Genomic DNA, 144,179 nt, shown 5'->3' with positions numbered 1-144,179 from the left:
TTCTTTTAAAGACTGAATGTTATTCAAATGTTATTCTATTGTATGTATATACCACCTTTTCTTTATCCATTCATGCATCAGTAGGCGTTTGGGTTATTTCCATTTCTTGGCTATTGTGAGTAATGCTGCAATGACCATGGGTATACACATATCTTTTCAAGATCCTGCTTTCAATTCTTTTGGATATATAGCCAGAAGTGGAATTGCTGGGTCATACGGTAATTTTGACAGACCACCATACTATTTTCCATAGCAGCTGCACCATTTTACATTACCACCAACAGTGCACAAGGGTTCTAATTTTTCCATGTCCTTGCCAACTGTTATTTTTTTTAGTGGCCATCCTAATTGGTGTGAAGTGATATCTAATGTAGTTCTGATTTGCATTTCTCTAGTGATTAGTGATGTTGAACATCTTTTCATGTGTGTTGGCCATTTGTATATCTTCTGTGAAGAAGGTCTATTCAAGTTCTTTGCCCATTTTAAAATTGGGTAATGTGGTTTTTGCTGTTGTTGGGTTGTAGAAGTTCTTTTTATATTCTGGATGTTAAGCTTATATATGTGTGTGATATGTATATATATCAAATATCTCCAGATGTTAAACTCTTATCACATATATATCAAATATTTTCTCCTATTCTATAGGTTGTCTTTTATTCTGTCGTTTCCTTTGATGAATGGAAGTTTTTAAGTTTGATGTAGTCCAGTTTATCTATTTTTGCATTTGTTGCCTGTGCTTTTGGTGTCATAGCCAAGAAATCATCGCCAAATCCAGTGTCATGAAGCTCTCTCCCGTTTTCTTCTATCAATATCATTTAGGTTAGTCTTAGATTGTATTTATGTATTTTCAACATTGTTTCAGTCATGTTATCAAATATACGGTTCAAAGTCTACTTTCTCCAATTGTTTCCCCAAAAGAGCTGTTGTTTTTTTTTCCAATCTAAAATTGAATCCAAACTGGGTGCAGTAGCTCACATCTGCAGCCACTCAGGAGGATCACCTAGCCCAGGAGTTTGACACTAGCCTGGGCAACATAGCAAGACCCTGTATCCTTTTACTGGCTCGTCAGGTTCCTGGGTTCTCTTCACTGAGGCTTGCAGAAGAACAGAGTGGCTTTGGTGATTTACGCTCACATGCTATAACTGTGGGGGCCAAAGGCATACAAATGTATTTAATGTGTATACATAGGAACCTTCAGAATGAAGACCCAACTTCCCAGTGAGATACAGAAACTTACATATCATCTTTAGGTTACAGAAAGAATGGGGGCTTGGATCTTGGTAAAACTTGGATGGGGGCCTTTTCATATATTTATGGGTCATTTGGGATATGCTATTGTGAAGTGCTTGCTCAACTATCTCACTCATTTTTCCTTTGGATTGTCTTTTTCTTATTGCATGCATATATATATATATATATATATATGTACACACACACACACACATATATACACATTCTGAATATGAGCCCCTTACTCATTATGTATGTTCTAAATATAGTCTCATATTTTCTTAGTAGTGCCCCTTGATAAACAGAAATTCTTAATTTTAATTTGTCCTTATCAATCTATCAATCTTTCCCTTTACGGTTTTGTTTTATGTATATTGTTTAAAAAATCATTCCTACCTCAAAGTTAGGAAGATGTTCTCATGGATTTTCCTGTAGAAGCTGTACTGTCTTTGCTTTCTATCTACTATTCACTTGGAATTCATTTTTCGTACATAGTGAGGCAGGGGTTGAGATTTATTGTTTCCATGTGGACAGCCAGTTGACACAGCACCATTTATTGAAAAGGTTGCCTTTCCCCAGTTTTTCAGAGCCACATTTGTCACAAATTGTTTCTATGTCCATAGAGCTATTTTGTGGGATATTGTATTTGAGTAAACTGTTTGAATATCTTTATGTCAATAATGTCTTAATTGCAGCTTTATAAGTTTTGATATCCAATAACACAAGTCTTCCCACCTTTTTCTCCTTCAAGATTATTTTGGTTATGTTTGGCCTTTTGCATTTCCATACAACTTTTTAGAATCAGATTGTTAATGTTCATAATCTCTACACCAAACCTGTGACACACAGTTCACCTATATAGCAAACCTGCATGTGTACCCCTGAACCTAAAATAAATGTTTAAAAATAATACATTGAGATTTTGATTAGGATTGCATTGGAACTATAGATTAGTCAGGAGGGTTATACATTTTTTAAATTGAGTCTTAAAATCCATAAACATGACATGTTCCTCCATATATTTATGTCTTTAGTTTTTTTCTATAATGATATTCTGAGTGAAGGTCTTAGACATTTTTATCACATATATTTAATATTTTGATGTTAATCCAAATGATATCTTTTTAATTTCTTTTTAACAGTTATATATATTTTCATATATAATGCAATTGATATTTTATATTCACCTAGTAGCACTTTGTTCAATTCATTTAGTAACTCCAAACAATTTCTTTTAGACTTCTTTGGGCATATAATTATATTATCTGTGAATAATTATAGTTTTTCTTCCATTGCAATTCTTATACTTTTAGTTTCTAATTTTTTCTTGCCCTAATGCATTGACTAGATCCTTCAATTTAATGTAAAATAGAAGTAGTAACAGTTGACTTCCATGCCCTATTGTTCCATGTCTTATTCTTGACTTCATAGGAGAGGTTTTCAGTATTACACATGAAGTATGTTTGCTGCATTTTCTAGGTACTTATTATCTGATTAAGAAGTTCTCTCCTGATCCTATTTTGCTTAGTGTTTTTATCATAAATGGGAGTTAAATTTTATCAATTGGTCAAATTTTATCAATTGGTCCTACTGCATTTACAGAAATTATCTCATAATTTTTTCCTCCTTTATTCTGTTAATGTGGCGTCTTGGTCCTTTTAGGCTGCTGTAACAAAATACCATATACTGGATGGCTTATAAACAATAGAAATTTATTTCTCACAGTTCTAGAGGCTGGAAAATCCAAGATCAAGGTGTAGGCAAATTCAGTGTCCAACAAGGGCCTGCTTCCTTATAGACAACCATCTACTCACTGTAATCTCACACAGTGGAAGGTGGGGTTGGGGAGCGATCTCTCTGGGGACTCTTTTATAAGGGTGCTAATCCCATTCATGAGGGCTTTACCTTCATGATCTTATTACCTCCCAAAGGCCCCACCTTCAAATACCTTCACACTGGAGATTAGGATTCCACATTTGAATTTTGGGAGGATACAAACATTCAAACCATACATGTGGCAAATTACATTAACTAATTTTTGAATGTTAAACCAATAATGCATTCCTGGTTAAATTCTGTTTGGTTGTGATATTTTATCACTTTTTTACTTATCACTGGATTTGGTTTGCTAACATATTTAAAAGATTTTTGCATGTATTTTTATGAATGAAATTGACCTTATTTTCTGTAATGTCCTTATCAGAGTCAGGTATCAAAATCATAATTGCTTAATGAAACAAGTTGGAGGATATTTTCTCTTTTTATAGTCTCTGGAAGAGTTTAAGATTGATGTTGTGTTTTCCTTAGAGCATTGTAGAATCTACCAGTGAAACCATCTGGAACCGCAGTTTTCTTCATGTAAGATTTTAAATTATGTATTCTACTTAACAGTTGCAGGACTATCTGGATATTCTATTTCTTCTTGTAACAGTTTTGATTAGTTTGATAACATTTTCTAAAAATTTGATCAGTTTTCAGATTAGTGACATTATTTTTAAGAACATTAAATTTCTTAATACTCTTTAACATTTGAATGATATAAAGTGATTACATTTTTTTCATTCATTACATTGTTTTCTTTCATGTTTTTGATGCGTCTCACTAGGGTTTTATAGAATTATTTTAACCTCTTCAAAAGACCAATTTTTGGCTATGTTGACTTCCATTTTAGTTTGTTTATTATTTCATTAATCTCTGTTTTGTTTTTTGTTGTTGTTGTTGTTGTTTTTGAGACAGGGTCTTGTTCTGTTGTCCAGGCTGGAATGCAGTGGCATGATCACAGCTGCTCACTGCAGCCTTGACCTTCCCAGGCTCAGGTGATCCTCCACCTCAGCTTCCAAGTAGGTGGGCTACAGGCATGTGTCACCATACCAAGCTAATTTTTTTGTATTTTTTGTAGAGACAGTTTCACTGTGTTGCCAAGGCTGGTCTCAAACTCCTGGACTCAAGTGATCTGCCTGCCTTGGCCTCTTAAAGTGCTGGGATTACAGGTGTGAGCCACCAGGCCTAGCTCCTTTCTTCTATTTTTTAAAATTTAATTTGATGTTGTTTTTCCTATTTAAGTTGGATTCTCAGATTATTGGTTTTTTAGTCTTTTTTACTTTTCTAATATATGTATTTCAACATGTAAATTTTCCACTAACATGCCTTTTTAGGACCACCCTTGTTAATTAAATCTTTAATTATTATAATGTGTCCCCCTTTCTTTTGTAAGGTATTGAAGTCTTTAACTGTGATGCTATAGCTGTACCAGCTTTCTTTTGATGAGTATTTTCATAATATCTCTTCTTTTTTCTATATATTTATGTTTTATCTGTATCTTGTATAAAGCATAAAGTTTTTTAGTAGTACCTAGTAATCTTTTATTTTTAATCAGAGCATTTAATTCATTTTCATTATAATAACTGATATATTCGGGTTTTAATTTTATGATTTTAGGATCTTTTTCTCTTTGTCCCACGTATTTTTTTCTCTTTTCCTACTTTCTCTTGAAGTGTTCGAATCATCCAAGTTTTCTTTTATGTTAGCTGGGACACCAAATGCTGTTTTATAATTCTTTTGGTGATTACCCTAGAGATTGCATCATGGCTTATCAACTTATCTAATTCAGTTTTAAGTGGCATTTTTTACCTTCTTTTGGACAATGTAAAGATTTTACAACACTTTATCTGCTTCTGACTCATGAGATCTTTGTCATATAATTTATAAATTTATTTTAGGTAGTTTTATACAATAATTATATTTATTCATTTTTATGTCTCTTTGTTCCTTCCTATATTACCAACCTGGTATTATTTCCTTCCAGTTTTTAATATTTCCTTTAGTTTAGATCTACTGGTTATGAACTTTCTCCATTTATATTAGAAAATGTATTTCACATTTATTCTTGAAGAATGTTTTTGATGGATGATGTGGTTTGGCTGTGTCCCCACCCACATCTCACCCTGAATTGTAATAATCCCCATGTGTTAAAGATGGGGCTAGGTGGAGATCATTTAATCAAGGGGGTAGTCTCCCCCATACTGATCTCTTGGTAGTAAGTCTCATGAGATATGATGGTTTTATAAATGGGATTTCCCCTGCACAAGCACTCTTGTCTGCCACCATGTAGTAAGATGTGCCTTTGCTTCTCCTTTGCCTTCTGCCAAGATTGTGAGGTCTCCCCAGCCATGTGGAACTGTGAGTTCATTAAATCTCTTTCCATTATAAATTACCCAATCTTTGATATGTATTAGCAGCATGAGAACAGACTAATACAATGGATGTTTTGAATTCTAAGGTTCACAATTATTTTATTTTAGCACTTATTCCACTGTCTTTTGGCTTCCATTCTTTCCGTTAATGTGTCAGTTGCTGGTCTTATTGTTGTGCCTTTAAAGGTAATATGCCTGTCCTGTGGCTGATTTTAAGATTATCTCCTTTCCTTGTTTCTTAGCATCTTTACTCTGATGTGCTAGATGTGGAATATTTATCCTGCAAGAAGTTTGCAGAAAAATCTTAAAACACTGGATTTATTTAATTTGCTAGTTTTGAAAATACTCAGCCACTGCATTTCAAATATTGCTTCATTTCTATTCTTTGTCTCCTCTGCCTACTGGAATGTTGTGATGATTAATTTTATGTGTCAAGTTGAGTGGGCTAAAGGATGCCCAGAAAACTGGTAAAATATTAGTTCTGGGTGTATGTGTGAGGGTGTTTCCAGAAGACACTAGCATTTGTTTTTTTGATTTTTTTATTATTATACTTTAAGTTCTAGGGTACATGTGTACAACGTGCAGGTTACATATGTATACATGTGCCATGTTGGTGTGCTGCACCCATTAACTCGTCATTTACATTAGGTATATCTCTTAATGCTATCCCTTCCCCCTCCCGCTACCCCACGACAGGCCCCAGTGTGTGATGTTCCCCTTCCTGTGTCCAAGTGTTCTCATTGTTCAATTCCCACCTATGAGTGAGAACATGCAGTGTTAGGTTTTTTGCCCTTGAGATAGTTTACTGAGAATGATGGTTTCCAGCTTCAACCATGTCTCTACCAAGGACATGAACTCATCCTTTTTTGTGGTTGCATAGTATTCCATGGTGTATATGTGCCACATTTTCTTAATCCAGTCTATCATTGATGGACATTTGCGTTGGTTCCAAGTCTTTGCTATTGTGAATAGTGCTGCAATAAACATACATGTGCATGTGTCTTTACAGTAGCATGATTTGTAATCCTTTGGGTATATACCCAGTAATGGGATGGCTGGGTCAAATGGTATTTCTAGCTCTAGATCCTTGAGGAATTGCCGCACTGTCTTCCACAATGGTTGAACTAGTTTACAGTCCCACCAATGGTGTAGAAGTGTTCTTATTTCCCCACATCCTCTCCAGCACCTGTTGTTTCCTGACTTTTTAATGATTGCCATTCTAACTGGTGTGAGATGGTATCTCATTGTGGTTTTGATTTGCATTTCTCTGATGGCCAGTGATGATGAGCATTTTTTCATGTGTCTGTTGGCTGCATAAATGAGAAGACACTAGCGTTTGAATCAGTAAACTGAGTAAAGATTATCCTCACCAATGTGACTAAGTATCTTCCAGTCCACTGAGGGCCTGAATAAAACAAAAAGGCAGAGAAAGGACAAATTCAGTCTTTCTTCTTGAGCAGAGACATCCATCTTCTCCTGCCCTTGGACATTAGTGTTCTTGATTCTAGGGCCTTTAGGTTTGGACTAGAACTTCACCACTGGCTTTCCTGGGCCTCTGTTCGCAGATGGCAGATTGTGGGACTTCTCAGCCTCTATTATAATTCTGTGAGTGAATCCTTCATAATAAATCTCTATGTATATATCCTGTTGGTTCTGTTTCTCAGGTGAACCCTTATACAAATGTCAGTAATACAAATACAGAACTATATAGGATATGCCTATACCCCCCACTGGCCTCTTATCTTTCACTCTGTGTTTTTGCTACTTCTCTGTATTTCAGTCTGATGCTTTCTTTCAAACTATCTTCCAATGTATTGATTCTCTCATTAGCTGTAAAACCCATTCACTGAATCCTTAATTTTGGTTTTGATATCTAAAATACCCACTATTCTTTTTAAAAATAGCTTTCAATTCTCTGCTTAAGCTCAAGAAATTGCATTTTATTCCCTTCAATATTATAATCACCATTATTTAAGTGTCTATATCTGATAACTCAAATATATGAAGCCCTATCAGTTTTGCTTCTAGTAGCTTTCATTCTTATTGTTTTGTCTCCTTGTGTTCCTGGATTGTTTTTATTCAGTCCAGGATGCCATCTTTACAAAACTTCTTTTGGAAAAAAATTGTGACATACATTATCCTTTCTTCCTGGGAGGATTGGTATTTGCCACTGCCAGGTGTTGGCACTGTTAATTCACCTTAATTTTCAAGGATTGGGATAAATCAAAGCTGAATTATAGTCTCTGTGATGGACTTACAAACTCCATTTCATGCTTACTCCTAGAACACAAAATTGGGGACCTAAACCTAAATCAAGTAGGGCTCACCAAGTTTCCCCCATGTCCAGCAAGTGAGATGATTGTTAAGCTATTATAACTCAGCTTCAAACTCATCCTTTTATATTTTGCCTTGTGATGCTAGAACTGGGATTCTGCAAACCACATTGTAAACTCAATAAAACTTATATTGTGATTTTCACCTTCTCACTTTTGTATGTTTGAATGTCCTAAGTCTGGCAAAATAGCTGTTAGTAAATTGTTATGCATGTATATTTAATCCTTACTTCACAATATAAAAATTGGCAGAACTTTTTGTTGTTCCTACTTAAATTTTTTTATTGAACTATGAAACTAGAAGTCTGGGATCAAAAATGCAATATACATTGTTGATCTGGATTTCTGTTGTGCTCATGGCCAAAATGGAGACAAGAGTTGGATGCAGCACCTGTGGAGGCAGGCAGAGTGTCCTGATGGCAGTGTTTTGTGACATGTGACCCAGACAACTAAGTTGTAGACATTCTATGCCACTTGTCATTAACACTCCAAGTCCCTCAGGTGGTTCCCTATCCCTTCTCTTCACCTCTTTTTCTGTCCTCCTCCTGACCCTTGGCTTCGTTCCCTATTTACAACCCTGCACCCTTCTCTAGCCTTGATGTTTGTATTCAAAAATGTCAACACAAATGAAGTATTCAATGTAAGATATTAAAACAGAAACAAAGTAAAAGAAATATGAGGGAATCAATAAAGACAAAAAGCTGAAATAATCACAAAACAAAACACCAGCAGAAATGATAGATAAGCCCAACACTTTAGCAAGTTTGACTAAGAAAAAAATGCAGGACAAATATGTACATCAGGGATAAGAAGATATAATCATAGTTATGAAAATAGTAAAAGTAATTATAAAATATTATGTAAAATATTGTCAATAAAATTTCAAATCTAGGTGATATGGATAATTTTTCCAGCACAGTATAAATTACCAAAATTGACTCGAGAAAAAGTAGCCTACCCGAACACAACAGATTAAAAAGGTTTTTCAAAGATCTACCACTTTAAAAAATGAAAATTAAAAAGAATAGAGTGGTTATTTTACAAGGAAGCTCTAACTAAACTATTAAGGATCATATAATCCTACCTAAATTATTCAAACTGTTCCAAAATATATAAGTGAAAAGTTTCCCAAGTAATTTAATAAATCTAATATAAACTTAATACCCAAGCCTAGTAAGTAGCATCCAAATGAAAGTAAGCTAATCTTACTTATGAATAGCTATGCAAAAAAATTCTAAAGAGAATATTCACAGCTGGTGTATTGAAAAAATAATATATTATGATCGAGGCAGATTTATACCTCATTGAAGTGTCACTAGCACTATAGCACTGTTAGCAATATATATATTGTCCTCTGCTGGCTATGCTGTTCTCCATAAGTTGAGATGTCTTTGGGGTCAAGGAGATTTGCCCATTTGGAGTCCTGCCCTAGACCCACTCCCTGCTTATAGACCACACTCTGGGTGTTTAGGACCCTGGAATTCCATGCCCAGTTGTTCCTGAAGCCACCTACCTGGGCTTCACAGGCCTCTTTCCATTCTCACAAGAGTGGACTGTGTTGTTGGAATGCCCATACCTAGACTCAAGGTATGGTCAAGAGTGACTCATTGCAGAGAGTATAAATGCAGCTTGAATGCATTAGTTAACATGTGCACTAGTAAGAAGTGATACCTCAGTCTGTACAACTAGAAAAAAATATTATAAACAGGATGGCTTAAAAACAACAGAAATTTATTTCTTATAGTTCTGGAGTCTAGCAAGTCTAAGATCAAAGTGCTGGCAGATTTGGTGTCTGGTTAGGGCCTGCTTCCTGGTTCATAGATGGTGCCTTCTTACTGAATCCTCACATGCTGGAAGGAACAAGGCAGCTCCCCGGGACCTCTTTCTATAAAAGCACTACTCCCATTCATGAGGGCTCCATCCTCATGATCTAGTCACATCTCAAAGACCCATGATCAAATTCTGAGTGGCCACAACATTCAGGTCATGGCAGATGGGAAGATAAGGAGGGCAGACCTTGGGCCAGGTACTAGCTTTTCCCATACCATTACTTACAGTACAGAGCTCTGAGGGATACAAGAATTCTACATTTGAACCTGGCCTTTCTGGTTATTATAAAGATAAAATTGTCAAGGTAAGAAGATAAAACATTTTACTTAACAGTTTATTAACTTGACTTATAGCTTCTAAATATGTGGTCATTTGATAAGTAAGCCTTCATTTTTACTCTTGCCCTAGGCCTTGCAAATGTTACGAGTGATCTAGCCTGCCTCTTCCAGATTTGGCAGAGGTGAGAAAACACTAGAAGACTAATGAATACATCATGAGCAAATATCTTATATATAATATGTATATCTACATATACATATATGATGTATAAATACATACCTATACATGTGTGTATATATATATCTACCTACATACACATATAAGTATTGATTTATCTGTAGAGAACATGTGTATGTATACTTATCTGTATGTACACACAGAAATATTTACATACGTGTGCATGTGTACACACACACACACAAACACACACATCAGAATAAACACGGGAAAAATTGGAACCTCCCCATTGCAGGAAAGGTGGAAAACTACGAATTGACGCTGTTCCTCTTCTCCCCTACCAAATTGAAAATGCCAAGAAAAATTGTATCTATAAAGAGACTTACATAATGTCAGTCTCAGAAGTGTCATCCTTGACAGATTGAATGTAATTAAGTTGTAAGAGGAAAGGAATGACAAGCAGAAGTTGATTCCATCCAAAAGCATGGATGGATGCTGGGGTCAGTATTAAGGTGCTGCATACTAACAGAGGTTTTCACTTTACACCCCACTCCACATTGCTCTGGGAAATCCTCACAGAGAACTGCAACTGGTCAGGTCCTGCTCCATTGCCACAATTAAGTTGCCCCTCTCCCAACACTGTATACTCTCTTGCCAGATGGAGCACCCAGGATGCCTGAGCTTTTTTAATTAGAAGTGTGGCAGGACAACTCCATGAGCACATTCATCAAGCTGACACCCTAATTCATATAAATTGTTACTGTTTCAAGGGGAATAAAGTAATGGCAACAGCTGGAAGGGAGTGGGCATGGTCCAGTTAGTACTTTGGCCCCAAAAAGCAGGGAAGCCTACCATAATGAGTACCAGCTAGCTAGGTCCTGAGCATCCATTCAATCGCTAGTGATGAAGAGTGGCTGTATCAGTCAACCCTTGCCGTGTAACAAACCGCCTCCCAAATCTCAGTGGGTTAAAACAATTATTTATTTTTAAATCACAGATCTGGAGGTTGGCAGGTTAAGGCTAAGCTCTACTCCTGTGTCTCTCACTGTCTAAGCCAACAGGCCAGCCCGCATGTTCTTTTCATGGGGATGGCAAAATCTCTGGGAAGCAATTAGAAATATGTATGGCCTCTTGTGCCTAGGCTTGAAACTAGCACACCCTCACTTCCACCTCATTCCATTAGCCAAAGCAAGTGATGAGAATGGAAACAACCCAAATGTCCATGAGAAACTGAATGGATAACAAACTATAACATATTTGTACAATGGTATGTTATTCAACAATAAAAACTACCAAATTGCTGACATGCACAACATGGAGAATAGAAAGGGATATTTGAAAAGATACATAAGAAGAAGTCCCCAAAGCCTTCTTACAGAGCAGAACATAATGAATGCCAAGCAGGACCATTATCTCAGTTTGTTGTTTCCCCCTCCCCCATACTAGAGTATTGCCCCACGGAGTGGAGTACAAAACAAGCTACCTTCTCAGACATCCCTACCAGCAATTAACTTTTCTTTCCTGACTCACTTCCTCAATGCTCCAGCCCAGACACTTGTAGCTCCCCTGTGTGGAAGGGAAGCAATTACTCTATACGTGTTTTTCCAAAGTTATTGTTGAAGCTCAGGCCCAGCTTTAAAGTTCCAAAACAAAACAAAATAAAATATTTTATTTTCTTTGCATTTCTACCATAACAATCCAACTTGAGGGATGAGAATGCTGAAGTCTAGTTTAACAGAGGCTTGGTGGCGGGGAGAAAGGAAGGGAAGAGAAATTGTAGAGGTAAAACATGTCAGTTATTATTTTAAAATATTAACCCACCTCATTTACTTCTTGGAATAAAATATTTCCTTTAACAAGAAGTTTAAAAACATATGTTCTTTCTTAGGGAGAAAAAAAATGAATCTTCCTTAAGGCTTTCCATTTTATGGAAACATCACCATCAGTGGGAGATCCCTGGTTAGCACTCTTTGGTTCCTTTGTTGAAGTTGTCAACCCTTTTCACGAGCTACATTTCCCTTTTTTTCCCCAAATAAATACCATGGCTCTGAAAACATTCTCAATGAGCAGCCTTTGGTAATGGAAAGAGGCAACAATGAGTTGATGTTTGATGCTTCCCATAAATACCCCCACCAACCCCCAATATGTCAGGCTTCTTAGGTATCCTGAGCCGGAAGCCCCTGTTGGAGGATATTTCAAATACTCCTCATTAAAAATATAGAAATTATTCTAGAACCAAACAATCCAACACCTGAAACTAATTTTTTGACATGTTCATGGGCTTTAATGACAGCTTCATTAACTGAGTGTAGTCACAGGGGGGAAAAATCATGTTTTTCTTAATGACCTGCCAGATGATGGATTTGTTTGGTTACTTGCTTTACTCTGAAAAATTTCAAAGGAAGGAAAGAGAAAGAAGGACAAGCTCTGGGTGTCACATCATAACTGAGCTTGACCAAGAGGCTTCTTGGAGTCTCAGTGGTGAGTCAATCTGAAAATGATGAGGTGGGCTGGGCAGATTAAGGAAGCAGTGTGATATTCTTGCTAGGAGCCTTGCTACTCAGTGAGGTTCATGGACCAGTGGCATTGGCTTACTGGAAGCTGATTATAAATGCACCATCTTAGGCCCTACCCCACATCTACCGAATAGAAATCTGCATTGAACAAGATCCTTCAGTGATTCTCAGGCTCATTTTGAGAAGCACTGGTTAAGAGCATGAGATTTCCAGTGAACTCAGGTGAGGATTCCAACTTCACTTACTGCTAGCTGTGAATAAGGCACAATTGAGCCTGTCTCAGCCACAGTTTTTAATCTGTAAAACAGGCGTAATATCTACCTCACTGAACTGTGAGATTAAACAAAATAAGCACTTAGCACAATTCCAGGTATGTAATACATTTTGTATAAACGGTAAGTAACAGTACTATTGGGGTTTCTCTCATCCATTCATTTTTGAAATCGGGCAGAACTGTCTTCAAATCCAAGTTTTACAACTTAAGAGCTATATGATCTTAGTTATGTTATCTAACTTTTCTAGGCTTCGATCTCTCCATCTGCAAAATGGGCATAATTTAAATGTCAAAGCATCTCAAGCCTTAAGCTACAGACCAATTACATAAGCGAAGTCATAAAACTTCCAGAGATCTCTGCAACTAGAGGGCTTGCCCTCACTCACTCTTGTGCGGAGTCTACAGATGTCGTCTCTGTTCCTCCTCATGTCTTCCCTGGTGCAAAGTTTGGGTCTGTTACCAGTTTTCACAAGAAATCCACTTACTCCAAATGTTCTGTGAGTTGGGTAGAATTTCCTAAGGATTTGGGCAGTGGGTCACAAGGAAAGATCATATTGCACACAACATAGTCTTATGCCGTCATCTGGCCCTTTCCCTTTGTATTAGTCCATTCTCACTGTGCTATAAAGAACTGCCCAAACTAGGTAATTTATAAAGGAACCAGGTTTAATTGACTCACAGTTCCGTATGGCTAGGGAGGCCTCAGAACACTTACAATTATGGCGGAAGGCAAAGGGGAAGCAAGGATCTTCACGTGGCAGCAGCAGGGAGAAGAGTGATGAGTGAACCGGGAAGAGCCCCTTGTAAAACCATCAGATCTCGTGAGAACTCACTCACTACCACGAGAACAGCATGGGGGGAAACCACCCCCATGATTCAATTAGCTCCACCTGGTTTCTGTCTAGATACATAGAGATTATGGGGATTATAATTCAAGATGAGATTTTGGGTGGGGACACAGTCAAACCATATCACCCTTCTCCCCCTCATCTACCCTCGTTACAGCTCCCCTCAGGAATGAAAAAATTTCTCTCTTCATCATCCAGAAGGAAGCTCAGCTTTAGAAGATGTAGTGGGACAAGCTGTTTGTTCTCATTCTAGTGCCACTACTAGTGTTTACTCTCTCTGGGCCTCCATTTTCTCATCCCTAAAATAGTCAAGAGTTTCTCAATCACAGGGATGGCATGAGAACTAAAGGAGCTGTTAAAATGCTTCTGGAGTGCCTGGTACTCAGTGCGTTGCTGGTTATTAAGTGATTGCATCCTGACTCCAATCCTCTCTTCTTCACTCTGCTTTCTGATGCTGGCACTGGCCTCTGCAATTCCCTTTGCTGGCTCCTGTCAGGCTCTTCCTGTCAGGTATGCCACAGCAGCTTGAACACTGGAGGAGTGAAGGATACTTCCTCCTTGCCAATTGCTACCTGATCCTATCAGCATTGCCACCAGCAACATTGCTTCGCCCTGGCAGCACGGCAATGGATTCCAGGAGCACAGGCCGTTCTAGTTTGCAATCATTCCACACTTTTAGAACCAGCTTCCTGGTGCCTCTCAGAAATACAGCAGCAGCCACCACACCTGCTCCTCTGAAGTCAGAATTTCAGCTCCGTGGAGCCTCTTCTGCAGGCTCCAAGCTCAGAGCCCTTGGTCTATTTGAGAAGTGCCTAATCCTTAGAGGGCTAAGCCCCAACTCTGCAGACCCCTCCTATAAGCATTTACATTTTAGTAATCCCTACATCTTTCCTTTGTTCCCCCATCCCTAGGGTAGCTTCTGGCAGCTACTGCCTTTGTGATACCTCAGTATCCCCCTTTTGGCTTTTCAGTTCTCCTCTACCTGGCAAATAGCTAAAACAATAACCAGGTTTCTAACAGGATACTTTCTGATATAGAACATATGTAAAAAAAAATTAGTTTCCTTCCAGAAAATAAAATCTACCTTTTAAATATCAAGTTTTGCCACCAATAAGGATATTCACAAGAACATGCCAATGGCTTTGAAAGCAATTTCCAAAGGAAAAATTTTAAACTATTTTGGGTTCTGATGGCATTGTTGGTATAGAACCACAATCCCAAACATTTGGGAAAAAAGAGTTGAAACATGTTTCTAGGGAAAAAAAATGCAGAGTTAGGCTTATCTCGCATGGCAGAGCTGATACATGATCTAGAGAGATGTTACCTGTGTAGACACAAGTGTAGGCAAGACCAGGGAAGAGCCCTGATGCAGCAGGTGCAGGATGTCACATTTCCAGAGGTCAAGGAGGTCATGCGCCAAAGTTAAAATCCATGGAATTTAAGAGAACCTGGAAATAGCAGTTTGGTGAGTGATGCTAAAAAGTCTGAGTTGACCATGCTTTAATAAGAAATACTTTGAAAGTGCTGGCCATGACTTAAACAGAAATCAAAATGGAACTGAAAATAATGTTTTATATGTATTTGTAAATTTAATTGTAGTTTTTGAGACAGATGTACTCTGTCACCCAGGCTGGAGTGCAGTGGCACAATCACAGCCCACTACAGCCTCAAACCCTGGGGCTCAACCGACCCTCCCGCCTCAGTCCCCTGTGTAGCTGAGACCACAGGCATTTGCCACCATACCCGGCTAATTTTTTTACTTTTTGTAGAGACAGGGTCCCACGATGTTGCCCACGATAGTCTCAAACTCCTGAGCTCAAGCCATCCTCCCACCTCGGCCTCCCAAAATGCTGGGATTACAGGTGTGAGCCACCATACCTGGCCTGTTTTATATTTATTTAATTAGTAAAGATAAATGGAAAGTGTATGTCAGTGATCTTGCTCTACAACTGGTACCTTGCACAAAGCTGGTGGCAGTGTACACAGAGCAAAATGATAATCGCCTGAAAGAGCCACAGCAATGTTGATCTCCTTTGACCCAGTCATTCCATTACTGAAAATTAATCCTAGAGAAGTGAAAAGAATTTTTAAAAACCTACATTTGTGAATATATTCATTGAAGTGTTACATACAAGAATGAAAAATAAGATCATGCAATTAGTAAATAAAAGGAGAATAACCAAAATGTCATTCACTTGATGAAGATTATGTAAAAAAACGTGGAAGATTTTTGTGGTGTGATATTCAGTAGAAGAAATCAGGGAATAAAATATAGAGGAGACAAAAAGAAAGGATACAAGAACAAAGGTTCAGTAATGTTGCTCTCTGTTACCACAGGGATGAGCATAAGGAACACTCTGAGAGTCTTGTTCCAAGGCGCCATGCCAACAAAAGGCGGCTGGGCAAGCTGGGCAGAATACAGAAGCCATTCATAAACCTTTGCCACCTGTGGTATAGGGTGGACTAGACCTTCTGGTCCCAAATGAAGAATAATTTTCATAATCTTTGGGAACGTGTGTGTGTTTCACTAAAGGAAAGATAGTTTTGTTACAGATTGCAATCCCTCTCTTCCATAATAAGCAGAATAATTTTGAGGTTACACTATAGGTTCTTTCTCCTATCAGATCAACCCTGAAGGTGGTCTTGCTCCAGGAGTAGGAGAAAGGAAAGAGAATGAAGGGTAGAATCGGAGCACGCTGTAGCAAGCATGTGTGGAAGATTTAGTATATCTCAAGGAGGGAAGGGAGTAATAGACCACTGAGTTAAACAGCTGGTCAGTGAAAAACAGCCATATGCATTGGCCAACCAATTAGTTCAAGAGAAAATTGGCTGCAGGTGGTAAGTTAAGAGCCAAGCGTGGCCTCTGACCAAAGGGGTTTTACCAGCACTTGGTGTTTGACCTTCCAGGAGCTTTGGCTTGCTGTAAAAAAAGCTTGGAAGACTGACTTCCTATGAGCCTCAGTGACCCCCAGAGTTCTAAAAGCTACGTGGAGTTTGGCTACTGTATAAGTCATACAAGAAGTTATTCCAAATAGAGGAGAGAATGAAGTTGTGGTTACCAGGTATGGAGAGAAATTCAGTTTTCCTGAAGATATTTGCTATGAGTGCAGAAAATCCACGAGGGTCAATTTGCTAATTGAGATTATCTGTCAGTCTTTAGCATTGGAGAATAGCCAGGGTTGGAGGACCCCCCCATGGCAATAGGCTGGTTTTCTTGGTTGCTGGGGGATGAAGAGGATGAAACGATCTACCTGAGTTAGAAACCTGCCCCAAACTTGTTTGTTCAGCAAGCATTTGCTGAGCCCCTGCTGTACATGTGGCCCATATTCCATTAGGAGAGGCAAACACTGAGACAATTTCAGCAGAAGGTAAATGCTTGTCTGGATGTTTGTGCCTCTCCATGCCCTAAAAACTCCTATGCTGAAACCTAACTCCCAATGTGATGGTATTAGGACGTGGGGCCTTTTGGGAGGTGATTAGGTCACAAAGGTGGAGCCAATGTAAATGGGATTACTGTCCTTATAAGAGAAGCCCGGGCAGGGCACAGTGGCTCACGCCTATAATCCTAGCACCTTGGGAGGCCGAGGCGGGCAGATTGCCTGAGCTCAGGAGTTCAAGACCAGCCTGGGTAAGGCGGTGAAACCCTATCTCTAATAAAATCCAAAAACTTAGCCGGGCGTGGCAGCGTGCACCTGCAGTCCCAGCTACTCGGGAGGCTGAGGCAGAAGAATTGCTTGAACCCGGGAGGCGGAGGTTGCACAGTGAGCCGAGATCGCGCCACTGCACTCCAGCCTGGACGACAGAGCGAGACTCCATCTCCAAAAAAGAGAAGCTCCAAGAGTTGCCTTCATTCTTCCACCAAGTGAGGTGAGAAGGTACTTTTATGAACCAGAAAGAGGGCCCTCACCAGACACCAAGTCTGCCAGCTCCTGGATCTTATACTTCCCAGCCTCCAGAACTGTTAAGAAATACATTTCTGTTTTTTATAAGTGGCACGTGCACTAAGATGCCACCTTTATAATCAAATTATGGCTTCAGAAAAACAAGAATTGCTTGGTTTTTAGGGAGGATTTCTAGGAAATCTTCCTAGAAGTGGTACCTTCTGAGCTGAGTTTTGAAATAAAAGTGGGCATTTTCTCAGTGTGTTGAAGAGAACAAAGAGTTTTGTGTGGCTGGAATGCTCAATGTTAGGAGAGAAGCGTGAGGAGATCATGTTGAAAATATGGCCCTGGCCAAGGACATATTAAGCCTCTTAAATGAAGAATTAAGGAATTAGGCTTTGCCTAGATGGTGAGAAACAAGGAATCATTCTAAGCACAGTAACGAGGTGGTTAGACTTGTATTTTAGAAAAAGAACTCTGTTGTCTCTTTGGGGGATGGAATGGAGTGGAGCAAGGCTGGGGTAGAGAAAGTAAGCAGGGGACTCTTCCAGCCATCAGGGCAAGAGATAATGAGCTCCTGAACTAAGGCAGCGGCCATGCGAGGGGGATCAATGCCTGGCTTGTCCACTTCCCTCCCTTCCCCTGATGCAGAAAATGCATGCCTTCCTCCCAGTGACTCTAGCTGTCACCCCAGGATCAGACAGCTGCCTGCCTGCTCTAGGCTTGCTGCCAGGGGTCTGGCCCTTTCTCGGGGGATGGATGCGAGCATGTGAAGGGGTTGTGGGATGGGACAGAAAGAGTAGGCTTGGGAATCAGAGGAGAGGACTTCAAATCTCAGTTACTGACTGAACTGTGTCCCTCAGAAACCCATATGTTGAAGCTCTAACCATCAATGTGACAGTACTCAGAGGGCTTTCTGGAGGCAATTAAGGTTATATGAGGTCATGAGGGTGGGGCCCTAATCTGGTAGGACTGGTATTCTAAGAGGAAGAGACACCAGAGATCTCTCTCTTTCTCTCTGTGCTTGCACCGAAGATAGGTCATGTGAGGAAGGCAGCCGTTTGCAAGCCAGGAAGAGAGGACACCAACCCTGGGAACATCTGATCTTGGACTTCAGCCTCCAGAACTGTGAGAAAATAAACTTATGTTGTTTAAGCCGCTCACTCTGTGGCATTTGGTTATGGCAGGCTAAACTGTCTAATAAGCACCATTGCAGCTAAGTCATCTTGAACAAACCAATCAAGCTGACTGATCCTCAGTTTCCTTATCTCTAAAGCAAATAATGGTAAAATAATAACCCTACATCATGGGGCTGTTATGAGGATCAAATGAGCTACACAGTTATCAAGTGGAGCTTATAGGAAAGCTCTTTGTAAATTGTATATATAAAACATGTTTCTTACATTTCTTCTGAACTGATGAAAGATTAAAATATTTTTAATCATAATATTAGTTTAATTATTATACTTAACTGTATTATCTGTCTCTTGGATATATTTTAAATGCATATAATTAGCCAATAATCAAAATCTAATTGATCACAGCTGCCCAAAGGGCTTTCAGTTAAAATTCAGTGATGGTAACCAGTCAATGAAACCATTTGGGAAATTGCATGTTTTCATTAAAAAAAAAAAAAAGAACCTAGAGTTCCAAATATATGAAGTACCCGAAATATAGCCTATATAAGAGGCTTCCTTGGCATGTTTGACATCTGTAGACACATTCTAAAACAGAAATCTCAACATTTGTTTTGTTTTACAAATACTTCTTTTAAATGGAAATCTTAAGTGTGGACATAAAGATAATTATATAGACAGTATATTTGTAATTTCTACAAATATTCCTTTTATCTTGGGACCTTGAGAATGTTTCTCAAACATTTTTCATTGTCTCCTTCAGTAGCCTTTTTAGACATGTTTTTCCTAATTACCCTCCCTATGAAATTTTAACACCACAGATATACTGTATATCTGTTTATATATGGTATATATGTCTGCACTTTTTACATAAACCACCTAACTAAGAATGAATTTTCATCTTGATGAGGATGATATTGCCATGAGAATGTGTGGCCTTAAGATGATTCATACAATAAAGCATCTAATTGGTCTTCATGATACATCTGGTGGAAAATGCATTCAGTGTGAGAAATGAACCCATTTCTGAGAGGGCATACCTGAACAGAAAGCAAACATGGCTGTGAGTCCCAGCTGGAGGCCACTCTGTGGTTACCATAGGAACGAGGTATGACTAGACTTAGAGGCGCCAGTTTACTGAGAATGTATTTGCAATAAGAGCCCAAGAGTCTTCTGGGAAGGAATTCACCCTAAAGGCACAGAGCACAAGTTAGATTCAGAGATGGCAGGCCGGTTGGGGAGGTAAGTGAAGCCAAAGACAGCATGACGACTGTTATGTGGATTATCCCTTGTTCCATTGAACTCATGCTGAATCCAAAGGCAAAGATGCTGCAATCTAAGAGAAGTAAAAGATGAAATATCCTATACTGCCCTCCCACCCATTGTTTCCATGGCATACTCAGAAACAAGGCACTGACAGAAGAGTATAAGGAACTGTGCATGTGCAGCTGATGGAAGAGTTCCCATTGGTACTGCATCTAGGGTAGGGTGTGATTTGTGACCATTATCCTGATATTAGTCTGAGCTCCTCTCAGCTCTGTGGCCTAGGAGCCATAGGTCATAATCATATTACAACGGAAGTGAAAATGCTTGTTCAATAGTATCCAAACCACTTACACATTATTCAAGGCCCTTCAAGGTTCATTCATGTTATAGCATGTGTCAGAATTTCACTCCTGTTTATGGCTGAATAATATTCCATTGTATGTGCAGTTAGCCCTCTGTATTCGTGGGTTCTGCATCTATGGCTTCAACCAAACTTGGATCAAAAATACTTGTTAAGAAAGATGGTTACATCTGTATTGAACATGTACAGACTTCTTTCTTATTACTTCCTAAACAATACAACAACTATTTACATTGCATTTACATTCTTTTGGGTATTATAAGTAATCTAGAGATGATGTAAAGTATACAAGAGGATATGCATGGGTTATGTGCAAATACAATATCATTTTATATAAGGGACTAGAACATCCATGGATTTTGTTATCTGACAAGGGTCATGGAACAAATCTCCCACAAATACTAAGGGGTGACTGTAGATACAACATTTTGTTAACCCTTTTATGCAATGATAAATACTGGAGTTGCTTTTATCTTTTGGCTATTTTGAATAGTGCTGCAATGCACATGGGTATACACATATCTCTTTGAGACTCTGCTTTCAATTATTTTGGGTATATATCTAGAAATGAAAATGCTGGATCAAATGGTAATTCCAGGTTTAATTTTTGAGGAACTGCCATAACTTTTCTGATGTTACTTTTTTTTTCTTAATTTTGAAATTGTAACCTTTTATGCTGCTGTTCTCTATGCTCCTCCTCACTCCAACTGGGTGCCTGGGCAGCATCCATCAATATGGAAAGCCTCACCCTTGCTGCTTTGACACATCCCCTTCCATTTCAAGGATCTCTAAGCCCCTATTTCTTTCTTGTTCATAGAACATACTACATATCTCATGCAGGTGAGCCCCAGAACCCCAGCTCTAGACGTTCTGTGGAAGCTATCACCCCAGCACCTTCAGATTGTTAAGGAGACACACTGGGGAAGTCCAATAAATGCAGCTCCAGCAAAGTAGCCATCTTGCTTTCCTCTTTTGGGGAATGATGGAAAATAATTTTTGAGCTTCCCAAAGAGTAGGAAAAACTGAATTTAAAGTAGTCTTAATCTGCATTTTTTGGTAATATAACTAATTTCATTTTACATTTTTTCTTTGTTGTGATGATCTTTTAATTCACCTAGATTTGAAAATTATTTGCCCTGTTATCATTAGTAACACCCCAGAACCAGGATCTGCCTTTACTCAGGAGCATCTATTAACTAAAATGACGTAAGCATCTGGGCACAGTGGCTCACGCCTGTAATCCCAGCACTTTGGGAGGCCGAGGCGGGTGGATCACCTGAGTTTGGGAGTTTGAGACCAGCCTGACCAACACAGAGAAACCCCGTCTCTACTAAAAATACAAAATTAGCCAGGCTTGGTGGCGTATGCCTGTAATTCCAGCTGCTCAGGAGGCTGAGACAGGAGAATCTCTTGAACCCAGGAGGTGGAGGTTGCAGTGAGCTGAGATCACGGCACTGCACTCCAGCCTGGGTAACAAGAATGAAACTCCATCTCAAAAAAAAAAAAAAGATTGACATGAGTTCAGTGTCCTATGAACTCAGCTTCAATCCCACCAAGACAGACTGAGACAAACCAAGGAGAGATGCAGGCTTTGGGGAAGAAACTTCTGACTGAAAAAGAAAGCGTATTTCTTAACAAACGTCATGAAATAATGACCCAAGGCGAGGAGCACTGGTACAAAGCGTGTGTTAGGGGACTTTGTAACAAATGCTGACACTGCTTTGATGCCAGCTGTAAGAATCAAAGCCTAGCACTATTTCCTCCTGGAACAATTATCTATGTTCTTTGGATTTTTAGGAGACAATTAAGCAAGAGAAGCAGAAGATGCTGTCCCCAGGACCCTTACAGACCTCCCCAGATAAGGGAAATGCTGAGGTTGTAGGAAGCCTCCAGTGGAGTTTCTGTCAAATCCCTTTGGTATAGCAGGCAAATCCTTTTGATGTCAACTCCCACAGGGACTTTTCTGCCCTACCCTCATAAAACTGAAGAAGTTTCTCCTACCTGCTTTCTAAGGGAGTGAATGTTTCTGTTTGCCCATTCTGAGCACCAGGATTGTGACTCTAAATAGGAGATTGGGTTGTTCTCCACAATAATACTTCTTTCAATCATTGATTCAGCAGTCACTTACAGACAGCTTTCTCTGTCCCAGGTACTAAGGATAATAACGGCATAGCTAACATGTTTATTATGTGCAAGGTCTGTGTGAACCACCTTATATGCATTACCCAATTAATCCTCACAACAATGCTGATTGGTTACCATTTCCCCCATTTTATAGATGAGATCACTGAGGCTTGGTGAGTCTAAGTAATTTGCTCAAGGTAGCAGGAATCATGACAGAGAGGATTCTAGCCTAGGCACCCATTTGGAGAGCCCATGTCTTCAACCACTTTACTAGACAAGGACAACCACCAGGAACTATTTAGGATACAAATTTAATAAAGTAGGATTATTCCCTGTTCCCACTTACCTAAGGAATTTGGTCTGTCTTAATCAGGAAGAGTCAAGGCAATGATATTTCAATACTGTCTGGGAGGGGCTCCTGTAGTGTATGTGTTATTCAAGATACACTGGGGATATCAAAAGCACAAGTAACAAGAGAAATCAATTAGTTCATCAAAATTTAACACTTTTGTGCTTCAAAGAACACTGTCAAGAAAGTGAAAAGACAATCTGTAGAATGGGAGAAAAATTTTTGCAAATCATATATCTAGAACTCCTACCTAGAATGTATAAAGAACTCTTCTATAAAGAGTTCAGATAGCCCAATGATAAAAAGACAACTCAATTAAAAATAGGCAAAGGAGTTGAATAGTCATTTTTCCAAATAAGTATATAAATGGCCCAATAAGCACATAAAAAGATGCTTACCATCCTTAGCCATCAAAGAAATGTAAATCGAAACTACAATGAGATACCACCTCATACCCCCTAGGATGGCCATAATTAAAAAGACAGACAACTACAAGTGATAGTGAGGATGCGGAGAAATTGGAACCCACATACCCTGCTGGTGGGAATGTTTTTTGTTGTTGTTGGTTGTTTTGTTTTGTATGTGTGTGTGAGCAACAAAGCTTTTTAGTTACCTAGGTGCAGGCAGGCTGAGTCTGAAAAGAGAGTCAGCGAAGGGAGATAGGGGTGGGGCCGTTTTATAGGATTTGGGTAGGTAAAGGAAAATCACAGTCAAAGGGGGTTGTTCTCTGGTGGGCAGGGGTCGGGGTCACAAGGTGCTCAGTGGGGGAGCTTTTTGAGCCAGGATGAGCCAGGAGAAGGAATTTCACAAGGTGATGTCATCAGTTAAGGCAAGGACCGGCCATTTTAACTTCTTTTGTGGTGGAATGTTATCAGTTAAGGCAGTAACAAGCCATTTAAATTTCACTTCTTTTGTGCTGGTGGGAATGTTAAATGGCACCGCCGCTCTGGAAAACAGTTTGGCAGTTCTTCAAAAGGTTAAACATGGAGTTACTATATGACCCAGTTTGGGGGTACACAAAAACTTATATACAAATGTTCATAGCATATGAACATTCATATTCAAAAGCTAATATTTATATAGCCAAATAGTGGAAACAATACAAATGTCCACCAACTCTTAAATACAATGTGTTTTATCCATAAGCTAAAATATTACTTGGAAATAAAAAGAAACAAATGACGGATATGTGCTACAACATGGATGAAATTTGAAAAAAAAAAAAAAACCATGCTAAGAAGCCAATCACATACATTATACAATTTCATTTCTATGAAAGATCCAGAATAGGCAAATCCATACAGACAGAAAGTAGGTTCTTGGTTGCTCAGAGTTGGGCACCATTGGGCAGAATGGAGAGTGACTGAGAATAGGTATGGTGGCTCTTTTGGGGGTAATGAAGTTGTTCTAAAGTTGTGGCAATGATTGCAGAACTCTGAATATACCAAAAGTATTGAACTGTATACTTTACACGAGAAATTGTATATGAATTATATCTCAATCAAGTCGTTTTCCTATTTAAAAAAGATATGTTGGTAACAAATAGGAAACCATCAGAATAAGAAGACACTAGGATTCTTTCATTTGAAAAATATACTGGGTCAGGGGTGGGGTGCCAGGCCCCAGGCAGGGAGACAGAGTGATAGAGAAGTGGGTCAGATGCTGCACCTGCCCTCAGGCTGGTCACAGTCCTGCTGGAGCACAAGGGGAGTTCAGGCAACTGCGAGATCAGTCTTTAGGGAGCACAAGGTCTTAAAGGGTCCCTGATTCTAGGGTTCAGCAGGAGCTCATGTCAATGTATGGTTGCACCTAAAGCTGTGGTTCCCTACACTGATGAATTTACCATCTGGGGGAAATTTCAAAATGTCTGAAGACACTTTTCATTGTCACAGCTCAAGGGGTGGGGTGCTGCTGGCATCTAGTGGGTAGAGGCTAGTGATGCTGCTCTACATTCTACAGTGCAAAGGACAGCTCACCAACAACAAAGTATTATCTGGTCCAAAATGTCAATAGTGCTGAGGATCAGAAACCCTGATCTAAAGTAAGTAAACATTGATGAGCAGGGAACAATCAGGTGTCCCACAGATAAGTTTAGAAAAGGGAGAGTCACAGAAGCCAACTTCAAAATTGTGTGCCCAGAAAAGGTATGTTGAAGTCTTAACCCCCAGTACTTCTGAATGTGACCTTATTTGGAAATAGTCATTGCAGATATACTTAAGATGAAGTCATACTGGAGGAAGGTGGGCTCCAATCCAATATGATTGGTGTCCTTGTAAAAATAATGCCTTGTGAAGAACTATGCAGACAGGGAGAATACCATGTAAACATGAAGGCAGACATCAGGGTAATGTGTCTAAAAGCCAAAGATTGCCAGCAAACCACCAGAAGCTAAGAGAGGGGCATGGAACAGGTTCTCCCTCACAGCCCTAAGAAGGAACCAGCCCCTGGGACACCTTGATCTAGGTCTTTAGCATTCAAAACTGTTAGGCAATAAACTTCTGCTGCTGTTTAAGCCACCCAGTTTTTTACATTGTTATGGCAGCCCTAGAAACTAATACATCTGATACACTGTTTATGAGAGGTGACGCATTGGCCAATGGACTTTGCCCATCCTGGGTGCCCTGGGCATAAGCATCATTCAGTCCTTGTGCTTTCCTTGGTTCTGTCTCCAGGCTTACCAAGTTATGATTCTCATCACCTACTCACACCAGGGTAAGAATGTTCTGACTGTTCAGCATAAGTGTACCAGTCCTAATACCTCTCAGGGCCTGAGCTTTCCAGAACATTTTTTTTTCAACTTTTATTTTAGATCCAGGGCGTACATGTACAGTTTTGTTACCTGGGCATATTGCATGAGGCTGAGGTTTGGGGTACAAATGATTTCATCACCCAGGTACTAGGCATAGTACCCAGTAGTTGATTTTGCAACCCTTGCTTGTCTCCCGCAGTAGTCCCCAGTTTCTATTGCTGCCATTTTTTACGTCCATGATTACCCAATGGATAGCTTCTACCTAAAAATGAGAATGTGCAGTGTTTGGTTTTCTGTTCTTGTGTTAATTCGCTTAGGATAATGGCCTCCAGCTGCCTCCATGTTGCTACAAAGACATGATTTAATTCTTTTTAATGATTGCATAGTATTCCATGGGGTATATGTACCACATTTTCTTTATCCAATCCACCATTGATGGGCACCTAGGTTGATTCCATGTCTTTGCTATTGTGAATAGTGCTGCAATGAACATGCAAGTGCATATGTCTTTTCAGCAGAATAATTTGTTTTCTTTTGGGTGTATATCCAGTAATGGGATTGCTGAGTCAAATGGTAGTTCTGTTTTAAGTTCAAAGAGAAGTCTTCAAGCTGCTTTTCATAGTGGGGGAACTAGTTTACATTCCTATCAACAGTGTATAAGCGTTCTCATTTCTCTATAGCCTTGCCAACATCTGTTGTATTTTGACTTTTTAATAATAACCATTCTGACTGGTGTGAGATGGTATCTCACTATGGTTTTGATTTGCATTTCTCTAATATTAGTGAGGTGGAGAATTTTTTCATATGTTTTTTGGCTAATTGTATGTCTTTTGAGAGGTGTTCATGTCTTTTGCCCATTTTAAAAATAAGATTATTGGTTTTTTGTTTTTTTTGTTGTTTTTTGTTGTTGTTGTTGTTTTTTTCTTGTTGAGTTGTTTAAGTTCCTTATAGATCCTGGATATTGGATTTTTGTCGGATACAGTTTGCAAATATTTTCTCCCATTCTGTAGGTTGTCTCTTTACTCTGCTGATAGTTTCTTTTGCTGTGCAGAATCTCTTTGGTTTAATTAGAGGTAAATGTTTTTGTTGTAATTGCTTTTGAAGACTTAGTCATAAATTCTTTCCCAAAGCTGATGTCCAGAATAATGTTTTCTTCTAAGATTCTAATATTTATGTCTTACATCTAAATCTTTAATCCATCTTGAGTTAATTTTTGCTTATGGTAAGAGATAGGGGTCCAGTTTCATTCTTCTGCATATGATTAGCCAGTTATCCCAGCACCATTTATTGAATAGGGAGTCCTTTCCCTATTGCTTATTTTTGTTGACATGGTCAAAGATCAGGTGGCTGTATTTCTGGGATCTATATTCTGTTCCATTGATCTATATGTCTGCTTTTGTATCAGTACCATGCTGTTTTGGTTACTGTAGCCTTATAGTATAGTTTGAGGTTGGGCAACCTAATGCCTCTGGCTTTGCTCTTTTTGCTTAGGATTGCTTTGGCTATTCTTTCCTGAACATTGACAAGAGAGAAGAATTTCTGTCCTCTGAACAGAGAACTAGATAGAGCTGGCCTTACCTTAAACCAATGATTTCCAGAGTGTACACAGCAACAGATAAGAAAGACCTTCGATGGAGTGAAGGAGGGAACTATTAGACATTATTTATTTATTTATTTATTTATTTATCTAATTTATTTAAAACTAGAAATAAATTAAGGTCTAATAATTTTTAATGTATGGATTGACAATAGGACCTGTAAATTATGAATAAACATTCACATATTGTGGGTGCCTGCTCCAGAACAATTTTGGTAATGATGATCAGTGGTCACTGCCTTAGCATGGCCTCAGATAATAGCACTGCCATTTCTCTGATCTACTCTTGCTTGAAATTGATTCATAAAAGACCTTGAGTGTCAGGCTAAGGGATCTGGCCTTTATTCCATGGCTTCGAAAGCCCTCAGAAGGTTTTAAGTACAGCATAGTAATTAATGGTGTGGGTTCTACAACCAGATGAATAATTTATTAGCTCTAATATTTACTACCTCTCTGACCTTGGGCATGTTATTTAGCCCTTTTAAGCCTCTGTTACCTCATCTGTAAAACAGGATAATAAAAGTAACCACCTCCTGATGTTGCTGTAAAGATTAAAAAAGAGAACACATTCAGAGCACCTCCTGTGGAGCTTGGCATGCTGTGAGCCATCAATAAGTGTTTGCTATAATTCTATTTTAGGATTCCACTCTCTTGGCCCCGACATCTCCATGTAAGATTCAGACCTCAAGCCACCGCATTCTAGAACTAGCTCTTCAAATATAGGTGGAAACTGCCTAAAATGCAGTATTTGAAGATGTAAATTCTTTGGTTTTTAAGACCTCCTCCCTCATTACTCAGTTCTGGGCATAGTGGCTTTATAAGGGGCTCAGATAACCTGCTAAGGCACATCTGGAAGGTGTAAGCTGATATATTTGGCATTTGTCTCCAAGATTTAAATCCAGGTCTACCACACTCCAGTGTACCAACCTGTCTTTATTCTATTATGGTAAGCTCTAAAACTAGTTCCTCCTCAAATGACTTTTTCAACTTCAAAATATTATTACTTCCTGGTTTAACATCACAGCATTGGGGCTGCACCTGTCCCCACCACGAATCAGCATTAATTGAATTTTTAAATCCAAATTAAAAATGACAGGTGGTGTTATTATGTTCTTAGCCACTCAACTTCTAGCTGGTTTTAAAACTGCATTCTTCTCCCCCTCAGAAAATCCAAATCATTTTCTCAGTTTAAGAAGAAAGTATTTGCAGGTGCTGAATTTGTCCTTGTAGCGCTAATGCTGAGTGATCCTCTGCCAAATTACATTCAAGAGCGCCATCTCCTGTCCAAAGTTTAAAAGAAAATGAACAAATAAGCAGGTGCCTAAATAGTCTTGTGCCTTTAATCAGCTGCTTAACTAGTTAACCATGAAAATGAGCTTTTTGGGGCTAATGAGAGTTACCAAATTTGCAGACATTGGGGGGTTTTTTTTTTGTACCATGATTTTCCAGCTGCTTGCATCCTGCCTCCTTTACAGTGTGTAGCATCTGCTTATGCTGCCTTGTTGGTGTACATGGTGTTGCTTAAAGGCCCCTCCTGGATGCTGAGAGGCATGGCATGTGCTAGGTCTCCCAGGTTGAAAATCTGATTCAGGATTCCAGACAGGCTTCTGGGTTTAGCGTAGGACCTGGGAATCAGGTATGTGTTCTTTATATTTAAATATTAGACAAGAAAGTTATAAGAAGTCAGGTTGAACTTTATCGATGCTCTATAAAAGCAAAGAAATGATTGAAAACCAAAGCAACCTGGTCCAGAGTCAGCACATCTATAGCTATCACTCTGCCTATAAAGAAAATGCAGGTACTTCTGCAGTAATCAAATATATATATTTCTGATGGGAAAAGAGAAACATCCTTTCTATAAAATTGCAAACTAAAAATAATTAAGACTTGTAGGGAAAATAGGATTGAGGCAGACAATTCAAAACATATGCAGCTTTGCAACCAGAACATTAACAAAGGTAATAACATCTTAATTAAAATACCAGCACAGTTTAAAGAGTATGCTCACTCAGTGCTTAATAAATAAATTCTACATGAAATAAAGGACTTTGCCTTAAAAAAGAAGAAAGGCCAGGCATGGTGGCTCACGCCTGTAATCCTAGCACTTTGGAAAGCTGAGGCAGGCAGATCTCTTGAGGTCAGGAGTTCAAGACCAGCCTGGCCAACATGCTGAAACCCCATCTCTACTGAAAATACAAAAATTAGCCAGGTGTGGTGGTGCAAGCCTGTATCAGCTACTCTGGAGGCTGAGGCAGGAGAATCACTTGAACCCAGGAGGCGGAGGTTGCAGTGAGCTGAGATCGTGCCACTGCACTCCATCCTGGGTGACAGAGCGAGACTGTCTCAAAAAAGAAGAAAAAGAAAGAAAGATTGGGTAATTTGATGAAAGGCAATGTAAGAGAACTCATAGTCTTCTGAGTCATGAAAATAAGGAAAAAAACTGCACAGGATCAGGGAGAACTGAGCCATGGGCACTCCTGAGCCAGAGATTATGGCTCGCCTAAGGTCAGAGAGACTTGAAGCAAATGAGAACTGTGGACCACACTGCTTCCCTTATCAGCCTGCTGCATTCAGCTGTTTGTGCCTTCTGCCTTTGTCTTCTGACATTTGCCTGTGCAAAATGCTGACTGGCTGGGAACATCACAGATGAACCAGTGTAATATCCCATTTTACTGACATTGTTCCACCATACATCAACCACATTTGAGCTAATTTATGTTAAAATCACACACAAACACACAAGTGTTATAGCAAAACAGACTGAGCGTGGGATGCTTCTCCAGCATACATCTTAACACTAACCCCCGCTAAAAGGATGAATTCTATCAGCTCTGCTTCCCTTTCTGGCCTGTCTCCCTATGCCTCAATGTCAGGTTCACACATGTCCCTGTATGCCAGACAAATGGGGTCAATCATGGCTTTGGTCTCCAAGGCTCCTATGATGTCCAAGGTGCTGTGCTATACTAGTTAGCATGACAGTATGTATTTGACAAGGTTATTTTGGTTACAAGTGAGAGACTCCCAACTAAAACTGTCCTAAGAAAGGGAGGAAAGCTTGGTTAACCTAATAAAGAGTTCAGATGCGATGTGGCTTCAGGCTTAGCTGGAATCAGGGACGAAAATTTGGTCCTTGTGCCAATCTCCCTCTCCCACCTCCCCCTCCCCTATAATCTGCTTCCCTTGGTGGTGGGGGGTGTCACTCTTTTTCCCAGGCCCTCACCTACAGATGATACCTGGATTCTCCAGATTCATAATCCTCAGAACTAGCAACCCTAGAGGAAAATGAACTTTTCTTTCCCAATTTTTGCCAAAAAGACACAAAAACCAGGAACTGTCTCATTGACATTATTTGTTGTACATGTTCCCCAAACTTGACCCAGTCTACTGCGTTCCAACTGTGGTCTCTGATTGGCCAGGCCAGGGTGTAGGCTGACCCTTGGATTCAGGGATTGATTCAGCCCCACCCAAACCACATGTAGAAAGAGAGGGAGATGTCTTTCACCAAAAGGAAGACAGAGGCAGTGCCTGGAAAGGGGAACAGATCAGCTCAGACACCCATCACTCATTGTGGTCCAAGCCAGGCACCTGACAAGGAAATCTGGTTTCTGATGAATATGCTATCTGAAGGAGACTATTTATCTTGAACTTAGAAGAATAGTATCTCAGCACACCATGAATTTATAAGCAGATTTACTATGGAAGTATAGAAATAATTATGTACTATCTAGCAGAGGTTTAAAGTCTTCGAGCTGACCTGGCCTTCTTGTGTGTTTTGTTTAGCTCAATAGTACCATTTTTTTTTGTTTTTGTTTTTATTGTTAAAATTAGTTGCCAACATTTAGAATTCGCACATTTTAGGGCTTTCCTTAAACTGGAGCCACACTGGGCTTGTTTTTCCACATGGCAGCAGTAGTTTGTGTGAAGTAACAGCTGCCCCTTTATTGAAGCAGCCTCTCCTGTCTGCAATAGTCCCCACTATGCCCTATGCCCCTCCAGCCTCCTTCACGCTTAGCTACCTGGAGGTGGAAGCATTTAAGTTTGCAATCTGCTCTGTGAGTTTAACTCTGGCCACACACCTCTTCGGTTGGCAGCTGGCAAGTGTTCTCTGATGAGGGAGGGCTGAGCCAGGTTCCTTGTGTCTTGCTCTGCTGTCCTAGTCTTATGATGTTTCTGGCATGTCTGAAGCTGAGTCAATGGTCAGGTACTCTATTATCAAGACATGGCGGCCTTAGCTCTACCTCTTTAAAGTTAATTAACAGGTAATTTATTGAGATATGTATTCTAGCTTCCTCCTGCAGCTGTAGGCGAATAAAAAGGTGAAATTTTCCTCCCCCATTACTGGAAGAACAGTCAAACATTTGTCTCTTAGAGACCTAAGTGACCTTTGCCTTATGCGAGAATTAACAGGCTTTTGTTTTCAAAGGCCTAGCCACATAGAACCTATAGAGCTGGATTGTTCCCGAGTGGAAAGTATTCCAAGAGTTGACAAAGAGGGAAAACACTCAGAAAAGAATTACATTCTTTGAGACTTGAACAATAGAGGAGAGACGCTGGATTCATCAATGTCCATGACCTTTGCCTCACACAAAGTCCTCCAGTGGGGCAGGACTCATTATCTGTTAGGATTCTTTGTATTGCATGTGACAGAAAACACAGCCAAACAGGCTTAAGGAAGAAGAAAGACAAAAGGAGTTGGGTAATTTTTTGGTTTACATTACTGGAAAGTCGAAGAGTAACTAACCTTCAGGTATAGGTTGATCCAGTGATCCAAAAAGATACCATGAAAACGAATTCTATCCATCTTTCCACATTGTGTTTCCCTCTGTTGGTTTCATTGTCAGGAGCCATGAAATGGCCCCCAGCAGCTGTCTCCGACTCCACCCCGAAAAATCTAATTGGCTTCTCAGTAGAGTATATGTCAATTACTAAGCCAACCACTAAAGTCATAAGATACAATACTGTAACTGGCCAGTCACATGTGTCTTCCCTGAAATGGGGGGAATTGGAATACTACAACTAAGGACCAAGAGAGGACATGGATGCTGAGCAACTACTAGAGACTACAAATGAAACCACCTTTGCAAAAATTATAACGGTGAGAAAATTACAGCAGTTAAAAAAGATCTGATATAACCCCCACCCCACCCACCCAGAACACACACACACAACTTGCCTTTCTCTTAATCATTCCTGGGCTTAGGCTAAGCTAACTTTGGGAGACATTTAGTTTATAGTTTAAATGATAATAGGCCCCAAAACTCAACTGCTCTTGTAAAGCTAATGAAAGGCCATCAGGCTAGGGGAAGGAGAGGAACCCAAATACTGCTGAAGTGTAGACTGGTCACAAGATACATCCTGTGGATAACATCACTATTGTAGATTGGCCTTTTGAGGAGATTTTCATGTTTTTTGCATGTCTGACATCCATGGCTCCACCTGGACCTTCTAACCCCACTCCTGTGGCCCCACCCAGAAGCAACTCAGCTCAAGAATACAGCTTCAACCCCCTTGATTTCATCTCCACCCTAATCAATCAGCAGCAAGCACCCATTACCTGGCCATTCCCACCCCTTCCCCCAGACAGCCTTTAAAAAACTCCTGACCTAGGAGCCTTCAATGAGATTGATTAGTCTGTGTCTCCTGCATCACGTGGCTGGCCTCACGTCAATTAAACTCTTTCTTTACTGCAATGCTCTAATCTTTCTTTGTGCAGCAGGCAGGATGAACCCATCAGGCAGTTATACAAATAGATGGTTAAGGACACTGGGCACCAGGCTTAGGAATCTTGGCAAAGATCTGTATTCTTCGCTGCTGTAACAGGCATGGGCTCAACTGCTTCTGAATGGATCCAACAGGACACAGGCAAGTACTACCAAGAGCTGTACCTACCTGCAAGGAGACTTCTTTTGGAAAGACCCATAAGCACCTAGGGCTCTGCACAATCATTAGGTGGGAAGGCCATGCGTGGGTGCACAGGTGCAGACACACACAGGCACACACACAATGGAAGATCTGCTGTCTCACTAATGGTGGAAGATAAAGGGCCTAACCACATGTATTTGTTTTGGGATGTGATGTCTCTGCCACTTGAATAACCATAGCAGATTCATTTTCATCATAACAACTTTCTGCTTTCCTCTACTGTCTCTTTCCTGCAGCTTCTGAACAATTGTTGCTGTATTCCACTGTATTCTACACCCTCCCCTTTCATCTGCTCTAAGTCAACCCTCTCTCCACACTCTGTTATCGGGTGGTGCCACATTTCACTGGCCATAACCTATCTTTGTTCTGCCAGCATCAAAGCTGTGTACTCTAGGCCATCCTGGCTGCTACAGTGTAATCCTGATCTACACAGAGGAAAGAGATAGTTACCTCCCTTCAAAAAGCTTCTTTATTTATATTAGAAAGAATTGGCCCCCTGACCAACCAGAGATTTTTTAAATAGTAAAAACATACATAAGGCAAGCCCAAAATGGCCAGGCACAGTGGTTCATGCCTGTAATCCCAGCACTTTGGGAGGATCACTTCAGCCCAGGAGTTTGAAACCAGTTTGAAAATCTAATTCAGATTTTCAGCCTGGGCAACAAAGTGAGATCTCATCTCTGTGAAGAATTTGAAAACTTAGCCAGGCATGGTAATGCACACCTGTGGTCCCAGCTACTTGGGAGGCTGAGGTCGGAGGATTGCGATTCCTTGGGGCCGGGATGTAGAGGGCTGCAGTGAGCTGTGATCATGCCACTGCACTCCAGCCTGGAAGATAGAGTGATACCCTATCAAAAAAAAAAAAAAAAAGACAAGCCCTTTATTGTGGTGCTCACTGGTTTCCTCACTTAAGAACAGAATTTTTCAATCATTTTTACCCTCTGTCCTCTTTTGTTAAACATAAAAATCCCATATCTTCTTCTTCTAAGGTAAATTTAGTTTTATTTTTATTTCGAGATAGAGTCTCACTCTGTCACCCAGGGTGGAGTGCAATGGTGCAATCTCGGCTCACTGCAACCTCCACCTCCCAGGATCAAGCAATTCTTATGCCTTAGCCTCCCCAATAGCTGAGACTACAGGCACCTGCCACCACACTAGGCTAGTTTTTATATTTTTAGTAGAGCTAGGGTTTCACCATGTTAGCCAGGCTGGTCTCAAACTCCTGGACTCAAATGATCTGCTCACCTTGACCTTCTAAAGTGCTGGGATTACAGGCATGAACTACTGCGCCCAGTCTTCTAAGGTAATTTGAAATAGTCAAACTATTTTGGCTAAAAATTAAATCAAAGCAATGATATTTTTACATCACACCCACTCCCCAAAAAGATTCTGATGAAACCTCAGTGGATCAGCTCTATAGACAATTGTTGCTTAGCCAGGATTAAAAAAAAAAAAAAGCAAGGACTTCATATAGTCATATAATAATAGCACATAAAGATTTGTAGAATTCACTACCTTTTTTAGTCCTTTCTGCTCTTTATTAAATTTTGCTGAGAAATGTTAAATTTGAAAAGCAAAGTGGTGACAAAGATTCTTTGCTTAGCCAAACTTTAGTCAGGCTTCTGAGTCTTCTCCTAGGCCTACCTGTGTACTTCGTTGTAAAATCTCATTTTAGCAAAGAGCCCTGCTAAGTCAGTTTAGCAAGAACATCCCCGAATCATATCTAACACCTTGGATATCTGACCAGATTCCTCATCCTCCACTATCTCCCAGGTGATGTCTGATTACACTGGCCTATCTTCAGCAATAATCTTGTTAGATCGGTTTAGCCAGTTACATCAGAATCCTCCTTAGCCCCAATGTTTCCTCTTTTAGTAATTTTCCATCCACTGACCCCCAACCTGCTCCTTGGCTATAAATTCCCACTCCATGCTGTAATTGGAGTTGAGCCCAATCTGTCTTCCCCACTGCAGCAATTCCTGTACCTATGTCCTGAATAAAATCTTCCCTACCATGCTTTAATAAGAATCATTGAATTTTTTCTTTAAGAGTAGACATTAACCAAACGAAAGCCTCAATCTTTTACAACTCAAGATATACACACATACATATAAACACATACACATATGTTACATGTATGTTTATATACATATACTTATGTGTGTGTGTATATATTTACAATTTATTCATGCAAGAGATATGTGTCAAGTGTCTACAATGTATCTGATACTGTTGAATCACACAAACAGCAAAATCAGACCTCAGTCCTGTCCTCATGGAGCACAGTGTCTAGCTGGGGAGACAGACATTAGTCTCACAAATGTGATAGAGCTGTTTGACTCCTGTTCCGACTGAAGGGAAATTACAAATTTGTTCTACTCAGGCCCCTGTTGACTGGGAAATAGTTCCCCTTCTCGCCCCCCTGCACCTGTCAAGGTACCAAACCCCCTGCCACCACGTCACATTCTGAGGGGTAACTGAGCATGCTGGGCAACAGAAAGGGGGCATGTCCACAGGGCCTGATGAGTTTTCCATCTGTCCCTGCCTTGTCTTCTCCCCAGGGCAGGACTTGGCCTCTTTTTAACTAATCTCTTGAAGAGAAAGAAAAAAAAAACACTCACTCTGCAAGTTTACACTGGAATATTCTGTCTTGTGCTTAGACTAGCAACATTTTCTTGCTTGCTTGCTTCCAGTTGAATATCTGCAGGCTTTTCTTCTACTTCCACAGTGGGGGATGTCTGTCTAGCTGCTCCAACCCAGCAGGGAAGAAGCCTTCCTGATCCAGTATAAAGGAAGTTACGGAGCACAGGGTGGGTGGGGTGGGGAAAAAAACACTCAAGAATATTTGGAAATGTGATCAACAAACACAAGGGAGGCTGGCATGGTGTTTGAGACCTAACAGAGGGGGTGTTTACAGGGAACTAAGTGGAAGGGGCCCATCCTGAAGGCAAGGAGACCAGTAAGGAGATCATTAATAGTAGATCAGAGAGGGAGAACACTGGTTAAGACTTGGATGGGGACAGTGGCAATGTGGTGGATGGATCTGAGCTGCATTTTGTAAGTAACACTGATAGGACTTTCTGAGGGGTGAGGGAAAAGCAGGATGGAGAATAATTCCTAGATTTCCAGCGTGAGCAAGCTGGGTGGGTGGTGGTGCCATTTACTGAGATAAGGAATACACAGAGAGGACTGGATTTGGGAAGGGAGGGTTCTAAAGAGTCTTGACTTGAAATAGCAAATTGCTCTATTTGATTTTTATCTTAATAGGGTCAGGAGTGGCTCTTCAGTAGCAGTATGTGCTGTTAGGGGAAAAGGCAAAGGCAGGCAAGGGTTTAAATCCTCTACCACCCACTACTTGTTTGACCACGAGCAATGTTAGTGACCTCTTGGTATAACAACTGCCTAATTTGCAGGGCTAAATGGAATATTGAAAGTGCACAGGATTCTTGGCTGGGTCTGTGGCTGCTCCTTAGCAAGTAAAATTAGCTAACACTGCCCAAGGATCCATTGGCTGGAGTTAAGAATCCTGAGAGTTAGTGAGAGTGTGGATGGGGTAGAGAGGCCCTTGGTGGGGCAAAGGGGACGATGAGAACCAAGGTGGGAAGAAGAAAAGGCTGATAGATCCCTGGCCTAGTTTGAGGGACTCATTTTGGGCCATCCCCAACCAGGGCTAGGGGTGGAGAGTCGGGGTAGGGTGTGCCAGAGGTGACGGGGAATAGAGGGGAATAGAGTTAGCTTGGCTGGGGAGTGGGGCAGAGGATGGGGAAGGTCGGGGCATGGAGTCAGAGGCTGAGGATACTCTTCACGAACGCATCTGTGCTGCTGCTTTAAGAGCCAGGTGACCCAGTGTGACTCAGAGTTGAGGAGAGGGTGTTCACACCACACCAGACCCCCACTGAAGGCTTAGGGGGCCACCAACAGAAGACAGACAGCTGCACCTGACAGAGCAGTACAATAAACCAAGGGCACCATCAGCAGGGACAGGATGGCTTCCAGGCAGCAGTGTGCAGGCAGGAGTGGAAAAGCATGAATGGACTCACACCTGAGCACAGGTAGGCAGAAATAACTGGGGGTCACTATGAGAGCACCTGAAACTCCTCTGTGAGCAGATGGGACTCATAGCTCTCATGATGTGAGATTCAATGTTAATTCAATCATATTTTATACTCTCAGGCTGAGGAAGCCAGGGGACTTGAAGTGACATAGGTAAGGCTAGCAAAGGCCAACAAATAGTAAGTGTGGCTTACGTGGCTTTCTGCCTCCTGCTTAACCCCCTTTATAATAAAAGGCCCTTCTGGTCCGGATTCTACTGTTTCGTATTTCAATAAGAACCCTCTTTACTTCACCTTATTGGCATCATCTTGCACATAGCTCAGCTCCTCCATATTATACTAACCATAAAATGAACATACATTCTCTGTTGCCTGGCAACATAAGAAAAAGCTGATATATGAGGCTAAGAGAATAAGCAGAGATAATGATATTTACTCATCCATTCAACAAATATTTAGCCTAATATGTGCTAGGCATTGTGTTGATTCCAAAAAAAAATTGTATATTTATTTCAAAATAAACTTGATAGTACAACCAGTGCATCTACAAAATACATTTTTGTTTTTGTATTATAGTTTTTACCTCTTGTATGAGATTTTACTATAAGAAAAACTAGTATTTACTATGACATAAAACACACACAACAAATCCTTAGCAACTGCTGGCTAAACAGCATAACATGTAGCACGCTTTCCTGCTTTCATGTCATTCACTTTTAAAAATCATAGTTGGACAAGCTGCCCCTCAAGTGGGTGATCACATGATTTGCATGCTGACATAAGCTAAGAGAAAGCAGTACCAAAAAAATCCTTGCCCTCCAAAGAGCTTATAACCTGATTGGAAAGGTAACAGATATTCCTGAAATAACTACATTCCCCACAAAGAGACAGGCACTCAGTAGACTACCTTCATAGCCCCCTGTTACGGAATGAAGCCATGTGACACGTTTGGTGTCACTTTCAGGCCAAGCATTTAATTGTCTATTCAAGACCTTCCAGTGCTCTCTTTTCCTCTGGCACAGCAATCAGCACCATTTGAATTGTGTCAGTGCTATCATTTTGGGTCCCTGGGTGTTTTCTGTGAGCAGAGCTCCCTCCTAATGCATGATAGATACATAGCAGGAATGAGAAAGAAACCTGTTTTTGTTTTAAGCCATTGAGTATCGGAGATTGTTTGCTATCACAGCATAACCTTGGTTATTCTGACTGAGAAACACTAACAGGGTGAAATGGCCAAATGTCTAGGGCACTTTAGAGAATAGAGGATCTTGAAGAACTGAGACCAGCAAACACAGGTATTTTTTTAAGAATGTTCCAGAAACTACAGGCTGCCAAGCTTGACTTTTGCTCTCTACAAGAATCTAGATGGAATAGGTAAAAAGAAAGGTCTGTGAGCCTGTAGAAAAGAAAGCAACAATCATAAGTAATCAGTGCAGTTCACCAAGGGCAATCACAGCCAACTAATTTTCATTTGCTTTCCAGACAGGTTTTATGGCAGGGTCTTGGCAGGTAACAGATGGCATACTCAAATTAGGATGACATTAAAAGAAAGTTGTATAAAGGGACTATATACAAAGGTGAACACGATGTACAAAAATTACAAGGAGTAGTACAGAATCCTGGGCTAGTAACAGTGGGGATGTTGCTACCTCTGAGCATGAAGGGGTGGGGGCAGCCTGAACCCTGGAACTAGCAGCGTGTAAACAGAGGGACTAAATGCAGAGACACTTGCCCAGCCAGAAGTGACCCTGCATTAAGGGAATTTGGAGATATCCCAAATTCCAAACTCATCCTTCTCTTTCCTTCCAATCTCCTTTGTCTCCATTGACCAAACTCAACTGAAAATCCAACCAGAGGGCCAAAAAGCCATTGATGTAATCCATGCGGTCAGTTCCTGGGGCACAGAGCAGGGTGGACAGGGTGGAAAGCAAGTCTGCAGGGGCCAATAGAAGATTTCCAGCTGAAGACTATTATGGAAATCAAATATTCTAAATGTATCTGGACACAAGTGAGGTATTTGACAAGGAATGTCAGGAATTCCTTGAGGAAAAAGTGAAGAAATTCATGCCAGATACACATATCTGATTGAACAAAGCACATGCCATTGATGTGACATAAAGCTGCTATAGAAAGTAAAGTACCAACTTATAGAAATCAAAAATAAAATTTATTATTTTTATTATTGTACTATAACTAAAAGGTGCTAAATAAGAAAGCAATATTGGTCACAGCCTCATTTGTGATCCAATGGCACATTGCATTCATTCCCTGGAGTAGATGGTGGACAATGGAGTTTCACTACTTCAGCCTGCACCTCCATCTCACCTCTGGCAACAGCACCTTCATATTTTCCAGGGAACTTACCCCCAATCCTTGTGTTTCAGATGTGGTCAATTGCCATACCGCATCTTCTTCTGATCCCCAACTCCAAAGGGTGGACACTGGAATGAGTCAGGCCAACATTCCTGCAGCCACTAGCCAGAAATGTGTTATCTTGCCCATGGGTTACAGTATTGGAAAGATGCAAGTCTGGAGCAATGGACAGCCATCTTCCCCAGCTCAGCAGGAGAAGCCATTTATGATAAGAGAGTTCATGATCCTCACACGAAGAGAAGTAAGGAAAAAAATATCTATTGAAGAAAAATAATTCTAATAATATTGTCTGAGTTCCTGGATCAAACTTACTGATGTTAATCCCCTCTAAATTTCTCAGTTATATGAGCCACTCTATTAACTTTTTCACTTTTGCTAGCTTGAGTTAGATTTCTTTTGTTCACAACAGAGATGTCTAATTAATCTACCTGTATTATACCTCTTCCAATATTAACCTCATAGTGCCATCAAAATTTATTAAAATACATTTTAACCCAAATAAAGGCTAGAATAGTAATAACAGCAGCTACCATTGTTGAGTGCTCAGTAAATGTTCATGAGATAAATGATTGTCACCAAAGTAAATGAAAGCCTTGTCAAACAACAGGGTAAGGCCCAGCTGAGGCCACATAGTCTCGGATCCTTCTCTAGGAATTTCAGTGCTTGCCTGCCCCAGCCCTCATATAACATCTGCACTACTGGAGAAGCCACAGAAGGAAAGGAGGGCCGTGGTCAGTGTTGTCCCTTCCTTGCTCCATTGCTTTCCCCTTGCTCAAACTGTGATTTTAGGCCTTCTCTTGGGTCACATGCAGGGAGAAACAAGATTTGAAGAAAAGAGCAAGGCCTTCCATACATAATATTGTAATCCAGCTTTAGATCCCTGTAGGTAGCATATGCCAAAGTACTAGCTCTTTCTTTCATGGAATACTTTTCGTGGGTTTCTCAGAGACCCACTACCCGGGGCTCCCTTACTATACCATCCACAGCTGTGAGTGATGCAACTGCTCCCATCCTGAAGCCCCTGATCCTTTGATACGTTCCAGGAAGCTTCTCTATAGTGGCATGAGGTCACTGGGTTGGATCCCTCAAGCTGATTAATGTCCCATGGAGGGCATGGCCCTTGCCTGGCTATCAGCACAATCCACCTAATTCACTCTGTAGTCCTCTCTCCTTGTTCTGACATCAGAGTCATCTCCAGCCAGGTTCACCTCTTGGATTCTCCAGGCATGAGTCAGGCATCAGCTTCTGTACTGTATAAACTCATGAAGCCTCCCTTACTTGTCTGAAATCGGAGGAAGGGCACTACCCTCCTCTCCTCTATGGGCAGGGGAAGGAAATCACACAGCACTCCAACAACTCTTCTCAAAGAAATCCTCACTCCCCAGCTCTCTTTCTCCAGCCCCTACTTTCTCTCACAAATGGTCAGAATGGCGGGATAAGGCTCATAATCATGTTGGAGATTTCCAGTTGGCAAGGCCTGCCTAGATGGCCAAATTCCTTTCTCTAGAACTGTACCATCCAATATGGCAGCCACTGGCTACATAAATATGGCTAATGAGCTTTTGAAGTATGGCTGATCCAAACTGGGATTGTACTAAGTGTAACAGACACAACAGCTTTCAAAGACTTTGTATAAATAAAATAATGTAAAATATCTTATTAATATTTTTTATATTCATTAGTTGTTGAAATAATATCTTTGACATATTGGAATAATAAAATATCTCAAAATTGATTTCATCTCTTTTTAAAATAAGATGTGGCTACTAGAAAATTTTAAACTACATACATGGCTTACATTATATTTCTGTAGGCACTGCCTTGAAATGTATGGGCACTTGGCTTTAAGGCCTGGACAAAACTCAAAAGTCTGTTATACGATATTTGTAAATCCCTTAGCCCGCTGCCTGGCACACATTAAGCATGCAATCGTTAGGATAAGGGAGAGACTGGAGGTGGAAGAAGAGGAGGAGAGGTTGTTGTTATTTTTGTGGTGGTAGATGATGTTGTTACTGGTATTATTCACCCGTTTACCCATCTGTAAAATAAGAATAATAATTGCTGCTCCACTGACTTCACAAGATTGAGGGTGGTTTGAGGGAAATCAAAGCTCTTTAAAGTGTAAATAGTTGCATAGACAGCGGTTGTCCCAGTACTAATAATCATGGTGGCCACTGTAACATCCTGGCTCCTGGCGGTAACTGGACCTTAGCTCAGCTGCTCTGGCTGGCTAGCCTGGGGCCCAGCAGCTTTTTCATTTGCATGAAAACCTGCACAATGGGTCTGCTGCCACGTGGCAGTGAAAGCCACGCTGGGGTCCAGCTAGGTCCCCTGAAGTGCAGTCCCACCTTGTTCAGGAAAACAAGTTAGTTCCCTGAGGACTCCCGGGTGAAGCACTTTTTGCTGCTAGACACTGTGAGAAACACAAAAAGACTTGGTAGGCACGGTCCAGCTCTTCAGGAGCTGCAGTGTGTTAAACAAAAATGATCCAGGCTGTTGTTTTGGACTGAGCTCCTGCACTAGGCCCAACAGACCAGACCAAATCAAAGTGGAGTCACTCGTAGTAAATGCCACATAATAAAACTGAAACTTTAAGGAAGCAACAGCTCCCAAAACAGACCTTTCTTTTTTTTTTTTTTTTTTCCTGAAAACAGGAGATTCCAGTCTACCCAAATCAGCAAAATAAGAAAGTCCCCTCTGCTTTAATCCTTACAAAAAGGTAGCCTGAAGTAACCTGATGTAAACCGATCAGCTTTTCTCCTCTTTGATTCTGTTTCTTCATCCCTACCTCACAAAACCCACTCTTCTGCCATTGCCCAGTGGGAACTCTTATTCTATCTTGTTGAATGGAGGCTGCCCCAATTCAATCACGAATAAAAGCCAATTAGATCTATACATTTGTGGTAATGTTGTCTTTTGACAAGTGTAACAAAGGAAATTGACCCCCAAACAACCCATCCAATAGAGGAGATCCCAGCTAGATCAGAGGGAGGCCGGCCACTGTGGGAGCCCTTGGGAGGCTGTGGGAACAGGAGGAACTCCCTGAGATGTGACACTTGAGCTGGAGTTTTATGAAGGACATCTTCACTTGGTTGAGAAGAGTAGAGGAGGTTACCGGAAGAGGAATAAGAAAGTGCAAAATACACATGGCCCATTTGGGAAAAGGTATGGGCATTTGGACATGAATGATGAGGGGGGTTGAAGCAGATGAAATTAAGAGCAATGACACCCAGAATCCTCATAAACCATCAACTAGTAAGGTGTCAACAGATGCTTCTGCTGACACTGACTGGGATAATGGCATTGAAGATGCTTATATTTTAGAAGCTACTGAAGATGTCGAATTAGCTGAAGCTGCAGAGAACAGTCTTCTCAGTTATAACAGTGAAATGGATGAAATTCCTGATAAACTAATCACAGAAGTACTATACAAGTACCTAATTCACTATGGACACTTATGTCACCAGGCTATAATTTGCCTGATGTCTGTGAGATTTGATAACAAATATATTGTCATTAAACCTGTTTACATAAACTAAGTTTTATCACTTTGTTTTCCCATGTTTGTTTTTTACTTCTATAAACCAGTTTTACCGAAAATTAGCTTTGGTGTACTTAAATTCAGTAGATATCTCCTTCTTAATCAAAATCAGTTTATGTTCACATCAAGATAATTTTATGTTTATTAAAACTCTTATATCTGGGGCTGATTAAGATACGATGTCAACAGTTTAAAATTTATTACTCAAGATATTAGCCAGAAAAGATGATCATGGCCTTTAAAACTATTTGAAAAACGAATGCCATTTAACATTGTTCACAGTCATTTAATTTGAATGACAAATATTAGGTTCTGATAACTAGGCCATACTTCTTTGCAAAAAAAATTATTTATAAAAGTATAGTTTCAGAAGGTAACAATAGCATGAAACTAACATTTCTATAGGCACATTTTAGTAGGCTGTGCTTCTTCTTTCTGGTCAAGGAGCTTCTCTAATTGATGGTTGATATTTTGCAGGTGATTTTCAGCTCCCAAAATTGTTAAAATAACAGAGCTGGAAGGCTGGATGAATTATACGTTTCCTTTATGTTTGCTTCTTTCTCCTGAACATCTGATAATATTGATAAAGCCGTTTTAAATTAGATAAGAAATATGCTGCATTCCTAAGGGAAGAATTTCTGTCCTTAAGTTTATCACATTTTGTTTGTAGTTGTTTCAGCTGTGGCTCTAATGGAAGCAGTTCATCCTAAACTTCAATCAAACGTTGCCTTTTCTTTTCAATATCTGAAATCATCTTAGCATTCTTCCTTTTCAAGTTTTTCAACATCTGGACTTCTTTAAACTTTTTGATGGGTTCTTTTTAATGTTAAAATAAAATGTGTTGATGGCTTTCTTACAAATTTTAGATTCTATTCTTTGTTTATACTCTAGGAGGATTTTCTCAAATGTGGGCAAAACAATATTCAACTCCATGATGTTACTGGTTTTCTTGTAGACACCAAATATGCACAATGTTGGAAGTATCTGAGTCAATGGCTTTACTTCTTGATTTCTTCCTTTTGTCATAAGACATCTTTCCTTTTTTTCTGAGTTTTCAATTAAATTTCTGTTGCCAAGGTCTCTTTCTCAACAGAGGGCTGGGCACTAAGAGGTCCTATCTTTTTAGAAGTGATCAACTCAGCTGGTTTCTCTGAAAGTTCTGAAGATGCTGTAGTTGGAATAGTCTCATGTCATTGTGTACCCATTTTTTCTGCTGATTTAGCTTTTCTTCTTACATCACTTTCTTCAGTACTTTCCCAGTCATTATTAATGGGCTTGTGTTTTCTTCCTGGCTTTTTTTGCACTGTTTTTTTTATTTTGTTTTGTTTTGTTGTTTTTTTGGGTTTTTTTTGAGATGGAGTCATGCACCATTGCCTGGGCTGGAGTGCAATGGTGTGATCTCAGCTCACTGCAACGTCTGCCTCTTAGGTTCAAGCGATTCTCCTGCCTCAGTTTCCCAAGTAGCTGGGATTACAGGAGCCTACCACCATGCCTGGCTAATTTTTGTATTTTTAGTAGAGACGGGGTTTCACTATGTTGGCCAGGCTGGTCTTGAACTCCTGACCCCATGATCCACCCGCCTCAGCCTTGCAAAGTGCCGGGATTACAGGTGTGAGCCACCGTGCCCAGCCTTTTGCACTAATTTTTGCAGATTTGTTTTCACTTGCTTTATTTTCAGAAGTGTCTGAACTTCTTTTTGCTTCGTTTCCTGGGGGAGTTGAAGAGATAGATAATCCACAGTGTCGGGAGAATAATTCTTCATCAGCATATATAGCTGTGCTGTGTAAAGGAGGATGAAAGCCTTCCTAAGGTTCTTCATCTTTCTCATTTTCATCTAGACTGCCAATGCTTGAGATATCAGAATTATCAGGAAAATTGAACATATCAATAGACTTGTACTTTTGAGCAGCTTTACTTTTCATGGAATGTGTTCTTTCTAAAGTGTTCTTTGAATATCTTGTACCCACAGGCCCGGGAGGCTGCACCCACCCACCAGTGGTTATTTTTCTTTGCACCTTCCTGGGTGAGGGCCAAGTCACTTTCAGAGGGCTATTATCATGCATAAAGAAACAAGAGAGACTAATTGCTGTTGGGACTGACCCATGCAGTGCTCTGTGGCCTCCCCAGATCCCTTGGATGCGAGGCAAGGCAAGGAATCAACAGAATAGCCTTTTTATCTGTCTATCCATCCATCCATGTATCCATCCATCCATCCATCCCTGTATCCATCCATCCATCCATCCATCCATCCATCCATCCATCCAACATCTGCAAGGTGCAGACACTGCTCCAGGTAGCAACAACAACAAAAGTATAAGAATAGTTCCAGTCCTCAAAGTTTGCGGTGCAGTTGTGGAAAGACTGAAAATAACAAACTCAATGTCCCCAGTCCTCATCAGCCTATGAATATAAACAGGAGTCCATTAATTCAAGTAACCCCTTCAGAACCATTTAATTCCCAGCAATGTGTCTCTCAAATACTTCTTTTTTAAAACATTTTTTATTTCCATAGGTTATTGGGGAGCAGGTGGTGTTTGGTTACATGAGTAAGTTCTTTAGTGGTGATTTGTGAGATTTTGGTGCACCCATCACCCAAGCAGTATACACTGCCTCCTATTTGTAGTCTTTTATCCCTCAGCCCCTTCCTACCCTTTCCCCCTGAGTCCCCAAAGTCTATTGTGTCATTTTTATGCCTTTGCATCCTCATAGCTTAGCTCCCACTTATGAGTGAGAACATACAATGTTTGGTTTTCCATTCCTGATTTACTTCACTTAGAATAATAGTCTCCAATCTGATCCAGGTCTCTGCAAATGCCATTAATTCATTCCTTTTTATGGCTAAGTAGTATTCCATGGTATATATATATATATACCACAGTTTCTTTATCTGCTTGTTGATTGATGGGCTGGTTCCACGTTTTTTCAGTTGTGAATTGTGTTGCTATAAACATGCATGTGCATGCAAGTATCTTTTACGTAAAATGACTTCTTTTCCTCTGAGTAAATAACCAGAAGTGGGATTGCTGGACAAATGGTAGTTCTACTTCTAGTTCTTTAAGGAATCTCCACACTCTTTTCCATAGTGGCTGTACTAGTTTACATTCCCACCAGCATTGTAGAAGTGTTTCCTGTTCACTGCATCCATGCCAATATCTAACGTTTTTTTAAATTTTTTTTTATTATGGCCATTCTTGCAGGAGTAAGGTGGTATCACATTGTGGTTTTGATTTGCATTTCCCTGATCATTAGTGATGTTGAGCACTTTTTCATGTTTGTTGGCCATTTGTATATCTTCTTTTGAGAATTGTCTATTCATGTCCTTAGCCCACTTTTTGATGGAATTGTTTTTTTCTTACTGATTTGAATTCGTTGTAGATTCTGGATATTAGCCCTTTGTCAGATGTATAGATTGTGAAGATTTTCTCCCACTGTTTGGGTCATCTGTTCACTCTGCTGACTGTTCCTTTTGCTGTGAAAAAGCTCTTTAGTTTAATTAAGTCCCAGCAATTTATCTTTGTTTTTATTACATTTGCTTTTGGGTTCTTGGTCATGAAATCCTTGCCTAAGTCAATGTCTAGAAGGGCTTTTCCAATGTTATTTTCTAGAATTTTTACAGTTTCAGGTCTTAGATTTAAGTCTTTAATCCATCTTGAATTGATTTTTGTATAAGGTGAGAGATGAGGATCCCGTTTCATTCTCCTACATGTGGCTAACCAATTATCCCAGCGCCGTTTGTTGAAAAGGGTGTTCTTCCCCAAACTTTATGTTTTTGTTTGCTTTGTCTAAGATCAGTTGGCTGTAAGTATTTGGGTTTATTTCTGGGTTTCTCTATTCTGTTCCATTGGTCTATGTGCTTATTTTTATACCAGTACCATGTTGTTTTGGTGACTATGGCCTTATAGTATAGTTTGAAATCAGTAATGTGATGCCTCCGGATTTGTGCTTTTTGCTTAGTCTTGCTTTGGCTATGCGGGCTTTTCTTTGGTTCCATATGAATTTTAGGATTTTTTTTTCTAATTCTGTGAAGAATGATGGTGGTATTTTGATGGGAATTATGTTGAATTTGTAGATTGCTTTTGACAGTCTGGTCATTTTCACAATATTGATTCTACCCATTCATGAGCATGGGATGTGTTTCCATTTGTTTGTGTCATCTACGATTTCTTTCAGCAGTGTTTTGTAGTTTTCCTTGTAGAGGTCTTTCACCTCATTGGTTAGGTATATTCCTAAGTATTTTATTTTTTTGCAGCGATTGTAAAGGGGTTGAGTTCTTGATTTGATTCTCAGCTTGGTCACTGTTGGTCTATAGAAGAGCTACTGGTTTGCGTACATTAGTTTGTACACCATTTGTATTATTAATTTGTATTTTTCCAGATAATATATTATTGGGAAACTTTGCTGAATTATTTTATCAGTTCTAGGAACTTTCTGGAGGAGTCTTTAGTGTTTTCTCGGTAAACGACCGTATCATCAGCAAACAGCAACAGTTTGACTTCCTCTTTACCGATTTGGATGCCCTGTATTTCTTTCTTTTATCTGATTGCTCTGGCTAGAATTTCCAGTACTATGTTGAGGAGTGGTGACAGTGGGCATCCTTGTCTTGGTCCAAGTCTCAGAGGGAATGCTTTCAACTTTTCCCCATTCAGTATTATGTTTGCCGTGGGTTTGTCATAGATGGCTTTTATTATATTGAGATATGTCCCTTGTATGCCAATTTTGCTGATAGTTTTAATCACAAAGTGATGCTGTATTTTGTGGAATGCTTTTTCTGTATCTATTGAGATGTCATGTGATTTTTGTTTTTAATTCTGTTTATGTGGTATATCACATTTATTGCCTTATGTATGTTAAACCATCCCACCATCCCTGGTATGAAACCTACTTGATCATGGTGAATTATCTTTTTGGTATGTTGTTGGATTCAGTTAGCTAGTATTTTATTAAGGATTTTAGCATCTATGTTCATCAAGGATATTGGTCTGTAGTTTTCTTTTGTGGTTATGTCCTTTCCTGGTTTTGGTATTAGGGTGATATTGGCTTCATAGAATGATTTAGGGAGGGTTCATTCTTTCTCTATCTTGTGAAATAGTGTCAATAGGATTGGTACCAATTCTTCTTTGAATGTCTGGTAGAATTCTGCTGTGAATCTGTATGGTCCTGGGCTTTTTTTGTTGATAATTTTTTAATTACCATTTCAATATCACTGCTTGTTGTTGGTCAGTTCAGAGTATTTAATTCTTCCTGGTTTAAGCTAGGAGGAGGAGAGTCCTGGAAATATCTTTCCAAGAATTTATCCATGTCTTCTAGGTTTTCTGGTTTATGAGCGTAAAGGTGTTTGTTCATGGTAGCCTTGAATAATCTTTTGTATTTCGGTGGTATCAGTTGTAATATCACCTTTTACTTTTCTTATTGAGCTTATTTGGATTTTCTCTCTTCTTTTCTCAGTTAATCTTGCTAATGGTTTATCAATTTTACTTATCTTTTCAAAGAACCAGCTTTTTGTCTCATTTATCTTTTTTATGTGTTTTGTTTCAATTTCATTTAGTTCTGCTCTGATCTTGGTTATTTCCTTTCTTCTGCTGGGTTTGGGTTTGGTTTGTTCTTGTTTCTCTAGTTCTTTGAGGTGTGATCTTAGATTGTCTATTTGTGCTCTTTCAGACTTTTTTTTTTTTTTTTGAGACAGGGTCTCGCTCAGTTGCCCAGGCTGGAGTGCAGTGGCTCGATCTCCACTCACTACAAGCTCTGCCTCCTGGGTTCACACCATTCTCCTGCCTCAGCCTCCCAAGTAGCTGGGACTACAGGAACCCGCCACCACACCCAGCTAATTTTTTTGTTATTTTTTAGTAGACATGGGGTTTCACCGTGTTAGCCAGGATGGTTGTGATCTCCTGAGCTTGTGATCCACCCGCCTTGGCCTCCCAAAGTTCTGGGATTACAGACGTGAGCCACGGTGGTGCCTGGCCTCTTTCAGACTTTTTGATGTAGGTGTTTAGGGCTATGAACTTTTCTCTTAGCACTGCCTTTGCTGTGTCTTGGAGGTTTTGATAGGTTGTGTCACTATTGTTGTTCAGTTCAAAGAATTGTTAAATTTTCATCTTGATTTTGTTTTTGACCCAATACTCATTCAGGAGCAGGTTATTTAATTTCCATTTATTTGCATGCTTTTGGAGGTTGCTTTTGGAGTTGACTTCCAGGTTTGTTCCACTGTGGTCTGAGAGAGTGCTTGATATAATTTTGATTTTCATAAATTTATTGAGGCTCATTTTGTGGCCTACCATATGGTCTATCTTGGAGAATTTCCATGTGCTGTTAAATAGAATGTATATTCTGCAGTTGTTGGATGGGATATTCTGTATATACCTGTTAAGTTCATTTGTTCCAGCATATAGTTTAAATCCATTGTTTCTTTGTTGATATTCTGTCTTGATGACCTATCTAGTGCTGTCAATAGAGTATTGAAGCCCCCTACTATTATTGTATTGCTGTCTATCTCATTTCTTAGGTCTATTAGTAATTGTTTGATAAATTTGGGAGCTCCAGTGTTAGGTGCATATATGTTTAGGATTGTGATATTTTCCTGTTGGACAAGGCCTTTTATCATTATATGATGTCCCTCTTTGCCTTTTAACTGCTGCTGCTTTAAAGTTTGTTTTGTCTGATATAAGAATAGCCACTCCTGCTTGCTTTTGGTGTCTATTTGCATGAAATGTCTTTTTATACCCTTTACCTTGGGTTTGCATGAGTCCTTATATGTTAGGTGAGTCTCTTGAAGGCAGCAGATAGTTGGTTGGTGAATTTTTATCCATTCCACAATTCTGTATCTTATAAGTGGAGCATTTAGGCCATTTACATTCGATGTTAGTATTGAGATGTGAGGTACCACTCCATTCATCATGCTATTTGTTGCCTATATACTTGTTTTTTTGTTACTGTTTTTTAAATTGTATTTTTGTTTTATAGGTCCTGTGAGATTTATGCTTTAAAGAGGTTCTGTTTTGATATGTTTTCTGGATTTCTTTCAAGATTTAGAGCTCCTTTTACCAGTTGTAGTAGTGGCTTGATAGGGGCAAATTCTCTCAGTGTTTGTTTGTCTGAAAAATACTGTCTCTTTCCTTCATATATGAAGCTTAGTTTCACTGGATACAAAATTCTTGGCTGATAGTTGTTTTGTTTGAGGAGGCTTAAGATAGGGCCCCAATTCCTTCTAGCCTGTAGGGTTTGTGCTGAGAAATCTGCTGTTAATCTGATAGGTTTTCCTTTATAGGTTATCTGTTGCTTTTGTCTCACAGCTCTTAAGATTTTTTCTTTCAGGCCAGGTGCGGTGGCTCATGCCTGTAATCCCAGCACTTTGGGAGGCCGAGGTAGGTGGATCAAGAGGTCAGGAGTTCAAGACCAGCCTGGCCAACATGGTGAAACCCCATCTCTACTAAAAATATAAAAATTAGCTGGGCATGGTGGTGCATGCCTTTAGTCCCAGCTACTCAGGCAGGAGAATCACTTGAACCTGGGAGGCAGAGGTTGTAGTGAGCTGAGATCATGCCATTGCACTCTAGCTTAGGGGAGAGAGTGAGACTTTGTCTCAAAAAAAAAAAAAAAAAAAAAAAAAAGAAAAAAGATTCTCAACTTCAGATAACCTGATGACAATGTGCCTAGGCGATGCTCTTTTTGCTATGAATTTTCCAGGTGTTCTTTGTGCTTCTTGTGTTTGGATGTCTAGGTCTCTAGCAAGGCCAGGGAAGTTTTCCTCAATTATTCCCCAAAATGTTTTCCAAACTTTTAGATTTCTCTTAGGTTTGGTTGTTTAACATAATCTGATTATTCTTAGGTTTGGTTGTTTAACATAATCCCAGACTTCTTATAGGCTTTGTTCATATTTTCTTATTCCTTTTCCTTTGTCTTTGTTGGATTGGGTTAATTTGAAGACCTTGAATTCCAGCTCTGAATTTCTTTCTTCTACTTTTTCAATTATATTGTTGCAACTTTCCAGAGGGTTTTGCATTTCTTAAGTGTGTCCATTCTTTCCTGAAGTTTTGATTAATTATTTATGTTATCTATTTCCTTGAATATTTCTACCTTCACTTCTTGTATGATTTTTTGGATTTCCTTACATTGAGCTTCACCTTTCTCTGGTGCCTCCCTGATTAGCTTACTAACTAACCTCCTGAATTCTTTTTCAGGTAAATCTGGGATTTCTTCTTGGTTTGGGTCCATTGCTGGTGAGCTAGTGTGATTTTGAGGATGTGTTAAAGAACCTGGTTTTGTCATAGTACCAGGGTTGGTTTTCTGGTTCCTTCTCATTTGGGTAGGCCAGATGGGAAGATCTAGGGCTGAAGGCTGTTGTTCAGATTCTTTTGTCCCATGGGGTGTTCCCTTGATGTAGTATTCTCCCCCTTTTTTTTATGGATGTGGCTTCCTGGGAGCTGAGCTGTAATGATTGTTATCCCTCTTCTGGGTCTAACCACCCAGCAAGTCTACCAGGCTCCTTGATGTTATTGGGGGTTGTCTGCATGGAGTCCTGTGACATGAACCATCTGTGGGTCTCTCAGCTGTGGATACCAGCATAGCATTTGAGGTGTCTCCCAGGTCCTGCAGGAGCAACCCACTTCCTTTAGGGGGTCTGTGGGACCTCTCAGATTTCCTGATTTATTCCTGCAGTCATTCTGGAGCAAAAATTCATGATGCAAGCCTCCTCACACTGCTCCGTCCATCCAAGTTAGAGCTGCAATCTAGTCCTGCCTCTGGTTCGCCATCTCTCAAATACTTCTTGAAGTTCCCAAGGAATATTTGGCATAGAATTATGAACCAATCCATCAGTTTTAACCAACACTTGGCCCCACCCTCCAGCTTGCCCTGGTTCTCCCTTGTCAATGTCCTCTGTTGTCACATCTGCATAAGGGAGCATCCACACACCCAGAAATGGCTGTTCCCTTTCTGCTTGAGCCCAGAGTCTCACAACATCTGTAACTCACCTCTCCATCAGGACTCACAGACATTTCAAGGGGCTTGGCAGAAAATATACACCCCCAAAAAATATCCTATCTCCCTCTTCTCTCAGTCTTCCATCCCAATTAAGTTATAATTGCTTATAATTTAAGCAATTATAGTACTATATATTATCCATGACAGTACATACTGTCATGCATATCAGCTCATGTAAATAGAGTCCAAGAGGGAGACTGGTCCACCAGTTCTGACTCCCAGTTTGGGCTCAACTAGGACACTCTTGTGCATATGTAACTACAATGTAGCAGTGACAAAAGCTAACTAGTTGCAAGACAGGAAAAGGGCATGTAAACCAGACAAGTATATCTTGGAGGAGGGGCATCTAAATTAGCCTTAAGCAATTAATAGGAAAAGTTGAAGGGATGACATAGGGATGACATTCCAGACAGGAGGAACAGCATAAGCAAAGTTGTAGAGGCATCAGCTTGGTGTTGCTGGTGTGTAAAATGCAGGGCAGGGAAGGAGAGGCGAAGTTGGAGGAGTCAACGGAAGCCAAATGAAAGATGGTTTTATAGATGACATTGAGGAGATTGTACTTTCAGGCAGCAGGGAGGCCATTGAAGGTGTTTAGCAGAGGAGAGGATGATTAACTGTGTGCTTTAGAAAGATTCTTCTGGTCACCTAGAATAAATTTGAACAGTGTCAAAGAGGAGGAGTGGACCTACCAGGCAGGCTGTTGGAAAGATTGGGGTAAGAGGTTATAAGGAACAGGGCTGAGCAGTGGTTAAGGACAGCAGGAGGAGGAAAAGGAAGAAGAGGAAGAGGAGAAGCAGGAGAAGGAGAAGGATGAGGATTGGGGCAGGTTGGTAAGCAGAGAGTAGAAGGACAGCTCTCAGGATTATGGCTTAAATAACCACATGTATTGAAGCCACTGACTGAGAGAGATAACACAGTAGAAGGGAGAATTAGAAGATGGGAAGTTCCTTTCTGAAGATGTCTATGATACCTTTTGGGAGTTGACAGGTAGACCTGTGGAAGTATGCATCTGAAGCTCAGGAGAGGTGTCTGAGCTGAGGATATAGATTTGGGATCATCAGAGGGGAAATTTTTTTTGTGGATGGGTTATTGCCGGAGAGCATCTAAAGGACAGAAGAGTGCTGAGGGCAGAGCTTTGTGGGACATTGATATGTACAGAGAGGTCAAAAAATAAAAATAAAAAGTCAACAAAGTAGATTGGGATATCATTGTGATAGGTACAGTCAAAGGAAGGGAGAAATTCAAGGAAATGAATTGGTCAACAGTACCAAATGGTGCTGAGAGGTCAGATGCAATCAGGACTTAATTTTCAGCAAGTCCTGATTGCATCTGACTGCATCAGATGTGCCTAGCCAGATTGCAATGTGCTGAAGTGTGGGTGGCAAGGGAGGGAGTTGAGAGAGAAAGGATAGACAACTCTTTGAAGTTTAGAGGTGGAAGGAGAGAACAATGAGGCATTCGTGTGAGGAGGAGCCAGTACAGGGAGTGCCTGTCTCTCCATGGAGTATATCTGAGTAGGCTGCCAGGGTAAAGGGAAGGAAGTGGACAGCAAAAGGCTAGAAGGAATAATTGATAGGTAGATGTCCTGGAATGGTCAAGGGGAAAAGGGCACATTAGCACAGGTGGGAGCCTGGCTTTGAAGGAGAAGGGATGTGGCTGAGACCCAGGAGGGTGTAGGTCAGAGTCTGTAAGTTAGAGGGGTTTCATGACCGATGTTCTCTGTTATTTGAGAGAAAGAATCTGGACTGATTATGAACTTGTGGAGAGTGGAGAAGGCACAAAATGGCCACCATGGGGAGTGGGCAAAGCAGCCCACCAGGGCTGTTCGGACAAGTTGTGCTTTGGTTTTAGTTTTCTTTCCCTACTGCCTGTGTGCAAGAGAATTTGCCCCAGCAGAAAACAACCTGAGAGTTCATGCTGATCCCCTTTTTCCTTTCACTTTTCTCCAAAAGAAAAACGTCTTGTGAAAGCGTAAGCTTTCTGAGTCTGTGGCCCTCCCACCTGTCACAGACACCCACTGCTGTTGCCCCTGACCTCATTCCACTCCTACATCTTCCCTACATCATCGTCACCCCTCATTTCTGGATTTACTGCAGCTTCCCCAGTTCCTCAAAGCTCAGCTGCCTCCTGTGCCCAGACACCTCAGGCTTTGGGACCAGCAAGATTCCCATGGAGCCCAAGGCCTAGTTCTTCTGTGCCCACCCATGCCTCCTGAGACCAGGCCTAGACTCTTACTTTGGCAGTTATTGCCTGCCCAGCCCTGCCTGTGGCTTCATGACTAGTACTTTCTCCCATGGAGTGACTTCTCAATGCCTGACACTGGCTTCTGGGCTCAGAGGCAATGTGAATATCTGACTAGCTGAAGCCCTCTTGCTGAGGGTGCAGTCACCTGTCTGAGGGTTGCTGTGCTCCGGGCGATGTCACCGTCACTATGAGTTCCTTGAAGACAGAGAAGGTGTTGGAGCCACAGTTATCTCATCAGCCTCTGACCAAGAACCTGACACAGGGTCCATTTGTGGACAGACACATGGAAAGATGGACAGATGGGTAGATGTGCGGATGCATGCACTGACCACTGCTGGAGCCTGCCATGTGACCCCTGCTCTGACTGCCTCTCAGTGAGGCTCCGTGATAAGTCTAGTCCTCACTGCCTCCTGGTGTTTCAAAAGATGAGTCCAGTTGGCTCCAGACTTTCTAAATAGGAGGCTCTTAGGAGTGGTAAGCAGGTTGGAAAGGTCAGCGAGAAGATCTGTCTTAAATTTGCATTTCCATTGCAAGCACCGTTTTGTGTGTGGTAGAAATAGAGATGTACCACTGCACTCCTCTTTGAAGAAGGGCTTGCTGCACAACTGCAGGAGATGTAGCCAGCAGACAGCCTTCAATGTCAGCTCCTTCCAGGTCTACCTCACCTGCAGATTTGCCAAGCCCAAAGTCATCAGTCTTTATCTGGTGCCTGAGAGAGGTAGGGTATCAAGGCTTAGCCATTGCAGCTTGATGCACCACACTTTAACAGGCAATACTGACTCCTGAGCTCCCCACCGTGGGACTGAGACTTTATCAGGCCTGCAACACAGCTTGATTTCTTTCTTTGCCCAATCCAGCTTTCACTCCCTTCTTTTCACAGGTATTGATCCCTCATACAGATCTTGAGCCCAAATTTAAACCCAACCCAGAGTCTATTCTGAAGAACCCAAACTCCACATTATTTAACTTACAGATCAATATAAGTAGCAATATTTTCTAAAATGCTTATATGCAAGCTTTTTATGATAGAAAAATTATCCCTATCAAAGAATAACAAGGGAAGGCTAGGGGATGTTAGTGGAGATTATGAAGAGGTTAAAACTCCCTCCAGTCTCCCCTTTTCTCTAATACTGACTTCTGGTGGGGCTCTCTGGTTTGAAAGTCCTAAGGGTGCAGGTGAACTTAGCAAAGGGTACATCAGCAAGAGGGAGCTTGTTGCCCTTGCCTAGTGAGTCAAAGAAAGCTTCAGGTTTCTTTCTAGACATTAGGCACTTCCTTATTCAGACAGCCAGAAACACTACCAAGATTAGATTGAGGGTCAAAAGATGAGGAAGGAAAAGTGTTCTCTGCCTAGTGACACACTGTCAGCTTGGACCAGGCTGCTTAGAATCCAGGGGAAGTGTGAGTCAGGCTAGCCAGGAAGATGTCGGCAGGGTACAAACAGCAAAGCAGAGCCTCACACGGCAGGGTGGTTTCCTAGTTGCCTTTGGACCATTCTCTGTCCAGCAGGGAGCCAACAGTAAGTTCTCTGGGCCCAGCCAGTGAGGCCAAGCTGGGAGCTGAGTGACTCCCCAGATCCCTTAAAATGAAAGCTAAATGGATCTGACTATATACATAGGCAGAAAAGTGGAGACTAACGGAGAGCAATGATCCACCTGCATGGAGGAAACAGATCAGAGGCTGGAGCTGCTGAAATGGCTGGAAATTGAGGGTTAGGATACCAGATGGAGGGAGTTACACAGGGAAGGAACTCCTGAAATCTGCATATGGGCCCCCTTGAGTCTTTGCCCAAGTGCTAAGCAGAAGATGCACAGAGCAATAGACCACAGGCCTGTCAAGAAACAGCAAATGGGGTCCCTATCAGCTAAATTATAATTCTGAAGCTTGCACACTGCTGGAGATACTGGTCTTCCATCTAGCCAGAATAAAGAGACTTCACTGAGTACCCCAGGCATTCAGTTGAAAGCTTGGAATGACCATACCTTTGGAGTAGGTCTGCTCTAGTCTTAGAATAAGGGGAGGCCAAGGCAGAAGGATCACTTGAGGCCGGGAGTTCAAGAACCACAATATTCATCAAGCAATAATAATTACTAGATATGAGAAGGAGCAGGAAAACGGGACCTATAATTAGGAACAGCAATAGCAACAGCAGCAACAACAACAAACAAAAAAGTCCAAAGAAACAGACCCAGACAGGATATTTATGTTTTGTTTTGTTTTGAAAACAGGGTCTCACTCTGTCACCCAGGCACAATTATAGTTCACTGCAACCTCAAACTCCTAGGCTCAAGCGATCCTCCCACTTCAGTCTCTTGGATGGCTAGGACTACAGGTGCATACCATCACACTTGGCAAATTTTTAAAAATTTTTTGTAGAGTTGGGGTCTCACTATGTTGCCCAGGGTGATCTTGAACTCCTGGCCTAAAGTGATCTTCCTGCCTTGGCCTCCCAAAATGCTAGGATTATAGATAGGTATGAGCCACCAAACCCAGCCCCAACATATATGTTAAAATCAGCAGTCAAGGACTTTAAAACAGCTATTATAAATATATTCAAGATTCAAAGGAATAGATGGACATAGGGACTCTCAATAGAAAAATGGAAAGTAAAAAAAGATAATTACATGAAAATTCTAGAACTAAAATTTATAATATTTGAAATGAGATTTTACTGGATGGACTTAATAGTAAATAGGACACTACAAAAAAAAAATCAGTAAACTTGAAGACAGGTCAATAAAAACTATCCAAACCAAAGCACAAAGAGAAAAAGAAATGAAAAATTAAACATAGACTGAGTAACCTATGAGGTAACACTAAAGGGTCTAATATATGTATATACGAAGTCTCAGCATAAAAGGGGGTGAGATTGGTACAGAAAAAAAAATTTTTAATGGCCAAATTTTTCTAAATGAAATAAAAACTATAAACCCCTAGACCCCAGAAGAGGCTCAATAAAACCTAAGCAGCATAAACATTTAAAAAAAAAAACCTTAACACATCCATTATAGTTAAATTGCTGGAAGCAAAATAAAGCAGCCAGAGAAAAAGGGTGTAGTACATATAGGAGACCAATCCGAAGAATAATCACTGATTTTTTACGGGAAGCAACAGAGATAAAAAGAAAATAGAATGATGCATTAATATTTAAAGTAATAAGGAAAAAATTGTCAACCTAGAATTTTTTCCAGAGATAAATAAAAATATAGAAAAATAAAGACATTTCCAAATAAAGAAAAAAAGCTGATGAAATTCATCACCAGCAAAGCTATATACTACAAGAAATGTTAATGTTTTCAGGCTGAAGGGAAATGTCAGCAGTTGGAAATATGAATTGACCATGGAGTTTTGGAACAAAAAACTTCAGAAATGTTTTTATTATTGTTTAAGTTCATTACAAGAAAAACAGTTGATTATTTAAACAAAAATATTAACTATGTATTGCACCTCTGTGTACCATTTGGAAAAGTAAGAAAAAAAAAAAAAAAAAGGTTGACCACAGTGGAGCACAAAATAGGGAGGAGACAAATGGAAATATAGTATTGTAAGGCTCTTATATGTTAGGTGGTGTAACATTAATTCAAAGTATACTGTGATAAGTCAAAATATTAGCCAAATAAATTTAGTGGTCTATATGAAAGCTAGTATAACATGACTAATTGAGTTTAATCCTAGAAATGTGAGGTTTTATCATTTAAAGTGGAATAATTCACCAGCTCCACAGATTAAAGGCAAATAATCACAATGTTTTTCCTGTTCTAGAACTGTTCTTTTCCATCCTGACAAGGTAAATGGAAAACTGTATTAACGCCAGGCCACTTACAGATACATAAGTTTGACAAAAAATGGCAGATACATAGCACACATTGTCATGTTTTTGTTTTCTGCACCCGTGACAGACAAGACTAAACGATCATGCATGGCATTCTCTTCTGCTGAGCCCCTCTTGGGCCTTAACATTTTTCTTAACACAGATATCAGCTATTAACTAGCTGATTTGCAAAAACGTCAGATAAAACCTGGTTCTTTGTGATCCCTGGTTTGGACCAGGAGAATGAGAATGTGGAATAGAGTTTTATCAGAACCATGGGAGCAATAATTTAAAAGACTAATCTTACTGTTATAAATAAATAATAATTTCTATTAAAAGTAATAGTGATAAAAATAAAAATACAGTGAATCAATGCTAGCCACTGCCACTTTCCAGACTTCTCACATAAAAAACAATTAACTGCAGCCTGGGCTTCTAGATATTTGCAGTTGAAAGCATTCCTGATACAGGCATGATGCCCACATTGAAACTTGAAAGACAGGTGAAAGTAGACAGAACTTTGCAGGCACAAGAACATAATGATGAAGGCAAGAAAGAGACTAGAATTTTGGTGGAATGAAAAGTGCTTGGGGCGTGAGAAGAAAAATGTGAGACATGAGAAGCTATTGTCCAGACCATAATGAGCTTAGAAATTGTTTATGAAGTATGGACTTGATCCTGGGGCCGGTATACAAAAGGGATGATCAGATTTGTGATTCAGAAAGATTATTCTGGCTGCTGAAAACAGCATGCTTTGGAAAGGAACCCCGCTAGAGGCACAAAGACCAGATACAAAGATGTTATACTCCATGTAAGAGAAGTGTTGGTTTTCTGGATCACAGTAGTAGTGGTGAAAATGTAAGAAAGTTAAGGGACTAGGGTGGAAAACATGTGGTGACTTATGCAATATTTAGTATAAGGAGAGAGAAGATTTAAGAATGATTCCCGGCTGGGCACGGTGGCTCATGCCTGTAATCCCAGCACTTTGGGAGGCCGAGGCAGGCAGATTATTTGAGGTCAGTAGTTCGAGACCAGCCTGACCAACATGGTGAAACCCCGTCTCTACTAAAAATACAAAAATTAGCCATGTGTGGTGGCGGGTGCCCGTAGTCCCAGCTACTTGGGAGGCTGAGGCAGCAGAATCGCTTGAACCCGGGAGGCAGAGGTTTCAGTGAGCCGAGATCGTGCCACTGTACTCCAGCCTGGGCGACAGAGTGAGACTCCTTCTCAAAAAAAAAAAAAAAAAAAAAAGATAATTCCACCTTGGGGAACCTTGAGCAGTCTCTTCCTCTTCCAGAGCAGAGTGGATCTCAGGGAATGGATGAAGGGCACTCTACTGAAGTGCTATGACTTTCAGACTGGGTAGAAAAGAAGTTTGTGAAGGCAAAGAATTTGGTTTCTGGACGTTGGTGGACTGACCAAATCTGTGGTCTCGGCACTCTTCCATACAGTGACACGTGAAACAGCATACATGATTCCCATGTAATGATGGTGTCCTCATGGTACATCAGGTATTGACAGGGAAAGTACTCGCCAATTTGAAAAACAGAAAAAGGCAGTGACAATTTTTGTCAAGACTGGTCAACAGGCTTTATTCCGTCATATTTGGTGTCTTGAACCAGCACTACCAAGATGTATATGAGGAGCTGTACCCGAGTCCAGCAGGAAGCAGCATCCTCAGAAAAGTAACAGAGTTTAAGGAAACGACTGTTTACAAACGTGTGAGCAGGGTCATGGCACCCAACAAGAGATGGTGAAACACAATGAGGAGAATGTCAGGGCAAAGGGAGGTGGCAGTTATTGAAACTCTGAGAAATGTGTAGCCTTAAGAGTAGGGCCACCCTATGGAAGCACTGGCATTTGGTAGAGGAAGGCAACCACTGCTAAGCCAGAGCCCATAGGGAGTGACAGGAATAACCCTTCAGTCCTCTCTCCGGTCCTCTACTCCTGCCAATGCCCCTCATTGGCTGAACCTCACCGGAAGCCAGAAGGCAAGGGAACCCAAATGTGTCATCCACAAAGGTCAGCTTGCCGTGGCAAAGAGCAGTGTGGAAAAGAGAGAAGAGGGTTCTGCAGGGGTGAAGGGGGAACACTGAGCATAGGAACCCTCCTTTTAGGGGAAGGAGGTTAGGGTGGGGATTGAATCAGAATTAGAAACTCACCTCAGTTGAAATAACTAGGAAGTTCTAGCCAAGGAAAAAAGATAAAAGATAACCAAGTTTATTTTGTGAATGTATTCATTTGAACTGTAATGGAAAAAAAGAGTAAATTAGCCTAGAAAAACACCCTGACAACTGACTGTGGAAACATCATACACACTCCTTTGAAAATGAGAATGGCTGAGAAAGCTGATGGAATGCCTGGAGCAACAAGACCCGAATCATAACTACGCCAGGCGTGGTGGCTCACGCCTGTAATCCCAGCACTTTGGGAGGCCAAGGCAGGCGGATCACTTCAGGTCAGGAGTTAAAGACCAGCCTGGGCAACATGGTGAAACCCCATCTCTACTAAAAATACAAAAATTAGCTGGGCATGGTGGCAGGCACCTATAGTCCCAGCTACTCAGGAGACTGAGGCACGAGAACTGCTTGAACCCGGGAGGCCAAGGTTGCAGTGAGCCAAGATCATGCCATTGCACTCTAGCCTGGGCAACAAAGCGAGACTCTGTTTCTCAAAGAAAAAAAAGACCCAAAACTAGAGCTAAGAACCTGTGATTTAACAATTTCTAAACACATGTTTTGCAATTTCTAGTTGTAAGTGAAATTATTCTGGCATAGATTTTTGTCCTGAGGAAGGAACCTAGCTCAATTTCAAGATTTTAAATGCATACGCAGCTAAGTGGATGATTTCCTTCCTGTTTCAGTTAGCTGGGAGCTTGTTTCCCAGACAGCTTAAAGTTTTTATGAATTATAAGCCACTGCTCCTCCTGTGCCTATAATTTTTCAGCCTGGAGGACTATAAGGCTAGTGGAATGTGAAATGTTCTTGGGAGCCAAGTTACACAATTAGAAAAATCAAATTATTTTGTGTTTCAGGTTTATCTCTTTTAAATACATGCAAAAGGAGGGAAACTCCCAAAATGTTCTTGGGAAACAAATAGGGCCCAAGTTACATTCTGTAAATTTCTCAACCCCAGAAGGCAAGACAAACCCTTGTTTGCTTGAAAACTGGCTGCCTACAGACCACTGGAGGTGGGAAAGAGGGTGAGTTGTCTCGAGGTCTGGCTAACAAAAAAAAAACCATGGGATGGATAATTTGGAAGCTGCAAACTGAGGAATTCTTCTGCGTGTGGGAGAAGTAAGTAGGAATTGTGTCGTTGGGTGGGAAAGATTGGAAAGATCTTCTCTATCTGTGAGGCCAAGAACTGCTGGCTGCAGAAAAGCCACAGTAGGGGAGGTGCTCAAGGAAAGACATATTATTACTAACACCACAAACAGAAAAGGGAACTAATGTTTTCTATTTTTTCTCAAAATTTCAGAACCTGTAATCCTTAAAAATAGTTTTAAAAAAGAAAATGTGATAGAAATAAAATGTTAGAAATTGGAAAACCATAGCGTAAAAGTAGAAAATATAAATTAGGTTGCATTAGTATAATTCTAATATAATTCCTTTTATAGTTTGGGACTTTTTTTGGTGATTCTGAGGGAAGAGTTACTGAATACTTACTATGTACCACACACTTTCTATTCATTGTACCATTTAAATGCTTACAACCACTTTCCCAGGTAGGTATTTTACAGATGTGGAAACTGAAGCTGAGAGGCTAAATGACTTATCCATGACCACACAGCTGGTAAGGGGCAGTGAATTTATACCTAGTCAGTCTCTCTCTTTCCACGATACAGTTCTGCTTCTCTATCCTTATGGAAGAGTTTTGTTATCACAGTTTTTTGTTCTTTTAGACAGGGTTTCTCTCTGTCGCCCAGGCCAGAGTGCAGTGGTGTGATCATGCCTTGATTTCCTGTGTTCAGCTCCCCAGCCCTACCCACCCCCACCTCTAGTAACTGGGACAACAGGCACATACCACCATGCCAGGCTAATTCTTTATTTTTTTGTAGAGACAGAGTCTCACTATATTGCCCAGGCTGGTATTATATTATTATATTATTTTTTAAATTTTAGAAGTGACCAGGTACTTCTGCTCTGGAGTTACTATGGAATAGTATGTTAGAGATGCAGATAAGGTATATTTATTTACAAAAATAGCAGAATGTTTATACTCAAATGGCAGTGGAATTTGCTGAAAAAATGCTAAAGAACTGAAATTGTGTACATTGTTGTCATCTACTTTTGTCCTATTTGGAAAAAATGCTGGAATTTTTTTCCCAAGAGTGGCAAAACATTTCTTGAAAAGGTTTGGGTGGCTCTTAAATACCCTAAGTATGTCAAATCACCCACAAGGATTATTATAAATGTCTAGTCCACGTCCCAGTTGTCTGGGATACATGGCTCCTAGACACCTCTATGTATATGGAGCTCTTCAGATGATCCTGCTGCATACCACTGGCTTAGGGCAGAGACAATGAAATCTGGATCATCAGAGTCACTGGGAGAGAATTTTAAAATTCACATCCCTGGGCTTTTCTCTAATCACAAACTCTAGGGGTCAGGCCGGGCATGGTGGCTCACACCTGTAACCCCAGCACTTTGGGAGGCCAAGGTGGGTGGATCACTTGAGGTCAGGCATTGGAGACCATCATGGTCAAAGTGGTGAAACCCCATCTCTAGAAAAAATACAATTAGCTAGGTGCAGGGGTGCTAGCCTGCAGTCTCAGCTACTTGGGAGGCGGAGGCAGGAGAAATGCTTGAACCCAGGAGGCAGAGGTTGCAGTGAGCTGAGATCGTGCCACTGCCCTCCAGTCTGGGTGATAGAGTGAGACTCTGTTTCAAAAAAAAAAAAGAAAAGAAAAGAAAGAAAGAAAGAAAAGAAAGAAAGAAAGAAAGAAAGAAAGAGAAAGAAAGAAAGAAACTCCAGGGGTCAGTCCAGGGAAACTCTATGTTTAAAAAGTTAGCCAGTAATTTTGACCTGGCCAGATCCTGGTTTGGGGGTTAGCTAGAATGAACTCTGAGCTTGTGGATTGCAAAGTGATTGGTATCATCCAATGAGATGGCATTTTCAGTTTGGGGCTTTATAAACTTACGATCTGATTCTTCAAGAACCCTAGCAATAATGTGAAGAGTGTGAGCTCAGAGAAATCATCTGAATTAAAGAAGAATTAAATAAGCATAATGTTTGACAAACCTTTTCTGCTTTTTAAAAACTATTACGTTTCAGAAAAGGTCTCCTCCCACAAACCAATATTCTCTGACAGCAATTTTTTTTGCTGAGTTATGTGACATAAAAGGAATAGGATATATATATTAACATTATATATAATATATATATACTGACTCCAATTTTACCACTGACTCTTCAAGGGTAAAGCAAGTTAGCAATATTCAATGCTTTTTAAGAATCCCTTTCAACACTAATCTTTAACTGCTTGGTTATTTCCAAAAGTGTCATTCTTCTTGTATGTGGACCTTATAGGAGCCCAGTCCCCTGGAAGAAGAATGCCAGCTGATCCTGGGAGGCTCATTACAGCTGGCAAGGGAGCTTTCAAATGGGAGATGGGGAAGGCACGAGCAGACAGGATCAGTCAAGGAACTATGTGACAAAAAGAAGAATAGCAAATGAGACCAGGGTAGGCAAACAAGTATAAGTGGCTTTCAAAGAGATGAAGCTAGGTTTATACAATATACTCAGGCTTTGTAAAAAAAGCCTGTGAACTGGAGTTTTAGAATGCCTAAAAGTCAACATTTTCCCCTTGCATTTTTCTCCACTAAGTGAAAAAAAGATTTCCTTTCTGCTCTAACGGGCTCTTCCATTTTCCTCCTACAGGATGGTTTTTGTGTGTGTTTTTGATACTAATGTCTACCTAGTGCCAAGGAGGATTTCTGAGTAGTCGAGGACCCAAGTACTGACATTTACTTAAGAACTATCCATTTACTCTGTGATAACCCAGAATCTAGTGGTCTAGTAAAACTAACAGAGTATGGATATATACAATGTACTTGTAGGTGAAGTATATCTGACAATACATGAGAGGCAGAAGGGTGTTTATAATGCGGTATGAGTTAGAACAATATTGAATACTGAGGGAACTAAGGCTTGAAGTCTGGTGAATCTCAGAGCAAGGTAGGCAGTTCTTACAGTGCACTGCATACTGTCTCTTGTACCAGATGGGGGAAAAATAAAAAAATCCATGCAGATCTATAAGATGCATTCTGGCATATTGCAGAAGGCAGATGATATAGGCAGGGCAGTGTTCCATCTACTGTGTTCTGTCAGGTGTCACATGCACAGCCCACCCTCCTAACCACTTCAGCACTACTGAGCTCAGCGGAGTCATCAAACCTACCCATAAACCAGAAATTAAGTTGCCCCTCAATCTAGACAACTAGATCTCTTTGGAAAAATGTCTTCAAAGAAAAATCCTGGAGGTATAAAGGCATCTGTTAGTACTTTGATTATGATGTTAACAATTTAGAAAAGAGCACTTAGCATGATTTTACATTAATGGACCACAAACAGCTAATCAATGCTTATTGAATAAAAGACAGTAAAGTTTGTCAACTGTGGAGTTTCTAACATGGGGTATTTGCATTACATGTTGCGTTAACATCTCTAGGTGACCAACAACAAAAGAGTTAGTGGTGTTAACTTTTATACCCTTCTTGGCAAAGTGTTGATTGCAAAATCTTATATATAAGCAGGAAGCTTAAGAATCCTGTGACTGATGGAAGGACAAACTTCATTCTACAGTTAAGACGAAATATTCATTGAGTAACTTCTATGTGCCAGGTACCTTAAAAAATAGGCCCTGCCCTGTAAGAATGCTCATACATCAAATAGAGGAAAAAAATGTAAATTGGTGTTTTTAATGTAATGGGGTAGGTTAGGCCGTTTTCATAGAGGTTAAGGCAAAAGAATCTTCTTTCAGATTTCTTCTAATAAGACATTTGAAAATTAGCAATACTTTCAACTGTTGGTGCCATGCTATGGTAGTTAGACGTTCCCATAGCACAGGCTCTAGAACTCAGCTTTAAGGACCAGAAATACCTTCTCAGTCTACTATGAGTTGAGCAGTCTCTGTGAGAGCTGATTCTCTGTAAACTCAGTTACTTGATTTATAAATGAGAATGCCAACATAGCATTATAATGGGAATCACAAAGGAAAACTAAGCTAGCTGGAGGAGTGATTACTTATTATATGGACAGGATGTATATTCGGGGGTTGGCAAGGTCATCAGAGAAAGACCAAGTTAGAAACTGGTAAGGGTGGAAGTATTTACCAAGTCCACCAAACACACAACAAAAAAAACCTGGACAATTTCAAGGGACATAGCAGCCTAGTAAATTGTTGTTCCCGACTCACAAGAAAAATTGTCTCAAGCTAAAAATTCAGAATGAATGAACCCTCACCTTTTATTGGAGATAAGACATTTTTTACACTTTTGTTATTTTTCTAGATCCAAGCATACTCATCCTTACATTACTTTAAAATAAAAACTTTGCTTTGGTTAAAAAATGATTCAGGGTCACTGCAGAAAACTAAAAGAACAAGGGGCTCATAACCACCATATAGCGCTAACTTCTTTAATATTTTGGCCTTATTCTTGCCAGTTGACCTTTTTCTATGTACACGTTTTGTATTTTTTTTTTTTTTTTGAGATGGAGTCTCGCTCTGTCACCCAGGCTAAAGTGCAGTTGTGCTGTCTCAGCTCACTGCAACCTCTGCCTCCTGGATTCAAGCAATTCTCCTGCCTCAGCCTCCTAAGTAGCTGGGATTACAGGTGTGCGCCGCTATACCTGGTTATCTTTTTGTATTTTTAGAAGAGATGGGGTTTCAACATGTTGGCCAGGCTGGTCTCAAACTCCTGACCTCATGATCCGCCCACCTCGGCCTCCCAAAGTGCTGGGATTACAGGCTTGAGCCACCGCGCCTGGCATTAAACGTTGATTTTTAAATGGTGCTTACTTGACCCTGTCCCAAAACCCCAGAAAAGCATTCCACTTAGATCGTGTTGGTATGGCATGAAGACTGACTCTTAGACCAGTGGTTCTCCAATCTTAGTGTGCATCAGAAATACCTGGAGGACTTGTTAAAATAGATTGCTGAGCTCCACCCCAGTTTCTGACTCAATAGATCTGGGGTGGGGTCCGAAATTTGCATTTCCAATGAATTCCCATGTGATGCCCATGCTGACTCCTCTGGTCTGGGGATTGCACTTTGAGAATCATAGAAAACTGAAAAACAGAGACTGGTTGTTTAAACACTGATATGGTCTGTATTCTCAAAAAACGAGTGACACTATACCAGTATTTTTTTTCTCTTAAATTTTCATTTAGAAAATATATTTAAAAGTCTGTTCATTTAAAGTACAAAATCTACTCATATTTAAGAGAAATTGGATATGTCAGAGACATCTGAACCAGAGCAACTCCATCTTGAATAGGGACTGGGTAAAATAAGGCTGAGACCTGCTGGGCTGCATTCCCAAATTAGGCATTCTAACTCACAGGATGAGATAGGAGGTCAGAACAAGATACAGGACATAAAGACCTTGCTGATAAAACTGGTTGCAGTAAAGAAGTCAGCTAAAACCTACCAAAACGAAGATGGTGATGCGAGTGACCTCTGGTCATCCTCACTGCTACAATCCCACCAGGGCCATGACAGTTTACGAATGCCATGGCAAAATCAGGAAGTTAACCTATATGGTCTAAAAAGGGGAGGCGTGGATAATCCATTCTTTGTTTAGCATATAATCAAGAAATAACCATAAAAATGGGCAACCAGCAGCCCTTGGGGCAGCTCTACCTATGGAGTAGCCATTCTTCATTCCTAATAAACTTGCTTTCACTTTATGGATTCACCAAGAATTCTTTCTTGTACGAGATTCAAGAACCCTCTCTTGGGGTCTGGATTGGGACCCCTTTTCCAGTAACAGATGTGCTTTGGCTAGGAAAACCTTCTTAGTGTTTTTGCAATAGCCATTCCACAGCCTATAGTGCATTCTGAGCGTCTGAAGGCCCTCAGATGGCCCAGCAATCTCTACAGCCTCATCTTTCTTTAGCCATCCTCTCCTTTAGCACCAAAACATTTCCTCTCGGTTCCTTATACCTCCCAGCCTTTGCAAATGCTCTTCGTGAAACCTGGATGCTTCCCTACCCGAGCATCCCACCAATCTGACATAAAACCATAATTCAAAAGTAGTTTGTATGAGCTTTCTTGAAATAAGCAAGAAATCGCTCTGTGCTCTTAGTATTTTGTTCTTACCTGTCATTACATATTAAAATTATCTGCTTATTTATCTGTATCAAATCACAAAATTCTAAGGGAAGGCAGTGTGTCATATTCAGGACTGGGCCACTGAGCAGCTTAGTTTGGTATGTGATAGATAATTGCAATAATTGCAATATAAGACACAGTGCCTACATCATAAGAGGCACTCAAAATTTGTTGAATGGATGAATGCTGGGTTTTTGAAATGAAGTCAGCAAAGACATTTAGTACAAGTCAGGTAACCTCTGAATAGTCCAGAAATATCTGTATTCCTATGGTGAAAGACAGTACAGTATAATGGACTGGAGAGTGGGCTTTGGAACTAGTCTGAGTTCAAGTCTCGGCTCTGCTACTAGCAGTGTAACCTGGGGTACTTTATTAACATCATACACCTTAGTTATCACACTTACAAACACAGAGGGCATAAGTGGGTTATTACATGTAAAATGCTTATAGTAGTGCTTGGCACATTGTAAGAACTTAACAAATGTTATTAGTGTTGTTTTTATAACATAAAATGTGCAATGCTGGTTTCGCTCTCAAGAAACCAACAACCAACTTGGCAGAAGTTAGGGGAAATGACAAGAACCTGTTAAAGATGTGACATAAAGCAGAAAGCAGAAAGTTAGGCATTAAATGTCAAACAACTAAATACTGATAAACAATCTGGATGACTACTTTAATAAAGCTACACCCATCTGTTTAGGTTCAAGTGTGTTTGTTAGAAAACAAAAGAAAAAAAGGCAGCTATAATACTAGACTGAGCCATATGAAATTTCTTACAGGTCAAAGACATATTAGCATTTTTATACGGCTCAACCTAACACTTTCTAGTTACACCTTGCTCAAAACAAGTGAAAGGAAGCTCTCTAGATTTATATGAGAGAGAAAGAATTAGGTTTACTGTACAACCGCAGAAAATAAAGGAATTCTGCCTCCAAAGCATCTTCGGAAGACACCTAATTCAACTTCATGGAACTTTAAAAATGAAAATTAAATGTCTAGAAGAGAAAAGTATTTTGAAGACAATAACTAGGAATGTTAACTTTGTTTTAAACAAATGAATTCAGAAAAATCTTGATTGTCTCCCTTCCCCCTTGTATAAAATTACAGGTATCATAGCTATCATCTGTGATCTCAGGCCAAAAAACAATTATATCCTTATTTCTCTGAGTTCAGGCCCACGGTAAAGACATTAAACTTATACTTACCACTTCATGTTTTTCTAAATAAATGAATTTTAGAGACATCAACTTGCAAAGGAGCACATCAAACTTAATGTTACTCAAATTTTTCTTTAATAAAGACAAAGGATTTAACAATTTTTGCGCAACTATACTTAACTGACAAAGATGATTTGTTTAGGATCTTAAGGATAGCAAAGATATATGCTAAGAGGGTACCACCAGGAAAAAAGACAAATACATTCTATCACTAGAAAATGCTTCAAGACAAAAATATTAATTCAATAAGAAAATATTTCATTTTTTTTAATCACAGAGACTATTAACTCATTTCTGTAATCCAGTTACGTGGCATACATTCCTTTTTCTAGTTTCTCATGCAAAAGTTTGGAAAGTTTTTCTCAAAACAGAGCAAGTTAGCGCTAATGGTTTCAAGTCAGGGCTGGGAGTCAGCCTAGAAGAGCATGCTCAGAAGGCCATTTACACTTACCTGACCCCAGCCTGATGCTCTCCCCCGTCCAAAAGGGGTCAGTTAATTCCTATTACTAATGAATTATCTCTTATACTTACTCTATAGACATATAAATTACCACAAATGTGCCTATAAATTAACAAGATATCATTCAATGTGGAGGAGAGCAGCTGGAACCTAATGACACCCTGGAGGTATCTTGGTTACTCTTTTTAGAAAACAGAAAAAAACCTGCCTCATTCCAGGTAATACATAAAAATAACACTTTAACACAAAGTGTCATCCTGCCTGTATGCTTTCCCTAAAATGCTGTGTAAGCAACTCAGAATTAAATAAAACTAGGACATAAGAATTAACAAGTACACCTAAAACAGACAAGAAGTGTAAGTAAGGACTGCTTCCTGTAATCCTAAGCATATTGTTCCATGGGTAATTTTCAGAACATAAAAATACAATAAATACTATAATGGAAATATAGGGATTCATTTATTACTTTTTGGTTTACAAACAAAGGCACCCAATAATGCTTTTATTTCTTATAAAAGATTCTCAATTTACATTTAAAACAAACAAAAACCCACAAAACAATCCCAAGTTAATTCCTACAGACAACACAAAAAAGGGGGAAAAGGAAATTCTTTTCCCTGCTTTCAAGCTTTATTACACAGGTTCAAAAATGATTATTTTATGCCATCCTTAAGTCAAAGAACGTACTGCCAAGCTTCTCTGCACTAAGTCTTAGGACATGTTAATGTTGCCAAGTCAAATATAAATATAGTCTCAATGACATCACAATTTACAAATGCATATTCCAAGATTAAAACTGAATAGGGGGAAAAAACCCCAAATGTTTTAGAATACAGTTTAATCAAATGAGTTAAGTGAAATAAGAAACATTTAATTTAGTAGGCTATCCTGTTAAATAAGAAGTTTGTGTAGGAAATATAATCAAACAGAACTAAAAATCACGTCTAGTAAATGACACAAATAATTTCTCAAATCTTTAAGTCTGACTTAAGTTCAAAGTCTAGCTGGTGGGGATTAACAATCTATATACTCCTTATACTAATCTTAGAACTTTAAATTCTAGAATGACAAACTAATTTATTCATTAGTTTTCTTTTGACAACAGAACTCTAAACACACAAAATTAATGCAGTGAGTGGCCTCAGCACCCTCCCAGTTAACATTTCTTTAAGCTAGATTACAAGAACAATAAAACCATTCAGAAGACATACACTCCCTATGCACTTCATAGGCCTGCCCAAGTTGTCCCCAACTCTTTTGCAAGACACACAGACAATTCATCTGATTCTAAGTCTATTCGGCAGAAGTATAAAAATCATACAAATGTTAGCATGTTTTCAACACACTATGGAAATACATTTGCAGAGATGGAGTACTCAATGTATATTATGTGGGCCACTTTAAATAAAAGGCATCATTATCTATTCCATTTTCAGACATTGTCATGGTCTCTTATACCTTTATATAAGGTATGGTCCTAGACCAGAGACTTTAGTATCATTCCAAAGAATATAGAGATATTTATATACATATTTCTTTTAAAATAATATTTAAAAGTTTTACTACAGAAAATCTGGCTTCAACATGGAAGCATTTTTCCTTTTCAAGATTATACACCTGCATGAAAGTAGGTGATTTCCTTTACATTTAGTTTTTCACAATAGCAAAATAAACTTTTTATACATTGCATTTAAATTGACAAAGAAAGTTAAGATGTAAAGCTCCATGTAACTTTTTGTATTGCGAACTGTTCTCTTTAAACATACTCCAGATACACTGCTGATTATCTAATACAGTACAACTTGATCAACTTAATTAGAAGTGTTATGCTGAACAATTTGTTAAATCAAATGTATGTTAAAACAGTAAGTAGAGTTAACTATTATGATTAAAAGGGAATTTTAATGTATCATTAAAATATACATCAATTTTCTTGCTATTACTTGTTTCTATAACGCATTTCTTTCTAAAGCTAAAACCACATGCATAAAAAATAAGTGATACCTTCAAACTCATTCAACAGTTTGCTACCTTATGTAGTATGTAAATAAAGTCCTTTATTTAATTTCGTACACATTATCTTAAGCATTATTTTATTTTTCTTGAAGGAATTCATCTTTCAAGGTCAAAATTAGTATGTGTTTACACACGAGTATATTTTTTAATGCTATTACTACCTGCGAATACATTCTTCCATAATAATGCACTTTCAGTTTTCACTGGAAAGACAGCACAAGCCTTTTAAAAGTCCTATGAATAAAATTTATAAAGGGAGGAGAACACAAGTATGGTGAATCCTTCCCAACTCCCACTTCCATCAAATCTCAAGAAATCCTCCTGCTTCAAAACATAAACAATCTCACAAGATTTTTATTTGATCATAATGTGGAAAAGAAAACTGTATTCCTATTCTTTTTGATACTAACAGTTTTACGGAATTTGTTTTCACTTTCTGTCAAAAAACACGTATGTTGCTGACATGGATTCTCAAACCCATTTAGATCGAATAGGGTCAGAATAATATAGCCTTCTGATTTTAAAAGCAACTGATTACTTATAGAAAAATGATATGCATCAGACATTTAATCAGAAAAAGAAAAATGAGAACATCTCTTTCATGTTTGATATCATTTAACTTACAGAATGATGTGAAAATAGGTTGGTTATAATTTTAACAAAACTAAAACCCACTTCAACTAATGAAAAAAACAAAAAATGAAGAATCAAATATCTACCAACTTTGCTAGTATTACTGTCCAAATAAATGTCTTCCATTGCACTGAACATTAGAATTAGAAATTCACTATATGTTAAGGCATATTTTAATTAATATGTTCCAGAATTGCACAGTTATACTGGTCAGCGTTCCTATTTCCCCACTCTTGTCCTCAGCACACCCCTTTCTTCTAGGGCTCAAAAGATTAAGTCATGGTTCTGGTGGCTACTGTAGATTTGAGCTGGCATAACACAGTGTGTTCACTAAGTTTTATGAGCATAAACATTAAAATGTTACATAAAATATACCATAATTTACTTCACACTCCGATCTAAGATGGTTTAATGTCTTGACAAAAAGTGAGATGACTTATACATTTTACATTTTGTACATTTAGATCACCATATGTATAGATGTTCTAATGCTGAATCCTTGGTCTTCAGTATCTCATAGTGCTGGATGCTCGGAAGTATGACAGAAACTTGTAACACAGACTAACCACAAAGTACCAGATATTTCTTGCCATTTGTGATCTTGCAATAAAAATGCGCCAGATGAGGATCACAAGGATAGTATTAAAACCATAACGTATATTCCGCAACCTGGAAAGCAAATCAAGAGATATCTTAGACAGTATTTTCTAGAAAAAAATATTGTTAGATGGCAGCTAATTAATACTGAGTTTTTAATGAAAGCTCAAATCCATATTAATTTGAAACTTATGATAGGCATTAAGTATACTGTAGGTAAAACAGATATGTACCTTGAATTTCTAGAGCTTCCCATCTAATCTAAAAAGGTTCATTCATTACATACATCACAGTACAGACAAAATAGAGCAAACTTTTTTTTTTGACATCTTTAGTTGCTTACAAGTTGTCAGACAAGTAACTTACTCTTTCAGTTACAGCTGACAGTCACAAGATCAAAGGCCAAGTGGACAAGCCCTTATCCAAGCATAAAACATGGCATTAACTTGATAAAGGAGGATCCTCCCTTTTCTCAAAGAGTAACAATATGTTTCTCTCATGTTTCAGCTCATGTTTCAAAAAATTTTGATGTTTCTGATGGTGTTTGAAAGAAATACAAACCTTTAGAGATGTAATAATGTTACATAAATTATACTGACTTCAGCAGGCAGTGCAAGATAGGACGGCAATGTAAGAAAAATGATGTAGAGAAAAGAGCTTCGAATATGGAGTCAAAGATCAATATTCTAGTTTGCTTTGCCACTCAATACAATATGGCTTAGGCAAATATAACTTTCCTAAGCCTCAATTTCCTCATCTATAGAACTGGCTGCCCTGCAAAGTCGCACAGAGTTATGAGGCATGAGAGGGATAATAATGTGAAAGTCTTAAAAAGTGTCATAAAAATCATATTAAAAAGCACTACAAATAGATTACCATTAAAAATTATCTGCATCTTTGAATGATAGATATAGCAAATATACCAGTTTACCAAAAAAATTGTGGAATATTTCATAAGGAAGACAAGCAGCAATCAAATCCATGCATCAAACTCACTTGTTCAGATGTTTTCTGGCTGCAGGGAGGCCAGACATTTCTTCATTCAATACGTACTTCTTAGTTCCCAAGCAGTAGTTCTCTATATATTCTGCCCAATGTAACTGCCGTACATCAATATTGAAGGTCTACGTTAACAAAAAAATTACTGATTATTTTCTTGACTAATTTTTCTCACAACCAGTCAGAAATTCACACTTTTTCTAAAGGCCAGTTCCAAGTGACATAATTACAAAATTCTTAAATACAGAATTAACTTCTGAAATCTTACCGCTAGTCACTGAAAAGTTTGTATTCCTAGTTCATACCATCCATTAAACATGGAAACATTTGAGAAGATAATCTGGAAACTAATGTCAGCATTTAAAGAGAAGTAGGTTAAATATAAGAAGAAAAAAGCCTGTACCATTTTGCTAAACAAAGAAAAAAAAAGACAGAATTATATTGTCCACATAGATCTATGTATTCCTCACTACTTTATGCACGTACTGATACATTTCCAGTTCCTTTCTATCTGTAGTCTCTTCTCTCTTCCTGTACATCATGCCTACTGAACAGACTAATTTTCCTGGAGAATACTTCTGACATCAAGAGGTGTTATGAAAACAACATCTCTGACATCAAGATATGTTATGAAGGCTGGCTAAGGAGTTTGGATAACAGTAATTAGATTATTTGATGAGAAGGATAGGTAAATCCAGAAAAGAAAGCCTTCAGAAATGTTATGGCAAAGTAAGAGGGCTATGCATTGCTCAGTGCTCCTTAGCATATAAGAAGATAATTTTTTGGAGTTACAAAGATATTATTCAGTATATACCATCACTTATCTAAAAATAGCCAATTCTAGGAAGGGAAAGCTACTATAAAAAATTCAGTAAAATATAAAAATGCAGTAACTCTGCATTAAAATGAAGACTTAGGAAACATTTTGAGAAGGTATATGTGTATGTTATTGGGAATCCCATAAGAACAGTTATTTTAAAAAAAAAAAAAAAGGAAGAGAAGCAGTATGTGAGAAGACAATGCCTGGAAATTTTCCAAAAATGAGAAACCAAGTCACGAATTCAAAACACAAATACAACTCCCACTCCCCCCATCCCTGCCCCCACACACATCTAGGCATATGAGAGTCAGAAAAAGGTCCTATAGATTACCTCCAAAAGAACAACTATTAGACTGTAAGTTGACTTCTCAACAGAAGCAATGAAAGCCAAAAGACAGAGATGTTTTCCAAGTACTCAATGAAAATAAGTCCTAAATAAAACTCTATGCCAGTGTAAATATCCTTGAAAAATAAAGGTGAAATAAAGATATTTCCAGAGAATAAAACCTGAGACAATCTGACATCAGCAGAAAACCCATGTTAGAGAAAGTAAACTTAAGGATATTCTTTAGGCAGGAGAATGATTCTAGATTTATGTCTGGGGATGGAGGAAGAAATAAAGAGCAATAAAAGGACAGTTACGCTGGTAAATCTGTATGAATATTTATTGCATAAGCTGCAATAAAAATACTGGCTTGTGTGGCTTAATATATATATAGAATTAAAACATGCATTATGGCCAAAACCGCAATTACTTTTGCACCAACCTAATAACAACAATAACAGATACATGCTGATCCTTCACTATCAGAGAAGGATAAAAGTATCAACTTATATTAGACCTTGCTAAATTAAAGGACATTGTAATCTCTAGAGTAACCTACTAAACCAAAAAGGAACATAATTCTATGCAACACATATACATGGGAAAATATTAAATTATTCAAAACATAATCTAAAGGGCGGCCAAAAAAAAAGAAAAAAGAACTTAAAACCAGAGTGACAAATACAAAGCACTACTAGTCAGACTAAATCTAAAATGATAGGAATTACATAGGGGTTAAGTTCTCCAATTAAAGGTCAAAAATTGTCAGACTGAAAATAAAAACTAACAGCTATATGCTGCTTACAACTAACTATATGCTGCTTACAAAAGACATATCTAAAAGATAAGATACAAAATGACTGAAAATAAAAGAATGGAGAAACATACACCATATAGTTCTACCAGCAATGTGTAAGGATGCTGATTTGTCCAGGAACTCACCAGAGTACATTGTCCAAGTCTGCATTTTTGTAAATTTGATAAATAGTAAATAATATCCCAGTCTAACTTTAGTCTGCATTTCCACTGAGTAAAGCTGAGTATCTTTTCAAATACTTGGGAATCATTTTCTGTAAACTGTTCATCTCTCTAATCTATTTTCCAATAGGATTACTTTTTTTTTTTTTTTTTACTATTTTTAAATAAACATTTTATGTACTAGGTAATGTATACTAAAATCATTTTGTTATACCACTATATATCACCTAAGTGGCTAAAATTGAAAATCAAAATTAAAAGGCCAAGTGTTATGGAGGATGTGGATTAACAGGAACTCTCATACACTGTCCTCTGGAATGTAAACTGATACAACCACTTTGGAAAACTGCCATTACCTGCTAAACTGAACATATGAATGCCCTATGCTATCCTATTTCTAGGTATATACCCTACACAAATGTGTACATATAGACATAAAGAATGTTCATAGGATAATTATTCCTAATAGCCAGAAACTGGAAATAACTCAAATGTCTATCAACAGAAGAATGAAAAAATACTGTATAATACCATTTATATAAAGTCAAAAATAGGTAAAACTAATATTTAGTGCTAGAATTCAAGAGTTGTTCCCTCTGGGAAGACAGAGGAGGTAGTGATTAGGTGCATTAGTCCATTCTCGCAACCCTACAAAGAACTACCTGAGAATGGGTAATTTGTAAAGATAAAAAGGTTTAACTGGCTCATGGTTCTGCAGGCAGTACAGGCTTCTGTTTCTGTACCCACCTGTGCCTCTTGGGCACTTTTAATATGGCTAGTCCAAACTGACACATGCAGTGGAGTATAAAATGCACTCTGGGTTTTGAAGGCTCAGTATGAAAAAACAGAAAGTAATATCCTTTAAATAATTTTTAGGTTTTTGATATGTTCAAACAATATTTTTGATTATATATTAGGTTAAATAAAACATTATGAAAATAAAAAAATAAGTGGGAAGAGAAAGGAAGCTGGCACTGGATGAAAAAAGAAACTCTTGAGAAACTGTAATGACCCAAATCTACAGTCTTTTTTTTTTTTTTTGAGGCAGAGTCTCGTTCTGTCACCCAGGCTGGAGTGCAGTGACACAATCTCGGCTCCCTGCAACCTCTGCCTCCTAGGCTCAATCCATCCTCCCACCTCAGCCTCCCAAGTAGTTGGGACTACAGGCATGCGCCACCACGCCTGGCTAATTTTTCTTTTTTTTTTCTGTAGAGAGAGGGTCTCACTTTGTTGCCCAGGCTGGTCTTGAACTCCTGAGCTCAAGTTATCCCAGCACTGGCCTCCCAAAGTGCTGGGATTACAGGTGTGAGCCACCACGCCCGGCCTCTACTGTCTATTTAAGGCCTACATTAATCTGAGTTGTGCTAAAAACCTAATCAGATATTTTAAAGGGGCCCTGGCTTATAAATGCCAGCTAGCTAATTAACTAGGCTACTGGTAGAAGCAAAGGCAAATCCTTATCAGAAAACTGCAATTTCAATCCCGGCTTCAAAAAAATTCTCACAGAAATCCTCAAAGAATATAAATTTATAGTCAAACAAATATTTTTTAAAAAAATTAGGTGCCATGGGTGAGACCTAGCTCAAGTAATAGATGGCAGAATCAGATGCTGCAAATCATCTGGAAGTTTAAATTATCAGAAGCAGAATGTAAAACAATTATATTTAATATGTTTCAAGAAAAAATTCTAGAGAGTGTTTAAGAAACATTTATAAGATCTGAAAAATTATACTTTCTGAAACTGAAAATAAAACAATAAAACTCTAAATTCAATTGGATAGTTTTAGACACAGATGGCAGACTGTCACAGAATCTTAAATTATCTAGAGTTTAGCCCAGAAACACTGATACAAAATATGAAATTAACGTTAAAAGATTTGGAGAACAGAATAATCTAACATACACTAGGAATTTTGGAAGACGATATAAGAATAGTGAAGAGGCAATATTTGAAGAAACACTGGCTAAGTATTTCTCTGAATTGCTTAAAGACACCAAACCTCAGATTCAGAAAGCCCAATGCAATCTAGGTAAATTTTTCAAAATTACACCCACTATCATAGTGATACTGCCAAGCGGCAAACATAAAGAGAAAATGGAAGACGAGCCAGGAATAACAGATCACCTATAAAGGAAGAGCCAACTACCGACTTTTCAACAGCAAAAACGTAAGACAGAATATAAATAAAAAAGTTTTTTTTTGGGGGTTTTTTTTTTTTTTTGAGAGACTCTCACTCTATTGTTCAAGCTGGAGTGCAATGACGTGATCACATCTCACTGCAGCCTTGACCTCCCGGGCTCAACTGATCCTCCCACCTCAGCCTCCTGAGTAGCTAGGACTACAGGCACATGTCACCATGCCTGTCTCATTTTTTCTTATTTTTGTGGAGATGGGTCTCGCTACATTGCCCAGGCTGGTCTTGAACTCCTGGCCTCGAGCCATTCTTCCACCTCAGCCTCCAAAGTATTGGGATACAGGCATGAGCTACTATGCCCAGCAAAAAAGTTCTTTAACGTGCTGAAATCATGTTCCAAAACCAAGGGTGAAACAACACACATATCAGACAATCAAAAACTCAGAATTCACTACAAAACAGATTCCCAAGTAAAACATATTCTAGGTATGCTGAATATATTTCAGGCAGAAAGAAGATCATAAGGAGAAAATCTGAAAGCACAGATATTGGTATACATATATACATATTTTATATATATATATATAGAGAGAGAGAGAGAGAGGGAGGGAGAAATCTAAATAAAAACTAAATGAACAAAAGAGTATCTCAACATGGGGTTTAAATAGAGAACTGTGCCGGGTGTGATGGCTCACGCCTGTAATCCCAGCACTTGGGGAGGCTGAGGTGGGCAGATCACCTGAGGTCAGGAGTTCCAGACCAGCAGCTTGGCTAACATGCTGAAACCCCGTCTCTACTAAAAATACAAAAATTAGCTGGGTGTGGTGGCATGTGCCTGTAATCCCAGCTACTTGGGAGGCTGAGGCAGGAGAATCGCTTGAACCCGGGAGGCAGAGGTTGCAGTGAGCCAAGATTGTGCCATTGCACTCCAGCCTGGGCACAGAACGAAACTCTCTCTCAAAAAAAAAAAGAAAAAAAAAATTAGAGAACTGAAGTAATGTAGTAATACAACCATTTTAAGTGAGTGGGAGTGGTAATCACAACTAAAACATTTTAAGGTTCTAAATATTATTATTATTAAGAAGGAGGCTAAAAATATTGCTTAACTTAGTCTGTGTTAGATATACATGTTAAAACATCTAGAGTAAGCTCAAAAAGAACATACACAAAGAATTTAAGTTCCAAAGTAACAAAGGGCAAAATGTGGAAACAAAAAGTAAAAGAGTTTATAAAAAACAATTTCTTAGAGAAGCTTTTTCTCAAAACTCAAGAGAAAACAAAGTGTTTGAAAGAAAAACACATAAAGATAAAATTCTCTCTGAAACCAACATTAAGGGAAAAAAAGAATCAACATTTCAATCATGCTTTGAAAATACCTTTGCCACTCTAAAATACTCACACTAGAAATGTTAAGATACAGCAATTTTATTTCACCACTAACAATTATGACTAAAGCTTTATGAGAGACTATAAATAATGGCTTACTTGTTGCATAATAGCTGTGGAAAATATTTCTCAGGTTGCTAATAGTTCTGTAATTAGTATGCTACTTATTTTCTAATATAAAACAGAAAATGCTTGCCTTTTTATCTTCAGGGTTTAGTTGATTCATTAACATATTGACATTGTCAGTATTCCAAACCCAAGAATTACTTGTGAAATATTCAAGAAACACCATAGCTTTGTGAAGACGAGTTATTGTTTTCATCATCCTGTATTGTAAGAAAAATGGACAGATTCATATTTTGTACAGATTAGGAAAAATCCTATCACCACCCAGGGTGCAAGTTTCCCCCTATAATATAGACATTAGTATTAAAATTATAACATTTAATCATTAAGTGTACCAAATCAGCAGGGAATAAGACTATTTCTGCATCTTGGATGAACAATTTATAAATCCAAAAGGAAAATAAATTTTTTTTGAAAGCAGCAGCAAATGCATTTAATACCACCTAAACGGAGTTCTGCTGATATACAGAATTAATTCTCAAAGGGTATACAATACTCTTAAATTTTCTACATAAAATACTAAGCAAATGAATGGATTCAATTAATATTTCCTTGCTTTCTATTCCTTAAACTACATTTTAATTCACAGCTGCATTTGCTAAGATTTCCTGTGAATTAATAACATACTGTGTTATATTTATAATTCCAACTCTTCAGCACTGCTGAAGCAAAGAATACAGAAATATTCGTTTGCCACATAGTCAACTCTATTCATTTAAAAAAACAAAACAACTTTTCTTTAACAATGACTGGCACCACTCTTGATCATCTGGATGTGCTGTGAAATCAATGACTCATGCTGAAAACTATCTGAAATAGATATCCACTCACCTCTCCATACCCCACCAATACTCATCCTTACAGAAATAAAGGAGTGTGACACTCTTTTTAAAGTGTGTCTTTAAAGAAAGACTGTGATTCTTTGTTTTTAAAAGTACAAGGAGCTTTAATCTTTAAATCTGTCATTTTATATATCATGGCTCACTGTAAGTCATTGATATCATAACACTAACTTGAGCAGTAACATCTATACAATAATATTTATTATAAGTAGGGAAAAGGAAGAAAGAACTTTCTGAAACAAAACAAACACCAAAAAAATCCCCACTTCTGTGAACAGAAAAAGAATTTTTGGAGAAGTACTTTTTAAAGATTTCATTTATATTATAATAACGATTAGGATTATATGTACCATATAGTTTAGACAGTTTCAAAATTAGGGGTTTTAGAAATGGGAGGGGCATGGAGGGAAATTACATTAGAAATAAGGAGAAAAAAATCAAAAAAGTATCATTAGCTAAGCACTTCTGATAACACAATTCAACACATTTAGAAATAAACTCTGAATCCAGAATACTGGAAGAAAATGAAGCAATATAAACTATGTAAACAAAAACTATATTTCATCCAATAAAGTAATTTCAAAATAAAATCTCAAACACAAAACGAATTATCAAGCATCGAAGGCAATTTCTGGACAGGGATAGTTCTGTAGATAAAAAGCATCTGGGGGAAAAACACACGCTGCTCTTAGAAAAGATTAGGTGATTATTTTTTTCTAAACAAAAAGATACAACAAGTTTGTCACTACATCAATATATACTATCACGCCAGTTTAGCATACTTAAATCTCACACACACACACAGCTAACACGGTTTTCCTATATATACCTTATTAAAAAGTTTTTCTTAACTCTTGTTCACTGATAATTCTCCCACCTAATCTTATCTTCAGATTCATTCAAGTGACACAATCACCCTAACATCAATCAGTAATTCAGCCATTCAAAAAATAATTGCAATAAAAAATTGGGGAGGGGGAAGAAATTTGAAAGGCCATATATTTGTCTGTGAAATTTATAGAATATTTATCATGCAACAAAAATACTGGATTGAAGACTATTGGGGAATAAGAAATGTAAAACTTTGCACCATCACTCCTTGGTTAAACATACCTTAGAACAGATGTTTATGACTACATTGCCAGGTATGTTCTGAATATGTATTTATTCTTTATTATGGCAACTTAAAAAAATAATCACAATCCTTTAGAGTAAGGCAAGATCTTAATGATTATCTAGTCCAGGGTTTCTCAACCTTGGCACTATAAATATTGTGGGTCTGATCATTCTTTCGTGTGGAGGGCTATCTTGCATGCTATAAGATGCTTGTCACCATCCCTGGCCTCTAGGTGCTGGTAGCAGCCCTCCCCCTGTTGTGATAACTAAAAATACCTGCAAACGTTGTCAAATGTCTCCAGTTGAGAAGCACACAGATTAAAAATAGATACCTGGTTTAGAGAAGTTAAGCTAGATAAAGTTATGCTAGTTAACCAAAACATAAGATCATGGAGCCATTTTTTAAAAAATGTCAGGTCAGATGCTTATCTAGCTCACATTCAGAATTATTATGTAAACGAGTAAACTGGATGAAATGAATGACATGACTGACATCAGTTTAATGTAGAATTAGGCATCATAGTAAGGCCCCAATATAAGGTGTAAAGTCTATTACTGTGCTCAATAAATTTCTGAACAAATGAAATATTATAAATTATAAGACTTTGTATTTAACATTTACAAAATTGTCAAGTAAAAAAACCTTTATATTCCTTGTTGCATTCAGATTATAAGCTCCCGGAGGTCAAGGATCTGTCCTGCTTTGATACTTACAAAGCCTCACACAGCACAAACCTCAGGTAAGAAGACTGTTTCCTTAACATTTCCTATTTAGGAAAGATATTAATTTCCAAAGGTGCCTATGATATTATCTCCATCCTACATGCCCACCTACAATACAATGTCACCTTGACTGTCTTCTCAATGAGAGTTGAAAATAACTTAGAACCAACAGAATGAGGTGGAAGTGACATGATGTGACTTCCGAGGCTAGGTCAGAAAGGTGTAGAGCTTTCTGTCTTGCTCACTGAATACTCACCCTTGAAGCCTTCAGTCACTGTGTATGCTGTCCAACTCCCCCTGAGGCTGCCATACTGCGAGGAAGCTCAAACTAGTCCATATGGAGAGGCCACATGGAGAGGGTCTGACACTACTGGAGAGAGAGAGATGCCCAGCCACCTCAGCTACTCTGTCCCCCTCCCCCCTTTACCACTCCCTCCACAGCAAAGTTCCTCCAGTCCCTGTCTGACTACAATCATTTGAAAGATCCTGAGCCATTACCATCAAGCTAACCCTTCTAGAATTCCTGACCCACAGATATTGTGACACACAAATAAAATGATTGCTTTAAGACAGTAAGTTTGAGGTGAGTTGTTATGTAAAACAGATTAACAAATCTCAACACAGATCTCAACACTGGGAGGGGCTGCTATAATAAAAACCTAAAACGTGGTATTGGCTTCAGGGTCAAGTGGTAAACAAAATCTCTAAGGCCTGTGAGGTGATCAGTAGTGAAATGTGAAAGGACCAGGAAAACATTATTAATGGAAGCCTTAAAGGGTTTTAAGAAAGCTGTTGGTGAGGGCTTGAAGTGAGGACAACAAACTGTCACCTCTGGTTATATGGAATATAGAAAGTGTACTAATAAACTCAATGATCTAGCTGAAATTTGCTGAAAGAGGGCAAAAGAGGACAAAGATGATCTTAAAAAAATGAACTATTTGAGTGGAATTTGGAGGAAATGTAAAATGTCAGCCAGGAATTCTTTAAGAAACAGTTTCTGAGCATAGCAGGGTAGGGGAAGATGAATCCTTTGCTAAGACTTTAGAAAGACCTAGGCAGTGCCTTCTAGAACTTTCAGACAGACAAAAGGCACTCTCCAGATCTTAAAGAAATGTGTAACAGAAACTCTTATTGTTCAAAAGGCAGGATCTAAGAGGCAAGGATTTAAGATCTAAAAGTGCTGTCCCATAGCAACCTCACAGGGGACCCAAGATAGAGAAGGGTTTGTGTCAAAGAGACTTATGGGTATGGCTTTCGTCTAATAGGCTGGATTCCTTGAAAACAGATACACCGGAAACTCACACAGTTTTTAAGCAATCATGTCAGATTACATGTAAAGGGATAGACAAGAAAAAAAAAATGAAGAGACTGCTATATCAAGGGTCAGCAAACCAGAGCCTATATACCAAATCCAGCCCACCACCTGTTTTTGTAAATAAAGTTTTACTGGGACACAGTCATATTCATTCATTTGCCTATTGTCTATGGCTGCTTTCATTTTTAACAGCAAAGATGAGTAGCTTCAACAAAAACCGCATGTCCTGCTAAACCTAAAATATTTACTATATGGCCTTAATTTACAAGAAAAGCTTTCCAGTTCCTGCCCTGATCCCCTAACCTTTCATGGGCACGAAGCAGGATAAGAAGGCTACTTGGCTGCACACAGAGCCCACAGGCCAGTTTTTATGCAAAAGGAAGGATGACTCAGAGGGCAGAGGCAAGAACCTCAGAGAACTCCCAGAGAATAAGACTGAGCTCCTTATCAAGAAATCATCAACACATATCTGACGGGAATTCAGAAATGTTATAGACCAGTGTTTGCTGGGTGCCTCCCAATTTCTCTCTTTTTGAATAAAACTGTCTAAAGCCATTATCCTATGCTTACCATCATTTATGATGGGCGTATGGGCAGTCAGTAACTCGTTGCTTTAGTTCACATATCAATTATTGAGGAACTATACTTGAGGAGCTATGCTGACAAAATCACTCCTAAAGAGCCTCATCCGCCAACTGACCAGATTTAGATGACAAAACCCTGGCTTCCAGCTGATGCCACAGGGATCTGGGGCGGTGGTGGGGATGGGGAGGCGCGAGGGGGAAGGCAGGATGAGGGGGGAAGAAGCAACTGTCCCTTCCATGTAGAAGAAATATGAATTGTTTTGGCCAGAAGGTTGACTATAGCAGATTGTACTTTCCAAAAATGATGGCAACAATACCCTTCATCTTGACCACTTTCTAAATCCCCTTACTTGGACACAGGGTGGGGAATATCACACACTGGGGGCCTGTCGTGGGGTGGGGGGAGGGGGGAGGGATACCATTAGGAGAAATACCTAATGTAAATGACAAGTTAATGGGTGCAGCACACCAACATGGCACAAGTATACATATGTAACAAATCTGCACGTTGTGCACACGTACCCTAGAACTTGAAGTATTTTTTTAAAATGTGCTATGTCAGGCACCAAAATAAAATTATGAACATATGAAAAAAAATTTAAGAAGATTTGTGACTCACTTGTAACTAGAAGAATGAGGCAAAAGTGATGCTGCATGACTTCTATGGGTAGCTCAGAAAAGGCAACGCAGCCTCCACCTTACTTGCTAAAAGACTTCCCCCTTGAAGCCATCAGCTGCTATATAAGAAGTCTAATTCCCCTAAGGCTATCATTAATCCTTGCAAAGAGCTATATGGAGAGATCCTTATGACACGACAAAGAGTAACATCAGTCCCCTTGCTGTTCCATTGCCTCTCTGCCCACCGGCCTCTTTCATCTGATCACAAACACATGAAAGACTCCAAGCCAAAACTGCCCAGTGGATTCTTTCTCAAATTCCTGATCCTGACAGAAATAATTGAAAGAAATAATAAAATGACTGTTGCTGTTTTTAGCTTCTAAGTTTGAGATGATTTGTTATGCAGCAACATCTGCTCTGAAGCATTTAGTAAACCAGCTATTCACTTATTTTTTTAAAATTTTACTAAGCCCTCTTTCTTTGTGTAAGGCAATGTGATGTATTTAACCCGTTTTTTTTTTGACCCAGTTTTTACTTTTCTGTCCTAAATTATAACAACCTTATTAATATAAAGAAAGCATGCACTGCCACCATTCATGAATTTACATCTGCTTTTTAGCCATGAAGAATGCTTCCAATGGCAAGTATTGCATTTTGCAGATCATTCTAGAAAAGTCTGAAAATATTTCTTTACCTGCTCTAAAGTTGTTCAACACCTCTCACATATTTCAATTAGCTAACATATAGGGTTAGAAACATCATGGAAAAGTGAATCCACAGACAATACCTACGAGGAACTCAGATCCTGATACACTGTAACTGGCAGTTACCTCACTTTTATTTTTTGAGTAGTTGATGGAAGTTCTGGGATCAGCATCTTCTTTATACAAAAATACTCAAATCCTGAACTCTCCAATCAACGACTCCACTGTAATGCCAATGTAGTTTAAAAAAATTAAGTATTTTAATAGCATATTCCACTGTAATTGTGTGGTAAAGACAGTAGGAGATCTTTAAGTTTGCGGGATTTCAACAAAAAAAAGAAAGAAAAGCTATAACAACGATAAGAAAACAAAGTTTTCTGTTTATTATTAACTTTTTTTTCATAACTATGCCATTCCCAACCTGGATAATTAGTCAAAAACTGAAATAACCATATTATAAGCTGAATGGGCAGCTGAGATATTTCAAGTAATTTTCTAGAAGCATCCTATATTTTTCACATAAAACTGCACCATCCATTTAAAGCAAAACTTTTGCCCTTAATCCCCTATACAAACGCATCCCTAGGTTTTTAAGGGGGAGAGAAGGGCTTAATTTCAGCTTATAATAACAATGACAACCATGATGTAGGACATTTCCTATATTATGGAATTTTGGAGGATGAACGACCCAATACGATGTGATCCATAGTTAGTGTCCCCAAAGATCTCCAAATTCTAAGAAATGTCCTAGCATTCTGATTGTGATTAATCAGGTGAGTAAATCTAAAGGTAAAGCTCATGCTAGTGATTTTTTTCATCTCTCCAGCAAGCTGCCACCACCTTACCAATACATAGTGTATTTACTGCTATTCTTCTTACCGCGGTTTCTGACCTGTCAACATGAGTGCAATCGAGCAATAATGCAGATACTCTATGGCTGACACCCTTCCGATAATGATGCGATAGGCTGTTGGAATTAAACTTAAAACTGGGGCACCTGAATACTTGGTTTAAAGGATTCATCTTGAAGGAATGACTTACATAATATCCTGTAGGAAAAATAAGCGTCAAAGCAATTTAAATATTGTTATTCAGAAAGAAGCCTAAAGTAAGACTTAGAATTCAATACATGACAATAACTTATCCAAACTTTAAACAAATTAGAGTGACTTACAACACTACCTTTGCTTTTCTGACAAAGTCTTAAATTCAAGAGGCTTCTCATTCACAAAAGGCTATTAAGCCTTATCATAAGCATAAACAAATACAGAGTTAATATGCATTTTAGTGTAAGCATGGGTTGTTTAACAGAGGAACAGATAAGACAGAGCTAGTCACCATTACCTTGGGCTTCTTCCAGTCATCCTGAGGTAGATATCATACAGGAATGCTGGGGCCTTATGGCTTACAGCAATCCAGTAATGATATAAAAGATGATTGGAGGTTAGATTTACATTGGGCCGTCTGAAGGCCTGTTCGAGAGGATTCCTCTTGAAAGTGGAAATTACATGGTACTCTGAAGAAGAAAAGTTGTGTAACAGCTTTGATAATAACCATGTAATGAAGTTTTGAAAAAAAAAATCATGTTTTTATAATGCAAAGTATTTTACCAAAGATGTCAGAGTTCGTACATTTAAAAAACAAACTTTTCTACTCTCTAGTAGCTAAGAGAATATGGTTATTAGACTGCTAAACTCAAGTGGTTTTATAACTGCCGCTATTTATGAATTTTAGATGAATGAATTTTTGCTAAAATTCACTCTTAAAATCCTTTTAATGTTTTACCTATGTCAGTTTACAGTGTCACTTTCTATATTTCACCTCTCACGATAGCTTCTTCCTTTCTGTTCCTCTTTCCAGACTCTTATTACTGTACTTACTTAAAAAAGAAAAGGAAAATAATCATCTTTTGCTTAAGATGCTCAAATTAACATACATTAACAGGCTTAAAACAACCCAAAATTAACTTCTGTTGTAATTTATATAGGCTACGTAATGTCAACATAATCAAACCTAGTTCATCTATATTAATACTTTACTAGAAATGTATATTGAGATAGTCACTAAAATATAATGCTCAATTTCAGCTTTTACTAAACTTTATAACACAATAAAAGATTACAAAAAAACCTAACTCATTAAAAATGTTTAAATATTCTTAAAAGAATACTGAAAATAATTATCATAAAGTTAAAATCACCTTAGATTTTATCTTTTTCTTATATGCTCTAATGGTCAATTTTACACTGAAATAAAAATGCCACAGAAAAATCCTAGGACAAATGTCATAAAAAATTTACATTGAAATCAAAATTGTTCTGCAGGGGTAATTAATCAATTAGAGGTTAAATAAGACCTATCACTAAATCAATGCCAAAAAAATTTTACTTTAAATTTGAACTCATCAACCAACAATTTAAAAATGACTCAATTTCAATGGGTTTTAACTATTCCTATTTAAGTTATGCTATTCCTATAGAACTAGGAACATGTATATCTGCTGTGAATCTGTGAATTTAAATAGATTAATACAGGTTAATAGAAAATATTCTGGCAAACTGTATCCTACTTCCTAACTCCTTCATTTATTACTCTGGGTACCACTTGATATACCACCTCTTGTAAGAAGTGATACTGCCTATGGATAGGCAACATCAAGACTGAGGGTGCTCACAAGGGAGAAAAAAAGCACTGTTCCCATGCCATAGGTATCTACGAGGGCTACTGCAGATGGCAGGAGAAAAACAGCAAGGCTTAGACAAGGGTAGGGTGGGTGGGTATGAATAGACAGCAGTATATTTTTAAATTTGTGAAACATTATTAAGGACCACAAGGTAGTATTGGTAGATAATACTTCTAAGACGACAATTAAGAACAAATTGGTAACTCAGTGGCCTTAATGCCTCATAGGTATTCTAACATTAAAACTTCAGGGAACTTGGTTCTTTAAGATTTATTCTAACATTCAAAAACACAGGTAAAATCATACCAACTTCACCCCAGTGGAAAGGATTAGTGCTGCCTGTTGTACAATTATACACCATGATGTTTCTTGGTCTGCAAAGACAAAGATGAAACCAATTAATCATAATAAGAGGCCAAACATATCCAATCTAAGTCCTACATAGTATTCAAGAAGACATGAGGATGATGGGCACCTTTTCTATACTATTTTTTTTAATTATCCTTAAAGGATTAGTTTTTACTTTAATGACTATTTACAACTACCCTTTCTTCTTCCCCTACCAAAAATAATTACTTATTTTAAAAAATACAGACTTTTTTCTTTCACATTTTTCCTCCTTATATTAGCAGGAATGTCTATTTTTAAACACGAGGAAAACAACAAATGACCTCAGCTCTTCTTGTCTCATTTTCAGAGGATCTAGCTGAAAAAAAGTTATGGACTAAGTTTCCTTTTGCCAGAAACAACATATTCATATAATCCTATCTCTCTTTTTTTAGGACAGAAAATACTGATTATCAAAAATAAGGGTAGTTTACTACCTAGAAAAAAAAAGTTATTGGGAAGTTTAAAGTTTAAGTGTTACCTGTAAATGCTACTATTATTTTTTAAAGGAAAGATGTTCATGGGCTGATTAAAGCTGCTCTGGTGTACCATGTTTAATATATGTAAACCATATTGTGTGAATTTCAGCTCTTTATATATTCAACAAGTTTTAGTTTGGATTAAAAAATCATGCTTAGGGGAGGTTTTTTTTGTTTTTTTTTTTTTTCATTTTTAAGTGAACTTGTCTATCCTGTAAGTAATACATGAGCATTAACATTAATTCTTCATTACTACTGATGGGAGCACTTGCTATTGTCTGTGATAATACCAACTCTTGGAGTTGGCAGTGATATTGCCTAAATATTGGTATGGCAATATCTGGATAGAGGGATTAATTAACATTACTCAATAGCTATGTCTTCCCTTTTCAGTTACTATATATTTAATAAGCGACATTGTCACCTCATATACCTATTAACTCCGGAATACCAGGCTGCCGCAAGACTCATGTTGACAACTACATCTACAGGAACAAGATCTGCAAGGGCATTGTTGGAGGCACGTATTGTTCGAAGAATTCCTTTCCCTGCCTTTGTTGAAATTAAAAACAACACCTTAAGATATATAAGCCATAGTGTATATATATTTAAAGATATACAAAAAGCAGAAAAATGTATAGCATATTAAATAAATCAAAAGGTTTACTTACCGCAATAAAGAGACCACTTGGTCCATTAAAGTTATCAATCCATCCCTAATACCAAAAATTTTAAAAGGGGGAGAAGCTTAGAAACATTATGAAGCTAGAGATTTATTATTTGAACTCTACAACCCCAAATATATACTTGGTAGCTGTCTTCTAAAAACTAAAAAACAGACTAGATTCAGGCCAGACTATTTCTACCAGTCCCAAACAGAAGCAGTCTTCCTCTGGGATCAAAAATAATTGAGTAAAATCATTTTCAAAGGGCTACCTACTACTCTTCCATTAACTCTCTGCAAAGAGAAATTTATAAAAGAGGGTTTACATTGCTGAATATTTTTGCAAAATTAAGCTTGTTCAAGTTTGATTTTATGCTATTTACTAATTCAATAGCCTGAGATTAGGGAAAATGGTAAATCCTCCTCAAAATTATGAATAAAACAGAGAAAAATAGAATAATTGTCAAAGCAACAACAGATGCTATCACTTACTACCATTACACAGACCTAGGTTTTGCCTAAATCAATTGACCCAACTGGTTTATATTTCTGCTTTCTCTCATTCCAGGAATTCACAAATACCCTAACACCCTGTACCTTTTTTACTTTGTGATCTACAGAGGAAGGGGTCTACCTCCTGGAAGGTCTGCCTCTTTTTGGTACTAAGAAACAAACCAAATCTCCTCTGACTTAAGAAAATGTCACAGCTTTTAATTTTCAATTAGGATTTTTTAAATGTTGATCTACATTTCTATATACCCAGCATCACATTATAGAAATGAAAGTACCAATAAAATTAACTCTATGAACACAAAACAGCTTTGCCATGGTAATTCACCTTTAGTAAATAATACCTGTTCTTAAAGAACTGCCAGCTCTTTTTATACAGAGTTACAACTTAAAATTCTCAACTCCAGTTATTTATAAAGGTTTCTAACAACTTACTGGAAAAGGTTCTTTCCAACTGGCACCAACAATCGATGGCCTTACAATTGCCACATTTAGTTTTGCTCCTTCTTGTTGTACAACATATTCTGCCAATGCTTTTGTGTATATGTATGTATTAGGTCTGTCTCCTATCAATTTTGGCGTGATATCATTTACTAGGCCATCATCCATCCACCTGGTAAAGAAATTGCATACAAATATATTTCCAGATATTTTACTATAAAATAAAAAGCTACTTAATTGAACTTCACACATTCAAACATATCTGCTGTTCTGACTCAAATCATTTGACAACTTTTACTGAAAAATGGAACTTAGTCTTATTTTTCTTAAACATCAACTACAGGTCCACAATCCCTTATCTGCAATTTCTGTATCCAAAAAGATCTGAAAACTAAGAGTTCCTTCATAAATCATACAGTGGATAGCAAAATCTGATCTACACTGACTTATGGTCTTTTTTTTGATACAACTTAAACATTCATATATTTTACATGTATTTGATCAGGGATACTAACCCAGATCAAGTTAAAGTTTTTTCTTATTACACAGTACATAAATTATATACCCTCTCTAAAGTCCAAATAAATTCCAAAATATATCTGAAATCTTCTGGAAGTTTGCAGGTTAGGAAATACAGATCTGTATATAACCACCTAATGAAGTAACATGTTAATTATATACAGTTATAATTAACATACATTTATAATGAACATAAAAGGCATAAAAGGCCTAGTATTTAAGGTGCAGCACTGCAAATCATATGCTCTAATGAGATTAACAAATGCTATGATGAACAATAAAAATAAATTGAAGCATGCTATAAAAATTCAATTAGCAACCTACTATGAAGTCAAAAAAATTCCTCCAATTCTCTTTGAAGAAATGGTCTACTCTGTTCATCTGTAAAAGGAGGACGATACACTAGGTGGTGTCCATGGTTTTTCCTAAACTTCTGATTCTAATACGTTATGTGCTTGTTTTTCCTTCTTGTCAATAATGCTGTGTATGCAAGTAGACTCAGTATATTGTCATACTCTAATGATACCCATACTAATTGATAAGAAAGCATAAAACAGAGATTATCAAGATAAAATTTTCTTCTGTATATGGAAGTACTTTTTGTATATGAAAGGAAAAGAACATTAATTAAATTGAAGGGAAATTGCTACCCAACTTAGGAAAAATTCCACCATGGAGATGAGATTTGAAAAATGAAAGGGATAGTTGATACATGAGGAAAAAAAAACCTGCCTAAACTCAGGAGAAACTTTAGCTAGTAAGCCTTATTACTAGAACGAGTTTACAGAACAAACCCATGAGTTATCTTAAAATTATGTTAGCTAGATTTCTTTGCAGCAAGGAAAGGAAATACAGCATTAGCTTACAAGTTCTTTTTCAGTTTCTCAAATGTTTGTATATATTGTTAGTAAGAGAAAAAGTAAAATGCTCCATTAACTTCCACACTCAACTTTTCCCACAGATATTAAATATTTCTGTTTATTGATCTATGAAGAAAATGAAGTAGATATTTGGGACCATCTAAGAAAATGAGTGAGAAAATAGAAATTAGGGAATTGAAATGAAAATGTCTTGGTAATTTCTCATTTTTTTTTTACAATCTATCTGTTTCCTCATATTAGCAGGAAAGCCTTAAAGAAAAGACTGTGCTTATTTTAGGAGAAAGCAGCAGATGTTAACTAAGCAGTCAAAGTGGATAGAATCTCTGGAAAGAGAGAAGACTAAAAGAGGGAAGAATAAAGGAGGAAAAAATTCAAAGATATTATATAAGGATTAACAAACATGAAAATATGGTGGATACTGGAATGTTTATATAATTGTAAAAGTAAAAAAGATCTCTCTTTTTCTTGTCTGAACCTTGTCTGTTTGATGAGAAAGCCTGAGCTGCAGCAAATGAGAACAAGGTCATGGTATATACTCCCTCATTTAATCCCTATCTATCAATACTCACAAATAATTTTCATGTAACAATTGCTGACAGGATCTCAGTCCTCAGAAAGATAAAAAGTAAGGTGATGAATTAAAAGACTATGATTCCTCTGATTCTCTAATAATTAAAGGCCCCTCTATATATATACTCCATGGCTGGGGGGTGGTGAGGGGAATCCTTTGATAAATTAGAGCCTTGCTATTAAACAGGCAGTCATGGGTCTCCATTGGTACTTCTTGGTTGCTAAGATTGATTCCCTGAAAAAGAGAGCCCCTAATATCACTAATAAGATGTTCAGGAGCCTTCCTCCAAATATTACCATTATACTTGGTCAAAAGTGAAAACTACACATTGACTTCATTAACATTTATTTAGATATTAATCTATACAATAAGAATGCAGGGGATATGCAAAAATTTTTGAAGAAAAGAGATAAATGTATGTGTGTGTGTGTGCACGTGTATATGGGGTGGGGTGAGGAGAAGTGGGAGGGACTTGAATCCAAAGGTTGTTTTTTTGTTTTTTGTTTTTTTGAGACAGAGTTTCACTGTGTTGCCCAGGTTGGAGTGCAGTGGCGCCATCTCGGCTCACTGCAACCTCCGGGATTCAAGCAACTCTCCTGCTTCAGCCTCCTAAGTAGCTGGGACTACAGGCGCCTGCCACCATGCCTGGCTAATTTTTTTCGTATTTTTAGTGAGATGGGGTTTCACTATGTTGGCCTGGCTGCTCTTGAACTCCTGACCTCATGATCCGCCCGCCTTGGCCTCTTTTGGGATCAAAGTAAATGTATATAAATTTCAAACAAACATACTCTAAAGAATCAATCAGCTTCTTGGGATCCACAGGTGGTGGATAGACTACTTCATCAATATGCTTTCGATTACAGTAGGCATATGCTGTTGATACATGCATGAACACTTCCAGATTCTTCATTTGTTGTGCAAGGAGAATAAGCTGTCGCGTTGCAATCACATTTAACTGAACAGCATCTCTGTTTAAAAAGAAAAAGTGACAATAGAAAATTGGGACGCTATGTTATTTTACCTGTTAAAAAATACCATTTTCATTAGAGAAGTAGAGAGACAGAGAAATTTTTGTTTCTTTACAACTTATCCTTTAGCTGTGATTTTGTGTATTTTATTTCCATATTAAATATGTTTATCAGCTGTGTTAAAAAAAATTTGATTATAAAATAACCTGCCTTGTAGCCCTTAAAAATTAAAGTAGAAATTTAAAAATTATATAATTGTCCAGGAACAAACAGATAATTTCAGTCTTTAGCTTTTATGCATACATTTTTAAGTCATGCTGGACTTATTTTGCATCTTGATTTTTAAAAGTATAATCTTGCATAATATGGATGTGCCACAGGGAGAAAAAAATAGAATGGTTAAGTAATTTTAAAATGTTAACATAGAGTCACTAATAAGGGTGATACAGCCAGAGAAAACTCAGAAACATTAAATTATATTAACATATAATCAAGAAAGAAGATGTTTATTTTCCTCTTTGTAGCAATCAATCCAAACACTTTTCTAAGGCTACCCTACAAAATTCAAAGGGATATTATAATAAAACTGGTACATCTGTTACAAGGCATATGCAAGACCCCAAAATAATCTATATATTCCCTTCTTGGAATTTACTTGAAGTAAATAATTCCACAAAAGCAAAAGTATATATGCAGAAAAGTTATCAATGAAGCATCATGTAATTAATAAAAACCTAGAGAGCCCAAATATTCACTATGGAATATGGAATGACTCAATAAAGTAAGTATTTTATCACAATGAAAGAATATAGCTACTAAAATAATTATTTGAAGTCTATAAAAACATGAAACATTTGTATGAATAATACCAAAAGAATACATACGATTTTTTTGAAGCAGGATTAAAAACAAGGCTCTGGAATCAGACCTGTGTTCAAATCCTGACTTGGCCTACTTATCAGGACATAAACTGAAGCACTCAGGCCTCAGTTTTCTTACCTGGAAATGGGAACAATAATGAAACCTACCTACTAAGACTGGTATAAAATTAAACAAATAGCTTGCAAGCATTTAGCAGTATTTCTAACATAGTCACCAAACAGGCAGTCAACAAATATTCCTTAAGGTAATGAGATGGTGGATAGATTTGCTTTCTATTAAACTTCTGTTTACAGCTTTTAAAAAACTGACCAAGAGATCTATTGTACAACATAGACTATAGTTAATATCAATATATTGTTATTTTTAAAAATTACAAAAAGAGTGGATTTTAGGTATTCTCACCACAAAAAGTATGTGAGATAATGAATATGCTAATTAGCTCATTTGACCATTACAATATATACATATTTCAAAACATGTTGTAAATGAAAAATATATATACCTTTGTCAATTAAAAAAATAAAAACAAATGAAAAGATTTAAATACTCAATACTAGTGACAAAAATGGCAAAGTAATACACTGTTGTTGATACTACAAACTGACACAAATGATTTGAAGGAAACTAGGACAAAGTACCAGGAATTACAGAAATGGTATATTTATTAATCTAGTTAACCTGTTGAAATTAACTCAGAGGAAAAACTTGTTCTAATCCTCATTTTTCAAATAAAAAGAAACTAAAATTCCTTAAAGTTTATTCTAAGTGAATAATACACAAACTGTGGTATGTCAACATGATGGAATATCATCAAATCACTAAAATTATAACCATGGAAAAAATTAGAAATACAGAAATTTTCTATATTGTTTTAAAAGTAAAATTAGAAAGTCTATGTTTATAATAATGAAAAATAATGTTCAAAGGAAATTTTTTTTAAAAAGTTTTCAGTACTTTCTAAAATTCTTATATTTTCAGTATTTAAGAAAAAAATCCAACTATTGTTTTAAAAGACCAGGAGATGTCATAGATAGAATCCAGTCTACTTCACTGTAAAGTGAAGCAGTGCTTTGATGTCTATCACATTTGCAAAACAATGGGGATAGGGAAGGTACTGTTTGGGAGAGGAATACAGAGAATATTCTGTTACAGGTTCCTGAGGACAGGACAAGTTTTGGGTCACCAGGAACAAGGAGTAACTCCAGGAGAGAAAAAAAGTCCTGTGCCATAGTTTCTCTTTTAATTTAATAGTATCCAAGACCCTATGAAAACACACTAGAAATAATTTTTTTAATGAAATAATTGGGTTGAGTTCTTAAAATCATGGATGCATTTTTTTTTCTTCCTTAATTGAGGGAGAAAATCTGTTCAAGTGAAAATCCAACAAGAAAGACATTTCACATAGAGGATACTGTCCACTAGACTATAAGGGAATGCACTATTTTCTTTTGCATTTGCAAAACAATGGGGGCAGGAAGAGCCATGTTTTGGGAAAAGTACACAAAGGATATTCTGTTACATGTCCCTGAGGATGGTGACAGAGTTTCTAGGTCACCGAAAATAAGGGATAATTTGAGAGGAACACTTCTATGCCTTGCCTTTTTCCCTTTGCATCTGTACCTGAGAGCCCAAACCTGAAGCCATTCTGCACCCGCGTGAGTAACATCTAGTATCTCTCTGCCAGGCTAGTTAACCTGTGTTTTACCTCAATCCAATTTCTACTCCATTGACCTTCAGACTGAGACTCTGACATGTTATATCAGAAGTCATTTAGTACTAAACAAAAATAATGTTCTCGTTGTTTTGGTTATATGGAGTCATAAATGTATCTTCAGTAAGACAGGCTTTTGGGAGAGGGGTACAAAATGAGAAAGTCTTTGTAATTAGAATCCTTCACTAAATGAAGACATGGAAATCACTTCAAAGAAAAATTTAAAAAGAAAAAAAAGCTCAACGACCTGAAGTGCCAATACATTTTCTTGTTCGTCTTTCTTCTACAGGCATCTTAGGTTTTTCAAAGAAATCTATGTTGATAATACTTCTAAAGACCTTAAACCAGGGTTCTCATACTTGGCATAACATATAACTAGCAGTTTATTAAAAATGCAGACTCCTGGACCTCATCATCAGATACTTTTAACACATGAAATGAGGTCTGGAAGACTATATTTTAAATAAGTTCTCCAGGCCATTTTGACACAAGTCTCTTTTCCACCCTACTGCCCCTGAGAAAATACTGTCTAGATGAGATCTTATCACTACTACTGCCATTTTTTTTAATCTTAATGAAAATATAGACACAGATATTTAGGGAACAATGACGCAGTCTTAGGGTAGGGGGCTCAGTCATCTGTAATTTAAAAAATGTCTCCAACGCTGATTCTGACAGCAATGGTTCTAAAGGGGCAAAACAAGGTGCAACAGTGACTAACACCTAAGGCTCTTGCTAAAAAGAACTCTGGAGTATGATTCCAAAATTAAAAAGTCAAAATTTGGCAAGTGCAGTCTAGGAATATGCATTTTTAACACACTTTCCAGTAATTCTTAAGATTCTTAATACATTCTAAAGTTTGATAATCAATGCCCAACAAACTCAATAGTTTCTTGATCTTTTCTAAGCATCAATCTTAACTTCCATTCCTTTCTGAAAATCTTTCATATTCATACCTTGGGTTTTATCACTCAGAATTGCTCTATTTCTAAAATTTTGTACTATGAATTTTCCGCAAACCACACCATCTGTCCATCCATCTCTCCCTTCAGCCTGGTTTTTGTCCTCACATTCTCCAGTTTCTTGCCTCTCCATTACTCTCAACTCTAGTGACCCTGTCTTACTTGCACTTCCTTTACTAGTACCTTCCCTTATACCAGCTAGTACCTTCCCTTATGCCAGATCCCATGATGAACTACTTAAGTTACTCCATTTATTATCTTCACTTCTCCTGTCACTTTTTTTTTTTTTTTGAGACGGAGTTTCGCTCTTGTCGCCCAGGCTGGAGTGCAATGGCATGATCTTGGCTCACTGCAACCTCCACGTCCCAGGTTCAAGTGATTCTTCTGCCTCAACCTCCCAAGCAGCTGAGATTACAGGCGTGTGCCACCATGCCCGGCTCATTTTTGTATTATTAGTAGAGATGAGGTTTCACCATGTTGGCCAGGCTGGTCTTGAACTCCTGACCTCAGGTGATCCACCTGCCTCAGCCTCCCAAAGTGCTAGGATTACAGGCGTGAGCCCCCACGCCCAGCCCTCCCCACACTTTTTGTCACTATTTCCTTATGAATCCTAAGCCTATCTATTTTTCTCCTATCTCAAGATTTAGGAACCACCACATTTGAAAACAAGTGAGCTCTATCTACCTTCTCTTAACTCTAATAGGATTTCATGTGTGCTCCTTAATACATCCTTACTTTCTATCCTACATTATGGTTATTTTGCATATCCTATCTCCTCTAGACCATATGCACTTTGCAAATAAGATCTGTGTGCAATTTATGTTGGTTTCTCTCCCAAGGTATTGGGCTTAATGTTGTAGTAACATCTGAAAACTTCCCCCCAACAGTAAAAGCTTCATGCCATTTTTTATTTGTAGGTTAACTTAACAAGTAGTTATAAAGAGTAACTGTTAGTGAAACCCTGTCTCTACAAAAAACACAAAAATTAGACAGGTGTGTTGGCATATGCCTCTAGTACCAGCTACTAGGGAGGCTGAGGTGGGACGATCACTTGAACCCAGGAGGTCGAGGCTGCAGTGAGCCGTGATTGTGTCACTGCACTCTCAGCCTGGGCGATAAAGGTGAGACCCTATCTCAAACAAAAACAAAAAACAAAAACAAACAGTAATTCTTTCATACGAAGTTGTTATACGCCTGCCTGGAGTATTACAGAGTGTCTGACCCAAACCTAATGTCCTATCACCACTTGGAAGTCAACATCCATTAAAATTGCTTCCCAGAAATAATTTCAATGTAATGACAAGGGCTAGGTCAGTGAACATACATGCTTTGACAAAGGAAAAGAAAAACAATGTAATACATAAGATGCCTTCTGCTATGGCATCTCTAGTAAAAGAAGAAAATAATAACGAGAAGATGTCCTTTTCATTAATGGTAGCCTTGCTTACCCTAGGGGGACAGAAAGAAAGTTCCCTGAAAGTGCTGTACTTTGGTCCTCCTTGTAAAGCTTCCCTTTATGAGTTTTACCCTAATCAATGTTTCCTGTCCACCTTTCAAAGCATATAACTTTCCCCGTTAGGTCAATGAAGACTATACTACCATTAGCCAATATCTACATATGTTTTTCATGAAAACATGCTAAGCTTCATAAAGCTGTGTGAACTCTTTCTTTTGTCTATGAAGGAAATAATAAAAGCCAGAACTATGGGGGAAAAAATCTACTTTACTGACCATTTCACACTAATGAATTTTAGGAAAAGATAAATCACTAAAAATTAGAGACCACATTCACAATCTTGGAAATGCTAGTTAAAAACAAATAGTTAGACCTATATACAAAAATATACACACACAACAAAATTTTAAATGTAAAAAATAAGGAGATTTGTTAGTTGATGAGGGTATCAGTCCCTTTAAGATTTCTTATAGGTGTTACTTTTAAAAATAATTTTTAAAAGTCATTTGTATACACCTTTATTTGAAGATTAACACATGTTCATAGTAGAAAAAATAATATACAGGTAAGACTAAAAACCTACCTGTAACTGCAACATTCAAAGATAAATGTATTATCAGCAAATATAGAAAGACATGTACATAAATACATCTACACATATATTTTATGAAAATAAGATCATATTATAGTCCTAATAACATACTTTTGTCACCTTTGAATCATTAACACATAATGGCTGCACAATATTTTACCTGTCAGCTGCATAGAAAGAGCTAAAAAATAAATAAAGCAACTGCTACAGATTCAGATTTCCTGCCATGGACAGTCAAACTGAGACATCACTTAAATTTCCTGAAGGAAAAAAAAATAATCTTTTGAGAAATGTTACTTCAATTTTATAAATCAGGAAGCTGAGGCTTAAGGAGGTTAATAACTTATACAAACTCACCAGTAAATGAATGATATGGTCAAGATTAGAACTAATGTATGTAATTCCAAAGCTCATAGCCCTTCCATTACAATGCTGCCTCAGCTTCCTCAAGCGTACGATGGATTTCCCTATAATATTACAGTAGGTAAGGTGACCATGGAATAAAATAATTAATGAGAAAATACACTGAAAACCCATAAAGGACTACTGCAGAGATCTAAGGAACTATTACAGTGCCCTGACCTGGAATACAGGCAAAACACACTGTAATGCTTTGGCACTGAACCGTCACCTTATATAATGTTGACTGACGTTTATACTTCCATATTAGATAAAGACAATAGGGGGAATAATATCAAACCTTTTGTAATCAGAACTTAATTTTTAATTTTTTAAATTCTTAATTAAAATATTTTGTTTGTAGAGACAGGGTCTCATCATGTTGCTGAGGCTGGCTTCAAGTGATCCTCCCACCTCAGCCTCAGAACTCAATTTTTTAAACTTTTAAAAATGTATTTTATTTTTTAAATTGACATAACTGTACATATTTATGAGATACATAGTGGTGTTTTGATGCGTACAATGTATAGTAATTAAATCAGGGTGACTGGCACATCTATCATCTTAAACACTTATCATTTCTTTGTTAGAGCATTCAATATCCTCCTTTTAGTTATTTATCTTTAAAACATTTTAAAGACAACATTTTACATTTCAAGTAGCTTTGAAACCTATACCAAGTCTACACCATTTTAATTGGCATGAGACTATACAATTAGATTAACATTATAAAAACTGTATTTTTAGACACACTGTCAAAAAGAATGCTCTGAATTCAGAACCATTATTTGAAATGCATACTCATTAGATTTTTTTAAGAATAGTGGACATTTAGAGTCTTAGCTTTTTCTTGCAACAGGAATCTTGAAAGAAGTCTAAATTATTTTTTAAATTAAATTTATGTCCAACATACCTTGCCCCTAGCACTACTGCAAAAGTTTGAAAATAAAAAGGTGTGATTTAAATTTATAACCAATTTTTCCTTATCCTGTAAAACCTGAGCCTAATTTTGTTTATTTTCACATGGATATGATGTAGATTAGAAGAATAAAGCTGCTGGGGTATAGGCTTCTGAAGAAAGAGAAGACAAACACTATTAGTTGTTAAGACTAAGTTTTCTTCTACTCCACTTTTTGCCTCTTCCCTGTTGCATGTTTAAATTCATGGCAACTTCTTCCAATAAACATGTATTAGTTATCCAAGGTTTTTAAACTGAGAAGAAGAAGAAGAAAATTCTTTTAACACTCTGTAGGACACTGAAAGCCACAGTTAACATAGGCAAATAGTATCAAATCACATTCAAAACAACTTGACTAAAAAGTAGAATTAAAATGAGATTTTTTAATAACTATACTGAAGTTCAAATATTATATAATTACTTGTACTTACCTTAAATTTTCATTAAACCTTACTGTAGCTGCACAGTGGAATATAATATTGGTAGAATCTATGATCACCTCTTTATCTTCTTCACTGAGAGCCAGTTTAGGTTGGGTGAGTTCGCTGTTGATTGCTATAATCTTCTCTCTAAAATCTGGATTTTCATCTCTCAATCTGTCAAAAAGCTATCAAGGGGGAAAAATATTTATTTTACGGCAGTATTTTTCCACTTTCTAAAACTCATTATCACCATTTTTTCCCACCAAGGATGACTATTTTTTAAGAAACTTAAACTATACAATTCCTAAAGTTGCTATTCTTAATTGCCATTATTCTGTATAGAAAACACCCTATGAGGCCCATGCTATTATCCTCATTTTGCAGATAAGGAATCTGAGACTCAGAGCAGTTAAGGAGTTTGCTAAGTACACAAAGCTGGTAGTTCACAAAGTTGAATTTGAACTGTCCATGCCTTGGCTGATTAGATTGTATCACCCCTCAGAATAGACTTCAGCAATACAGACATTAGGACAATGTTTAAAATGATCATTCAGATTTCTAAAATCTAGATCTTAATTTTTCACTTCACTTCATTTTTATTTTATTCCCTTTTAGTAGATTAGAAAAAACACGATTTACATTCTACCTAAAATCTTAGAACAAATTTTTAAAAAGGAAAACAAAGTCAATATGTTCAAAGAAAAAGTTGGTAAGCAAACGCAAACCAGAAACTGAACAAACTTCAGAAGTATTACATATATAGGATTTAAGCTGAACATTAAACATTCTTTAAGTGTACCCAAAGGAATAAATTTTGCTAGACAATCAGATCACAAAATGATTACAGTTTAAAGGCATATTCAATTGTGAGTCAAGTTTAACTTTTTATCCCAGATTTGACAGAGAAACACTGATGCCACCTCTAGGTCACTGCTCTATCACACTTTGACTCTCCATTTGAAGTTCAAACTTGCAGTTTAAGCAGGATTCTTAACCTAAGAAGAAAGTCTATATAACATATCAGTGCTCACTTCCACATTCCTGGATGACTTTAGTATAAACAGTCTTCCCGCTCCTACTGATAGCTCCTACTGCTACTTCCACTGCTAGCACATGACTTGAATATTAATGTTTTCTTATATTAATTAAAAAAATAAAAACTTACTGAGTATTTCATATGAGCCAGGCAGGCACCTTCTAGATTCTAAAGACACAAGGAAATGGCCTTTGGTCCAAGTAAATGTACAATTAAAATATAGTGTTAAGCAATAACAGGTAAGTGTTACGGGCCTGCATAGGAGAAACAACTAATCCAGCTTTAAAAGACCACACACAAGCTGGCTTCTCAGAGAAAATGACATTTAACAGAATGTGTGTGTGTGTTAGGGACAAAAGTGAGGGAGGAAGGCCCTGAAATTACAAAGTAGAATAATAGTGTTTCCAGGCAGAGGAAGTAGCATGTATAACCCCTTAGAAATCAGAAGGCATTAATATGCTTGGGAAATTAAAAATAATTCAGTCAGCCTGGAACATAGAGTATGCAGGAAAAGCAGCTAGAGTTGTATGGAGATAAGAAAGGCCAGATAACTGTGCCTTTTAAGCCACATTAAAAAGATTAATTTTATCTGGGAGTCATGGTGAACTACTGATAAAGATTTTTTTTTTTTTTTGAGACGGAGTCTTGCTCTGTTGCCCAGGCTGGAGTGCAGTGGTGCGATCTCGGCTCACTGCAAGCTCCACCTCACGGGTTCACACCATTCTCCTGCCTCAGCCTCCAGAGTAGCTGGGACTACAGGCGCCCGCCACCACGCCCGGCTAATTTTTCTGTATTTTTAGTAGAGACGGGGTTTCACCATGTTAGCCAGGATGGTGTCGATCTCCTGACCTCATGATCCCCCCGCCTTGACCTCCCAAAGCGCTGGGATTATAGGCGTGAGCCACCAGCCCGGTCGCTATTGACAGATTTTAAGCAGAGAGGTGATACAAGCATGTTCATAATTTTTAAAAAATCCTTTGGCAGTAATGAGTTTTAGGACACTCTTGTGGTTGCCCATATTAAGATATTTACTTGTCTGAATCAAAATAACGGCAATGAGATTCAGGATGTAACATTCAGGATGTAGTCATTTTGGCTTATGACTGAATTTGAGAGATAAGGAATGCAAACTTCATTAGGGTAGGGTCCATATCTATTTTGCTCAGCATACAAGTCCAAGAGAGCAGATCTTGCCTGGCAAGATAAAGACTTTAAACATTTGTTAAGTGAATAAATTCAGTAGACTAATGAACTCAGGGAGAGAAAGAAGTACTGTTTTGGAGATACAAATTCAGTCTTCTGAATGTCGAGTGTAAAGTGCCTGCATGACACCCCAGAAGACAGGTCTAGTAAAGGTGACTGGCTTTGTGGGTCTAAGTTCAGGGAGAGAGCTGGACTATCAACATAGATTTTACTAACCACATACAGGTAGTAACTGAAGCCCTGGGAGTAGAAAAGAGTTTATCCAGGTAACAGCAATAATAAGGACCCAAGATCCTAACTATATGAAACTAAATCCAAATCTAATTTAAAGGACATCCATTCATCTCACATAAAACAGAGGAAGGCTGAGTAACCATCTCACTGGACCTAGTGAGATAACAAGGCCTAAGCCTGAAACTTGAAGAATATCAATCCTTATGGGGCAAGCAGAGGAAAAGGAACCTAAGGAATGACTAAAAAAGTACTTTTTAACACCCTGATTCGTACTTCTTCATTCTCCTAATTGCTGATGACCTTTAATTTCCTTTAATATCAGTTATCTATACCACTACCACCAGGACATGATCATGCTGCTCTTAAATTTGCTAGATCTTAAATGTGATACTCTTCCCTTCTCTAGCCAACATCTCTTTACTCAATACCATCTTTTCTGGTGCTTTCAACCCACTAGTACCCAATTAGTTCCTACTTTACTACGTTTACTAATGCCTTTTTAATATCCTTGATTCTTTCCTGAATTTACTTCATGATCAACTACTTCATTTTACTTTTTATTTTTTTGAGATAGGGTCTTACTCATCACCCATGCTGGAGTGCAGTGGCGCAATCTCAGCTCACTGCAACCTCTGCCTCCCAGGTTCCAGCAATCCTCCCACCTCAGCCTCCCGAGTAGCTGGGACCGCAGGCATGCACCACCACGCCTGGCTAATTTTTGTATTTTTTAGTAGAGATGGGGTTTCTCCATTATTGGCCAGGCTGGTCTCGAACTCCTGGCCTCAAGTGACCCACCAGCCGTGGCCTCCCAAAGTGCTGGGATTATAGGCATGAACCACCGTGACAGGCCATGATCAATTATTTTAATTCAATCTTCATCACCCAATGGAGTTTCTGTTACCTGAGACATTCCCATAAGTCATGGTACTTGACCAGGGGTGATTTTGGTCCCCAACAGACATTTGGTGATGTCTAAAAACATTTTTGGTTGTCACAAGAGTGAGTGAGGCCAGGAATGCTGCTGATAACCCTACCATGCATAGAACAGGCCTCCAGAACAAAGAACTAGCCAGCCCAAAATGTCAATGGTGCTGAAGCTGAGAAACCCTGCTATAAGTCAATGTCCCATATGGTGGTATGTGCTTTTGGCCTTATGTTCTTTATACCTATTTCAAAATCAGAGTAGACCATACCTAAAATTTCTTACTAACTTTAAGTGTACACTCACTGCTATTTGACATAAAAAGGACTCATTTTCATGGACTCACCAGCAATGCTATACATAATGGAGAATACATGGCTTTAGGATTAAGTGGTAGGATATGCCAGGAGGTAACTGAAGGCATAAGATAAAATTATATAATTTTATGGAGTATCAAGTTAAGTCAAATATTTGGGGGAAAAACTTTTTTTAATTGAAAATAATAGCTGTATGTTCAGGCTAAACCACTGAAGTTCAATGAAACCTCAGGCTCTAAGTAGAAAATACTCCTTCTCTTAGGCTTAGTGTGGAAGAAATTTTAGAAGCACTGCTCTGAAGACCCCGAAGAAGATGCCCAAGTCTTCTTCATGTTTTACTCAGACCCTCAATTCTGGCCAGCACATCAACTTAAATATCTGTTCCTATCTCCTCCTGACACGTCTATCACTCCCTCTTCCTTCCCTCTTAAAAACTGTCTAAAAAGCCAGGAACGTATCTTACTTATCCCTGAATTCCACCCCCTACAACAAGTCAAGTGCCCAGGACTAAGCAGGCACAATAAATATTATCTAAAAAATAAAAAGTGAGTAAGAACAAATAACCCCTCACTGGGGGGAGAGGAGTATCAGGAGAAAAATTAAAACATACCAATTACAAGTGGTTCATAATAAAAATGCCAAGATGAGTAAACAAAGGGCAGAGACAGCAACAAAACATACATGTAGACATTTTACTTAGAACAAGCCTTGTGGTTTTACAGCCCCATTGATGACTCCTTCCTTGTAGGTTTTAAGGGAAGCAAAGGATTCCAGAAGGGTTCAGCAAAGAATCAGAGAGAAAAAATGATTAAGGGAGACTAATGTAGACTAATTTGAATAATTTAAAAGTATAATAGTAATTTTTAAACTTCTAAGAAAGAATCTTACATCCCATCATTAAAAAATAAAACCAACATAATGAGGAATATCTGTTGCATGGTGTCAAACAAATGCTGACGTGATATGACAATTAATTCCAAAGAACTATCATAAAGGTATATGAAGTTCATTCAAAGTCAAAAGTCTGGTTGGTTGCTATGAAGAGGCTTGCTACAGTTTCAGGATTTTTTAAGAGGCCTATACGAATGTAGATATTCAAATGAGTGTTATTCTAATTGTAAAATAAATGCTCTACTTGAAATTCCTTTTTGAGATATGCCTGCAGTCAGATTCCTTATGTGTACCAAAATTGAGCTTATAGCCTTCCGATTCAACTTACTATTTATTAGTAAATGTCAGATAAATTCATTCATTTTGAGAGAGTTCACAAACTTATGATCGTGAAATAATTTTATTCTAGCTCATTTCCATTTTTTCTTAGTAATATTTTTCCAAAGGCTCAAAATATATGACATATTATATTCTATATGGCCCCTCTGTCATCTGTTAAATGGGAATATGTGACTTCTCTACCTCCTAATACTGTTGTGGGGGAGTAAGTGGTGTTTATAAATTTTATCAAAGCATAGTGTCTTACAGAATAGTAGGTAGTCTCACTACCTAATTACTATTATTATCAAGGCTATTTAAATTATTTAGTAGTTACAAACAACCTGCCTCAAATGTTCTAAAAACATACTTTAAATACCTACCATAAAGGTAATTTAGAGCTTGTTATACAATTTTGCCAGTCACAGAGGAAAACTTTTTCTCCTTGTGATTCACAAGTCATATCCAGTTTCTTGCCATCCTGTAGGAACTTACTGAGTTTTTTTTTTTTACTAATTTTTTCAGAATACTGAAGAAATATACCAAGCTATTGACGACTACAATAATTATATACACAAGCACACGCTTTTTTCTTCGTTCTGAGTGCTCATTTTCCATACTTACCTTGCCACTAAGGACTTCTTCCACTCGCTCTTGTGGTGTCTGTCCAGCTTTCTGCCTCACCAAAACATATACTGAATTCACCTTAGGACAAGACCTCAGCAACTTTTCCAGAAGCACCTTCCCTAGAAAACCGGTAGCTCCTGTGAGGAGGACATTCTTGCCTTCATAGTATTCTGGGATTGAAACCATTTTGATCCTAAGAAAAACATGGCAAATAAGCATTAGTTTAAGGATTCACCATCATTCTTACATACTAAAAATCTCTTGGTATTCAAATAAGTATTTTAAAAAGCAGACAAAAGTCAAAATAGAACATTAACAAGAGAGGACTCTAACCTCAAGTTCATTATAGTAAAGTGGAAAGAAGAATGAGAACTATAGCTTATTTTTAACCCTGTGTTTTTCCCTTGGATCACCTCAGACAAGTCACTCGCGTTCTCTGGACCTGAGTTTCTTTGGTACAATTTGTACTAAAGGATGTCTAAAAATTCCTTCCAGCAATAAGAACTCAAATCTTCATTCAACCTCAGTTATACCCTAAACACAAATGAATGGTGTTTCTCTGACTCCAAAGGGATTTATAACACCAAATACAGGTCAGCAGCAAGACTCAATTACCTAGCTTGTGTAACACTGGAGGTGTCATATTCGCGTATCAACACCAATTGAAACAAGAAGAGGTGACACCGAGCCCTTTCTACTACGTGTCTCTTAGTGACAGTATATCCAAAAGGGGCTTAAATCTCCCCTTTTAAAAAGTTAGAGTAAGAAATACATGAGCTGACTTATCTTCTCTACCCAAATTCCTCTGAAACAGCAGAAAAGACATATTAAGAAAACAACCATAATGAAAGGAAAAATAAAAACAAGGTGCAGAAGAATTCATGTATTATGTCACTACAAAAAGCTCTAACACATTCAAAACAATGCTCTGTATTGTTTAGCAATGCATACAGATGGAAAAATATTAATAGATGCATGAGAGGGAGTGCAATACAACCAGAGAGAGAATAAGGAGCTTGAATTGTATTTATGTTTTATTTAAGCTGCGGAGTAGATACATGTGATTTATGTCCAAATTTTTCATAATTAAAAAATATATGTTCATAACAACCTGGAAAAAATAGCTCCATTAAACCAAGTCAAACAAAAAGGAAGAAAGAAAAGAAACAGAAGAATTTCTAGAAGAAACAGGTAAGACTGAATTGGTAGAATAGCCATACCAGAAGAAACAGCAACCCAAGCAAAACAAGGACAGGAAAGGACTATAATGAGGCAAGAGCTCTTTTTACCAATCCCCTAAATGGAACCTGGGAGAAAACATCAAGGTCAGGATCCAAAAGCTGGACTAAAGCATAAGGAAATCAAGATAATTAAAAGATTGCTCACAGAACAGCAGAGCTACTCATGACAGTCTTACTTTCTGCATAAACTTTGGCTCCCAGGCTTAGTATCTAGATCTGATTGAGAAGAGCATCCAGCATGGGTACTAGGGACAAAAGAAAACTGGAATTGAGCCTGATGGTTGCTCCAAACATCCACAAACGAAGGTGGGGGGAGGCAGTGGATCAGGAGAGAGCAAACAAAAACAAACAAAAGGAAAAAGCATTTATAGCGCTCAGAATACATTTTAAGTCCTCAGCCTCTGCTGCCGGCCTTAATGCAAGCTTGTCCAACCCATGGCCCAGGATGGCTTTGAATGCAGCCCAACACAAATTCATAAACTTTCTTAAAACATCATTAGCTTTTGTGTGATTTTTTTTTAAGCTCATTAGCTGTCGTTAGTGTCAGTGTATTTTATGTGTGGCCCAAGACAATTCTTCTTCCAATGTGGCCCAGGGAAGCCAAAAGCTTGGATATCCCCACCTTAAAGGAAACTCATGCAGAGTTCTCAATCATACCATCTGTGGAAAAGCTCTTTTGAGAAAACAGACCTCAAAAAACTAGAGGAAGCCACTATCAGCTACCAAAACCAACCACCCTATTCCATTATAAATACAAATAGATAACCACGGATCACCAGATATTTGAAAAATACCTACAAAATAAAGAAAGACCAAAATGAAAAGCAATAGAACTACAAAGGAAACTAAGGAAAAATTTTAAGAAAATTTAAATTCCTATATTCTCTAAGTTGTTCACAAGACTGCTGCATCCATAATATAATTACTAAAAAAGGAAACAATATGAAAGCATTTAGAAAATGGAAATTCAGGTGTAAGTACAAAATCCAATAAATAAATAGACCATTAAAATTAATAGCCCCCAAGCGAATTTAATGTCACCTGATTACAAGGTTTATATGGAGAAAAAATGTATTTCTGTATACCAATAACAAATAGTGAAAAATTTTAAACTCAAAATTATACCACTTAAAACAGTATAAAACACCAAAATTACAGAAAAAAATAAGTGTTGGTGAAGACGTACAAAAATTAGAACAATCATACACTGTTGGTGAGACTGTAAAATGGCTCAGCTGCTGTGGAAAAACGTTTGGCAGTTCCTTAAAAAGTTAAACAGAATTATCATATGACCCAGCAATTCCACTCCTAGGTAAACATACCAAAAAACTGAAAACAGGTTCTCAAACAAGTTGACACAGGTTTGTAAGGTTAAGTATCCCCTATCCGAAATGCTTTGGACCAGAAGCATTTCATAGTTCAGATTTTTTTCAAATTTGGAATATTTGCATTATGCTTACTGGTTGAACATCCCCAATCTGAACATATGAAAACTAGAAGCATTTCCTTTGAGCATCATGTTGGTGCTTAAAAGTTTTTCCTTCTGGGGAAAGTCTCACTCTGTCACCCAGGCTGAAGTGCAGTGACGCAATCTCGGCTCACTGCATCCTTTACCTCCTGGTTCAAGAGAGTCTCCTGCCTCAGCCTTCGAGTAGCTGGGACTACAGGTGCCCGCCACCACGCCCAGCTAATTTTCATATTTTTAGTAGAGATGGGGTTTCTCCATGTTGGCCAGGCTGGTCTTGAACTCCTGACCTCAAGTGATCCACCCACTTCGGCCACCCAAAGTGCTAGGATTACTGGCATGAGCCACCACACCCGGTCAAAAGTTTTGAATTTTGGAGCATTCTGAATTTCAGATTTTTTGGATTAGGGATACTCAATCTATAGCAGCACTGCTCACGATAGCCAAGTGGCACAAATAGCTCACATGTCAATCAGCAAATGAATAAACAAATTGTGGTTTATACATACAATGGACTACTACTGAGCCATAAAAAAGAACAAAGTTCTGATACTTACTACAACATGGATGAACCTCAAAAATACATCAAATGAAAGAAGTCAGACACAAAAGGTCACATACTGTATGATTCCTTTCATATGAAATATCCAAAACAGATACATTTACAGAGACAGAATGCAAACTGGTAGTTGCCTGTGCCTGTGGCATAGGGGAATAGTTGAGTATAGAGAAACTGCTTAAGGAGTTTTACTTTCGAATGATGAAATGTTTTGGAACTAGATAGAGGTGGCAGTTGCACAACACTGAATGTACTAAATGCCACTGAATTGCTCACTTAAATGGTGCTATGATTTGAATGTGTCCCCTCCAAAATTCAGGTTTTGCCAATGTGATACTATTAAGAGAAGGGTTCTTTTAAGAGGAGATAAGGGCAGGAGGGCTCCTTCCTCATCAATGGGATTAAGGGCCTCATAAAAGTGGCTTCACTCAACATTGTGCTAGTTTGCTCTCTTGCTTTTCTTTCTGCCTTCTGCCAGGTGAGGACACAACATTCCTTCCCCCTAGAGGGTTCAACAACATGCCATCTTAGAAGCAGGGAGCAGCTCTCATCAGACAACCAAAACAATTGGTACATTTTGATCTTGAACTTCCCAGCCTCCAGAATGGTGAGAAATAAATTTCTGTTCTTTATAGATTACCCAGTCTAAGATATTTTGTTATAGCAGCACAAAACAGACAGACACAAATGGTTATTTTATATTATGTGAATCTCATCTCAATAAATTATTTTTTAAAAAACCATCAAGAATTGGAAAAGGATAGAAAAGATATATAAGACCTCTATTCTAAAACCTACTAAATACTGACAGAAATTAAACAACACCTAAATAAGTGGAGACATATACTATATTCCTAGATTGGAAGACTGAAGATGTCAATTTACCATCCTTAAAGTCAATATAATCCCAATCAAAATCTACGCTGTTTTTTTAATATGGAAACTGAGATTTTAAAATGTTTATGGAAATACAAAGGGCCAAGATTAGCCAAGACAAATATAAATAACAAAGATGGAGAACTTACATTACCATATATTGAGATGTATTATAAAGCTACAGGAATGTGGTATTGGGACAAGAAGAGAATGGTGCAGAGTCAATTATCCATATAGAAAAAATGAAATTTTGAACTCTATCTCACACTATACACAGAAATTCAGATAAACTGGAGATCTAAATGTGAAAGGTAAAACAATTATGTTTCTACAAGATTACAGAGGAGGACCATTTCCATGACTTTCATGCAGTCATTTCTTAAACAGAACATAAAAAGGAAAATATTGCTAAACTGGACAAAACTAAAATGAAGTTTATCCCAAGACATTAACAACAAAGAGAAAAGGCAAACCAGAGTAAAAGATATTTGTAATATATATATAATGAAAACATTAATATCTAGAATACATAAATATGTAAATTCCAAATCAATGAGAGATAAACCAATAGAAAAATGGGAAAGGCTTGAACAAACAAGAAAAGAAAGTATACAAATGGGCATTACAAAAAAGGATCGGGCCAGGCGCGGTGGTTCACACCTGTAATCCCAGCACTTTGGGAGGCTGAGGCGGGCAGATTACCTGAGGTCAGGAGTTCAGAGACCAGCCTGGCCAACATGGTGAAACCCCGTCTCTACTAAAAATACAAAAATTAGTCGGGCGTGGTGGCACACGCCTTTAATCCCAGTGACTTGGGAGGCTGAGGCAGGAGAATTGCTTGAGCCTGGGATACGGAGGTTGCAGTGAGCCAAGATCGTGCCACTGCACTCCAGCCTGGCCGACAGAGCAAGACTCTAACTCAAAAAAAAAAAAAAGATCGAAATGACAGCACATGAAAAGGGGCTCAACTTCATTAGTTATCAAGTTAAAACCCCTATGTGATCCCACTACACTGACCCTCAGAATAAGGGTGCACAATAACTGGAACTCTCATCTTACTGCTGGAGGAAGTACAGGTTGATATGATACTTAGGAGATGGTACTACCCACTAAAGCGGAACATTCACATATCATAGGACCTAGCAATGTACCCAATAGAAATAAGTACATATGTTCATCAAAAGAACAAGCAAGTATGGTTATAACAGCACCATTTTTGTTGGCCCAAAATAAAACCCAAGTGTTCATCAACAATATAACATATACAGTGTGGTATATGCATATGATGAAATATTTAAAAACAATAAAAATGAAGGAACGATCGCTAAAACACATGTGGAGGGATCTCACAAAGGGAGCGTTGAGCTAGTAAGGCCAGGTAAAAAAGTGTGTACTACTATATGATGCCATTTATATAAAGTTCAAACTAGGCAAAACATCTATGGCCAAAAGTCTTGCAGGGAAGAAGAGGGAGTGACCAGAAGGTAACATGAAGGAGACTTCTGGGATACTGGTGATGTTCTATTTCTATTTCTTGATCTGGGAGGCTCATTTTTTAAAAATTCATCAAGCTGTCCACTTCGAATATATGGACTTTCTGAATTTATTATATTTCGATAAAACATTTACTTTGAAAAATAAAAACAAACAGGGATCATATGTCCTAGTTTGCCTAGAACAAGCCTGGTTTATACATGCTGTTCCCACTTAATTTTGATTAATTTCTCAGAAGTGTCTCAGTTTGCACAATAAATTATATGGTTACTTTCATTATAATCTACTTCAGGTTTGAGACTATTTCAAGATTTCAGTGACAAAAAGCCTAATTAAAACTACAGAGCATTGAAGTTCAAATGAATGGTCCCAGCTACTCTTGAAGGCTGAGGCAGAGGGATCACTTGAGCCCAGGAGTTCAAGGTCAGCCTGGGCAACACAGAAGACCCCATCTCTTAAAAAAAATAAATAAATAAAACGGTTTGATGTCAATAACCTCATATGGGAGATATGAAGAATAATTCTGCATCAATATACTTCCTAACAAGTAGGTATTAATGACAATTACATACTCAATATATATTAAATACTATACTGAGAACATACCTAGATCAGCTAATTCTTTGAGCTTTATTTTTTTCTTATGTAAAAATTTATTCAACAAATATTTATTAAGGGCCTACTAGGTACCAGGCACCAGAAAGTTTTCCATAGGTGTACATATGCATGTAAGACAGGGAAAGATATTAAGCAGTTTTCCCTCTAACAATTGAGAAATTAGAGCCTGGGATGAGTTCAACCCTAAAAAAAACCCAGAATGATGTACTTTCTTCAGTTATCAAGACATCTGCCCTACCAAAGCCTAAACAGCTAATCTGTCACCACCAAATAGCAGAAAATAAATATTCCGTTAGGCTTAATTCTCCTCAAGCCTAACAGAATAAAGATTGCTTGCTAAGAGAGTTGTAGAATGAAGCGGCTTCTTTCAAAGCTATTAACAAGTGATTTTATACTACTATAATGACTTACACAGTTTTCCTCCTAGGGAAAAAAAAACAATTCCCACAACTTAGCATAATGCCACCAAAAACTTCACAAGCACTAAATATTTTTTTTTTTTGCTGCCAACAAGAGACTCATTTTATTTTTTTATTGTGCATTTTGATATTTATTTTCAAATTTTTTTAATTTTATTATTATTATACTTTAAGTTTTAGGGTATATGTGCACAACGTGCAGGTTTGTTACATATGTATACATGTGCCATGTTGGTGTGCTGCACCCATTAACTCGTCATTTAGGATTAGGTATATCTCCTAATGCTATCCCTCCCCCCTCCCCCCACCCCACAACAGTCCCCGGTGTGTGATGTTCCCCTTCCTGTGTCCATGTGTTCTCATTGTGCAATTCCCACCTATGAGAACATGCGGTGTTTGGTTTTTTGTCCTTGCGATAGTTTGCTGAGAATGATGGTTTCCAGCTTCATCCATGTCCCTACAAAGGACATGAACTCATCATTTTTTATGGCTGCATAGTATTCCATGGTGTATATGACAAGCACTAAATATTTTTAAACTCTGCCTCTGGCTCAAAGGAAAGCCGCACTAATTTGAAAAGAAATGTATTCTTGGCTTCCCCATTCAACCAATACACTTCACCCTACAAACTTATTGGCAAAGCCAATAAAAATGAGAGTTCTTTTAAGGGAAGTTCAGACTTGTCCTATCTTCCACAGTCCTGCCAGAGTGGCCAGAAGCAACTAGAAAAGCAAAAGCCATGAAAGGAATGCTGACAATCCTTCCAGAGCATGCTGTTCAGATTCCTGCTACACAGCAAGATATCTACAAGCGCCTGTCATCTGTTGAGAAGTAGCTGCACCACTGCAATATGAGAAAAGCTGCAGCATTAGCATTCCCACACGCTTGGGAAGGGGACGACAGGACTGTGAAAGGTAATTTACATTTATTTTCACTGTTCTCGAGCTGCTTTAGGAAACAGCACCTAGCAGTCGTAGCTAGCTATTTTGTTCAAAACACACCTTATCTTTTGACTCAAGTTAAAGAAGCAATCTTTCTGAAGATCAGCAAAATGCTGAGTACCATGTATCACCATTATTTTCAAGGAATTCACTTAGGCTTACTTACAAAGTGGGTTTTCCTAGTGGCTGTAAAAAAAATTATCACATATTTGCATTTATAAATGCATTAAGAGAAACATATTACAAAGCTACTTAAGATATATTTACTTGCTAGGAGTTCAAGTCCAAACTCTGCAATTTAGCAGCTATGAGATCCTAAGATAAAGCTACTACTCTGAACCTGTTTCCTCATTTGCAAAAGAACACGCAGGTCTCATGGGCCAAAAGAGCCTGAAATGACCACAAATGGAGAATCACAGAGAACTTCTAAGGTAACACCCCACTCAATATAAACCTGCACTTTTGTAACATGATTGTATTCTCTTAATAAATGCCCTAATATTAATGGAAGGCTAATCATGTTGTTTCATTAATTTTAGAAACTTCTGGATAATTAAAGACAAGATCCTCTCATCTTCAACTTTTTAAAAGAGTTTTTTTAAACAGATAAAACAATTAAAAGGAGAGATTGGAGTATTCCAATAATCAGAAAAGTGTAAAGCTGGTCCGAAGACAGTGAATTATCACAACTGATTGTTCACAGTTATAGACTGAACTCTTTGCTCTACTTGTTCCCTTCTTCTCACTATTGCACTTGACTAGTCATTTTTTAAAAAGCACAAAAAATTACCACTTTTTTTTAAACGGCAGCTTTTTGGTGCCGAGAAATGAGAATTCCTTTTTCTGTATTAGAATTTAAAACAACTCAAATTAATTAGAACTTTTAACATAATGTTAGCTGATTATTTCAGATACTTGCTAAGCAGTAAGACAAATATGAACAAATATATAAGAAGTGGGGTATGCGGAAAGGAAATGAGAGGAAATTCCATGGGTCAGCCAGGTAGAATAAGAATGAAGTTTTAAAGAAGACTCACCAGTGAGGAGAAAAATACATAGTTAAGGGAAGAAAGGGAAATAAAAATTTATTTAGCACAAACTGTCTCTCTCTCATGCCTTCAGATACTATTTTCCAAAAGTCTCCTTAATAACTTTTCTTGCCTAAGGTCCCTCAGCACGTCTATACGGGTAGGGTGAAATTGGAACCAAATCTTCTAACTAAATCCCACTTTTAGAGAAGGCACATAAAGTTTCTACTTGTCCTTCAGCGAGGTCAAGGCATCACATCATGAATGAGAATTGAGTGCACAGCACTAGAAGAGAAGTTCAGAGAAAGTGAAGGGGTTAAAATAGATGATCTGAAAGGTCCTACCCAGTTCTAAAGTTGTATGACTCACGACAGGAGGAAACAACAGCAGTCTCCACTACAAGGCCTCAGCTTTTACTAACTGCATACAATGGACAAAAATCTGCTCCACAGAAAATTTTAACATATGAAATAAGACAACCTCTTGCTGAGAATCCTTAAAAATTCCACATCATTGCATTAAAAGTTGATGGACCAAACTAGCAACTCAGTATAGAAATTTTACTGTTAAAAAATTCAGGCTCTCTCTTCCTTTCTCCACCATCATTGTGTGTGCTCGACTTGGCTTCTCACCATGTCTTCTCACAAGAGTTTCCGGATTAAGTGTTTCCTGGCCAAGAAACAAAAGCAAAAAATTGTCCTACTCCCAGTGGATTTAGATGAAAACTGGTAATAAAATCAGGTACAACTCCAAAAGGAAACACTGGAGAAGAACCAGACTGGGTCTATAAAGAATTGCACATGAGATGGCACACATACTTATGCTATGTCAAGGTCACAACCATGTTACCATATCAAGCTGAAAATGTCACCACTATCTGGACAGTTGGACACGTCTTATTGGGAATATATTTTTTCTCTCTGTATGTGCTATGAAGGTGCCAGTTGGCTGGGTTCAATAATAAATATGTGAGACCTTGCATTTCAAAAAACAAAAAAAAAATCAGGTAGTTAAAATCTAAAGGCAATTAGACTTTACCAGGATTTCCCTGAGGGCCATTTCCAGAGGCAGCCAAAACGAGAGGGAGAAAAGTCTACTGTCAACCTTAGAACACTACTCAGAAGACCATCTTCTAGGTGGATTTAATTATTGTCACTATCAATTTGAATAAAAAGACATCATTTTCAGGTAAGACACACATATCAAAGATCAGTGGCTTTATTTCCAACTCCACCCTACCTGACCCACAGAGAGATCTTACCTAGATAGAATCTTTTATTGAAATATTAGAAACAAAAAACCCCCAAGGCAGTAGAGTTAATAAGGTAAGGTAGAAAACAAGAAGATTTGCGGTCTTGCTTAAGACTAATAATACATTCAAACATGTTTCTACAAATTCCTATACCAAGGTAATCCTATGGATCACTTCAGTTTGAAAATATACACTGTAACTTAAATGCCGTTTTTAAACTTGAATGGTCACCATGTTCACAAAGCAATAAAGTACACAGACTAGTGAGCTATTAGGAAACTAAATGTTTAGTGAAAACATTTTCAATACTGAATGAAATGAGGCCCAGCTTATAAACTGCTCCTTCCTAAATAAGGTAGGCCCTTTATAGAAACAAGCCTTTCAGATAACCCAGCACCAAGACACAATAGAAATCCCTGGGACTCCAAGTCTAGCAGGTTTAGGTTAGAATCTAAACTCACCTGTTTACCTTGCTGTTGAGCTTGCTTACCTGTTTGGGTCTGCAGTTTCTTTATCTTTAAAATACAGATAAAACATCCAACCCACCCAACTCCACCTTATAGCATTTTTGTGAAGATAAACACAAAAGACTGGGCACACAATTACATTTCCTTATGCATCTTCCCTTTACTTCTATGGTAATGATTCTCAGTATGGGCCTTCAGCTGTCAGTCTGATCTGTAATATTTCAGAAATAGTCTAAAAATTTTTAATGTGATGCTCAACCTATGTTTTCCTTCTTTTACTAATCTTTATTACTTAAATTCATTCCATTTCTTTATTAGATGGAAAATGTATTAAAAACATTAGATGGTTACTTATGTATGAAACAAATAATTAACGGGACTCTAACAGGATGGATTTCCTGAATGGAATGTGAAAAATTACTTTCCCTCTCGAGATAATGTTGATCTTGGAAAAGGATGTACCTTCTTCTATCTCCTGCGAGATTCACCTCATTCACAATGTTCACCATGTTCACAAAGCAATAAAGTACATGGAATATACAAATATAGTACAATACACAATATAGTACTGCAGTCAAGTCTAGACTGGCTCTACTTGTATGCATCTTTCTGTATCATCATTTATTGTACAAACCCAGTAACTCACAACAGGTATATTTGTAAGGACTTTTAGTTCCATGTTTTAGCTGCTACACATTTATTTAGGGAAACTAAGTACTGCAATGGAAAGTCTCAAATTGAATATCTAACCATTAAATCCAGCTACCTAAAAATTTCTACCACCTATAGCTATACCTGGAAGTCCAGCCCATTTACGTGTTTTTTCTATTAAAATTGGCTCTTCTGTGCCTTCTGCAAGTAAACAAATTCAAAGTCAAAACCTACCAATGAAGCTAAGCACAGTTGTTCACACCTGTGATCCCAGCACTTTGGGAGCCCAGGCAGGAGGATCACTTGAGGCCAGGAGTTCGAGACCAGCCTGGGCAACATCGCTAGACCCCATCTCTATGAAAAATTGTTAAAAAAAAAAACAAAAAACTTACCAATGGAGAGACAGTTTTGAGCAAATGGACAAATAACAAAATATTAGTATTTCATCTATGTTTTTTTTACTCCCAATCAGGTGCAATTCCTGTGTTTAACACACCCATATCCAATGCTGCTTTGTCATTTTTTTTTTTTTTTTTTTGAGATGGAGTCTTGTTCTGTCGGCCAGGCTGGAGTGCAGTGGCGTGATCTCGGCTCACTGCAACCTCCGCCTCCCAGGTTCAAGCAATTCTCCTACCTCAACCACCCAAGTAGCTGGGATTACAGGCACCCACCACCACATCCAGCTAATTTTTGTATTTTTAGTAGAGATGAGGTTTCACCATGTTGGCCAGGCTGGTCTCCAACTCCTGACCTCAAAAAATCCACCTGCCTCAGCCTCCCAAAGTGCTGGGATTACAGGCGTGAGCCACCACTCCCAGCTGTCATTATTTAATTAATTCTGCTTATCTCATTATCTTATCCCTTTCAGCTGGAAGATCACATGGTAGGAGTACTGAAAGAAATTCAAGCAGCAGATAGAAAGTTACGTTAAATAATCTTTTAATATTCATTAGATTGCATGTCTTTAAAAGTAGAAGAAAAAATAACTTCAAATAAATGTCCCTTTAAAAGGGGGAACTGGCTGAGTGCAGTGGCTCATGCCTGTAATCCCGGCACTGTGAGAGGCCAAGGTGGGCAGATTGCTTGAGCCCGTGAGTTTGAGACCAGCCTTGGCAACAAGGCAAAACCCCACCTTGAAAAAAAAAATACAAAAATAAGCCAGTCGTAGTGGTGCACACCTGTGATTCTAGCTACTTGAGAGGCTGAGGTGGAAGGATCACTTGAGCCCAGGAGGTTGAGACTACAGTTAGCCATAATTGTGCCACTGCACTCCAGCCTGGGTGACAGAGTGAGACCCTGCCTCAAAAGTAAAAAACTAAAAAAGTAAAAAGGATAATCAACTTCTAAGAAACAGTCTAAACCAGGAGCTGGCAAAGGTTTCTGTAAAGGGCCAAGTAACAAGTATTTTCCACTTTGTGAACCATACAATCTCAGCAACAACTTCTCAGCTCTGCCACTGTACCAGAAAAGCAGCCATGGATAATAAATAAATGAATGGGTGTGGCTGTGTTCCAATAAAACTTTAAAAAAACAGGAAGACAGTTTGCAGGCCATAGTTTGCCAACCTCTGTTTTAAACAATGATTTCCAATATTCCACAAACATTCAGAAAAATGAAGTATAAATGAGAAAGACATCAATGGGAAAGCAGTACAGTCTAAATATTCGTTGTCTATGATTTCACTACTACTATTGTTACTGACACACTGTAAAATGGGCAACAAATGCTTGTTTGATACAATAATATCTTCATAAACAAAACAACACATTAATGCCAGGCTTCAGAAATATAGATATGCCAGAGGCTGAATGCAAAAGGATGACATGACCTATAGCCTTTTTCAAGATATATATATTTTAAAATCTGTATTTCTAAAAGGAAAGCCCATTAAGATATGCAGGGATGAGGCTTGGGCTGTATTATTTTGCAGAAAAGACTACAAGTGAAGAAGAGCACATAACATAATCCTGTCACAAACTCAGAGAAACTCTTGCCCACTACTTTGTTCAAAAACTTGATATAATAATTAAAAAGCACAGAATTTAAAAGTATGGATGGGAAAGTAGTATGGAATGGAGTATTCTGGCTACCTATCACTACATAACAAAATCACTCTAAAACTTAGTGTTTTAAAACAACCACCATTTTATTTTCTTCCACAATTTTTATGAGTTAGGAATTTGTAAAGGGCTCAGCTAAGCAATTCTGGCTGAGCAGTTCTAGCTCCGGACTTTAGCCTCTTCGATTTTCCCCATGAGATAGTTTGGGCTTCCTTATAGCATGGGGACCTCAGAATAGTCAGATACTTACAAAGCTGCTAATGGCTTAAAGACCAGTATTCTTTTGAGCTAGGCAAAAGCTCTCTCACCTTTTCTGACCTAGCCTTGGAAGTCATACAGTGTAATTTTCTGCCACATTCTATTGGCTACAAGTGATTTACAAGACTGCCCAAATTCAAGGGACTTAAATCCCACCTCAGAATAAGAGAACAGTTAGGGTCTGTACAAGCTCACACATGTGCAACGGAAAATACTGTTGCAACCATCCTTAGAAAATACAGTCTGTCACAAACAGCATCAAGTAACTGCCTGTTACTCTTGAGACTGTCAACCACCAACCCATGTTGGACCTATTTCACAGGACTACGGTACAACGAAGAGTTGTTTCTTACTGTTTTTTTAGCCACTCAAAACCCATTTTAAAAATATGGACTCATGGACCTCACACTTTGAAATATTCTGTCTACCCAACAATCTCATCTACTGAACGAGAATTTCACATTCCCATGTTCAATTAACTTTCCCATGTTCAATTAACTATGAACTCCTGAACCTGGTTTTAGCTGAACTAAGGAGCAAAGTTCTGCAGCATTACCATCTGGAGTTGACACACCTCTAGTCAAAAGCAACACAACTTGTTTTACAGAAGTTAGATTATGAAGAAGCCTCGAGCTAAGTATATCCATTAAGATTTTCTGATAGATTCCCATCTGAAGCATTGAAAACCAATGCTCCAGTGTTTTTCCTACTATATTTTGGTAACTGCAATCATCACTTAATGTTTTGATTAAGACTGCTATGGTTTAGATATGGTTTGTTTGGTCCCACCAAGTCTCATGTTGAAATCTGATTCCCAATGTTGGAGGTGGGGCCTGGTAGGAGGTGTTTGGGTCATGTGGGCAGATTCCTCATTAATGGCTTGGTGCCACTAAGTGTTCTCACTCATAGTGAGAACTGGCTCAGTTCTCAGCCACAAGAACTGGCTGTTGAAAAGAGACTGGCAGCTCTTCCTCTTTCTCTCTTGCTTCCTCTCTCACTGTGTGATGCCTGCTCCCCTTCACCTTACACCAGGAGTGGAAGCCTCCTGAGGCCCTCACCAGAAGCAGATACTGATGCCGTGCTTCTTGTACAGCCTGCAAAACTGTGAGCCACATAAACCTCTTTTCTTTACAAATTACCCAGCTTCAGGTATTCCTTTATATCAATACAAATGGACTAAGACAGACTCAACATCAAAGAAAACATCCTCTGAGCCAGGCACAGTGGCACACAACTGTGTGCCCAACTACTTGGGAGGCTGAAGCAGAAGAAGTGCATGAGGCGAAGAGTTTGAGTCCAGCCTATGCAACAGGGTGAGAACCTATCTCAAAAAAAGAAAACCTCACCTGAAAGAAATCTATAAGCAACAAAAAAAGAGCCAAAATGCAAACCCAAAGTGTACAAATTATTTAGTGTAGTCAAGCTCCTAATAACAGTGGGTTCCTTTTTCCTTTTTCAAAAATTAAGGCTTATTGAGCATTTTCCACAAATAAAGATCAGCTGTAGCATCCTGGTTAACATTTCTTTTTTCAATAAAAGATGCTAGTGTCCAACCCTGTGGTAAGTACCCATTGAAGTAGATATAATGGCCACTTTGTTTGCCTACACAAGCACTGATTTACCAATATTTAACTGTCTATATCCTATTTTCCCCAATACTTCCCCCCAAGGCACTTCTCGGTAGTAAGGAATCTAAAGACGTTCATTAGTTCTTAGGCCACTATACAACTGTTTCATATAATGATGCTGTTCCATAAGCATGGCACTTTGACAAGAGTTAAAATGCTTCTAGGATCTTACTATCCTGGGAAATGTTACACACTGAGAAAAATAAGATTCAGAATTCCTCTGAGTGATGTAAAAATCAAACATAAAGACACCTTTAAAAAGTCAAATTCTACTCTATGAGAGAGGAAATGTCAGTTTTGTAGCACTAAAATTATCTGCTGATCAGAAAACAAATTTTTCAATAATATACATTTTCCTTTGTTTCTGTTTCTGTCCTTAAGGCCAGAATCAGTAGGGTAACTTCTCTACTATAAAGCCTACAGAAGGTGGGCTGTGTTCTTGTTAACACACAGCTTGATAACACTGAATAATAAACAGGAAGAAGCACCCAAAATAACAAAAAAGTACATAGTTCTAACAATTAGTTAAGTTAGTGAAATTGGAGGGGGAAAAAACAGTCTGCTGCTAGCAAAAACATGTATTCAATTTCCTTCTAGGGGAAGAAAACAGTTTTTTTAAATAAAGTAATTCCCGTAAGTCATACATGACTCTTTTTTTAGGTAAACTATTGTGCTTGATCACTTTTTACCTTAATAATAATGTTTTCATATTAAGACATGAAATTTTAATCCTAACACTTTCAGACTCAGAGAAGTGAAACACAGTATTCCAATATACAAAGATATACTAATATTTTAAGTGTACTACCAAAGACAGAGCTTTTCAAACTTTTATAACAGAATTGCAATATCTTTTTTGCTAAAAAAAATTTATAAAATTTGACTTCACAATATACCTGAAGATTTATATAAAATATTTCAAATTACTGAAGTAAAACCGATGTTATAGGAAAACATACCATATTTACCCTGAACACTACATATATACTACATACCGCTTCGCCCAAGATTAACAAAGGTAAATTATGTATGCTTCATATATATGCTGTATTTTCTATTTTTCTTGTGTCACTTTCTTATTGCTGCCTTCTGAATCTTGTTCTCAAGGCTGAACCTAAAAACAGGACTCAGTCCTCCAAGGCAGCATTTGTGGTAAATGGCGCTAGGAAACTATATGCTTTATCCCAACCAGATTAAAGATGTATATTAGCATATCAAAGATTACAAATGTCCTGAGGTAAAAAACAAAAAAAAAAGAAGAAAAAAAAAACAACCCACTAAATTCTATCTAAGCCCTGCTCTTCATAAATGTCCCAACACAGCTAGGGAAACAATGCTCATGAGAAGCTCAAGGATTACTAAACCAGCCTTCAAAAGTAATGATTTTCCAAGAAAGGGCCAAGCCTCCTGATGGACTATAAATGATTTAGAAAGCATGACCTTCGTGGCCATGCCTGTAACCCCAGCACTTTGGGAGGCCGAGGCGGGTGGATCACAAGGTCAGGAGATCGAGACCGTCCTGGCTAACACGGTGAAACCCCGTCTCTACTAAAAATACAAAAAATTAGCTGGGCATGGTGGCAGGCACCTGCAGTCCCAGCTACTCAGGAGGCTGAGGCAGGAGAATGGCATGAACCCAGGAGGCGGAGCTTGCAGTGAGCGGAGATCGCACCACTGCACTCCCGCCTGGGCGACACAGCGAGACTCAGTCTCAAAAAAAAAGAAAACATGACCTTCCTTTAATCCATAAAGCTACTTATGAATAAACTATTAAGCTAGTTACCAAGAGTTGCAAAAATGAAGACTTTACTAGAATGCAGCAAAAACTTCAATTTGTATTCCACTAGTATATCCAGTTGCTGCAACTGGCAATGCTGCAAGCTCCTACCACATATGCATACTCAAAACGTAGAAGTCCGTAACTTTCAAGAGGGGCACTTGCCATCAGTGAAACTGTGTTGTCTTTAGTTGGTCTTCGTTTTCAATCGTCATTATTCTTGCCTTTTAATTAAATTACCATTAGGTTTGGCTCATCGTTATCAATTTAGTTTTTGGTTATTTTATTATAACTGTAGAGAATATACTGATACAATTCCATCACTAGGATTTGAGGCCTGCAGTTTTCTAATTAGTCTAGACTTTATGACAAGCATATTTTTTGTGATTCAATTAGGAACCATCCATATAGCTCTTCCCAAAAAATGCTCATACCTTGACAATTGTTATTATTCCATTAGAAAGTGGAAATTATTGAGCTAAAGAATGACTCAGCCAAATGGCTAGGACTAAAAAAGCTTGACAGGCACTGTTCTAAGGGTCCTCACTCTGGCTATGATGCCGCTAATGTACGGGCAAGTCTTAGCCCCAGCCAGCCTTTCCACATGAACCAAATGTGGCAAAAGAACTCAGAATCGGGATCAGTCATGTAAGCAGTAACTTCTTTGAACCTGGATGTCAATGATCCTTCCAGTGTCTAGTTTTGAGTGGGGAAAAAACAGCTTTTAGGAATGTATTTAAATGACTAAATCCCATAACAAACTCTCTTCTCAAAAATCTTTTCCTAGTTTATTTTTAAAACTTTGCCAAGTTCATAGACACAGCTTGCAACTAAATGCTGTTAGGCAAAGATCATCCTAGAAAGGTATAAAAAAGCATGAGGAAAGTTTTAAGAACTGTGGATTCTTAATATCTGTTTCCAACTGTGGAATGGAATTAAGCTCCTAAAACACGCCTACCCTAATAAATCTTGTAACTATGGGTTATTATGTTAAAGATGGAAGCAGTATATGATGGCAAAGTAAAAACATTATGGTATAACAGTTCAGGGAATTCTTAGCCAATTTACCAATAATCTAGTTACCATGCTAAAGTTAATATACTTCCTTCTCCAAATACTGAGATCCAGAATGAAAAGACAAACAAAATAAATAAGCACAATAGACTTACCAAAAATCAGGTAATGAGAAACAACGCTGTTGGGATTGCCATAACCAACAGACCTTAGGCAAGTCAACCTCTCTGATCACTCTTTAAATTTACTGAAGGAGAGGCCAGATCACTGATTGTTAAAATCTCTTCTGGCTTTCACAGTCTGTATTTTTACTACTATGTATTGGAATAAGTTGTTTCCTACTAGTAGATTAGGTACTTGAAAAATTATTAACTCCAACAGGTCACAAGGGTATCACTTTAAAGCAATTCACCTAATATTCACTGAACTTCGAACAGTCTGTGCACAGCTCTGTGGGGTCAAATGTCCCATTACCAGCTAATTCACCTGTTTCTATCTCCTGAGAATTCTGCTTATGCTCATAATCATTATCATAATTACATTTTAATTACAATCCACAAGTTTTTAAAACCACCTATTTCTAAGAAACTCATTTAGGGCCATTCCTCAAACTAAGTGAACTATAAGCACTTGTATCTCAGGGCTCCACTGAGAATCAATCCTCTGTCAGCCAAAAACAGTTTCTAAGCTCCTGCATTACTTCCGGTTGTTTCAACACAGATGTGAACCTCAAAATACTTTAGCAGATCCTTTCCTCCACAGATCTTAACTGCCTAAGGACACAGTAAGTCAAAGTTTTTACTTCTGGGGGAAAAAAAGGTATTTATGCATTTATTCATTCATATGTCATATATTCTACTTCCTGTTAATCCAGGATGGACAGGAGCCATAAATAAAGTACCACACGCTTATTCCAAAATCTTTAGTGAAATAATTCCTATTTATTAAACTGGCTACAGCTTGTTTTTCCCCAAGAATTCAATTAAGAATGTCTAATTTTTTAATTAGGCATTTGCAATAATAAGCTTTATCATTTTATCACTCTTAATAATTAAAAACACTTGTTTGTAAAAGGCAAGCAGAACACACAGAAAGATAATTGAGTTGAATTTTAGCAGTATGCTTTCTGCCTACACATTAAAGAATAAATTATTAAGACAGAATCCACAGACCCCCCAAGGATATTTGAATGTACATTTTTCTGATGAGATAGCACAACACTTTGAGGAGATGCTCAGAGAAGTTCATGACCTTTGACAAGCAATTTCTGCATTAGGGAATATACTTTAAGATTTTATTCTCAGAATACTTCAAAATAAGCTATAATGGTAACAATTCCCTAAATTCAAGGATTTCTCATGAATTATGCCAACATTTCTGGAAAAAATTTCATGTAAGACAAGAATGATCTAAACTAGATATTTCAAAATAATCTTAAAATTGTCAAATAGTTAACATTTAAGTTAAACACACACACACAACTGCACACCAAAGCTGATGGCACAAACCCACAAACATTCTAACAAGAATGGATCCATTAATACATGTGGTATTAAGATATTTAGAAGGCTTTTTAACAGAACGTGCCAAAAAATTAACCACGAACAGTGATATATTCACAAAGTAGTGTGTCCTAATTTCTGCTACAGCAACCGGCTTTGTTCAAGTTCTGATATAACATCTACACTATGCCAATTACATGTTGTAGTAGTCTAAAAGATAAAGATAGAGAGATACAGATTTAGATATAACTTATTCTATGAAGCCAAAATTAGATTTCCTAACCGCACGCTTTATCCATGTGATTACCCTCACCTTATCCCTGAATGTTCTTTCTCTCTATCGCCACTTGTTTAAGTTCTACTTTCATTCTAAAATAATGTCAGTTCCCACTTAAGAGTCTCTACCACCAATTTTGGCACATGATCCAGTGTTGCTACATTCTGTTTCACATATGTACAGTCTCTTCAATTATATTATCCCTGCCCTACAATAGCTTACTATATCTAATTTCTCGTGCCCAGAACAGTATAATGCTCAAGTCTCAAAACATATTTATATGAACAAATTTGCACCTCACTTGGATTAACATGTCTATTATTATACTTATCACACTGCATGGTAACAACTGGTAAAAAAAAAAAAAAAAAAAAAGTCTAGGGATTTGCTTCAAAATAAAGAAGGAAGTGGATGGAGGTATGGATGAAGCAAGACTGACCACAAGTTAGTAACTCTTAAAGTTGGTGATGTGTGTATTATTGCTGTCAATTTTCCATAATACAAAGTTTAGAAGTTTGCCTCTCCTACTAGTAAGAGGGCTTCTTAAAGACAAGTTCAAGAGTGTTCTTCTTTGTACATCTATCCAATACAGAGCAGACGAATTGAACTTTACTAAACACGTTTCATTCTTTAGGTAGAACTACTTTTCAATGAAACTTCAACATCTTTTTGACGGTACTTTATTTAAAAAATTTTTCATTAGCTCAAATAAAACATATATTCACTCATTCATTATTTTCTGGGTCCCTGCTTCCTAAGATATGCTGTCCTGGTAAATGTAGGATACCAAAAATAATTTATCCTCTCTACTAAATTAAGAAGGGAAAGAAGGAAGATGAAAAGAAAATATTGTAAAATGCAGTAATACAGTTTTTAAGAAAGGCATCTAGGGCATCTATGTTTTTAATTAGAAAGAAGGCATACAACCTATTCAAGGAAGACGGGCTTAAAATTTCTCCTCCCCCTCCATTTTACAGATGAGGAAACTAAAGCCCATAGAGGGGAAGTGACTTGCCTAGCAAGTTACACATCAAGTAGCTAACAAAACCAAAATTAAAGCTCAGATCTGCTGATTCACAGTTCAATTTGAATTTTCTTTCTTTCTTTTTTTTTTTTTTTTGAGACGGAGTCTTGCTGTGTTGTCCAGGCTGGAGTGCAGTGGCGCTATCTTGGCTCACTGCAACCTCTGCCTCCCGGGTTCAAGCAATTCTTCTGCCTCAGCCTCCCGAGTAGCTGGGACTACAGGTGGGTGCCACCACGCCCGGCTAATTTTTGTAGTTTTACTAGATGGGGTTTTCACCATATTGGCCAGGCTGGTATCAAACTCCTGACCTCATGATCCGCCCACCTCGGCCTCCCAAAGTGCTGGGATTACAGGCGTGAGCCACCGCACCCGGCCCAATTTGAATTTTCTACATCATAATGCTTTTCTGTACACTGTAATGTTAACTAATGAAAGAGAATGAGTTATTTTATTGGTAGTATATATTTCAATTATTTATTAAATCATATTTTAAAAAATAATAGGATAAGATGGGGAAGGCTGGGAAGAAAAAGTGCACAACAAATTGGTAAGATACTTATGTGTGAAAACTACAGGCATATGCCATGCTTCATCAATTTTGAGATACATTTAAGACATAGTGACCATCTCACAAACATTTTGAAGTAAATATAGACAATATACATCTTCAAAAAATTCTAAAATATGAAAACATACATCTCTAAAGCAAGAAAATATAAGGTATCCTATTAGACACTAAAAAATCACTGTCATTTATTTAGAGGCAGTGTCACAGAGCACAAACACTCAGAGCAAGAGTCTCATCTTCTAAGGTAACAAATACCTAAGGCTTGTGGCATTTTTTTTTCAGTTGAAGGTATAAATCAGTCCTCCTTGCTATTAGTTTCACAAGCATGAGTTTTGGAGTTAGACAAAGAAAGGTTTGAATCCCAGCTCTGTCACTTAGCTCTTCAACCTTGGAAAGTTACTAACTTCTCTGAGTCTCACTCTCCTCATCTGTAATATGGTATTCACATTTTAGAGAATTATATGAGAATCAAATGTGGTAATTTATTGAAGGATTATGCTACAGTGCCTAGATGAAATAGGAATCACATTAATATCGTTTCCTCTCAGAATCCCTATGGGCTAAGTGAAATTAAACTAAAAGCTAGATGAATTTACGCAACTCTTTCCTCTCTGTTTAGGAGACTGTAATAAGTCTGTACTGATCCTAGGGCAAATCCTATTGGTTTGGGAATCATTCTTTGAATAAGAAAAGCTTATTTTCTTGACTTCTGTCTCCACTCTTCAAATTGGGAACCGAAAACAATGGTAAATTTATAAGTGTTTAAGTTGATCAGCTATACCTAAATCCAGCACTTCCATTTTGTCTTACTGAAAAACTCTAAGCCTGTTGCAAACCCATTAATGAGAGGAACTATAGAACCAATGTGTAGGAAGAAGGATATAAAGCCAAAAGAAGCAGTTAAAATGACACAATTCTATCAGTGGTTTGTTGGGTTTTTTTAAACCTTAAATTCATGTATTAAGCTCTAAGAAAACAAGTGTTCAGGAAAACAAAGGCTGTATCTCCACCATTCAGGGAGGGTTAGTAACTTGATCCTTCAGGTTAAGCAAATACCACCTTTCAGTACATACAGTTTCAGTTTCCATCAGTGACAATCCAGTCATTTCCAAGATAGGAACACACCTACCAAGGTGGCTCTTACCAGTAGGGACTGAAATAAGACTATCTTCTCTCCTACCCCAAGTTCAGACTAGCCTACCCACATTTTTCTGAGTATTAGCTCATTTCAGTTGAATGCTTGTCCCCACTAATTATAAAAATAATGCTCACTTTTTTTTTTTTTTTTTTTTGAGACAGGGTCTCACTTTGTCACTTAGGCTGGAGTACAGCGGCATGATCAAGGTTCACTGCAGCCTCAACCTCCCAGGCTCCCACCTCAGCCCCCCAAGTAGCTGGGATTACAGGTGTGCACACCACCTTGCCCAACTAATTTTTTTTTTTTTTTGGATAGAAAAGGGGTTTTGCCATGTTGCCCAGGCTGCTCTTGAACTCTTGAGCTCAGGCGGTCTGACTGCTCATTTTTTTAAATTTGAAAAAACTAAAAAGTGCAAGCATTTTAAAGCATCCATGATCTTCCAGCCAAAGATTAAAACATTACAAGGGGTCATACCATCATCTTTCCTATGAATCTGACCATAACTGTGAAAATATTTAAATTTGTATAGAGTACCTGCCACTAAACACAATTAACTACCAGCCCAAACATTAATATCTTCATTCCAGCTTTCTTGTGACTAAATTCACATTACTTTTTTACTTACTTAACTCAATGGTTTCTTCTTAATCGTTCTGAGTCTCTCAGCTATATACTTTGTTGCTAACCACCACCTCTTTAAAACTCTATCCCAGGTTTCTCTAAACAGTGTATTCCTCAGTATCTACAGAAATCTCTCCAACTAATCTTTTTCTTTCTTCACTGGCTCTTCTTACATAAACTGACAATCTCTAGAAAATAGATGAGGTCTGACTTGAATTTTCTTGTCAATGTTGAACGCCCAGCACTTAGTACAGTGCCTGGCATCAAGCAGATGCTCAATTAACATTTACTGACTGATTCTGCCAATCCTGACCTGTCCCCTCCTAGCTGTGTGACCTTGGGCAAGTTATATCTCTCTGAGTCTTATCTCCCTCATCTATAAAATACAGATAATCAGAAGATGAGATAATATTTGGAAGGTTCAAAACAGTGTCTGCCACAAAGTAGCACCCAATAAATTTTGCTATTATTATCAATATACTCTAGCACAGGACTCAAAAATGTTTCCGACTTATGATATATGGTTGACTGTTAAACCTACCTCTCAATAACCTTACTTTCACTTCATTCTCCTATAACTATCAAATATTATTTTTATGCTCTTTCCTTTACTACCTATCTCCAATCCATTATCAACTGTTAATTTTCTCTCCTAACCAACATAAAAAATTATTTATCAGCTAAGCTGCAACATAGCCTTGATTTCCAAACCCCTAAATCTTCATTCGAATCTTCAATTATCCTTAAAAACCATTTTTAATTTGTCACTCTTGTCCACAGTTGCTTATACCAAGTACAAACTACTGGAATGTCATCCTCATGTCTTGTAATAACCCACATCCCAACTTCTAGTTCACATGATGGCTCAAAACTCACCTCTTTCAGGAAACCTTCCCTGATTCACTCCACGCCACTCAGATTACTTCTCTACTGCAAGTCACCTCAGCACTTAGGTATTGTTATACTAAGGGCAAATGAGATCACAGTAAACAGCATCACTAAGAAATCGCTTTCACAAAATTGTTTCTAGATCATAAATAATGGTCCATTAGTTAAAATGCTTTGCTGATCTGGTTAACAAGCAAACATGTTACACAGCAAATGCTCTCTTTGGCTTCTGTCCTTGACTCTATAACTCTTCACAAACCTTTTGTCCTATCCTCAAACAGAAACTCTATCTCCCATTCAAATACACTGGAAATATGGTAGTGGGCCACCTTCTTTTCTACTACCTCTTCTCTGACCTCAGTCTCTGCCTCCAGCCTCTATCCACACCCCATAAATAAAAATTCCAAAAGCTTCAAATAGAATAGCAGTGATGCATACATACCATGTCTTTCCTGAGTGAAAAAAAAAAAAACCCTCAATCTACTCAGCTACAAAATTCTTCACAAGGGTAATAAATTTCCCAACAAGCCTAATACATAATCAAACTCCAGAAAATTTATGTGGAATTTTTATGGATAAATTTATGGAATAATTTTGGCCGGCGCGGCGACTAACGCCTGTAATCCCAGCACTATGGGAGGCCTAGGCGGATGGATCTCTTGAAGTCAGGGGTTCGAGACCAGCCTGGCCAATATGGTGAAACCCCGCCTCTACTAAAAATACAAAAATTAGTCGGTGCGGTGGGGCATGTCTCTGTAGTCCCAACTACTCCAGAGGCTGAGGCAAGAGCTGATCACTTGAACCCGGGAGGTGGAGGGTGCAGCGAGCCAAGATCGCGTCACTGCACTCCAGCCTGGGCAACAAAGCGAGACACACACACACACAAATTTATAAAATAAAAACAAAACAAAACAAAAATTATAAAATAATTTTATGGAAAATGTATGGAATAACAGGGCCTGGGTGGGGTGGCTCACCCCTGTAATCCCAAGCCTTTGAGAGGCCACGGTGGAAAGATCTCTTGGGCCGAGGAGTTTGAGGCTGGAACGAGTTATGATCTCGCCACTGCACTCCAGCCTGGGCGACAGCAAACCCTGTCTCTGTTTACTTTTTAAATTAATTTGAAAAAAATACATCAGGATTGTACTTATACGTTAATTCTCACTTGTATTACTGTAAGAGATCTTGCATCATTTTTATGCTATATTACACATGCCCAACATGACAGCTGAGAAACTCCCCTGGAGGGCAGATTTTCTGAGAGTATCTTCTGATGTTGTCTTTAAACCAACACTTTTTTTTTAACATAAAGAATTAAGGGATTCCTGACTGCCATCTAGTCAAAAGCAAACAATATGTATGCCATTACTTCGGAGGGAGTGAGTTCTTGTGCTGCTGAGGCAAAACGAGACGAACTGTCACAGGGATGGCAGGAGGGGTGGAGTGTAGGAGGAGGATCAGCCCCAGTAGTGAGAATTAAAAACTCTTTTGAGTATTTGGCCCTCCACTAGCAGTAAATTAACCTTCAAACCTGACCAAGACACTAACTGAGACCCTCCACTCTCCGACACTGCAGAATCAGACAACTGTTCTTGCTCAACTACTCATAAAAGATTCACAGCCTTCACCTACCACACATAAATCTACCGCGTTTGCTGCTTGTATACTTTGTCCTAACAGACCAACTAATGCCTTCTAGTCCAACAGCCTCCCGTCCACACCTCACATAAAACCTTCTCTCAGCCACCTTCCGGTTTCAGTAGGTGCCTCTTACTCCAGATCCACGTGTCCCCAGTTCTCCAGAGACCTTCACCTTCAAAACCCAAGCCCGTCCCCCCTTCACTTCCAGCTGATCTCCCCCCAGGCCCTATCAATCCTTACTTCTAATAGGCCAACCACACTCCCCGGCCCCGCGCCTTCTCCCTGAGCACCCTTTTCTGAGCATCACCTATTTCCCACCACTTTCTTCCTCCCCAGACCCGGAATCCTGCAATCACTAGGCCTCCCTTTGCCGCTACCCTCCCGCGAGCACGCGGAGCCCGCTGCTCGGTTAACCACCCCGCCCCACCTTCGCCACCTCTAGCGGCCTCCCACCCCAGGCGGCTCCTCGGGCTCCGCGGCTGCAAACCAGGCCCCACCGTACGTCCCCCACGCGGTCCCGGCCCTGTGAAGGGCGGCGGCGGGGCAAAGAGGGGCAGAGACCACCCGGGGTGAGGCGGGCGCCTCACTTCTGGGCGTACCCGGGCGGGGGCGGGGGCGGGACGGCTGGTCGGCGCCCCCGCCTCGGCCAGGCCTGCAGCCCAGGCTCCCGCAACCACTTCCCGAGCCAGGCGAGGAGGAGCCCGCAGCCCGGCCGCTCCCGCTGGCGCACCCCCTTCTCACCTAGACGTAGAGGCTCAGGCCTCGCTCTCCCACTGGCCGTCCAGCAATAGCTGCGCCGCCGCCGCCGCCGCCGCCGCCGCCGTCGCGCTCTCTTCACTCGCTTTTCCACCGCCCCCGACCGGCTGCTGAAGAGCGGACGGGCAGTGGCACGCCCATTGGCTGAGGCCCGCAGTCGCGTCAGCCGGCCCCGACCGCACCTCGCGACGTGACTGGCTGGCGCGGCGCCTCTTTTCGACATCCGCTTTTGATTGGCTCTCGCGCACACCCTTATCCGCAGGACCAGTCATCCTCCTCCCTGCTTTAGCCTCTCACCCCCAACCCAGTTTCCCTCCGGGAGGGAGTGGGGCGGGAGCGGACGCCCGCGGAACGCGAACGGCCAATGGGGGCGCGGAGAGAGGGCCGGGAGGTGGGCCCTGCGGCCGGGAGGCTCCAGGGGAATGCTCAGCCAATGGGCCCGCGCCCCACGTCTCGAGTCCTGGAGCGCCCCCGCCGGCTGCTGGCGTCCTGTCGGGTCGCGCCCAGGGCCACGCCCGGCTGTCCGTCGCGCGGGAGGGGCGCCAACTCCCATGGCTGGGAGCACGCAGCGAGGCCCGCGCGGGAGACAGCGGGGCTGCCATTGTGGCGTGCTTAGCGCTATTATGGTGGGGCCCGGGGGCCCTCCGGCCATTGCTGGGCGTGAGGGATCCGTTCGGAGAACTACCAGCTTGGCGGGTGTGGCCCGGGTCGGTGAGAGCGAAGAGCTCTATGGACCCCTGGAGCCTCCACGGGTCTCGCCCAGCCCCAGGGGACTGTGGGCCCATTCATTCCACCTTCCACTTCCTCCAAAATAATTCCCTACAAAACTTACCGGTAGTGACAGGAGTTAGAATAACGTTTACTTCTGAGGGGTGGGGCACGAGGGAACCTATGGAAAGCTGGAAACATTGCGTCTTGATCCTGGTGGTCGTTCCGGGCTGTGTACACATGGAAGAATTCATCGAGCCGGACACTTAATAGTGTTACCACATTCATACGGCTCATTTTTAAAAAATAATAAAAGGATCATGAGAATTCTGTAATAATATTACCACAACCTTTGGGCTCCGTGGGACTCCATTGTATAAACAGTCCGCATTAGGATTTAGCTGTCATTCAAAACATGCAAGCCATAGGAAGAAAAAAAAGGATTTGTGAGAAGCAAAAATGAGTGAACGCTCTTGGCACGGTGAATAGCATGCACAGGTTGGTATTTAGGGATGGATGGCTCAGAGTGATTTTTCTGTGGGGATTTAGAGCTTGTCTCAGTGCCTGGCCCTGTTAGTAGCTAAAAGCAGTCATAGTGCTGCATCCAGTTGGAAACTACAAAAGCTCACTGAACTGCCTACTTTGTGCTAGATGTTAAGTTCTGGCTCAGGAAACTAATTTGAATGCCATGGCTTCTGCCTCGATGAGCTCACAGTCTTGCAGCAAGTACTGTCATTTCTGGAGGAGGGCACAGAACACAAAGCTAACACACTTGCTTACCCTCAGGGATGTCGCATTCCGCTACTTTAGGCAAGACAGTGTATGCCTGGAACCCATCCAGTCCAATAGCCATAGTCATAAATAGCCAGGATCAGGTGAAACACTTCTTAGAAGTGGGTCAAAATATTCTCCCAAAACAAACGTAAGAACTATGGACCAAATTCTAATCTGTAAAAGAACACAAGCAACAAAACAAAGATTACAGTATTCATATTTATTAATTTAGTCATTAAGTTGTTTAAATCAGGTAAATGCCTTTATTTAAAGTGCTTGTCACTACACTAGGCATATAAACTTGGATATGACAGTATTCCACAGAACATAGGGTTTAATGGAGAGACAGACATAAACAATGCCAGTGTAATACAGGATGAGGGAATACCTAGAAAGAGGATGTAACCCAGCATGGGGGATTCAGGAGCATGTTAGAACATGTGTAGCTAAGTTAACCACTGCTAAGGTTTATCAGTAAACTGATAGGGTAATATCACTATAGGAAATAGACACTATTTCCAGAAAATACTTCATAAACTTTTTGTTGTTTGTGCATATGTCTTAATTTTAAAAATTGATATAAGTACAAAAGCAAAGTAATGCTTAGTTCTGAGGAAAACATGATGTAATTATTAAGTAACCACTTAATAAATGATTCTCAAAAATAGCCGTACACTTGAGAGCACAAAGGGATCTCATTTGATTCAAGTCAATGTGTATGAAATGTGTGCCTCCGGCAGACCCCCACAAATGGACAGAGTGCTTTCTGGAGGAAGACTTTAAAAAACAATGGATCACTCTCCAAGATGGTACAATTTCATGGGTAAGGCATGTTGTATGACTCGAATCTTCCATAATATACTATCATTCTTAAATGAATTCAGAGAATTAATAAATCTACAAAAAGTGAGTAATTAAATAAAAGGCAGTGAAAGATTTTGCACCAGAGTTTAAACTAGAAAAATGTAATGACATCAATCATTCATTCATCTGCCTTTCCCATCTTTATTCAGCAAGATCCCTGAAAATTGGGCTGCCATATATTGGTATCAACTGCATTACAATTTTATTCAAACATGAAACAACTCTACATCTTTTTGATCCATGCTATAGAAACAATATCTTTTAAATGAAGGTAAATTACACCAAGCCAAAAATGTACCATTATAGTTTCTAGCCTAAAGGGAGATACTATATATCATTGAGAAAATATATAGGAATAAAGACCAAAACGAATATGCTACCCTTAACGTGGTTGGCATATTGGCCATAACGTGGCTATTATGACTCTCAGAATTTCATAACATTTTTAGAAACAAAAAACAAGTTCAAGCATTTTTATGCAAATACTGCTCTGAGGAAACAGTTTTCTTCTGGCATGTGTCATTTTCTAACATCTTTTTTGTGGAAATGTCTTATTCAGTATAGTTCTGATGAAGTCTTCACTTTATCCTCACAGCAGCCCTATGCAAGTATTCATCTATTCATCTAAATTCTGTAGAAGACAAACTTGAGGCTCAGTGAGGCAAGTAACTTGTCTAAAGACACATAGCTGTTAGGTGGCAGAAGTAGGATTAAAATCTAGATAGATTTGATGGCAAGCCCCATTATCTTTCTACTTATGCTTCATTTGCCTCTTCCAAAACCAGACCAAGTCATTATGTCTTGTCATTATACATCTTTGTATCCCTCACAATAAGTATTACAGAGTCTTTTTTTTGAGAAGGAGTCTCGTACTGTCGCCCAAGCTGGAGTGCAGTGGTGCAATCTCGGCTCACTGCAAGCTCTGCCTCTCGGGTTCACGCCATTCTCCTGCCTCAGCCTCCTGAGTAGCTGGGACTACAGGTGCGCACCACCACGCCCAGCTAATTTTTTTTTGTACTATTAGTGGAGATGGGGTTTCACCATGTTGGCCAGGGTGGTCTCAATCTCTTGACCCTGTGATCTGCCTGCCTTGGCCTCCCAAAGTGCTGGGATTACAGGTGTGAGCCACCGTGCCCAGCCTTCAGCCTTTTTTTTTTTTTTTGAGACGGAGTCTTGTTCTGTCCCTCAGGCTGGAGTGCAGTGATGCAATCTCGGCTCACTGTAACCTCTGCCTTCCTGGGTTCAAGTGATTCTCCTGCCTCAGCCTCCCGAGTAGCTAGAATTAGAGGCACCTGCCACCATGCCTGGCTAATTTTTGTATTTTTAGTAGAGACAGGGTGTCACCATGTTGGCCAAGCTGGTCTCGAACTTCTGACCTCATGATCCACCCGCCTTGGCCTCCCAAAGTGCTGGGATTACAGGCGTGAGCCAGCACGCCTGGCCCAGCATCTTATATACACACCCATCATGGAATTCACCAAATTAATCCTTCTTTTCACCATGCTTTACTTTACAGGTTGCATGACAATAGAAAGTATAAACTATTTAAAAGTAACTGTAGCACATTAAAAATACTTGTTTTGATAAAACTAATGAGAATACAACTTTCTTTGTAGTTGCTGTGGAAAACCCATCATAACTGTCTAGAATGCACCAGAGATGTTCACTCTCAGCATAGAAAGAGTTACAGGCAACTTTTCCCAAGTGAACTAAATTTTAATGAGAGCAGTATTCTCTGTAGTTCATTTTATGGTATCTGCCTTGCCCTGCACCCAATCATGACTTCCAGAATAGGTCTGCTTTAAAAATATTTTTAAAGCCTGTTAGTAAAAACAAAAACAAAAAAATCCTATTAAGGTTTTAACATTTCCACCAGTACATTGATTGCCTGTCTAGGCAAGTACACACAGGTTCCTGTGGCTTCATTTCCTCAGTATCTGTTCTGGGTGTTTCAGAGGTCTGTGAAATAAGTTTGGTTTTCATCTGGAGGGGAATGCTCTGACCCTCAGATATTCCACAAGTTTAATCTAAGTGGAACAAAAATGGAGCTGCTATGTCCCTCGATCTTCTAAATTATTCTTTGTGTCTTGACTATTGACTTTCTGGTTCTGGACTGTCTCCTCTATACGTTGTTGATTGATAAAAGTGCCCTGGTATTACCCAGCTCCCAGGTCTTGGAAAGAAGAGGCACAGTATTTGTAACATGTTTTAGATACCATCTGTTGTCAATTTCCCAAGCATCATTGTGAAAAGAACGCATCTTGTTGGCCAATTTATTTCCACATCTCATTAGATGGTCATTGTTCTGCCTGTCTTTTGTGGGTAGCATTGCCATGATTTGGAGCTCATTTGGGAGTAATAGTAACTGTATAGAACTCTGGAAATTATTCTTCTTTTTCCTGTCTTCTTTTCTTTTTCTTTCTTTCTTAGGGATTTATTCCCTTTGCACATGAGTCAGAACAGAGCTGCCACAGATGCCCAGAAATGAGAATAACTAATTCGACATCTTTTATCTAAGGTCATAGCATGTCCAAGATGTAAGCCCCAGACTCTGACTTGCCCTGTTCTTTGGGTGGTGCTTCTTGAGAATAGTACCTAAAGTCCCTAAAGTCACTACCAGCACACCCTTGGGCTTCTAAGGTAAGGCCTCCTCCTGGATATATTTGCAAACAAAGGCCCTAAACTGGGAGAACTTCACACAGCCAACCACACCTATGTGTAAAAAAGCTTGTCAGTGTCTACAAAGGTATGACTCTAAGGAAATAAAACATTTGACTCATTTGCTAATCTCCAGTTATCCAAAGTAGAGAACAGTGCACAGATTACAGTTTCTCCATAAACAAAGCCATTCAATCATTCTGTTCTGGTATTTCTTAGAGCAGCCAGTTATTTATAGATATATAATTAAAATTACTTTCATCTGTTTCTTTTTTTTACCTTTTTTTTTTTTTTATGTGGCTACTAGAAAAGTTAAAATTATATGTGGCCGTTAGCCAGTAATGGTAGCATATGCCTATAATCCTAGCTACTCGGGAGGCTGAGGCAGGAGGATCACTTGAGCCCAGGAGTTTGAGGTTACATTGAGCTATGATCACACCACTGCATTCCAACCTGGGGAACAGAGCAAGACTCTTTCTAAAAAACAATAAAAATAAATTATATGTGGCTTGTATTATCTTCCTGTTGGACAGCATTTGTCAAGATGGCAAAAAAGGTCAGGCGTGGTGGCTCACTCCTGTAATCCCAGCACTCTGGGAGACCAAGGCGGGTGGATCACTTGAGGTCAAGAGTTCAAGACCAGCCTGGCCAACATAGTGAAACCTTGTCTCTAGTAAAAATACAAAAATTAGCCGGGTGTGGTGGCAGGCACCTGTAATCCCAGCTACTCTGGAGGCTAAGGCACAAGAATCACCTGAATCCGGGAGACGGAGGTTGCAGTGAGCCAAGATAGTGCTGGTGCACTCCAGCCTGGACAATAGAGCAAGATTCAGTCTCAAAAAAAAAAAAGGCAAAAAAGATAAACACAATAAAATATAACTGCTATAGGAAAAGTCAATAGAAAGTATTGTGGGCACACAGAGGAACAACTGTGTAGGAGATTCTAGGAAGGCATCACAGAGGAGGTAATATATGACTTGAATCCCAATGAGTGAGTAAGGATATTGATAAGTATTTCCCAGGCAGAAGATGAGCATGTAGAATGTTACATAAACATGAAAGAGTGACTAGCAAGTTGAAATGTTAAAAATAGCTTGCTGTTTCTCAAGTTTGGCATAGAGGGCAGGGTGCTTGCTGAAAAGTAGTAAGAAATGAAGTTGGAAAAATAGATTAAAGCAAGATATGAAAAGTCATGAAAGCAACACACCATTGATATTTTTAATAAAAAGGATTGATGTTTCTTGAGCTTTAGAAAGATAACTCCAGTGGTCACATGGAAGTTGAACTAAAGAGGGGAAAAGACTTGGGGTGGGAGAATAGGAAACAAAGATAGGAAGTTTAAATGGCTATAATTTTGGGCAGTGGTAGTGAGAATGCAGAGGACAGGGCCACAAAAGGTATCTCAGAAGTAGAATTGACGAAAACTGGTAACTCATGTAGGAGAAGTAAAGGAAAGAGAGGAATTAAGAGAGATGCCCAGAAGTGTTCCTACTAGGTCACAGGCTAGGCTAGAGTGACAATTTCCTTCTGTTCATTCAACAAATATTACTGAAGGCCCATATGGGTGCCAGGTAGTAGGGTATTGGTGCTTAATGGGCTGCCAGTGACAATGTCATAACGTTGTGTGATTCAGTTTAAAACATTTACTAGAGATCAGGCATGAGGCACAGTGCCTGTAATCCTAGCACTTTGGGAGGCTGAGGTGGGTGGATCACTTGAGGTCAGGAGTTCAAGACCAGCCTGGCCAATATGGTGAAACCCCATCTCTACTAAAAATACAAAAAAAAAAAAAAAAATTAGCCGGGCCTGGTGGCACATGCCTATAATCCCAATTACTTGGGAAGCTGTGGTGGAAGAATAGCTTGAACCCAGGAGGTGGACATCACAGTGAGCTGAGATCGTGCCATTGCACTCCAGCCTGGGCAACAGAGAGAGACTCTGTCTAAAAAAAAAAGAAGAAGAAGAAGATTTCTATTTTATGTACTGTTCCTTGTGTAAGAGCATGTACCTACCTTAAATCCTGTCCTTAGGTCAAAACAACCTTGACCATAAATCAGACCCTAGGTATATTCATGTAACATTTTTGGCTTTTCCTACAATTGCCCTACACATTCCCTCCCTATGGTGTATAAGCCCTGTGTCCAGGAGGTAATGTTATGGGGGGGTCCACCTTCTTGTCTTGCTGCTGCCCAAAACACAGACATAGCTTCCATTTGTAAGTCCCTATTAAATGGTTTTTTGTTTTGTTTTTGAGAAACTTAGTTTTTCAGCCTCTTTCTTCAGCCTCTCAGCTCCCTTGGACTTCTGGGGGTAGATTTGCATAGACCTGCCTACCACAGAAATGTGGCAAGCCAGGCAGGAGCTGAGAGACCAAGAAATGGGCAAAGGAAATAAAGCATCCAGGGGGGAAATCCCAAGCTGGTCAGCCACTTCAATGTGGAGTGGTGTGGCTTACCTGTTAGACATTGGTGGGCCACAAAGCAAATCCAGAAACACCCTGAAAATGCTGATGGGTTTAGAGCAATCGTTAACTATGAGCCATCTGTCACACATCACACTGCTGTAAGGAAGGGTGCTGAGTAGCTGATGCAGTCAGATGGCTGCTTCTGTGGGCTGTCCATTTGACAATGGAAGCCCAGCTACCAGCAGAAGCAAAGTAAGATGGCTTGAGGAAACACTTTTAAAACGTGTTTTTTAAAGAGCTCTATAGTCAAAAGTACATATATACTGTTTTAAGACCTCTGTTCTCTCTGTAAAACTTCTCAGTTGACTGAATTCTGTTTTTCTATCTGTCTGTCCCTCCTTTCTCTTGACGCCCTTGATATCACATGAGGGACCTGAAAAAGGGAATTTCAAATAGCTTGGTGTGTTAGTCCATTCTAACACTGCTATAAAAAAAATACCTGGGACTGGGTAATTTATAAGAAAATAGGTTGAATTGGCTCAATTTATGCAGGCTGTACAGGAAGCATATCAGCTTCTGCCTCTAGCGAGGCATCAGGCAATTTACAATCATGGCAGGAGACAAAGTGGGAGCCAGCACTTTGCATGGCTGGAGCATAAGTGGGGCAGGGAAGTGCCACACACTTTTAAACAACCAGATCTCATGAGAACTCTATCTTGAGAACAGCACTAGGGGGAAGGTGCTAAACCATTCATGAGAAACTACCCCCATGATCCAATCACCTCCCACCGGGCCCCACCTACAGCATTGGGGATTACAATTCAACATGAAATTGGGTGGGGACACAGATCCAAATTATATCATTCTGCTCCTCATCCCTCCCAAATTTCATGTCCTTCTCACATTGCAACATACAATCATGCCTTCCCAACAGTCCCCCCAAATCTTAACTCATTTCAGCATTAACTCAGATGTCCAAAGTGTCATCTGAGACAAGGCAAATTCCTTACGCCTATGATCCTGTAAAATAAAAAACAAGTTATTTACTTCTAAGATACAATGAGGGTATAGGCATTGGGTAAGTACTCCTGTTCCAAAAGGGAGACATCAGCCAAAAGAAAGGGGCTACAGCCACCATGCAAGACTGAAACACAGCAGGGCAGCCATTAAAACTTAAAGCTCCAAAATAATCTTTGACTTCATGTCTCACATCCAGGACACACTGGTGCAAGGGGTGGGCACCCAAGGCCTAGGGCAACTCTGCCCCCAAGGCTGCTCTCATGGGCTGATATTGAGTGCTTATGGCTTTCCAAGTGCATGTTGTAAGCTGTTGGTGGCTCTACCATTCTGGGGTCTGGAGTATAGTGGCCCTCCTCCCACAAATCCACTAGGCAGTGCTACAGTGGGGACTCTGTATGGGGGCTCCAACCCCATATTTCCCTTCCATACTACCCTTATAGAAGTTCTCCATGAGGGCTCTGCCCCTGCAGCAGGCTTCTGCCTGGACATCCAGGCTTTTCCATACATTCTCTGAAATCTAGACAGAGGCTCTCAAACCCCAAATCTTGCATTCTGCACACCCACAGCCTTAACACCATGTGGAGGCCACCAAGGTTTATGGCTGCACACCCTCTGAAGCAGTGTCCCAAGCTGCACCTGGGCTCCTTTTAGCCACAGCTGGAGCTGGAGTGACTGGTATGCAGGGATCAGTGTCTTGAGGCTGCACAGTGCTGCAGGGCCCTGGGCATGGTTCATAAAACTATTGTTTTCCTAGGGCTCTGGGCCTGTGATGGGAAGGGCTGCCACGAGGGTCTCTGAAGTGCCTTCGAAGCATTTTCCCCATTTTCTTGGCTATCAGTACTTGCCTTCCTTTTAGTTATGCAAATTTCTGCAGCTGGTTTGAATTCCTCCCCAGAAAATGGGCTTTTCTTTTCTAACACATAGTCAGGCTGCAAGTTTTCCAAACTTTTATACTCTGCTTCCCTTTTAAATATAAGTTTGAGTTTTACATCATTTCTTTGCTCACACATATGAGCATAGGTTGTTAGAAGCAGCCAGGCCACATCTTGAACACTTGGCTGCTTAGAAATTTCTTCCATCAGATACCTTATATTATCACTCTAAAGTTCTTTCACAGATCCACAGGGCCAGAGGCAATAGTGCAGCCATCTTCTTTGCCAAGAGGTAACAAAAGTGACCTATGCTCCAGTTCCCAATAAGTTCCTTATCTCCATCTGAGACCTCATCAGCCTGGACTTCACTGTCCATATCACAATCTGCGTTTTGGTCACAACTATTCAACAAGTCCCTAGGAAGCTCCAAACTTTTCCTCATCTTTCTATCTTCTTCTGAGCCCTCCAAACTCTTCCAACCTTTGCCTGTTACTTGGTTCCAAAACTACTTCCACATTTCCAGGTACTTCCACATTTCCAAAACTACTTCCACATTTCTTTGTAGCACTTCATCACCCCTCAGTACCAATTTTCTGTATTAGTTCATTCTCACACTGCTATAAAGTAATACTTGAGACTGGGTAATTTATAAGAAAAAAAGATTGAATTGGTTCATGATTTTGCCAGCTGTACAGGAAGCCTATACAGTGGCTTCTGCTTCTAGGGAGGCCTCAGGAAACTTACAATCATGGCAGAAGGTGAAGGAGGAGCCAGCACTTCCCATGGCTGGAGTAGAAGGAGAGAGATGGAGTGAAGTGCCACACATTTTAAAATAATCAGATCTTGTGAGAACTCTATCATGAGAACAGCACTAGGTGGATGGTACTAAACCATTCATGAGAAACCACTCCCATGATCCAGTCACCTCCCACCAGGCCCCACCTCCAGCATTGGGAATTAAATTTCAACATGACATTTGGGCAGGGACACAGATCCAAACCATGTCACCTGAGATCCCTGGGAAAAACAGGGAAAGGTGACAAAGACTCCTTTTTTGGAAAGGAATCTCTGTTTTTCCTCATGGAACCCTAAAAGTTGTAAATGGATAGATTCCACTCAGGTTTAAAATTGCTCTCTTTTGTATTGTTTTGTCTGATCTCTTTGGGTATGGGGGGACACCAGAGGTTACTTTGTACTATGAGAGGACTTGACATCAGTGTGTATAATGGCTGGCAGTCATGGGCAAGAGCTACAGTGTTAGAGGTGACTGATGACAGTTGCTTACACTAAATAGTTATTTCCACAAGGAGCTACCTGTTTTTCTTTGGTTTATGTACCTAGAGGATACAGAAACTCTTGACACTGAGAGATAAAACTCCATGGGGGATGGCCTGATCACTGAATTGGCTGATTGGCATTGGGTTGCCCACCAGCCTCAGGGAAATGGTCTTGCAGGAGGTGCACTGTGGTAGCATTGCATTAACCAGTTCATGGTTTTTCTTTTTGAGGACCCAGGATTCAGTGTAAAATGGAATCCTTGATTTTGAGGGATCTAAGTCTTCTGCCTTTCAGTAAACATTAGGACCTAAAAACTGCATGCTTTCTGTCCTCTGTTCGTTGAAGGGTCGTATTGTTTGGCTCTGTGTCCCCATCCAAATCTCATCTTGTAGCTCCCATAATTCCCATGTGTTGTGGGAGGGATCCAGTGAGAGATAATTGAATCAAGGGGGTGGGTCTTTCCTGTTCTGTTCTCGTGATAGTGAATAAGTCTCATAAGATCTGATGGTTTTAAAAACGGGTTTCCCTGCACAAACTCTCTCTTTGCCTCCCACCATCCTCCTTGCCTTCCCTTATGATTGTGATGCCACCTTGGCGACATGGAACTGTAAGTCCATTAAACCTTTTTCCCGTATAAATTATCCAGTCTCAGGTAGGTCTTTATTAGCAGCATGAAAACGGGTTAATACAAAGGGCTTCACCCTGAAGCTGGTAATCTAATTAAGAAGCTAAGTTAAAAAGAAGACACTTTCTATCAATCTTATCTTCAGATAATGATGTTAGGTCTAAGTTCTGCACCTTTGAAATTAAACTTTTCTTTTTCTTTTTTTTTTAATACTTTAAGTTCCAGGGTACGTGTGCATAATGTGCATGTTTGTTACATAGGTATACATGTGGCATGTTGGTTTGCTGCACCCATCAATTCGTCATTTACATTAGGTATTTCTCCTAATGCTATCCCTCCCCGAGCCCCCCCACTCCCCAACAGGTCCCAGTTTGTGATGTTCCCTTTCCTGTGTCCATGTGTTCTCATTGTTCAACTCCCACTTATGAGTGAGAATATGTGGTGTTTGGTTGTCTGTCCTTGTGATATTTTGCTGAGAATGATGGTTTCCAGCTTCATCCATGTCCCTGCGAAGGACATGAACTCATCCATTTTTATGGCTGCATAGTATTCCATGGTGTATGTGTGCCACATTTTCTTTATCCAGTCTATTATTGATGGACATTTGGGTTGGTTCCACATCTTTCCATTGTGAATAGTGCTGCAATAAACATGCATGTGCATGTGTCTTTATAGTAGCATGATTTCTAATCCTTTGGGTATATACCCAGTAATGGGATTGCTGGGTCAAAAGGCATTTCTACTTCTCAGCAGAAACCCGAAAAGCCAGAAGAGAGTGGGGACAAAT

At 38.7% G+C, this 144,179-nt stretch overlaps 1 protein-coding gene and 1 pseudogene across 2 annotated transcripts; both read right to left on the bottom strand.

Moving 5' to 3' along the window:
* Positions 1 to 43,430: 43,430 nt before the first annotated feature.
* On the bottom strand, positions 43,431 to 44,869 carry LOC100995412 (centromere protein U-like; annotated as a pseudogene).
* Positions 44,870 to 68,672: 23,803 nt separating this feature from the next.
* FAR1 (fatty acyl-CoA reductase 1) lies at positions 68,673 to 133,028 on the bottom strand. 2 transcript variants are annotated; one of them, XM_034932199.3, is made up of 12 exons: positions 132,175 to 133,028; positions 106,024 to 106,219; positions 100,488 to 100,663; positions 92,917 to 93,096; positions 90,152 to 90,329; positions 89,214 to 89,258; positions 88,976 to 89,094; positions 87,983 to 88,050; positions 86,338 to 86,509; positions 79,162 to 79,291; positions 73,319 to 73,446; positions 68,673 to 72,394 (listed from the first exon to the last, which is right to left on the bottom strand). In XM_034932199.3, exons 2-12 carry the CDS (start codon positions 106,210 to 106,212, stop codon positions 72,232 to 72,234), a joined length of 1,548 nt encoding a protein of 515 aa, XP_034788090.1. In that variant the 5' UTR covers positions 106,213 to 106,219; positions 132,175 to 133,028; the 3' UTR covers positions 68,673 to 72,231. The 2 variants fall into 2 exon arrangements, with proteins under 2 accessions (XP_034788090.1, XP_034788088.1); XM_034932197.3 differs by having other exon boundaries at positions 88,967 to 89,094; positions 132,175 to 132,706.
* Positions 133,029 to 144,179: the final 11,151 nt, after the last annotated feature.

The sequence above is a fragment of the Pan paniscus genome, chromosome 9 (assembly GCF_029289425.2).
Source record: "Pan paniscus chromosome 9, NHGRI_mPanPan1-v2.0_pri, whole genome shotgun sequence".
Taxonomy (NCBI): domain Eukaryota; kingdom Metazoa; phylum Chordata; class Mammalia; order Primates; family Hominidae; genus Pan; species Pan paniscus.
This window is presented reverse-complemented; position numbering and strand designations above follow the sequence as displayed.

What these genes read in the sequence shown, in the direction of transcription:
- FAR1 (XM_034932197.3), bottom strand. Translation starts at nt 106,212, where the DNA reads ATGGTTTCAATCCCAGAATACTATGAAGGCAAGAATGTCCTCCTCACA. An exon ending in CAAGTGGTCTCTTTATTGCG is followed by an intron (nt 89,095 to 89,213) that starts GTAAGTAAACCT and finishes ATTTCAACAAAG; the next exon opens with GCAGGGAAAGGAATTCTTCG. An exon ending in GGAGTTAATAGGTATATGAG is followed by an intron (nt 88,051 to 88,966) that starts GTGACAATGTCG and finishes TTGTCTTTGCAG; the next exon opens with ACCAAGAAACATCATGGTGT.